The 121,156-nt window shown below is 32.0% G+C and overlaps 2 protein-coding genes across 3 annotated transcripts; both read left to right on the forward strand.

Moving 5' to 3' along the window:
- The first annotated feature begins 1,399 nt into the window (after positions 1 to 1,399).
- On the forward strand, positions 1,400 to 37,407 carry LOC148171133 (uncharacterized). 2 transcript variants are annotated; one of them, XM_088041479.1, is made up of 3 exons: positions 1,400 to 1,539; positions 14,857 to 14,895; positions 37,037 to 37,407. In XM_088041479.1, the coding sequence occupies exon 3, from the start codon at positions 37,099 to 37,101 to the stop codon at positions 37,405 to 37,407; it is 309 nt and encodes a 102-aa protein (XP_087897605.1). In that variant the 5' UTR covers positions 1,400 to 1,539; positions 14,857 to 14,895; positions 37,037 to 37,098. The 2 variants fall into 2 exon arrangements, with proteins under 2 accessions (XP_087897605.1, XP_087897606.1); XM_088041480.1 differs by lacking the exon at positions 14,857 to 14,895.
- Positions 37,408 to 37,639: 232 nt separating this feature from the next.
- On the forward strand, positions 37,640 to 114,353 carry LOC148171134 (extracellular serine/threonine protein CG31145). The gene is made up of 9 exons (XM_088041478.1): positions 37,640 to 37,863; positions 51,046 to 51,318; positions 73,961 to 74,085; positions 87,836 to 87,914; positions 95,393 to 95,485; positions 99,321 to 99,564; positions 102,147 to 102,340; positions 102,395 to 102,535; positions 113,790 to 114,353. The coding sequence occupies exons 1-9, from the start codon at positions 37,643 to 37,645 to the stop codon at positions 113,968 to 113,970; spliced, it is 1,551 nt and encodes a 516-aa protein (XP_087897604.1). The 5' UTR covers positions 37,640 to 37,642; the 3' UTR covers positions 113,971 to 114,353.
- Positions 114,354 to 121,156: the final 6,803 nt, after the last annotated feature.

The raw sequence follows: 121,156 nt of genomic DNA on the forward strand, positions 1-121,156 counted from the left end.
CCTTCTTGATTTCATTCTTTGTTTTCTTTTTTCTCATATAATCATCAATTTCACTTGGTCGTTTGAAGAATTTTTCTGCTGAAAGCTGTTCGAGTCCCATGTCAGCACTCCTTTGAACTAGCTAACAAAGAGGGTCTCTGTGGGCGAAGGTATTCACGTTTCCATTCCGATCGCGTGTCTTCAGCAGCGTCCTTGAACTTCTTGCACTGCTGGTAAACTGTGGTAAACTGTCTCACGTGTCTTTCCAATAACTCTTTAACTTTCACTTCGCGTTCCAGCTTCTCGAAGGTTCATCCAACTTGTCAAGCCATTTACTAGATAAAACAATAGACTGTGACATTCCAGAGGGTTGTTTGTGCTAATTGTGTCATTTCTTTGAACACTCGGAATGTAACTACAAAGATTTTCTACCTGGTTTTGCTTTCTCGAAGGGTCTGAAACATTCCGGAGCAATTTATTTTCCCTTACTTCTGCTTGTAAGCCGAGATTAGATGATATGGAAAGGTACAAGAATGTCGAGAATTCTAATTTATCGTTTCACAAAAAAAGTGTCAGTATGCAGCCCTCCGTGCGTCGCTGCAACGTGGCCTGCATTTGGTAATCCGATCCAAAATTGGGCGATGGGGCCCAAGGAAAATTTCCGAAAATCGCAAAATGGAAATCGCTCGGATCCCCGATCAATACTCGAATTTTTGCATTTTGCTCTAGGAATGCATGCCTGTGCCGTTCGTAGCATTTCAGTCAGCAGAACGCCAGAAACGGAAGAGGGTGTTGGAATTTGATCTCCGAACCTGCTGCTGCAACTTGTTGAATGATGAACATGACCCCATACAATGTAACAAAAGTGGCTTCCTGCGAGTAGGAGTGCAGGAAGAGGCAGAGCTCGCCGAATTCGCTCATGATTTATTAAACAATAACCTCCACAATAACTAATACACGAAATTACGGAACTCGGCAAATCCGTCGTCGACACGCCACCCCAATAATAATAAAATGACATCTTAATCCCCTGAATTTCATGTCTGGGCTTTATTAGAAAAGTTAAGGGATTGCGCACGTTTTCTATTTTCACAATTTCCAGTAATTGTCTCTGGCGGAATTAGCGCAACTTTGTAGATTAAAGTAGACTCGTTTCCATAAAACTCCAGAAACCTATAAACACAAATTGCCTAATAAAAATTAAACTGCACCGGCTGGAGCTCATCGACTTTGAATTTTCATTGGGCGGAAAGAAAGTCTTGTCTGATCCAATGAAGCGTCAATCTATCAATGGATCATTGCTTTGTTTTTGTAGCTGAAGAAATAATAGAATGAGACGTGGAAGTTATACATAGACGCTGAGGAGGCGGAGCGAACATGACAGGCGCACAGCAATAGCTCTTCAGGATAAATCCAAACAAAACTTCAGTCATGTGCTGAAAGTCGGTGGTTGTGGGTGCGCTTTCTGTGCTCCGGGACACGCGGATACATTGTGCACGTGCCAGAGAATAATTAGTGCGAACTTGTGATTGGTGTAGCTCGGCAATGTGGAGATTTAAGGTATCTACTTACAAGTGATAACGATGTTTGTCTGGATCTTGTTATCAACGCTCTTTGACTTGACTGATAACGCCGAATTTAACGTCATTTCCATCGCAACCCCGGCTCTGTTTATTTACATAACGGAATTCGAAGGAAGGGGCGCACATAGATTATCCTTCGTACTATTATATCACTTCCTGTTTGTAGTTACATGGTGCCGGGTTATTAACTTCACTTAATTGATACCACGATCGCGAAACAGATTGATAACACTTTGAGCCAAAAGTCATTTCCTAAGTGGAATTGTCTCCGGATTCTGAATCCGAAAACCGTTTTGTTCTATCAGGTCAGGACCTGGAGATATTTGTAAAATAATAAATGAATAAACTATTTTCGCTTTGTTTTTTCAGTTTTACTTAACAGCTTTCAAAATTACAAAATTCAATCATACATCATTGAAAAGGTAATTAAATAATCTTTCCAACGAACTATAGAAGTCGCCAGAAGAGTTACAAACTTTTTGATTTTGCATCGTTTTTCTAAATTGGTGCGTTGATTGAGATTGAGGTTTCTGCTTTCTGATCGGTGTTAAACAAGTTGTTATCTGTTGTCATTTAGAAGTCACGTGACAAAGAATATGGAGCGATTTTTGGACAAAAATCTCATTTTCCTAACTTTTGAATATTTTGTAAAAATTGTAGTTTGAAGGGGCATAAAATTGTAGTTTTTCGAAAAATGTCGCGTTTTTGAATGATTCTAAATTTCAAAATTTTTGAACGATAGGGACGAATTTTACGAATTTTTATTAAAAGAATGGACCAAAAATTTCCAATATTTTGCATTCGGCTCTGTAATTTTGGTAATTTTAATGCCAACGTAATAAAACTTGGGGAACTTGTTATTTTTGAGTGGCTAATCACTCTTCCAAATTTTCAAATTTATGAACAGGGGCGAATTTTAGGAATTTTAATTTAGAAAATGGACCAAAAATTTCCAATATTTTGCTTTCGACTCTCAATTTTGGTCGTTTTAATGTCAGCGCAATGAACTTTGAGGAACTTGTTACTTTTGAGTTGCTAAATTACTGTTATAAATCTCAAAATTTTTGAACAACAGGGACAAATTTGCGGAATTTTTATTTAGAAAATGGACCAAAATTTTCCAAAATTTTGCAATCGGTCCTGTAATTTTGATAGTTTTAATGCAAACGTAATGAAATTTGGGGCAACTTTTTACATTTGAGTGGCCAATTCACTGTTCTAAATTTTTGATCCACGGGGACGAATTTTACCAATTTTTGCCTTAGGCCCTGGATTTTAGTAGTTTTAATGCCAACGTAATAAAATTTGTGAAACTTGTTACTTTTGAGTGGTTAATTCACTCTTTCAAATCTCAAAGTTTTTGAACGACAGGGACAAGCTTTAGGAATTTTTATTTAGATAATGGACCAAAAATTTTCTATATTTTGCGTTTGGCCCTGTAATGTTGGTAGTTTTAATGCCAACGTTATGAAATTTGGGGAATTTGTTACTTTTAAGTGGCTAAATTACTGTTTTTAATCTCAAAATTTTTGAACGACAGGGACGAATTTTAGGAATTTTTATTTAGAGAATGAACCAAAAATTTTCAAAATTTTGCATTCGGTCCTGTAATTTTGATAGTTTTAATGCCAACGTAATGAAATTTGGGGAACTTCTTACTTTTAAGTTACTAATTCACTGTTCTAAATCTTAAAAAGTTTGAACGACAGGGAGCAATTTTCGAAATTTTCATTTAGGGAATGGACCAAAAATTTCCAATGTTTTGCATTCGGCCCTGCAATTTTGGTAGTTTTGATGCCAGAGGAATGATATTTGGGGAACTTGCTGTTATTATGTTGGTAATTGACTATGCTAAATTTCAAAATTTTAGAACGATGAAGACTAATTTTAGGAATTTTTATTTAGGGAACGGACCAAAAATTTCCTATATTTTGCATTCGGCCCTGTAATTTTGGTAGTTTTATGCTGGCGTAATGAAATTTGGAGAACTTGTTGTCTAATTCACTGTTCTAAATTTCAAATTTTTTTTTAACCACAGGAACGAATTTTAGGAATTTTTATTTAGAGAATAGACCAAAAATTCAATATCTTGTTTTTTAAAATGTATTTTTCTGGGCTGCGTTAGCATTTAAGTCATTTTAAAACTTAATATGTGCCAAGAAATTACGATTTTGTAAGCAATTCCATTGATTTTGTAATGAAATTGTTCAAAAATAACAAAAAATTCTAATTTTTTGAAAAACTTGTCAATTATTTGTTCTGTAACATCCAAAGGAGAAGAGACAACAATGCATTTGTCAACGCGTTAAAAAGGCAAGATCTCAATCTTTTCAATGATGCATCACAATTGAACATCGATCTTATAGTTCTTGAGTTATACGCAAAATTACATGTGAAAATGCGAAAAATGCGATTTTTTGGAACATGGGGTGAGTTTTTCAAAAATATCACTCGAACTATTGACCCCAGCGATGATTTTTATATGTCATTGGAAAGCTAATTAAATTGCCTTTCCAACACAGTGTCGAGCCATTCCAGACCCTTGCAACGTTTCGAGAAAAACTGAAGAAAATAACTTTCTGTACAATAGACCAGCGTAACTGATAACAAATCTGTTGCTAAACATCCTCGACCTTCATGCGTGGCTCGTCACTAAAACGCAATTATGAACGCGAGTGTCAAGAAAGTCGCGTAATTACGACTATTTGTGAACTATAAAATTAAGGCCACGCCGGGTAAATGGCATGTCAGGAGCAGAGATTGTGCCTTCTGATTTATATTCAGTCGCGGCATTTCCAACTATTGCATACGCGCAAAAATAAATATCTCATTCCTATAAATAAGCAACAATGATTGATGTGTATCGCGTGTGTTCATCTATCGCTAAAAGTGTGTTTATGCGCCACTATCTGCAGATATCTTCTTAAACTTGTTTCCCACGGTGATTGATTTTGTTGGAAAAACGTTCATTTCCGCGAGTTTTCTTATAATTACGTTAATTTATTGAAAAGGAGGTAAATGTTGTTTGCAATTTATGGTGACGTGACTGGGCGGATGATTAAAGTTTGTTCAACATGGAGATAGTAAATAATTTAGGTTGAGGAATAATTCATTAACAGGAGTTGTGAAGTCGCGTCTTGAATAATACGAGTTCGTTTTTGTGGAAGTGGTGACAGTTTTGGCGTGTTTTTTCTCTTGATTTCGGGTTTTTCAGATTGACATTTATGGATGTTGGAGCTTCTTTAAAAATTAAGGAGCAGAAGCGACAAATTTTGGATTTTTTTTGCTGTGGGGATAAACAAAAAACTTCTCAAAAAATATGTTAAGGCCTGTAACTTTAGTAACTTTAACGGCACGTTATTCTTATTTGGGGAGGTTACTAAGTTGCCCTTATTTATTACCTGCGCCAAATTTCAAACTAATTGAACAGAAGGGGCAGATTTTAGAAATTTTTTGTTGAGGATAAACTAAAAACTTTCGAAAAACGCCATTCCAATTTGGGGAGGTTACTAATTTAGTTTTAGTTACCAAATGTGCCAAATGTCAAAATTAAAGAACAGAAGCGACAGATTTTAAAAAATTTTATTTTTTGGATGAACCGAAAACTGGGATTTTTTTTAATTTAATAATTTTGGCGTCACAGGAATGAAATTTGGGGACGTTACTAATTTAGATGTGATTATTAATTGTGGCAAATTTCAAAATTATTGAGCCAAACCCACATATTTTAGAAATTTTTAGTTTTTGGATGAACCAAAAACTGGAATTTTTTTATTAGGGGTGTAAGTTTAGTAATTTTAACGCCACTCCAATGAAATTTGGGGAGGTTACTAATTTTGACGTGCTTAATAACTGTACCAAATTTACAATTATGGAGCAGAAAAAACAAATTTTGTTTTTTTTTTGTTCTGGGGTTGAACCAAAAAATTTTGAAAAGAGGTGTTAAGGTTTATAACATAACTCTGGTAATTTTAAAGACACAGGATTCAAATTTAGGGAGCTTACAAATTAAGCCTTTGCTACCAATTGTGCCAAGTTTCAAAATTATAGAGCTGACGTGACAGATTATAGAAATTTTGATTTTTTGGATGTATCGAAAACATCGATTTTTTTATTAACGGTGTAAGTCTGGTAATTTTAACGCCACAATAATGAAATTTACTAATTGAGATATGCTTATCAAGTAAGCCAAATTTCAAAATTATTGAGCAAAAGCGACCAATTTTGGAATTTTTTTATTGTGATAAACCAAAAACATTTTAATGACGCGTCATTCCAATTTGAGGAGGTTACTAACTCGGCCTTAGGTATTAACTGTGCCAAATTTTAAAGGAATAGACCGGAAGAGACGAATTTTGGAAAGTCTTATTTTGAGGATGAACCTAAAACTTATGAAAAAAATTTGTTAAGCCCCTGTAACTCTGGTAATTTTAAGGACACGACATTCAAATTTGGGGAGGTTACTAATTTAGTTTTAGGCACTAACTGTGCCAAATGTCAAAATTATAGGGCAGAAGCAACAGATTTAGAAGTTTCTATTTTTTGGATGATACGAAAACTGCGATTTTTTTCTTAAGGGTGTAATTCTTGTAACTTTGACGCCAATCGCTAATCAAATTTAGGGAGGGTACGAAGTTAGACTTGATTATTAACTGCTCTAAAATTCAAAATTATAGAGCAGAAGCGACAGATTTTAGAAAATTTAGTTTTTTGGACGAGAAGGTTGCACGCGTTTTAGTATAGAGTTAAATGAATAATTGGAAACGTAACTTTGGTAATTTTAACGTGAAAACATTTAAATTTGGAGGTTACTAATTTAGACTTGGTTAATAAAGGTGCCAAATTTTAAAATTATGGAGTGGAAGAGACAAATTTTGGATTTTTTATGTCGAGGATGAACTAAAAGCTTTCGAAAAAAATGTGTTAATGCCTGTAACTCTAGTAATTTTAACGACACAGTATTCAAATTTGGGAAGGTTACGAATTTAGTTTTAGTTACTAATTGTGCCAAATGTCAAAATTATAGAGCAAAAGCGACAGATTTTAGAAATTTTTATTTTCTGGATGATCCAAAAACTGCAAATTTTTTTCTCAAGGGTGAAATTCTGGTAATTTTAATGGCACATGAATCAAATTTAGGGAGGCTACCTAGTTAGACTTGGTTAATAATTGCGCCAAAATTCAAAATTATAGAGCGGAAGCGACAGATTTTTAATTTTTTTATTTTTTTATGTACCGAAAATTGCGATTTTCTTTATTATTTATCAAATTTGGGGGCTTTACTAATTTTTTGATGCTGCCTTGGTCACAATTGTTTAGAAAATTTTAGAATCCGTAGATATTTGTAACAATATAAGTTCCTCGAAATTGTAAACATTTTAAATGCTAGAAACCTCTTTGGACTTCAAATGAACCAAATCTGTTTTCTAAGTTTTGCAAAAGACATGGAAACGAGGAATTTTCCAAGACTAACAATATAAAGCTCCCCAAAATATCTTTTCTGAGATCAACTTGAAACTGAATAAAAATATACAATACTTAAAAATTTGAATAGAGCTCATGTTGAATACAAGGACCCCAATTTAAGGGAGAAATGACATCCCCTGGCTTAATTAGCTAATGAAAAGTCCTTCGAATAACGTAAAAATTAAAACAAACTAGAAGCGCCCGTGTGGGTTAATAACAGACATGCGTTTCCTTCTGTGAAAAAACTACCTCCCACTTGATGACTTTTTTAATTGAAAACCCCACCGCCGCCGAGTCTTTTGTCATCAAAAATGAATGCCAGCTCTAATAGCTCTTATTCGAGCAATTCGAAATCTTGCGGAAAGGGCTTCAATCCGTCCATTCCGCACGGTTACACCGACCACGACACTATAAGGGCAATTAATTTGCTCCTGTCTTGGCGTTCTGATTTACAACATATACACTGAAACATGTCTAACATGTTAATTATAAACACTAATGAAGCCATAACTCACAGGGTGATGTGTGCGACCATATACATATATGCAGAATTTTGTTCATAAGTAAATGCCATGACATTGATGGAGTTGCGTCGATTTGATTTATATCCAAAAGCCGACTTTTGAATAACCAAACACATACGTGCTTTACATTAAGAAATCGTTTTTTTTTTCTCTAATCTCGAATCGATTCATAAAACTCGAGAACTAATGCAACGGTACTGTCGTGCTTCAAATGATTATTGTGGTAACGTCAAGGTCTGCTAATTATAAAATAATATCAAATTATTAATGCATCGAGAATCCCACGACTAAAGTGAAAATAAATTACTAGAATTTTCATTCGAGTTTGAATTTTTCAGACGATAACTTCGCGTTATTTTTATCTCTGTCTTAATTACCATCCAGATGAGATGTCAAAGGGAGATAAAACCGCCCCTAAACGAAAATCGATGAAAAATTGTACCGTCGACGGAATTTCTTTTAACTTTGGATTAAATTAAGTCATTCAAAGCGTTACGAGTATGACTCACACACAAAAGAAGTAGTAAATAATTTAATACGCATTGTTTACCCTAGAAAATTGCTTTTAACTTGGCTTTTAGTTCGTGTGTTCACTTTTGGATTATTCGGGAAGTAATGACGTGTGTCCACGCAACATACATCAACGTGTCATCCAAATCTAAAAACATTAAAGTAATTTGTAGAAGAGGTGTGTCGAAGATTAGAACTCTCCCTCGGTTTAAATTAAAAGAGTTTTAGCGGGGCAAGTAAATTTTAATTTGTGATTAATTTAATTTATGCTTCTCCACTTTGTCTTGTTAATTTCTTTCTTTTTCGGGCGGGTTCTAATTAATCAGGCAATTAAAAATTAATTTAAAGAATTCTAAATATTAGGAGGTCCAAGCAAAATAAATAATTTATATTTTATTTTTTAATATTTTAATTTATATTTTATTTTGCCTAAAGTTCGGATCTAGCAGCAGAGCATTTTTGTAATTCTGGTCATTTTAACGCTGCAGCATTCTAGTTTGGAGAGATCACTAATTTGGTCTTAATTACTGATTCTGCCAAATTTCAAAATTATAGAGCAGGAGCGACAGATTTTAGAAAATTTTACTTTTTTTGATGAACTGAAATCCGCTGAACATTTTTATTATGGGCGTGACTTTGGTAATTTTAGCCCCACAGCAATCAACTTCCGGAAGATTACTGATTTGGCTTTGTTTAATAACTAATGCAAATTTTAAAATTATAAACCAGACGCGATAGTTTTTAGAAAATTTTGTTTTTTGGATAAACTAAAATCGGGTAATTTTTTTTATTAAGGGCGAAACTTTCGTAATTTGAACGCTACAGCATTGAAGTTTGGGAAACTTACAAATTTGGCTTTGGTTATTAAATGTGCCAAATTTCAAAATTGCAGAACAGACGTGACAGATTTTTTAAATTTTTATTTTTTGAATGAACGTTTTTTTTTTTCAAGGACGTAACTGGGAATTTTAACGTAACACGATTCAAATTAGCGGAGGTTACTAATTTGATCTTAGTTACTGAATGTGCCAAATTTAAAAATTATTGAGCAGACACGACAGATTTTAGAAAATTTTATTTTTTGGATAAACTGAAATTATCTGAACATTTTTATTAAGGGCGTAACTTTGGTAATTTTAATGGTACTGTATTCAAATTTCAAGAGGTTACGAATTTAGTCTTAGTTAATAACTGTGTCAAATTTCGAAATTATAAACCTGGAGGAACTGATTTTAGATAATTGTATTCCTTGGATGAACTGAAATCCGCTGAACAATTTAATTAAGGGCGTAACTTTGGTCATTTTAACACCACAGCATTCAAATTTGGGAAGGTTACAAATTTGGTTTTGGTTACTAATTGTGCCAAGTTTCAAAATTATAGAGCAGACACGACAGATTTTAGAAAATTTTAATTTTTGGATTAACAGAAATTCGCTAAACATTTAATTAAGGGCATAACTGTGGTAATTTTAACTCCACAGTATTCAAATTTGGGGAAGTTACTAATTTAGTCTTAGTTATTACCTGTGCCAAATTTCAAAATTACAGAGCAGACGTGAAAGATTTTTAAATTTTTAAATTTTTGGATGAACAAAAAAAATGCGTTTTTTATTCTAAAGGACGTAACTCTGGCAATTTCAATGCAACAGCAATCAACTTTAGGGAGGTTATTAATTTAGATTTGGATAATAATTGTGTCAAATTTCATAATTATAGAGTTAAAGACATAAATTTTATTTTTTTTTTTTTTGTTGAGAGGATGAATCATAAACTTTTGAAAAAATGTGTTAAAACCTGTAACACTGGTAAATTTAAGGACACGGCATTCCAATTTTGGGAAGTCACTAATTTAATCTTATTTACTAAATATCCCAAATTTCAAAATTATAAAGCAGAAGAGACCGATTTTAGAAAATTTTATTTTTTGGATGAAGAAAGTCTCGGATTTTTTTAAAATTAAGGACGTAATTTTGGTAATTTTAACGCCACAGCAATAAAATTTGGAGAAGTTACTAGTTTAGACTTCCTTATTAACCGTGCTAAATTGCAAAGTTATAGGCACAATTTTTTTCAGAGGATCTAAGATCAAACGGATTTAAAAATACTTCTCCGACAAATAATACAGAAGTTTAAGGATCTGAGGATTTGAAGCATGAATTGAAATTTTCCGAAGATTCTTTGACACTAAAGTTTTACAACTTTCTTAGAATATCTGTAATTTCATATAATTACTGCGGAATGCAGCAGATTCTTAATTTTTTAGACTTTATTACAAAAAAATTAGGTCATAATAAAGCATGCAATTCTGCAATTCTTCTATTTTATTAAATGTTTTAACGGTTTCTAAATCCAGATAAAACATGCATGTTACACAATAAGCAGATTATATCATAAATTCTCACCCAGACTGTTAATTAAATGTATTTCTTAATTATAGATTACAGCAACATTTCCCGACTTTCTTTACGTCTAGACCAGTGTCTGATTCTCTTTCCTTCACAGCACTTCGTCGCATAACTTCAAAACTATCCCAAACTTAATTCCCTTTCCAATAAACTACTTTTTCCAAGTTTTTAATTTTAAGTTGACGTCATGCTTCTCGTTGTTGTTTTGCTGAAAATGACTCAAAATATCTCACATTTTCCAATTCAGAATCTTTGAGATCTCAGACGGGCCTCAATTCCGCCTGAAAATGGCGAATGCGCCGGTTCAAATACCGCCCGTGTTTCCACTTTATAAATTAAAAATCGAGAACTTCTCCTTTAATCAAATTTCCGAAGAACGTGCTAACAAAGCGCACCAAAATAGAACAACTGCGACTTTTGTATATTTGCGTGGCTTTGTGAAGTCGTAAAATAGAAAATTAAAGGCCAAACTGAGCTAAACTGTGGAGAAATACTCGAGCTTGCTTTTAAAAGCCAACAGAACTCCAACTGAATAGATTTTTGCTTTAACAAACTCAAACTGGACAAATTCAATATCTCCATTAATCATGACGAAAACTAATAGATTCGGATCGACAAAGTTTCAATCTAAATATCGAATTTCGAGGGAGTTTGTTTAATCATTCAAGAATTTTTTTCACTGTTAGTTTGAGGACTTTGTGTGTTTCCGAACTGTGACATTAAAATTCTGTACAGTAGTCTCGCGAAAAGCTCATAGCGAAAGCCCGCATTACCGCACGAGATCTTTTTGGCGCTCGTACTGTAAATAACAATTAATTGTGTGCTTGGGTAATTAGGCATGACGTGATAATCATGAAGGTCACATTATCAGGTTCCTTATTATCATATTATCACTTGCGTAATTTAGATGTTAGTTGGAAGAAACTCGGACAGGCGTCATGTTTATTGACCTAAAAATTAAAATATTCAGCGGAGTTGGCCGTTTTAATTCCTCCGTGTTAAAATCAATAGCCAAATCAGGCTCGACTTGATTAACTATTGATAGCAACTCCGGTTCATTTTTTATCCACAATGTCGGTTTTATTTCCCATGAATTCGAAAAAATATCTTGTTAAAATTGTCCATCCTAAAGGAAAATTCTCAGCGCGTCTTTGTATTTATTCCTCCAAAATTTGCATTTTATACACGAATGGATTTCCCCAAAGAAACAATTTCAACCGCTAATGAAAATATAATTTCGCCTCCATATTTCATGCCGTCACCAGAAATTAAGCGTGAAATTTTGAGGATGTGCGAAGGCTTATATTGCAGGAAAACATAAAAGCTTGTATAATCCCGAGGCATTAACAAAAAATAGTCTGGTCTGCTCGTTATTTTGGGCATAAAGGTGACTTTTAAACCATTTGATTATTGTCTATTATCGGTGATTTAAGGGGGCTATATCGACAGAAGGTGCAGTAAAGCCTCGATTTTATTATCTTGAAGGTGCTTAAGCGGGTATATTACCACGGAAAATGGGAGTTTTCCGTGTATTTTGTTTAGCAAAAATTGCAAGCTTCTCATGTTTGGATGCGGTGGATGTGCTAATGCGCTGCAAGGAAAATCCTTTTAATTTAATTTAGAACCTAAGTGTGATTCTTCATAGAAATTTTAGGCAGAACGCAAAAACGAACTATTCTCTCTCCTTCATTATTTGTTTCTTTTCTAAATATCTTTTATCGATCGGCTTGGCGCGTCTGTTTTCTTTACTTGACTGTTGTGTTTATCTTTATTGATTATTGGTTGTACTTGGTTAACTGGAGACGCTTTAATAATAAATTGTTGCCGATAAAGTGGTAGATATTTATATCGGAGTGTCTAGAAAATTATTGCTTTTGATATAACTGGTGCTTATCCGTAAGGACAACATGTCAAGTAGTTTTGCGATAAGTTTGATGACTTTTCAAATATTCAAAAGTTGGAAATGAATAATGGAATGCGCATTTAGGTTTAATTATGACTGACCCATGCCAGATTGTGGTCATTTTTGGAGTAATTTCTGTAAAATTGGGAGTTTTTGTTGTTCTACCATGTAATGACTTTATAATTGCATTATTTAACAATTTTTAGTAATTCAAGCGAAGTAGACGTTGTTTACAAGGTCATGACTAAAATACTTATTTATTGGAATATTTGGACTTTTTAGATTAAAAAAAAGATTAAACATTTTTGTTCGTTCTGAAAATAAAAATTTCTAAAATCTCTCTCTCTTGTGCTCTAGAATGTTGAAATTTGTGACAGATAATAAACACTTCATAAACCATGAACTGTCAAAATTTTATTATTATTGTGATAAAACTACCAAATTGGCAGGCTTTATTTGGAAATTTTGCAAAATTTTTGCTCATTCAAAAAATAATTTTTTTTTGGGCTTTTTCATTTCATAGACAATAATACGATATCTGACAAAATTTCATTACTATAGCGACAAAACTTTCAATTTGACAGGCTTTAGTTGAAAATTTTACAAACTTTTGGCTCACTCTGAAAATGAAAATTTCGAAAATCTTTCTCTTGGGCTCTAAAATTTTGCAATTTGGTTCATACAATAAACAACTTATAGGCAATAAACTGTCAAAATCTCATTACTATTGCGATAAAACTACTAGATTGACGGACTTTATTTAAACATTTTGCAAAATTTTGGCTCATTTTGAAAATAAAACTTTCTAAAATTTTTCTCTTAGGCTCTAAAATTTTGCAATTTAGTAGACGCAATAAACACTCCACCGACAACAAACTGTCAAAATTTCATTACTATTGCAATAAAACTACCAGATTGACAGGCGTTATTTGGAAATTTTGCAAAATTTTGGTTCATTCTAAAAAGAATTTTTTTTATAATCTCTCTTTTGGGATCTAAAATTACTATAGCGACAAAACTTCCAATTTGACAAGCTTTAGTTTAAAATTTTGCAAACTTTTGGCTCACTCTAAAAATGAAAATTTAAAAAAAATTTCTGTCGGGCTCTAAAATTTTGCAATTTGGTACAGACAATAAACACGTTAAAGGCAATAAACTGTCAAAATTTCATTAGTATTGCGATTAAACTACTAATTTGATAAGCTTTATTTGAAAATTTGGCTAACTTTTGGCTCAATTTAAAAATAAAAATTTCGAAAATCTTTCTCTTGGGCTCTAAAATTTTGCAATTTGGTTCGTGCAATAAACACATTATAGACAATAAACTGTTAAAATCTCATTACTATTACGATAAAACTACAATATTGACGGACTTTATTTAAACATTTTGCAAAATTTTGGCTCATTCTGAAAATAAAACTTTCCAAAATATTTTTCTTAGGCTCTAAAATTTTGCAATTTAGTAGAAGCAATAAACACTTCATAGACATCAAACTGTCAAAATTTCATTACTATTGCGATAAAACTACTAATTTGATAGGCTTTGTTTGAAAATTTGGCAAAATTTTGGCCCAATCTATAAATAAAAATTCCTAAAATATTTCTCTTGGGTTCTAAAATTTTGCATCTTGGTAGAAGCAGTAAACACTCTATAGACAACAAACTGTCAAAATTTTATTACTATTGCGATAAAACTACCAGATTGACAGGCGTTATTTGGAAATTTTGCAAAATTTTCGCTCATTCTAAAAAGAAAAATTTCTAAAATCTCTCTCTTGGGCTCAAAAATTTTGCAATTTTTTAGAAACAATAAACACTTCGTAGCCAACAAACTGTAAAAATTTCATTAATATAGCGATTGACAGGATTTATATAGAAATTTTGCAAAATTCTTGGCTCATTCTGCATAGAAAATTCCTAAAATTTGGCAGACATGCTATACGTCGCAGCATTTGCAAATTTCATTGGTATATCGTCAAAACTATCAGAGTTGCATAATTGAAAATCTAATTTTGGAAAATGTTCGCTCATTTGCACGAAATCTTATAGATGTAACAATAATAATGGCGATTTTAAAAGTGTGGAAACATCCAAAAATCTAGCATTTGGGAAAAACTACGTTCCAAGAATCTAGAATTCTAGAATATTACAACGAAAAATCCGCGACTTTGATGACTTTTTGTTAAGAATTTCAAAGTTGATCCTTTTTAACAGAATCTTCACCGACCCATGTCCTCCAATTTATTTCTCTATCAGAAAACGTCCGATTAAGCACTCGATTTAGAACATCCGCTTTAAATCCCAACAAAACAGTTGTAATTCCATTGGCAGGCCCACCATGCAGCCATGCGTCACTGAGGTATTTAACAATTTGTTGCGGCATCTCATCACAATTAAACATCTAGTCTACAAAATGTGCGTAATTTTAACTTGGCACCATTTCCTCAAAAAAAAAAACAAAACGTTTATTGTTTATTTTTCCAGGTGTTTGCCTAAACGTACAAAGTAGATACGCCCAACCTTGTAAGTTTGTGTGATTCTAACTTTGTCTTTTTGCAATTTAACCCACTTTGCATGCCTCTGTGTGTATAAACCTTGAGATGTTACGACGACATGTCTTCGGTCATTTTTACCTTGTTCTACTTTCCGGATTATAACATAACGTATCTAGAAAGGAATGGGCGCGGAAATCTAGACCTTATCACCCCGGAAGTTCATCGCTTCTTCTCCGAGAAAAAATTCTGTGTTCGATTAGATAGAGCGGAAGCGACATTTGAAGGTGCATTTCATGTGTATTTGATAATGCATATCCTGCACATGCAGTTGTGCATGACGAGGGAACTAATTGCACTGACCAGCAACAGGTCTTCTAAACCTTTTTTGCAATCGATCCTCTTAAATTAAAATTCACGCGTCAGGAGTTTTTATATTTGAGCTCCTGCTGAGCACACATTGATTTTCCTGCTGACTTAATTCTATTGGATGTCTGCAGGTGCTGCTGGTACATTTAGTTTTGTGTTTATTATTAATCTCTGGCAAATATTCGCGTTATTACATTAGTTGAAGCCCTTTATCCAGAGTAAACAAGGCGCACATAATTATTTCAGTAGAAACGAGCGTTTTTAGTCTGTCCAAATATTTATACAAGGTGTTGAAAATACCGTAGTTCGTTTGCAGCACATTCGTAGGTCAGGAAACAGGAAAGTAGTTCCACTTGACTAATCCGATTATTTACTTTGGTCGTAGTAAAATATTGCACAGATGTTCCGTAATTATGTGTATTAATTTCTCATTTCTAGTTTCAAGTGAAAGGTATTATATTATGCACATTGCACATGCTTGCAATTATAATTTATGGAGTATTGAGTAACTGTAATACGCTTTATTGTTGGTTCTGGAAAGATTTTAGATACCGGAACGTCTATTGATGCATTTTGTTATCAATAATCGAATTATCAGACAATTGCGATTTAACAGAACACTAACTTTAATCATCTATGAAACGAAAACAAATTGTCCCAGGGGCAATAATTTGACTTTTATGTGGGAGTTGTCGCATTGTTAATTATCACGTTTTGTTGTTATTTACACTTTCCTAATCAATCATTTCGCAGTATTGAATTGTTCATGTTGAGGGCCATTAAAATGTCTAATTTTCACGCTTTTGTGTTTAAGGTAATTGTTTCGAATACAATTGAAGTGGATGGAGTTTAGATAATAATTTAGTTGAAATTTTGGTATTTTCGTGAGAAGCTCGATAAAGAAAAGGTTCAGTTGTTTTTTGTAATGAAAATGTGAAGTAAATCTTGGAATTTGTTATCTAAAAAAGGATCTAAAGGAGAATCTGAGAAAGAATGGGCTAAAATTTTTGAAAAATTACTGCCAAACTCGCAGTTTTATTGTTGTGGTAATACAATTTAGACAGATTGTTATTTATGTGGTGCTTATTATCTGTAAAAAATTTCAAAATTCTACAGTAAAAGAGAGACATTTTAAAAATTTTTAGTCTTACAATGACCCAAAAATTCGCAAAATTGACAAATAAACTCTGTTATCCCAGTAGTTATCGCGATAGTAATGAAATTTTGACAGTTGATTGTCTATGAGATGTTTATTGTCTGTACCAAATTACAAAATATTAAAGCCCAAGAAAAAGATTTTAAAAATTTTTATTTTTAGAATGAGCCAAAATTTTTGAAAATTTTCAATGACAGCCTGTCAATCTGGTAGTTTTATTGTAATCGTAACAAAATTTGTACAGTTTATTGTTTTTGACGTACTTATTGTCTACACCAAATTACAAAATGTTAGCGCCCAAGGGACAGATTTTAGAAATTTTTATTTTTAGAATAAGTCAAAATTTTAAGAAATTTCCAACAAAAGCCCGTCAATCTAGTAATTTGTTCGCAATCGTAATAAAATTTTGACAGTTTATTGTTTTAGAGATTATTGTATGTTCAAAATTGGCAAAATTTGACAAAAAGAAAGATTTTAGAAATTTTTCTGTTTAGAATGAGCCAAAATTTTGCAAAATTTTAAAACAAAGCCTGTCAATACCGTAATTTTATCCCAATCGTAATAAAATTTTGACTGTTTGTTGTCTCAGAGGTACTTATTCTGTGCACCAAATTACAAAATGTTACAGCCTAACAGAGAGATTTTACAAATTTTAATTTTTAGAATGAGTCAAAATTTTTGAAAATTTGTAGGGAAAGGCTGTCAATCTAATAATTTTATTACAATCATAATAAAATTTTGATAGTTTATTGCTTTTGAGGTGCTTATTGTCTGTACCAAATTGCAAAATTTTAACGCCCAAGAGAGAGATTTTAGAAGTTTTTATTTTTAGAATAAGTCAAAATTTTGTAAAATGTTGAAATAAACCCTCTCAATCTGGTAATTTTATGGCAATAGTAATCAAATTTTAACAGTTTATTGTCTCTTAAGTTACTTATTGTGTGTACCAAATTGCAAAATTTTAGAGCCCAAGAGAGATTTTAGAAAATTTTATTTTTAGAATGAGCCAAAATTTTTGAAAATCTCCAACGAAAGCCTGTCAATCTGGTAATTTTAACGCAATCTAAATGAAAATTTGACAATTTATTGTTTTTAAGGTGCGTATTGTGTGTACCAAACTGCAAAATATTAGAGCCCAAGATAGACATTTTAAACGAGTTAAAATTTAACAAAATTTCTCGGATATAAATTTCAAAAAAGAAAGACAAATTGATCATCCCAGAAATAGTGAGCATTTACATCGTTTCGTAATTTAAGAGAACACCACGAAAAAGTTGTACCAAAAATCAATTTACTTAAAACTACCCAATTTACATTTTCGCCCAAATTAAATCAGTTTCGTTTTAAAAACCCGTCCATTCCGCATTAAAAATGTAAACTTCTTAAACGCTCCCTCCGCAAAACTTTAAAAATTTACAGCATTTAATTTACGTGAAGTTTTTATATCATTTGAACCTCAGTCGAGATACGAATAATAAAATAAATAATTCATTACTTTCTCGGTCCATAATGATGATAATTACCTTCTCCTACTTTAATATTTATATAATATAATAGCGCACTGTGAATAGATTACTTAAATTTTAAAAATAGCTTTTAAATTGAGATCTAAACTGTATTCATTTAAAAATCAATAGCATTACATTCACATTCGTAAGCTGCTGTTTTCTTTCCTTATAAAAAATTCAATGAGAGACTCATTAATTCGTTGTAAGGTTTTATCGCTTGACTTTTAGTGCCGACTATTTCTTCCATTTTTGTTATAAATCCAGACCTGTTTCTAAAGGAACGCGATTCTTGCTGTGGGCTAATTATACCAACAAATTAAATTATAAGTAATGCTGAATTCAATTCTCATTGTATATTCCATCTTGAGTATTCGCTATTCTCCTTCAATAAAGACGACACAATAGATTTGCACACAACAATACTTGCTTCCATCAAAGTCAATTTATCCACGTGACCCTGACAGTTTATATGACATGGGATCAACTTAACTCACTCGTCACACATTGTAATTCACTTCCGGGTGTAATTACCATTACTCTGTCAGTTTGCTGAATCTTTACGAACGACAAACTCGAAATTTATATTCAAATTGCAGATTGGCGTTTGTGGGTCAGTAATACGTACGTAGAGCGTGGAACAGGCTTGGTCAAACTTAAGGCTAATCTCCACATGAAATGATTTTTTTCTTTAGAGTGAAACTACTTTCAAAAAGAGGTAAATGTGGCCTTTAATTAATGGAACCTTGCACACGTTTTAATTCTCGCGAATGTTATAATTATTAAAATTAATGCTAGAGCGATACCACAAATTGCTATTGCGTACCGAATCTAATAATAATTGTATTGTGAGCATTGTTCAAAGAGCTAATAATACAGAAACAATTGACAATAGTTCCCAGTTGGTACCATTCGGGTACTAATGATTTACTGATCACGTCACCTGCACAATGCTAATTATACAGGGTGCACGATGAAATTAATTTTACGACTTATGAATACAATGTTTTTGATATCTTGATATTTTTGGATCTGACCGATGGTTCGGAAATGTTTGCATTCTTTATAGGAAAATGTTTTAATGTTTACTCTAGATGAGCAAACGATCATATTGCTTGACAGAATATTGTCTCTGAGGTGCTTATTGTCTGAACCAAATTGCAAAATATTAGAGCCCAAGAGAGAGATTTTAGGAATTTTTATTTTTAGAATAAGCCAAAATTTTGCAAAACTTCAAAGTAAACCCTGTCAGTCTGGTAGTTTTATCGCAGTAGTAATAAAATTTTTACAGTTTATTGTCTATGAAGTGTTTATTGTCTGTACCAAATTGCAAAATTTTAAAGTCCGAGAGAGATTTTTAATTTTTTTTATTTTCAGAATCAGACAAACTTTTGCAAAATTTCCGAGTAAAGTCTGGAAATTTGGTAATTTTATTGCGATTGTAATAAATTTTTTACAGTTTATTGTCTCTAAGGTGAATATTGTCTGTACTAAATTTCAAAATTTTAGCGTCTAAGAGAGAGATTTTAGAAATTTTTATTTTTAGAATGACCCAAAATTTTAGAAAATTTCCGACTAAAACCTGTAAATTTTGTAGTTTGATTACAATATTAATGAAATTTTTACAGTTAATTGCTTACGAAGTGTTTATTGTTTGTATCAAATTGCAGAATTTTAAAGCCCAAAAGAGAGATTTTAGTATTTTTATTTTCAGAATCAGCCAATGTTTTGCACAGTTTCGGAATAAAGTCTGTCAATTTGGTAGTTTTATCGCAATAGTAATGACATATTGACAGTTTATTGCCTAGGAAGTGCTTATTGTAGAGCCCAAGAGAGAGATTTTAGAAATTTTTATTTTTTAAATGAGCTAAAATTTTGCAAAATTTCCAAATGAAGCCTGTCAATTTTGTAATTTTGTTGCGATTGTAATGAAATTTTGCCAGTTTATTGTCTCTCAGGTGTTTATTCTCGGTACCAATTTCAAAATTTTAGCGTCCAAGAGAAAGATTTTACAAATTTTTATTTTTAGAATGACTTAAAATTTTAGAAAATTTCCAACTAAAGCCTGTCAATCTGATAGTTTTATCGCAATCGTAATGAAATTTTGCCAATTTATTGTCTATAGGGTGTTTGTTATCTCCACTAAATTTTAAAATTCTTGGACACAAAAAACGGAATTTAGAATTTTTTATGTTTAAGATAAATTTTCAAATAAAGCCTGCCAATTTCAAATTTCGAACCTTTGAAGCTTTTGAAAAATACGTTGAATAACCTCATTAAGCTCATAAAAAGCGATCAACGCTCGGCAAGGCTCGCTGGTTACTGCCAGGAAAACTTTTGAGTTTCTGTTCTAGACGAGTAAATAAACATATTTCTCGATTTTCTAGTGGGTTTAAAACAAAAACCAAAACCATTGCAATACTTGACTTAAGCCAGACAGTCTGAGAACCACAAAGTGAAAAACAAAAAATCAAAATCCAAACATTCAGAATTTGAGATGTTCCGATTGTAAGCAAAACAAAACTAAGCCGAGCCCCTAAATGGCTTCAAAATTTGCTTTCACCCTTCCAGTCTTACCTTTTACCTTCATATTCAAATAATAATATTCGCTCGACCTCGTGCGGCATCAACCGTAAAAGAGGCTGCGGCATCATAACACAGACATTTAGACAGGTGTGTTGAATTGCGGTTGGATGCGAATAAAAGAAGGATTTGTCGAATTTATGGAAAGCATTCACCGGGTATTTACATAAATCGTTCTCAATCTTACACTTTTCAATTTGTTGACTTTTGAATATGAAACGACGCATCCTGTCGTAACATTAAAACCTGATCCTTTGATTTGCTGATTGATTTTGGCAGACCGCTGCGCCGAAGATCACATTCAACTCCCGAGTTTGAAATTAGTTTGATGCTGTTTCGAGACAATTATGTTGGTTTAAAAGAGAGCTCCATTAGCGGTCTTCCGGTTTAAGTCCTTAGAAAAACTCGGCATAATATCACGGGATAAATACTTTCACGTTAATTAGTCGAGACCCAAAATAACTTCCAACTGTCATAAAACTCTACAATGACAAATTTAGGGCGGAAGTTGCAAGATTAGCGCACGCCTCGATAGATTTTCCTAGTGATAAATTTTAATGTTGCATTATGGCGACAGTGGAAGAGGGGAAAATAACACGAAAACTTCCATCGCTCCCGTTTTAATGTTAAAAAAGAAAAACAGCCATAAAATTTCCAGGATAAGATAAGAAGGACTCTCGCGAGACACCTCGATACTTAACCAATCGACTGACTCGTGGAAACGACAGGCTTTATGGCACTAGGAAAACACCACAAATTCCAAAAAAATTAAACGGAAGAACGGTGGTATTACGAAAAGGACGACATTACACTAATTACGAATTAAAAAGGACATTTTCACTTTATTAGCCCTTTTGTAATCAGCAACACAAAGTAGCATTAAGCCCTAATTAGGGTTCCGTGATAAGCTGTGGGTGAACGGACTAAACTGCAGAGTTAATCATCTTAATAATTAACCCATTAAAAAAATTAAACTAAATTAAGGACAATGCGAGCCAAAGTCTAATTTAAAATCAACAATTCCTGCTCACTCATGATAAAAAAACGAGAGAAATTGAGGCTGAAACAATTCATAATTTAAGGAGGCGTAGCAGTATCCAGTTATTGATAAAACAGTGATTCTAATTGAATTCAAATATTTATAAAATCAATTCCGTGGCGTGATCTCGTGACAACAGGTCTAGGTAAAAAATAGGCTACAAGATCCTGGCAGCTACAGAATTAGCACTTTCACTTTCATTTCATTATAATAAAACGCCATAAAATATGGAATTAAATAATCCTATTTGCTCCTTCCTGATACTGCACTTTAACAAGGACACTCTGAATTGCCAACGCATTCACATAAGAAAAGGTGAGAGTTGCTTTTACATCCGAGGAAACAAGAAAAATGGAAATTGTTCGAGACGAAAAGAGGCCAAAAAGCCGCTCGTCAGCGTTAAAAATTTTATTTGTTAGTTATTGGTGTTTGGAATGTGTTGTGTTTGTTTGCTTGCGCTTTTGAAAACAATTATTATTATTATGGATTTTATCGTAAAGTGTCATTTTACTTTTAATGATAAGAATTATCAGAGAAATGAAAAAATGGTTTTGTAATAAAAAGATAGAATGGAAAATTAAGTAGAAGTCAAAAAAGTAAGACTTGGCCCTCGGTTTCTAATTTCTCTTGACCCTTCGGATCTCGGAAAATAATAACGCTCTTTAAAATCTGAAACTTTTTAATACAATTTTAAAAGCCCATTTAAATTGGCAACAAAAATCTGTAAATAATTTAATTTTTTTAAGCATTTATTTTTATTTCAAAGATTTTTTTTTATAGCAATTGAAAGAAGACATTTTAAATTCTATTGTGTAACAATTGTTAGGGTTATTTTCTTATTTTACGCAGAATATTAAACTGCTAAAATTTTTCACATCCGTCAATAAATAACCGAATTAGAAGCATTTAAAGTTTTGGATAGTGAACTTTTAAATTCGGAAACCTTTGGTCTTGATTTTTCAAATTTAGTGTTGTTGATATCTCGCTCAAGTTTAAATTATTTGTACTCATTTTACACAGAATTTCACGTAGAATTTAAAACTGCTTGAATTTTTTACATCCATCAATAAATCACCAAATTAAAAGCGTTTGAAGTTGTGGATAGTGAACTTTTAGTTCCCAAACCTTTAGTCTTAATTTTCCAAATCTAAATCGGTCAATATCTCGCTTATTTGCACTGGAAATTTAAATTTATTGGTGCTCATTTTACCTAGAATTTTACGCAGACTTCAAAACTGCTTGAATTTTTTACATCTGTCAAAATATCACTAAATTAGAAACTTTTAAAGTTGTGGATACTGAACTTTTAGTTCCGAAACCTTTAGTCTTAATTTTCCAAATTTAATTCTGTTGCCTCGCTCAAGATTAAATTATTTGTACTCATTTTACGCAGAATTTCTCGTAGAATCCAAAACTGCTTCAATTTTTCACATTCGTCAATAAATAACCAAATTAGACGCGTTTAAAGTTGTGAATAGTCAACTTTTACTTCCGAAACCATTGGTTTTAATTTTCCAAATCTAATTCGATCAAAATCTCGCTTATTTGCACTGAAAATTTAAATTTATTGGTACTCATTTTACGCAGAATTTCACGAAGAATTCAAAACTGCTTGAATTTTTTACATCCGTCAAAAAATAATCGAACTAGAGGCGTTTAAAGTTGTGGATAGTGAACTTTTAGTTCCGAAACCTTTGGTCTTAATTTTCCAAATCTAATTAGGCCGAAATCTCGCTTATTTATACAACAAACTTAAATTAGTGGTACTCATTTTACGCAGAATTTCACATAGAAGTTTTCACATCCGTCAATAAATAACGGGAATATTTATCAATTTTCATCATAACAAAACTTAACTTGGGGTTGAAAAATTAGCATGGCACTGTTTAAAAATTCTACTAAGAATTGAGCGAATTTTAAATCCAAATCCAAGAACTGAACTTAAAGAAGATCGAAACTAAAGTTAAAATGTCAGAACTTCAGACTGTAGGTAAAGGAGTGTTCACACGCTCAAGCCATTTGCGCAAACTAATTTATTCTTTAACAATTTTGGTTTGTGCAAATGCAATTGACTTGGGCGGCGTGTGAATGGAGACTCGTTAACGTTCTTCAAAACATTGTAAAGTTTGCACAATTTTTAGATTCGTGAGCGAGTTTGTGCAAATGGCACGATCGTGTAAACAGGGCTTAAGCCTTAAATGATCCATGCAGCTAGAAATTTAAAATATTAAAAATGATTCCTCCCATTTCACGATTGCGTGAACCGTTCCCACAATTTCCTGCAAGCAAATTCATCAAAATTTCATGTACTCCAAACTTTCGATTATCCACACTTTCGATTAACTAACTTTCCAGTTTCTATAAAATTTTAAATTCATTCCCTTATAAAATGTAGATAACACAATTTTTCGATTCCGGGTCATCAGCATCAAATCAAATAAAAAAGTAATCAGACAGTAGAAAGCCAATCGTGATCGTTCCAGCCAAAAAGACAACAAAAGCGTCGGCGTTAGTCTATCAACGGTTCACTAATCACTAATTTATAGTTATCCAGTCATGAACATATACCACAAAATGAATTGGCGAGTTGGCGACGAAGAAAAAAAATCCAACTGTGCGTAACTAGTTACCGTTAGCGGTACTCGGTAAATATGGATACTTTTGGTAGTTTCTTTACCGTCTTTCGTAAGTTGTAAGTTTAGTGCTTTTACCGAGTAATAATTTCTTTGAAAACTATGGCGGAGCATTAAAAACTGCACACGGCAACATGTCCCTAAGAGCATGTTTTCGCTCACGGTATTCCCAGGAGACACCATCCATTTAAAAATTCCTCCACCGATACGAATCGTTAAAAAATGCTAATATCCATTCCCCACCCTCCCCTAATAAATCACCCCCTTTTTTAAACTAATTATCACACCCCTGTCTGATGAAAGCAACGATACGTGTTCTTTACAACTCGCTAAAACGCGTCACGTAACGTAATTTACATAAACGTCACAACTATTTTCTTTCAGCAGTTCTGAAATTCCGAATGCATAACGTGCGATATAAAACGGTCACTGCATCTGTCTGAAACAATGGTCGAGTTTTTTCTTTTCCCTTCATAAAATTCCCAAAGTTTTTATTGTCGTCTGTGTGTTTCTTATCTTTCGTCTTGACGGTTATGCGTTCGGGAAAAATGTTAAAACACCAAAATAGGGGACCGCGAATAAAAATAGATACGGCTCGTATTTATCTCCGCGCGATCTATTTGTAGATGTGAGACTGCGAGCGGTTATTTGAGATGAAATATGGAAAAGGACGAGTTTCAAGCAAGATAGGGACAATGGACAGAAGATATTAAAGTATTGTTCTTCGCTGGCGTCATATTTTAATTATTCCAGACGATTTAAAAATTCATCTTGCGAACTGAAACATCCGTTTTCTTAGCTGTTTGCAGCCCATTAATAGTTCTTAATAATTTTTTGTCGAAAGAAGTAGCGAACTTTTAAAATTTCCAGAAAGTTAAATAAAAGTAAGACAAAGCTTCTACTGTATTGCATAAAAAAATTAAAATATCTATTATTTACTGTACCATCTTCTTGGACTTTTAATATTTCTAATTTAAATTCTAAAATTTTTTTCAGTACTTAGACTCTTATGAGTTAATAATATGAGTAATAAATAAATAATATCAGTAATAAATGAGTTGTTATTGAACACTATAAATGTCTTAGATTAATTATTTTAGAATAGTTGGATTTTTTTGCCAATCTAAAGGAATCAGAGATTCATCAGAATAAGAAAAAGTGAGAATCCGATAAATTTATATGGAACCAAATCATTCCAAGGAACGATCTCAAAAAAGTGCATAAAAATAATATCAGGAATTTAGAAAAGTATAAAAAGAATCTAAAGAATCCAATAAAACAATGTAAGGGAAGACTACCTAAAGAAAATTTATAAAAAAATCTGAAGATAAACAGAATCTGAAGCTAAAATCGGAAAAGTGTAAAGAAAAATATATGCTAAATGGAGAATGTAAATACGAATCTAAAGACGAATTTGATGCAATGAACCAAAGAAAGATAAAAAACAATCTAAATGTGGATAGAAAAAATCTAAAAAAACAATATAAAGAAAGATTCAAAAATTCACTAACGAATAAAAAAGAAATTAAAAAATCAGAATGGAAAGGAAGAACAAAACAAATCAGTTCTTAGATTCTAATGATTTCGATGAAGCAAAGGATTTCAATGGAAAAATTTAGAAAAATTTAGCAAAAAATTTACGGGAATCCTAAAACTAAAAAACTCTGAAAAATTATCTTCTTAGCGTCCATAAAACGACAATTTTTTGTTCCGAAGCATCCATAAAATTGAATCCCGAGAATTCAAGTATATAATCAAAAAATCGAAAGTTTACAATATATTCGAAAAGTGTAAGAGTTTGAAGATCAAAAAAATAAAAAACTACATAAAAAATACATTCAGAGGATAAGTCGAGGATCAAAAGGATCTTATGGATTTTAAGGATCTCAAGGACCTCAAGGATCTCAAGGATATCAAGAATCTTTTTTGAAGGTTCTGAAGGATTTGAAGAATCTCAAGAATATCGACGATCCTGAAGGATTTGAAAGATTTCTGATTTTTATGCATAATTTGTACATGTGTTTATTTGGTTCCATTCAGATTTCCTAACAAAATAATGAATTTAATTGAACATCACACGAAATAATCGCCCCGAGGTCAATGTCAGTTTAAGCGTTGTGGTTTACCACACTCTGCTTATCGCAAATTCTCCGTGTTCATTTGACTCGTCGCTCTTTGACCTCTTTAACAACAGCCAAAATCGTCGCTACAAATGATCCAATTTGCACTGACCAGATCTTTGCATTATTAAACTGTTATGATGTCAGTGATGGTAACATCTGCGATCAATCACACCACTTGGAACTGTGCCACCGCAGTGTTTACCGAACAACTGGCTAAATTTTTAATTTTTTAAATTAATTAGTGAGAATTAGGTCGAAAATGGTTGTTATTCTCGCGAGAATTGTTTATTATTGCGCGTTTGTGTGATTTCAATCATATTTAATGTTATTGTTTTTGGTCCACAAAAAGGGGATTTTAAAATAATTCCGGCGCTGTGCGGTGTATGCTTAAAATCACACATCAAACTAATGGAATTAAAGGCCGTTTTGCTCTATAAATACCAATCGCAATACAGCAAATGCGCTTAAATGGTACTTTATTTGATCGATAAAGAGCAATTTTTTAACACTAATGGAAGGATCGGTTTATTTCAGCAAACGCGGAAATAGACAAAGACGCGCTTTCGACACATTTTGAATGTTTCCAACTTCATCATTTTGGATGAAATTTGAACTAAAGCTAAAGCATAATCTCCGGATCCTGAATCCGAAGCCTGTTTTAATCGATCAGGTCAGGACTCAGAGATATTTGTAAAATAAGTATAGGGCATTTGCCTTGTTTTTTTTTAGTTTTGCTTTACAACCTGCAAAATCATGAAAGTTTATAATATATCATTGTAAAGGTAATTAAATAAGCTTTCCAACGAAACATAGAAGTCGCCGGGAGAGTTAGTTTTTGCCAAGGTATTTGAGAAAAACTGATGAAAATTCGAAAAACGATTAAACATGTTTGGATACTTTTTCATAGAACGTAATAAAGATTGAGATCTCTGCTTTCTAAAACGGTATTAAACGCGTTATTACCTCTCACCGTTTTGATGTTACATGACAAAGAAAATGGAGTGGTTTTTAGAAAAAAAATTACATTTTTTTAACTTTCGATTTAAAAAAAAATTATTTGAACGCTCCCAAAATTGTACTTTTTTGATAGATCTCGCGTTTCTTAATGACTTCCGGCCAGACAGGAAGATCAAAGTTAAAAATAATGTAGCAACTGATAAACTGGAATTTTTTTTTTAGATATTTTCGTATCAATTTAGATATTTTTTTCGCCCCAGATAAACTTTTTGCAAAATTTATGATATTTTCATCGGTCAATACCACCACATTGTCCGGAAAAAGTTTAAATGAAGATGCAAAAAAAATAAATTTTCGGTGATATCCATCTCCCCATTTTGTGCAAAATTTCCAAAAAAATGGCAAGTATTTGTATTTATTAGTTACCCTTTGAGTTTCCTAGAAAATTCTGAACAATTCCTTTCTAAGATTTCCACTTTCAAATTTTTTGGTTCATAAGCAAACTAGAGGAACTCTTCATCATCAAGAAGTTTTCTAAAATGTACTATTGTGGGCTGCGCTAGCATTAAAGTCACTTTGAAACCTAATAGTGCCTAGAAATTACGATTTTGTAGACAATGGCATTAATTTTTTAATGGAACCGCCAAAAAATTACAAAAAGATGATTTTTTTACATGGAAAATTGCACATGAAAATCTTTTAAAACAGAATTTTGGAGTTTTATAGGTCGTTGGAAAGCTTAGTAAATTACCTTTCCCAAACACTTTTAAGAAAAACTGAAAAAAATAAAATTCTGTGCAGTAGGTAGATCCTAAAAAAATATTTTTTACGAATATCTCTGAATCCGGACCTGGTGGCGCAAACCGGCCTCCAGTTTTTTCCAAAATTTCTTGATTATTGTTAATTCCGTCGTGTTGTTTGATTTCTCCGTGTTCCGTGTGATAAAAAATCTCCGTGCTGATTATTTCTGCAAATCGAGCGATTTTCTAATTTTGCGTGACTTGAAAATATTAATTGAGAGAAATTCTCAAGTGCACACTGCAGTCGACCTAACGTGATTTTTAATGGTTCGTGACGGTTATTTTTAGCTCGTTTGTTTTTTTAATTAGCCTTAACTTGACCTTCCGCTGCAATTTTCGCGCTAATCAGAGGATGATTCGATGAAAATTCGCGAGAAAGTTTACCGATTCTTGTTCTCTTCGCTTCAGCGCTTTGTTTTTTGTTGATTCGACTACGCCTTGTTGAAACCGTTTATTATGTTCTTTCAGTTTTTTCCCAGACCGCTGTTGTTTATTTGGTGGGTTCTGGCTTGTAGCGCGGCAAAGGTGGATTCCCTTTCGTTTTATCGGAGTTTTGTTGTACTTTCATTTCGAGTATGTTCCGTGCTTCAATTGCACTTAAATTCTCGTAAGTGGCATTTAATGCACTTTTAGACATTGACCATCTGCTCTGCTTCTTTGTAGCTTGTCTACGACGACGCTTTGTTTCGTTTTATTGGATTTTTATGGGAGGAGTTGCAGCGTTGTCAGCAGTTATTTGCTGGGAAGAGCAAAACCTGCCACTGGGTTACAGCCGAATTTTATTTCGACGGCTTAATTGCAGTTTTTGTGATTAGACCGATTATACCTTAGACTCAACGATCAGATCAAGAATGAAAAAAGTGAATGACTCAAAATTATTTGAAGTTGTAGATTGTAATTGTTCGAAATAGAATGCGAAGATTCCCGAAAATTTTCCAAATTTTTTTTTCTTTTATCTGTAGACTTCAAATTTATAGATATGTCATTTTATGATAGAATTTGAATGTCTACACCACTAAACGATGAAAAAAGTCTTCAAAAAATCTAGAAAGTTAAAAAAAAATTTAGTTTTTTAATGTCTGAAACAGAAATGCATAACTCTTTCAAAAATTCTGAAAGATACGAAAAATACGAATTTTTTAGATTCAATTTGATGCTGCTAGAAATTCCTTAATTCCTAATTAATTTTTTTCCGTAACTGTGGAGGTTTCGAATTTGGAAATATCGTTGATTTCTGAAACATTTTGAATGTCTTACCTAGATAACAACAAATTTTCAAAAAATTCGCAAAGTTAACAAACAAATTTTTTTTTAAATTTTGAAGCTCTATCACCAGATAAAAATGCTAAATTTATCTGAAGACTCCAACTCCATGAGGTTTGTCTACTTTTTTCCAAATTAAAAGTATTTTAAACAGAAAAAAGAAAAGAGAAAATTCCAAACATTGCCTGAGGTAAAATAAAAATATATTTCAGAATTTTAGAGAAATGGCGGATGCGCCGGGGAATTTTCAAATTTTTGAGATTTTTTCTTTAGTGTTAATTCAATTTAACTATTGTCTTATGTTTATTTTCTTGCAGATTTTGATTGTTAAAACAGAAAATGGAAATTTTCAAGAATTCAAAAAGCTACAAAAAATACAAATTTTGTAGATTCGATTTGAAGCCATCCGTAGTTTCTTACCTCTAATAAATATATTTTTTTTAACTGTGGAGACTGCAAATTTATAGATTTGTCATTTTATAATAGAATTTGAATGTCTACAGCACCAAACGAGGAATCTTCAAACAATTCACAAAGTTTAGAAAAATACGAATTTTTAAAATTAATTTTGTATCCGCTCATAATTTCTTAATGCAAAATCAAAATTTCTAACTTTAACTAAAGGCTTCAAAATCATGAAATATATTTACTTTTTTGTAGTTTTTCAATGCCTGAAACAGAAAAATTCCGAAAGATACGAAAAATACGATTTTTTTAGATTCAATTTGATGCTGCTAGAAATTCCTTAAATCTAATTAATTTTTTTCCGTAACTGTGGAAGCTTTGAATTTTGATATATCTTTATTTTCTGATAGATTTTAAATGTCTAAACTAGAAAACAAGAGATTTTCAAAAAAATCGCTAAGTTAACAAAGAGACGAATTTTTAAATTCTAAAACTCACCACAAAATTGCTAAATTTGTCTGGAAGCTTCAAGTCTATGAGGCTTGTCTACTTTTTTTGCAAAATTTAAATATTTTAACCAGGAAAAGGAAAAGAGAAATATTCCAAAGATTGCCAGAGTCGAAATAATTTTTTTTAGAGAAATGGCAGATGCGCCGGCTAATTTTCAAATTTTTGATATTTTGTCTTTAGTGTTAATACAATTTAACAACTTATTTTCCTGTGTTAATTTCTTGCAGATTTTGATTGTGTAAAACCGAAAACGAAGACTAAAAATTTAAAAAGTTACGAATTTTTTAGATTCGATTTGAAGCCGCCCGTAGTTTCTTATCTCTACAATTTTTTTTTATTAATTGTGGGGACTTTAAAGATACAAAAATGTCATTTTATTAGAGAATTTAAATATCTTAATCACAAATCAAAAATTTTTCCAAAAAATCCGAAAGGTAAGGAAAATACGAATTTTTGAAAGAAATTTGAGCCGCTCGACTCTTTCAAAAATTAATAAAGTTACGAATTGATGTGAAGCTTTTAACTTTTTTTTATAATTTCAATTTAAAAATAAATATTTCGAACCAAAGGTCAATCTAAAAATTCCCTAAAAATAATTCTTCATTCAAATATTTGTGTCATCCTTCCTGAAAAAGTTCCACTAGACATATTGACAGATCACTGATCTGGGCCAACCCCGCCACCAATCCGCTTGAAATATTTAGCAGTTTACATCAGTATCGACAATGAATTAATTATTCAGTTACAGAAGATGACACGCAAAGCGCCAGAGCACAACAGAGGTTTAACGTTTCACACAATCCAAAAACGAACGGAATGTTAATCCACAGTGAGAATTCAACAATTAACTTTTTATTTTTATTTATTTTGCAGGAGTCTTGTTAAAAATTTGGTCATCTGCGGTGCTCTAAATTCCGTGAAACTGCAGTGTGGTAATTCCGCTTCATCCTTTAATTTATTTACAACATCGCGGTAATAAAATAAAAACAGCCGAATGGTAAATTTTATCCCCGATGTTGTGTCCATTTGGTCCGGAACTTTATAAAGCGTCTCATTCAATTTGTGGTGGTTTTATGGCTGTCATAGCAGAACGGTTATGGCTTGATACGTGTAGCTATATGAAATAAAATATAGATTTTTATTAGTGTATTGTGCCGGCCGACGTAATTCGATTAAACGAAACGTTATCTTCCGGTTTGAAATTGTCGATAAATCTATTAACACGACCAGGTTTCCACAAAAACATCGGAAAAAGCGGAAAATAAAGCTCGATGGGTATTAAGTTAAGAATTCCGGGAATCTCCTCAGAAAATGAAAGTAAATCGGATGTGGTGATTTATAGGGAGAAAGAAGAGCGATCATTAGCCAGCCATAGCTCATTTTCGAGGGAGTTTTATTCAATTTCCACACGAAATTGTCTTGTAAGAGGGGAAAAAACAACAAAACAGCTCGATATTTCTGCAAACCAAAGATAACGCTCTAATTTCCTAATTTCGATTGTTTAGTCGACCACAATTAATCCACACCTGTCAACCAAAACCAGTCATTTATCTCTGTCAAGCCGAAAAAACATAATCCAGGCCCATAATTGATCTCAATCTGCCTCAATTTAAACCTCAGTTTTTATTTTATCGAATCAAAGGCAGTAACGATGTTCTCATTTACATTTTTAGTTAAAATACTATCTGATCGCTTTCATTATTTTTTTATGGAATTATGCTAATTCTGATGCGGTTAGTGCATTCAACGCGATCTGATAATATTGTAATATTTTTATCACTCTTTTGAAAACAAAAGTGGTATTACTAGCACACATTTTCTAGATCTAAAGTTATGAAGAGAAATTCACTTTTTCGCAAAAAGATTAAGAATTTGCCTCACAAACTAAAATTGTTATCAGGCAGTACGTGCGTCAGTTATTGTTTTGGCAGTTTATGCAAATTTGAGAGTGAGGATCATGCAAACATGAATCTAACATTTTTCGGCCGAAATTTGCATTTGAATTTAAATAAATTACAATTCGCAAATGCAAACAATCAAAATTCTAATTACTCAGTTTTACGGAGTTCATCAACATTTCATTTTAATTCGTAAAATCTAATAAACCTCAAACATAAAAAAGTGCAGAAAATTCAGGTCAGGCATTCCATACAAAATAAAACTGAAATCCGAATAATTCAAAAAGTCTAAAATCAAAGAAAAATCAGCAAATAAGAAAATAATGCAAGTTTGCCCTAAAAAGAAGCGAAATATAGACCGCAGAAGTTTAACATAATTTTGGTCATGAAGTTTGTTCATATTTTTGACTTTTGGAAAATCTAAGAACGAACTTTTAGCGAAAAAAATCGCGAGAAAAGCCGTGACGACAACCGTTGCTATTGAGCACCGATGGTTTCAAACCTTCAAAAATTTGGCCCTCTGGCCATAATCCAAGAATTCAAACGGGCATTACTCAATTATTTGTTCACGAACGTTAAAAATTCGCCCGGTTTTTGATTTTGCTTGAAGTTTTATGTTAAATGAGGACAAATAACTTGAGTTTACTTCACAAATAAAGGAGACATTGATCAAAATCTATTTTCAAGGGGGATTTTTGGGGTGATTTTCAAAGAACATTTTGGGGGGCGAAAACGACTTCAGTATTTTTGAGTTATACATCAATCGAAAGAGCAGTTCGAAGTCTATCAACAGCCGAAATCTCAAATCGGTAGGTCAAATAGTTTACGAGTGGCGGCCAAAACAACAAAAATTGAAAAAATTTCAATTGAGTCGGAAATTTTTTTTCGCGAAAAAATCGACCTTTGAATATTGAGTATTTGAAAACCAATTCTAAAGGAATAAGGCCCGAAAAAAACGATGGCGCACACCGTTTCTTTTTATCTATTGTAGTTTTCGAGATATTTAGCTTCAGAAATTTGAAAAATTGATGTCAACTATTCGAAATTTTAATCGACCATAAATATGAATTTGTGAATTTTAAGTTCAGACTTGGCTTCTGCATAAAATTCTGTGTAAAATGAGCCATAATAACAAAAGTTTAGTCCAAAAATAAGCAAAATATCGACCGCAGAAATTTGGGTTGACATATTTTTGACTTTTGGAATTTAAAAAGCTCGTATCTTTTTTAACATTGCGAGTTTTTTGAAAATTCTTAGTTTTCTGGTTTAAAAGTTTAAAATCTAGCATAAAATAATGCTTTTAAATATAGACTTCAGCGGAAGTTATAAATTTTAGATGGAAAAATGAAATTTGTAGTTTAAAACATTTCAAATTTAGTTTTTAATTTAATTTTTTAATTATTTTTCAATTAATTGAATAATTTAGTAATTTAGTTCGTATCAGGAAATGGTGATAATGAATTGGAGGCGACAGGATTTTGAAATTTTTATTAATAAATGAAGTTCTAATTTTTTACAATTTTTTTGACCCCTCTGAATATTGATAAGCATCCGACCAACCCACATCATTTCTCGCTGCACTTTTGCAACAGTCAACAACACTTTGGCGTTTTAAATGAACCGTAAAGTAATTATTTACCATGGTAACCCAGCGTGTCCCATTGTAATCCCAGTCAAAAATGAACCTCTAATTACGTAATTAATTTGAGCGCGGCCACACAAAATAAACTCTACAATCATCCGTAATTATCGGCTGGCTAATTGCATTATGCACTGCCGTAAAATCGAATTTATGAGAAACGAACAAAACCAAACGACGAATTAATACCGTTGGAAGGAATATCAAAGCATGAATGTGAATAAACACAATGAACGGAAGTTGATCAGATTATGACGTCGACGCCAACCATCATCTAAATTCTGTATAAACCCAGCGAATAATCTCCCGAAAATCCCTAAATTGAGTTGTGATATTTAAATTGTATAATTATACAAAGGATTCTCTGCAACTAACGACGTGCTCATCAGCGGCGGTTTATTTTTATTAGAGTAATGAAGACGGAAAAAACGAGTGGAAATCCGATGAAAGATGCATACGCTTTATTGTTTATTATGTCGATTGAATTTTTAATAAAATCATGTGCAAATAAGCTGTACTCTTGACAATAGGAGTCGCATTGAATTCTTTGCGCGATTGTATTTCCATTTCATTAAACAGAAAGAAAGAAGTGACACTATGACTGTGATTGAAACTGAATGGACGCGTCTACGTGATGAAATTCGTTGCGACTAAATAAAAGGCGGAGATGTGTACATTCAATGTAAAATCAATGGACATTTATAAAATGACGTTTTCCTGTTAGTTCCAACAAAACATTATTTGCTCAGATAAAGTGACCAAACTCTCAATTCTTTATGCTCATAAATTTTTCAAATTATAATAACAAAGCAATTCATTGCAATGATTTTTATTATTTTTATACACCGATTATGCGACCCATAAATTGCTGTTTAATATTAGATACTGAAAATAATTGATTATATGCTCCGTGCACCGATAAAGATACGGGATTTTATTGCCTTTAAATCTTAATGAGCGTTTGTTCTTGTTGGGTCACCCATTTATTCTTTTTTTGAGCATATGTACCTATTAAAATTTCTAAATAAAAAAAAACGGAAAAACGTGCCAAACTGAAACATACCGTTTTATTTTTTTTACGTTTAAAACAGATACCAAAAGCGTTCACAGTTCGCATTCTCTGTTTTAAATGTGGAGGCTCAAAATTTAGAAACATGTCTATTGTCTTATAGACTTTGAATACATAAACTAGAGAACGAAGTTTTCAAAAAAATTCGCAAAGTTAACAAAGATCCGAATTTTTGAAAATTATTTGGAGCTGCTTGAAATTTCTTAATTCAAAATACTGGAAGATTCAAAATCAAAAAGACTTCTGAAAATTCCGAAAGTTGCAAAAAACACGAATTTTTTAGATTGAATTTGAAGCTTCGTAGTTTCTTACCTCCAAATATTTTTTTTCCTTTGACTGTGAAGACTGCAAATTATTAGATATGTCATTTTATGATAGAATTGAAATGTCTACACCACTAAACGAGGAATCTTCAAAAAATTGACAAAGTTAAAATCCGAATTTTTAAAATGAATTTAGTAGCCGCTCATAATTTCTTAATGCAAAATAAAATTCGAATTCGCTTCGAATTTCGAATTTCGGCTTCGAATTTCGAAATATTTTTATTTTCTGATAGATTACGAATGTCTAAACTAGAGAACGAAGAGTTTTTTAGAAAATTCGCAAAGTTAACTAGGATACAAATTTTTGAAAATATTTGGAGCTGCTTGAAATTTCTTAATTCAAAATAATTTTGAACTTTAACTAGATGCTTCAAAATCGTTAAATATGTTTATTTTCTTGCAGATTTCGAATGTCTCAAACAGAAAACGAAGACTTTTCCGAAAATTACCAAAATTACAAAAAACACGAATTTTTTAGATTCGATTTAAAGCCTTCTGTAGTTTCTTACTTCGAAATGTTTTCTTTCTTCTAACTAAGGAAACGGCAAATTTAAAATATGTCATTTTATGATAGAATTTGAATGTCTACACCACAAAACAACAAATCTTTAAAAAAATTCACAAAGTTAGGAAAAATACGAATTTCTGAAATTCATTTTGTATCCGTTTATAATTTCTTAATGCAAAATAAAATTTTTAGTCTTAACAAAAGTCTTCAAAATCAGGAAATATGTTTACTTTTTAGTAGTTTTTCAATGTCTGAAACAGAAACAGACAACTCCCAAAAATTCCGAAAGATACGAAAAATACGATTTTTTAGATTCAATTTGATGCTGCTAGAAATTCCCTAAAATTAATTAATTTTTTTCCGTGACTGTGCAGGCTTCTAATTTAGAATTTTTTTTATGTTATGTTAAATTTTGAATATCTTAGTTAGAAAACACAAGATTTTCAAAAATTCGCAATGTTAAGAAAGAGACAAATTTTTAGATTCTGAAGCTCTATCACCAGTAAAAACTGCTAAATTTATCTGAAAGCTTCAAGTTCATTAGGTTTGTCTACTTTTTTTTGCAAATTTCAAATATTTTAACCAGGAAAAGGAAAAGAGTAATATTTCAAACATTGCCAGAGTAAAAATAAAAATATATTTCAGATTTTTGGAGAATTGGCGGATGCGCCGTGTAATTTTTATATTTTTGATATTTTTCTCTAGTGGTACATAATACAAATTTATTTCTTTTTCTTTTTTTCTATTTATACATTTTTATCTAATAGTTTAGTATAACAGATTAGATTCTCCAATTCTTAAAAAAATATTAAAAAACGTATTTTTGGATAAATTGTTTTTCACACGAGTTTTCCAGTTTTTGATCAAGATTTGTCTGATTCTAGACTTTAACTCAATTAACTATTTTTCTTAAAAAAATATTTCCATAAATTCCCGCAAATTTTTCGATTTCAGCGAGCCACTTTCTGTTCACATTGAAACCACTAATTTAAAAAAAATAATTTTTGGTCTAAATTCAACTTAGAAAAATTAGTTTGGTTCTTCAAACATAATATAAATATAATATTTGATTGATTTTGGAGAAAGGGTAACCGAACAGGACTAAGTTTCCACCTTTGAAAATCCCACCGCTTTCCCGTAACAATACCTCAGCTTTCCTTCACTTCAGCGCCGAATATAAATATCTGATAAAAGAGTTGAAACTGCCGGATTTAGATTCATACAATTGATTGAATGATGGTTTTGAAAGACGCTGATCTTTTCAACTTGAAGATCGATAGTTTCCGAAAGGGAAATTGCATGTTTCGGACGGCGCATCCTCTCTCATTTTCTTAATTCATTCCTTGATTGGCGTTTAAGAGTTGTTTAAGTTTAAAAGTTAATTTGTTGCAGGACGAGTTCCGGTAGTACCATCTCAGGAATAATCTGGAGGGAGCGCCTAATTGTGGGCTGCCATGTGCAAAAGGCGCTGCGGCCCATCAATATCCGAAAACATTCCATCTGAACGGCAATTGCCCTTCCTTCAGTGGTACCACCCCAAAGAAGACTGTCGAAAACTCGATAATACTCGCACGAAAATACAAACTAAGACAACTATCAAACGAAGAAAGGACCACTCCGGAAAGTTACCTCCACGAGCACTACAGCCCGAAACTCGCCCGGAAAATCCTCCCAAAATCCCTCTCAGCAGACGAGGAACTCCTTCTAGATGCTCCCAAACTGTTAAAAACTCCAAATCGTTCGATATCTCCCATCGTAGATAAACTCGAGTCGCGAATAACACACAGACGCGGTATTGAAACAGTCGTCCCAGTCGAGCGGGTACCACCGGTGGTTCCACCGCGCACTAAATTAAAGTTTTCGCCGCCTCCTGAAGTTCGATGTGAGACGAATACTGCTGAATCGGTGGAAAAAATCAAGCAAGAAAGCGAATGGTGTGGAAGTAATAACAGTAATCATATTCCGACGAAGTGTGTGCGGACGCGTGTCACGGTCAATATGTTTCGAGGTGGAATGAAATTGAAGGAACGAGTTATTGTGGGCGCGAGTGTGGCGGCCGTTTTGTTTACTTTTATTTTGGTGGTGGATTTACAGATGGATTTGGGGATGTCGGGGCATCATTTAGTTCCCTCGCATGGGAAAGTGAAGTATGTGCAAGAAGAAGCGCAAGGATCGGCGTATAATAGCTTCAGGAAGAGGTTCTTGCAAAAGACGCACAGGTTTGTTTAGTTTAGACTAGCTTAAATCAGTCTATTGTGCTCCACTCTTTAAGATTAATAAAAAGGACGAGTGGGTCGTTCGCTTCGGGGCGCTACAATTTTTTTTGTGGATAAACAATTCTTTATCTTTTAATTGTTATTATCAAATAGTCACTATCTCAAGAACTTTGAACCTTCGTGGCAGACCATTCGTCTGTGATTCTTGTTTTGACTATCAAAAATATGTGATTTGAAGATTAATTAAATTTTTTAATGCGTTGAATTAATTCCCATATTTTTTTTACTTTGCAGCTGCTTTGAGAAAGATTTTATAATTATTACTCGAATTTTTAGAAATATATTCTTTGAAAAAACTATCACAAAAATTAGCATTTTTTTTCTCATAAATTATTTAGTTTGAGGGTTACAGCCTTGAAAATTTCGGAATTTATTGCTTTAAGATTCTTTATTAAGCACGTGAAATTGCAAAATTAGACACGCAAAATTAGTAATTTTAGATTTTTTTTACTAAACGACTATTAATATGAATTGAGTAATAAAGACTTAATTTTAACTCTCATAAATTATTCATTTTAACAGTTGTAGGCTTAAAATTTTCAGGATTTACTACTTTAAGTTTCTTTGTTAATCATACAAATTTACAATTTGATGGCCTTGATAATAGAGATTCTAAAATTTTTTTTTAAAGGCTCACAAAAAAATGTTAATTTTTTCACGACGTCTTAATAACTCTTATAAATTTTTTAGTTTGAAGGTTACAGCCTTGAAATTTTCGGGATTTTTTGCTTTAAGTGTCTTTGTTAGGCACAGGAAACTACAAAATTGTACGTGCAATAATAGTAATTTTAGAGATTTTTTATGGAAAGACGATAAATATGAAATTAGATTTTTTTGAAGACTTCATTTTAACATTCAAAAATAATTCAATTTGAGAGTTATAGACATGAAATTTTCAGGAATTACTACTTTGAGTTCCTTTGTTGAGTAGAAAAATTTACAAAATGATGGGTGCAATGACAAAGATTAAAAAAATTCTTTACACGACTTCCAAAAAATTAACAGATTTTTTAAGACTTTATATTAACTCTCATAAATTGGTTTCTTTGAGGGTTATAGACTTGAAATTCTGCTTTAGGTCTCTTTGTTAAATATACAAATTTACAAAACGATGGCTTCGAAAGGCAAAGATTCTAAAAATTGTGCTTGAAAGGATAATGAAATTTTTGCAGTTTCTTCAAGACGTTGCATTAACTCTCATAAATTATTTGAGTTGAGAGTTATAAGTTTAAGCTTCTTTATCAAGCGCCGAAATTTCCAAAGGGTAACTAAATTTACGAAAAATTTTAGAAAATTTGCTTGAAAGACTAAGAAAAACTGAACAGTTTTTTCAAGACGTATTATTAACTCTCAATTTGTTTCGTTCGGGCGTTATCGGTTTGAACTTTTCACAACTTATTGCTTTCCTTCACTTTGTTAACGTTCAAATTTACCAAACGATAGATGCATTGACAAAGCAGACCTTAAAAAAATTCTTTGAACGACTTCCAGAGAACAATTAATTCTTTTAAGATGTTCTAATAACTCTTATAAATTGGTTCCTTTGAGGTTTACAGATTTGAAATTTTTAAGATTTGCTACTTTAAGTTTGTTTGTTAAACACACAAATTTACAAAATGATGGTTGCGAGGAGAAAATTTTTAAAAATTTTGTTAGAACGGTTAATAAAATTTTATGAGTTTCTTTAAGACATTACATTAACTCCCATAAATGATTTAAATAGAAAGATTTAAGCTTGAAATTTTTACCATCTACTGCCCCAAGTTTCTTTGTCACGCATCCAAATTTTCAAAAAGGTAACTACAATCATTGCAACATTTTTGAAAATTAGTTGGGCGCATTGGTCATGTTTAAACCACTGACCAAAATTATCACTTCCATTACTTAATTAATATTGTTCTGTAGAAGTGGGTAGACATCAATCATTAGACCTTGAAGTCCGTCCTGCTGTATCAGATCCAGTTTCAGAAAAATTTTAAAAAAATTGGGGCCATCATCGCATCGTTTTTATTAAGAATTAAATTAGCGTTGTAATGCCTTGATGAGCTCTTCAGGAGGAATATTGAAACGTCGAATTAGGAGTTATTGATTGCAGCTCCCTCAAGAAAATTTCTAAAATTTCTCTTCATTAATTTCAATCATCTAACATAATAAATTAAAATTTAATGAATATGAAGAAAAACTTGGAAACAGTTCGACAGTAAATATCCCATAAAACATTCGTTAACATATACGTCATTAAAGTGACGCTTTAGAGCTCTAAATGACCGTAAAATGTTTTGAAAGTCAGTTTTCATCAATATCAAGTTGAATGAATGCCTGTGAAATTGTTTAACATCTTTCTAAGACTGAACTTTCAAAGAGAATTTAATATGAGAAAAATTCCCAATTAACCGTATTACTGAAGCTCTTTTCCAAATTATCTGTTTCAAATCCGTGGGTGTTTAAATGGGACGTCGGATATGATAAAATTTACGACAGGAAAATGCTCAGTAAACAGAAGTTTTAAGTGAATTTTTACCGTCATCTGTCCGAATTCATTACGCTTTTTATTATCCTGAAAGTAAGGATGCAGTGTCGTCGTTATATGGAACAATAGGCATAAATTTCCCACTTGAAAACCTATAAAAACGATTATTTTTTACCTATTTAATTAATAAGTTTGCGACACGGAAGTCGAGGTATTGTTTTGCCCACATTTATCTAAAATTTAAACGCCAATTAAATTATCCAATAAGAAATTTGATTTACGACAAAACGGTATTGGGAGTGTATTTTCATTATTTCGGACTATTTTGTGAATGAGATAAAAAATCATTCGTTTAAACTGTCCTCACTGATTTCAATCTAATTTTATCCCGTTTTATTTATATACACCTGTAACGCAAACTGTTGTCGTGCCAAATGTTATCTCTCCTCCGCAGATTTATCAGTTATTTACTCTCGATCTGTAAATAGAAACTACAATGCATGCGATTTTAAGGAGAACTGCGTATTTCCAGTCCATCCAATTTGTCACAGAACCGAACTGTGGAAAAACAAAAACATTTGTAAATGACACCAATTTCGTGTGCATGGTGACACGTCCACTTTTGTCCGAACAAGCAATTTACTTGCGCGATTGGACAAAGTTTGAGGATAATGCACATCTCAACACCTGTAAACGAAGGTGGAAAATAGTTCGTTTTAATTAAACTCGCGAATTGGCGATTGGTAATTTAGTATATTTAAGTGAAGTGGTCCATACAATTTTTTTACTGAAAATGATGCTGAAATTTCTCATTTCTTGCATGGAGGACTGGAAAAAAATATTTTTCGAATTGTCGCGAGAAAAACGATTTCGAAAACCGTTTTTTTATATTTGTCTTAATTCCGGAGATATCGGGGAAAATCGTTTCCGGAGATTCAAAATTTTGGCCCTCTGGCGACAATCCAAAACTTCAAACGCCTCTAATTCCGTTATTTGTTGATGTACGTTCAAAATTCGCTTACTCTTGGATTCTGCGTGAAATTTTGCGTAAAATAAGCACAAATAGTTGAAGTTTGCAGTGTAAATAAACGAGGTATTGAGTGAATTAGACTTGTAAAAATATTTTTTGAACTTGCAAGATTCGGTAAATTACAAATTTAATTGCGGCCAAATTATGTACCGCAGCCCACACGGCTTCCCACTTGAGTTGGAATTACTCAAATGCAATATGGGGACGTTGCATAATGCCCTGAGCGTCGTCTTTGTCATCGTATCGACAATTTGTGTCTATTCATACCCGATCGAACCAAGACCTTTAGTATCTAATCTAGCGATAACCCTGCAAAATGCAAGTATAAATTATCTAGTTAGACAAAAACTTGCACTCTATAAATAACGCAACCTAATTCTTCCGTTACGACATTTGATGTGCTTTGAATAGCATTTGTTAATTAAGCGTACGACTCCACGTGCTCACTTTTTATATTGAAACCACATTCAGATGTGTAACACAAAAGTAATGTGGCGTAAGAGGAGGAAAATGGGAAATGGAGCTTTCAGAACCGTTTATTTAGTTATTAATGTTCTTTCCGTTGGATCGTTGGCTCTCGCAATTCGAGAAATGATGTTTCTAAACAACTAAAAATACCGCTGTATGTTTATGTTGTTGCGTAACAGAGCAATATGCATTTGCACAATTTACAGTGACCTGAAATTCATTAGAATTTAATGGCGGAAAATCATTTATTATTAAGTTCAAGTTGCATAAAAACAAGGTAATAATGAATTAAAGCAACGTTTTACTCGGAGAGGTGCTCTGCAGTGCATCACATAATTTGTTCTCGTTTTGTAGGATGATAAAAACTGTTTATGAAACTTCTAGATAAGTGCTATTTAGAGTTGTAGTAAAGTGTGCCACTACTGTTTTTTTACAGAACAAAACGTTTTTTTTTCGTTGCTGCTGGTTTCAATCTTACGAATTCAAGTATCAGGTAATTCCTGATTCGATTTGATGTTTTTATTTATTTTGCATAGTTTGTTTGCTTAAGTCCGAGTAAAACTCAAAAACGTTCTGTTTAATTGTGGAGGAATGTTGGATATTTGGAATGGGCGGAATTTTATAATGTTGCAGAGATTTTTTAACTTTAATTTGCGTTTTTCATAAACTCTCGTGAATTCTTTAATTCGAGAGTTATGATTTCAGGACTTACTTGCCAAAGAGTCTTTGTTAAGCAAACGAAATTACAAGATTGTACCTGCAATGACAAATTTCAGAAATTTTCTTTGAAAGACGGCTAATTAAACAGAAAAATTATAGCGTTTTGTTAAAACGCAAAAATTAACTCTCATATATTTAGTTTGGGAGTTAATGGTTTGAAATTTTCAGACTTTACTAACTTTTGTCTCTTGGTTAGTCATATAAATTCACAAAATGATAGGTGCAATGAGAGCGATTTAAAAAATTTTGCTTGAAAAATCAACAAAAAATTAATAGTATTTTTGAAACGTATTAACTTCCACAATTTTTTTTATTTTGCGAGTTATTAGCTTGAAAATTTCAAGATTTACTCTTTTAACATTAGTTTTTAAGTGCACGAAATTATAAAATTATAGGTTCGCTGAGAGACATTTTAGAATTTTTGCTTTATAAGACTAACGAAAAATTGCGGAATTTTGTAGACGTTCTATTAACTCTCGTAATTTCGTTAGTTTGAGAGTTAGAATGATAAAAATTGCAGGATTTACCTGCTGAAGATTCTTTGATAAGAACCCAAAATTACAAGATTGTACCTATATTGGCACTTATTTTAGAAATTTTCTTTCAAAGACTAATAGAAATTTTATGCGTACTTTATTTCCAGACAGTAAATTTAATTCTTATAAATTATTTAGTTTTAGCGTTATTGACTTGAATTTTTTTACTACTTTTTATTTCTTCGTTAGTCATATAAATTCACAAAATTATAGCTGCATAGGAGGAATTTAAAAGAAAAATTCTACCAAGACTAGTTAATAGTTTTTTCAAGACGTTGTACTAACTCTCACAATTTTTTTAATTCGCGAGTTATATAAAGGCTTGAAATTTTCAAGATTTACTCTTCTGAAATTCGTTTTTAAGTGCAAAAAATTAAAAAATTATAGGTGCGCTGAGAAACAGTTTTAAATTTTTGCTTTACAAGACTAACGGAAAATTGCGGTAATTTTTAAGACGTTATATTTGTTTAATTTGAAAGTTAGAATGATGAAATTTGCAGAATTTACTTGCTAAAGAAACTTTGTTAAGCACACAAAATTATAAGATTCTATTGGTAGTACCAATTTTTGAAATTTTCTTGGAAAAACTAAAAGAAAAATTAGAAGTAGTTTTTTTTTTTGCAGGCCGTAAATTTAACTCTCAAATTATTTAGTTTGGGAGTTAAAGGCTTGAAATTTTCAGAATTTACTACATTTAGTTTATTTCTTAATCACACAAAAAAAAACATAGCTTTCATGAGAGGAATTAAAAAAAATCTTCAATGAATAACAAAAAAATAATAAGAGAGGATGTCTTATTAACTCTGACATTTTTTACTTTGCGAGTGATTGGCTTGATTCAGATTTTGCTACTTTCTGTCATTTTGTTAATTACAAAAATTTACAAAATGGAAGTTGTGAGCAATTTAAAAAACTTTTGCTTCAAAGTTTAACAAATTTCTCAAAGACGTTCAAATAATTTTCTAAATTGTTCAGTTTGAGGGTTACAGGGTTGAAATTTTCAGGATTGAAAGTTGGAGTTTGTTTGTTACGCCCATATTGTTCAAATTTATTTAAGACATTTTGGTTTTTTTTTTTGGTTTTGTATCCTCCATTTTTTTTCCCTGTAATGTTTCAAATTATTTCTACCATTAGATTTTATGGATTACATTGTTTGGATCTCTTGACTTGATTTCCCTGCTATCTTAAAGGGTTCTAAGATTACCGATACTATCTGGACCTTTTAGTTTCCAGATTTCCACATAAAATGTCCTTAATTCTCTGAATCCTTTTAGATCCTGCGCAATTTCCAGATTTTCCAGACTGTCCACAGAGTTCCCAATCCCTGTGTTTTCCTATGGATATCGTCATAAATTTATTATTTATATTTATTTATTATTGATAGAAATTAAAAAGAAAAAGTGTTGTTAAAATCTCTAAAATTCTCATTTTTGTAGTGAAAGTGGGAACGAAATATCTCAACTTGGTAGCAATCTGTCACAATGCATTGTTCTTTTTGGGTCATATTTAACTTATGCTAATCCTTATAATGAAAATTAACATAACATTTTCTCCATTCATATTTCTTCGCCGTTATCTATTCTTCCCTTTCAGACTTAGGTCAGTACACCTCACAAAAAGCAAACCTGTTTGTACTCTATATAATCTAGTTGGCTTTAAACTGTGAACGTATGTCTCCACATCTGTCATTCCCTACCTTCTGTCAATGATTTGACGTTTAAACACATTCGCGGGTGCCAGCCGACTATAAACTCAATCACTGTTATCGGTCATATTTGCGCTTATTTTCTATTTTTTGGAATGCACCCAGAACTAATATTGAATCAAGGCGAAACATTTTTTATTTCTTAAAATCAAAGACGCGACTACATCACACAACTTTAATAGGGTCGTTAGATGCGAATGAGCGTGTTATTGTCCATAAAAGTTCAAAGACATAACTGAGGTTATTAAACCGGCGACAATATTGGCAAAACTGACGGAACTTTGAGGTGCAAACTTCAATTAACCCGCTGTGTAATTACTAGTTACACGTCAAAAATACATGTTTTGGAAGAGATCATTAATTTTGAACTAGTTTCAAAGATTTTTCCCGTCACATTTTTGGCAAACTCTCTCTTAATTTTTATCACTTTGATCCTCGACGAACTTTTCCATTACAACAAGAAATAGGGTTACTAACTAACTTTTCTGTAAACCCTTTAGCCAGATACGTTTAATAGGACTTTAATCTGTTTACTGGAAGTAGGTTGTGTTTTAGTAAGACCGCTTTATCTTTCATGTTATTATTGTGCTCGAGTTTTTATAATGAGACTTGTTGGAAAGGTCTCACATTGCGTGTGTTTCTGTCGCTTCTTGACACTGTACAAGTTTTTTACCAAAGCCGATTTAATGAAATTCCTAACTTTGTTGCTGCACTTCTGTCCAGAATCTCGAAATTCGAACTGCATCGGGCGTTTTATATTACGAATTTAATTTAAATCCGACGTTTTTTTGCTTCCTTTCTGATTATAAGTCGGCATTTTTCTTCATCTCGCTTCGTTTCCAGATATTGCTAGCTTCGTTGGTTTAACACAACTTCGTTTCTACATGTCGGGGAAAAATAGATTTGGAGTAGTAAAGTTGTTATTGCATCTAGACGTATTTTGTAATTGAATTGATCAGTTAATTTATTATTTGTAACTTCTATCTATTGTTCTGAAAATTTCTCATTTTACCAATGTTAATTTTGTTGATTATTTAAACGTACTAAGCACATATCGTGTGATCAATATTGTTTGTAATCGAGTCAGCCTTGCAAATTAACTTGTCGATATGTCTTTGACAGATTCGTACTTACAGCTGTCAAATGGTTGTCAACTGTAATGCCAAAAGTGGGTAAATGGTGAATCAACGTTGAAGGTGTTCTTCCATTCCAACACCTTCCAGAATTTCTTTTGATCCTCTTTTGCTAAAGTTCAATGTCAGATCGCTAGTATGAATTGTCGATAGACATACGGATTAATTTTCATGGATGACTCGATTACAAACAATAATGATCACACGGTATTTGTGCACCTACGAAAAATTTTTAAAATCGTTTTTCCAGTTATCATAAAATAACGAGCATTTTAACTAGAATTATTTAGTTTTTTTTGCAATTCAATGGCAATTTGGGAGTAAAATAGTATGAATATTGAAAACTACACGTTTACATAATTTGGAATGTCTGATGACGTCTGTATCTACATATGAACACTTGAATATGTAATTTGAATTTAATTTTTTTCAAGTCTTCCGAAACTCCAAATCAAATTCGATCATGGAGAACCGTGCTTTAGCAGATTCCTAATCTTATAGCAACTTTTAGGATTCAATGATATTACGCGATTATTCAAAAATACGAATCAAGAAAAATGAAATTTCAAATTTCCCGCCTTTTAAAAATCAACTTAATCAGAAAATTGCGTTGGCAACACAAATTTTCAGTACTATAAGTGAAAAGTGAGGTTAGTTCCGACACAAAGCACAGTGACACTCAAATTCTCAGTTATCTCAACATCAAAATTTCGAGCGGAAAATTTGAAATCTTGTGTTTTTTTTATTCGATTTTTTCAAAATTTTTTATTGGGGTCGCCATCTGTTACTGTATTAGAAGATTCGAAAAGTGAAGACGTCAAAGAGTTGTCAGATATGTCAAATCAACAGTTTTTATTCAGTTTTACATAGTTTATCGGCCAAAAATCAAGCTGTAAAATTTTTAGTGACATTACTGTGAAACCAAAAATCGAGCTGAACTGAGAAATTACTAAAAATTGTTTAAGAATGGCTCATTACAGCACGTATTTTAGTGTCAGAATAAAAAGTCACTAAAAATTGTGTAAGAATGAAGTTTATGTGCTAATTTGGATGCTAGCTTAACTTTTGAAGAGAACAGAAAATAAAGTCATAATATACCTTCAGAAAATATTATCCAAAACTCGTAGCACAGCCTAATTCCTACACTCGTGCTGGAAAATAAGCTATATTTCAACTGTTATAGAATATACTTTTTCAAAAAATAAGAAAAAATTCAAAAGTTTAAAACAATAAATGGAAAGGCAGGGGCAACAATATTATAGAGAATAAAAAAATGTGGAATTGCAAACAATTTGCACTTTCCAATATCAGTAAAAATTATTAGAAAGACTTCTTTGGAGAGTCCGGAAGATCCAGAAAATTAAAAAAATGTGGAAAATCTAGAAATCGAGGCAATTAGAAATACATTTCTACGAAGGACTGATTGATAAAAAAAATTGAAATATAAAAATGTACAATAAAAAATTTAGTTCTAACAGACAGTAAAAAATCTGTAGAAAGACCGTCTGGAAAAAAGAAAATCTTAAGAATCCAAAACAATACAAAAATATATAAACAAAGATTAATAAGAAAATCTATAAGATTCAAAGACTTTGTCGACTATCTAAAAGAAACAAAGAATCGAAAGAACCAAAACAAGAATTTGGCTAAACTGAAATTCATTTTTCTATTTTTTAGTTTTTCGTTTCTAATTGTTTCATTGTCAGTTCGTAGTCTTAAATATTAAATTGCAAAACAAGATAAACACAAAATGTAGAATGGAATGTAGGGAAATTTGAGATGAAACAAAAAATTCAGAAATCAAGAGAAGATAAAAAATAAAACGATAATGACATGGCTAAAACGGTTTGTAGAGTAAATATCTATAAAAAAAAACAGGAAATAAATCCAAAATAAAAAAGAAGCGAAGACACTCGGTGAACAAAATGAGGACACGAATCTGAGAATGAACAAAATAGAAAACAAAGAGAAAACAAAATTGTTTTTTTTATTATTAAGTCGTACAAATAAAGTTCCCATTCTCCTATTTTCTTCGAGACCGTTACTTTGGTGCTTTATATTTTTCGATAACACATAAAACGAAAAACGAGATGGTGAAATGCACGACAAAATTCAAATAAAATCCATAAGTGAGAATCAAACAGATGCAGACCTACTTCAGTTTAGAAAATTCGTTCTTTTTATTATTCGACCACCAAATTGTAATTAATTTGTAGTAATATTCTCTATATTTATAAATTCATTTCGTATCGAAGAAAGAGTAAATTATTATCGCGGGAATTCCATTCATACCAGCGCCGCGCCGCTGTCTCACATTGTATTATTCATTTATTTCCACCTGCAATATTTTATTTCTTATTGTTTCTTTGATAGCACTCTAGAATGGCATAGCAGCAGGTCTCATCTCGGCACATCTACATATTTTATATCCGCGAAGTTGATTTTTAGATTTCACGACATTATATTCCAATTATTGCGCTGATGACTCCGGAAGTGGACATAAATTACCTGTAATCACTGATTACATTCCCGTTTGCTGCCATTCTTATTAAACTAGCAGCGACCGTTACACTCTTCGGATTGTTATTCTCCAAACGTAGAGGAAGTATAAATGCATCGAAAAGTGTGTCAGACACGTCGAGCGATATTTTTTAACAATAAATGTTATGAGCCAGAGGATCAGACGTGCATTTTGTAAGAAATGATGATTTTCATCGCCCATGATGATGGGTTTGGTAAGAATGCAGGCGAGCGTGACAACCTTGGAATACATCCGAGAATTAATTCTAATTGAAAGTATTGTTTCACCGGAAGACACGAGTCTGCCATAACAATATTGATAAATACTAGAAATGATGCAGGTGCTGGTTTGATTATACCGAGTGAAATTGTGTGAAGAGAAAAGAACTATTTTAATAATCCTGGAAATGCTTTGTTCGGAAAAATTCCCACTGTTATGAATGGAAGGAAAGTGTACCAATAGTTAAGAAACGTGTAATCCGTTTTAATGAGTTGTAATAGGAATAGTTTGTCGTTTAATCGGTCATTTTCATTGCGCCTGACTGTTGTAATATAATTAGAGAGATAACGTATGAACGGAAATTATTGCTCCAATTCCATGTAACAAAAATAGACGAGCGGCGATTATTCCTTTTTATTTCTTTTTAAATTGTTTGCACTTGAAATCGCTCTAATTGTGTATAATTGGTTGCATAGTCTCGTTCAAATTTCTTCATAATCGGTAAAATGGCCTAAAAATTAGACGGAAATTGATGTAACAGATTTATAGAATTTCATCTACTGTACCAAACGAAATAAAAATATCTTGTTATTGTTTTTTCCAGCTTTTTATGATTTGTGGCGGAGCTTCCAGTTAACAGTTAAATTTTTAACAGTGATGTGCATTGCACTTTTGTACGGATTTATTTTGTCTGTGTTCAATTGATTTTTTTTGTTCACAATTTGAAATACATATAAAATTTGCAGTTGAAAATGACGGCATTAGAGCCTGTACCATCCCGTTTTAGGGTAGCTCTAAGAATAGATTTATTTCAATTGTGGTGGTATTGGAAAATTTGAGCCGATTAAATTTATTATATTAAAATTTAATTGGAAATTATATGGATTGGAAAATGTCTGTCTGATATTGCTTTTGCCGCATTATTTGCTTAATGTTTTATTACATACCTATTGTGAGGTTTTTATTTAAATTTGTTGAAGAAATGAAAGACAGAAAGACGGACTAATATTAATAAAATTCTTGGGTATGTACTAATATATATTTTGATTTTAAATTAGAATTTCAAAGACGTCGTGCTTATTGAAGTTCTCTCAACTAGAAAATGCACAACAAAATTATGGAAATAAAATCGTATCCAGGGAGTTTGTTGTTTAAATGTTCAAAGATCGGTAAATCTTGATTAACTGGCAAAAAATTTTCAAAATTTATTCTTTTGAAAATAAATAAAAAATGTAGAGCTTCATTTCGTTTGTTATATTTTCCACATTAACTAAAGAATTTTGAAATAATTAGCGTCATTTTGAAGTCAACAGTAAAAGACCTTATTCTGATTTTTTTTTCAAAGTTATCTGAAGACCGGATATCGAGGCACAAATTTCCAAAATTTATTTTCCGAAAATGTATCAAAAATGCGGAGCTCCATTTTTCTTCTCATATTTTCAATATTAACGATCCAGTTTTAAAATAATAAGCGCTGTTTTGAAGTCAACAGTGAAATACCTTAATCCAATTGTTTTTTTAAATTTTTGAAGATTCGATATCCAGTCACAAATTTTCAAAATTTATTGTTCTGAAAATGTGTTAAAATGCAGAGTTTCATGCCGCGTCTTATATTTTCAGTATCAAAGATCCTATTTTTAATTAATTAGTGCCGTTTTGAACTCAACAGTTAAATACTTTATTCTGAATTTTTTCAAAATTTTCCAAAGACCAAATATCCAAGTATTTTCCGAAAATGTATTAAAAATGCAGAACTCTATTTCGCTTCTGATATTTTCAATATTAACGATCCAATATTTAAATAATTAGCGCCCTATTTGAAGCCAACAGTAAATAACTTTACTCTGATTTTTTTCAAAATTTTCTAAAGACCGGGAATCAAGTCACAAATTTAAAAAAAAAAAATTGTTATAATAATAATAATGTATCAAAATTCAATTTTGATTGTATTTTGAATTGAATTTTGTATTCAATTTTAAAATACGTAATAAGCGCTGTTTTGAAGCTAACAGTAAAAAACCTTGCTCCGATTTTTTTTTTTAATTTTTGGAAATTCGATATCCAGTCACAAATTAATTTTCAAAATTTATTATTTTAAAAATGTGTTAAAAATGCAGAGTTTCTTGGCGTGTCTTATATTTTCAGTATTAAAGATCCAATTTTGAAATTATTAGTGCCGTTTTGAAGTCAACAAGTAAAGACTTTATTCGGATTTTTTCCAAATGTTCTAAAAATTAAATTTTTCTCAAAATGTACTAAAAACGCAGAGATAAAAATCTTTCTTTTTAAGTGAATTTAACAATAATATTCCTATTTTTTCCAGTGCCAGCATAAACGCCTCCAAAGAGAACCTCCCAGCCGACCCACCCCCCAATCACCTAAACAACTTATCAGAAAAGCAGCCCTCTGCCAACAAAGAGGCTTTCGAGAAACACGACGATTTCTCCGATCTGTTAGATTACATCAGCATGGACAGCACAGAAAAAGAAAAACATCTCGTTGAAATCGACAGAGTGCATCCTGTTGTCAACCAAGGATTGGGTGAATTAAAAACTTCCATCCCGACACTCGGCAGCATGAGAAAAGTCCTCCCAAGGTTAGCTTTCCCCCATTAATTTATTTTCGTCTGGATTTATTACGCGGCGTGATTCATTAAAACGCGAATGTTAGTTTTGCGTGGCGTGGGAAAACCATCTCAAGTTGGGGTGTCAAAGAAAATTATTTAGGGGTAAATATTTACTCGTGTTTTATAACAAGTTTTATAATATTACTTTGAGTTAGAATGCAAAGTTGGAGGCGCTCTTTGAAAAATTTCTGATTCAGAAATGTAAGATTTCATCATCGATAAGCCCCGAAACGCCTCAACTGAAGTGTATATCCTCAACAGTTCGCTCTCCCTTCGGATTAGTGCAGATGTGTCAATTTGAAAACATTTTAATCACTGTAACGTCAAAACGTGCCTCGAATTAGAGGGGGTGAGCCGTCTCTGTTACCCTTGTAAACATCATCCAAGAGCTCGCATCAGCTGTTAGCTCTCGCGTCAAAATAATTCCAAGTCGAGCGTTTCCGTGCCACATTAACGCCATTATTCCCTTCGAAATTTTACATGTTATCGAGGGGGTGCAACGACTTCGTGTGTTTTCCGTGTGCGCTTCGCAACACCAAAAACCACTTAAATTTGCCGCGAAATCGTATCCAGCCGCCCCCCGAAATCCCATCCGAGACGGTTGTAATAAAACAGGGGCGGCGCACGAGTTATGCCGTCTGTGTCCCATTTTTCGCGGCTTTGATTGGCGTGTCGCCGCCGCTGGCCGCAGGGTGTATCAATTTAATTCGGCAGGTGGCCGCCCCTTTATGCGAACCGGAACCGCATTTGGATACCGAAATCTGACGGCAGGGAGCACTTGTCGGCGCCCCGGGCACCGCTTAAAGCTCTGAGTGCTTTACAAGGCTGTTACAACTTACTCGACTATTGGCGGCGGGGGGGCGGCGATCCGTTGGCCCATATTCTACACCGATTTCCGCACACATAAAATCGACGATTCGCCCGATAATCATTCGTTGAATTAGCAGCGTTTAGCTGGAAAATGTAAAAATGGAGGAAGTGGTGTGGAGAGTGCGAACCGATGATGAGTTGGGGATGAGTTGTAAAATTGGTGATGTGGCGGCTTCGGAAATGTGTTGGATCGGGTTGGAGTAATGAGTTTTGTGATTGGTGTAAAGTGACTAAATTGTGGTTGACACGGACGTTATAATTATCGCGGATTTACATTTTGAAAAGGTTGTGGGGAAAGGTGTTTATAGTTTGGACGTTTTGGATGTGTTTAATGATTGTGGACTTTATATGCACTTTGTGCCAATTCACATTTAACCTTTTCCGTGCACTTTGATTCCATAAAAAATTACCTAAATAAATTCTAAAAGCTAAACATTTTGTTAAAGTAAAACCAAATTTAAATTATAAGTACGTACCTACCTTTAAATTCCATGTTTTTTTACATTTTTTGGAGTTTTTAAAACATTTAATTTTTTTTTTGAATTCTCTAGAATGTACTGGAACTTTTTAGCAATTACTGAAAATAATAAGAATTCTCCAGGATTTTCTCGAATTCCATGGAATTTTTTATACCTAGTCTTATTCTTTGGATTGCTAATTTAGAAGTCTGCGAATTTTGGACCTTTTTACTTCGTTGAAATAATGCAAAATTTTCTAAACTTTTTGGGATGTTCTGCAATAGAATTTTTTTGGATTGTCTAAAATCTTCGACATTTTTACATTCATTCAGGATTCTCCATAGAAGGAATTTTTTATTGCAGGTTTTTTTCTATTCATTTAAGTTTACCTAGTTTTCCTTTCAAGTTCTCTAGGATTTTTTAAGGTTTCTCCAGGATTTTTTTAAACTCTTTAAAATATTTTTGGAATTCGATGGTAGGGGAGAGGGGGGCATAGTGGGGTACCGGGGCATAGCGGGGTAACACTCCTGCTGCTCAAATCAAACGCCGTGAAAAAAGTCGAATAGCGTGTTTTAATTGGTTGTTAGTTGACAGTTAACCATGTGTGTTTTATAAAACAAAATGTGAAAAACTATATGTTTTATAAAACAAAATGTGAAATTCAGTGTTTTCGTTAAAAAATTCGCGAAGTTAGGAAGCAAGTTTTTTTCAAATCTAGTCTTACAAATGTAGTGGCTAAATATGATGAACCTGCTCATTTATGTGCAATATGCATTGATGCCCAAGTAATTTTAAAATGTTACTTTTTCTAAATAGGTACACAGTTGTTCAAAAATTTGATTTCCCCATAGGGTACCCCACTTTACCCCTATGTGCGGGGCAAAGCGGGGCAAATCCCATTTTTTAAAATAATGCTCACATGTCGTAAGTTTTTTATGGTAATCAAAAAAAGTACAACAAAAATCATCTGCAATACATTAGTCTATAATATTTAGTAAAAAAAATTTGTTAATTTCTATTATTTTAACATGCGTGGCTAATTGATTGTTAAGTACCCCATTATGCCCCCCTCTCCCCTACTTAAAATTTTTTCATTCTTGTTTTGAATTGAATCCAAAGTTTGCTAGCATCCTCCAAAATTGTATGTAATTTTTTGAGGTTCTCTCTACTTCGGATTCTGTGGTGTTCTATTTTCTACAACTTTTTTATTATTTATTATTATTATTTATTATTATTATATTATAATTTTTTATTATTTATCTATTTATATTTATTATTACTTTTTTTAGGATATTTTTTAGAATTATTTAGGACTTCTTATTCAATAAAAAGAATTTAAAAAAAATGATGAAAACACCCACAGAATATAAGTGTATCTCAAAGTGTTTAGAGAATCTTTAATAATCTGAAAGAATTCAAAAAATTTTCAAAGAATAAATTTCGAAAAAAATTGAATAATTCCACAGAATTTCAAAATAATCTTAGAGCGCCCTAAAAAACTAGAATCCCAAAAAATCGTGAAAATTCTTAGAAATCTTTTCATTTTTTTTTTAATTTAGAGGACAGTATAGAATTATCTATGTATATTTTTCTGTGATTAATTGGACACACATTTTTCGCAATTTCTTGCAATAGGAATGTTTGAAATAAAAATTGCTTAAGTTGGCCAGCAATTCTCTATCTGGAATCTCTGGAATGTCTACATTATCCAGGATTTTTATTTTTGGCTGTTTTCAATTTTTATCCTATATTTTTAATTCCTTTTAGGTTTGTCACATTCTTTGAAAGGTTTTAGAATTGTTTACAATTTGCATTTTTTACTTTTGATTCAGCTGAGTTTTAAGTTTGCGGGTAGATTATTCAAATTCCATTTCCGATTTCTTTATCCGATTTTCAGCAATTTGTTTGTATTTATTTTTGGTTTTACTGTTTAAAATATTTGTAGTTTTTTATTCATTCAGAGACGGATTAAGGCTGTATGTAATAATGTAATAGATATGATCATTTTAGATTCTGCATAGATTTTCATTATATTCGGCATATTTAGTTTTATTTTTGATTCTCTTTGAAAACTCTGTAAATTTTCTATATATTTTTTTGAGTTTTCTTAGATTATTTCAGGAATATCTGAATTTTTTGGATTGTCTTTATTCTAGTTTCTCTTTTTAGATGGAAGTTTATAGTTGTTTTGAGACGACTTTTAGACCTTTTTTTAGTCTCTTTACTTTCGAATAAGTTTCTTTTTAGATCTAAATTCACTATCTTTCTTTCACTTCATTTTTCTGTTTTTTCTAGATGTTCAGAATTCTCTTTGGATTTTTCCTAGATTGTCTTTAAATTCTGTCTAATTCTCTAGATTTTCTTTAGAATTTTTGGAGTTTAATTCTCATAAATTAATTTTATATTCACCAATTCTCGAAGATTCTTCAATTTTCTCTGATATTTAGATTACATATAATATTATAAGGTCAGGTTCTTTAGATACGTCTTAGATTCTTCTCAGATTTTTAAATTTTTTAGATTTCACTATAGACTTTATAGATTTTTTTCTAAACTGAAATAACTGTATTATCTTTGGATTGTCTACATTTTCTCTTGATTTTTGAGATTTCTCGTCTTTTAGGAATTTTTTGTATTCTTTTTTATTATTATAATGGTTTTTCGGACTTTTTACCCTTTTTGGATCATTTATATACCGAATTTGTCAATTTTTGACATTAATAAATTGTTTTCTACATTTTCTGACCCCCAATTTGCCTTTTTATTAATTTAAACTTTTAACCCTCTCCATACCGAATTAAAAATAGAAAACTAATAAGTACATTCCATTAGCAGCTTTCGCAAGAACTAATAAAATTTTAATCAAGTCTATAAACCCAGCTTTTCAGTTTTATTTTATTAATAAAACTTGTTTTTAAAATCCAACGTGTAAATGTGAACCGGTTGCAAACAGAATCTGAAAAATGTCGGCGAAAATTTTATAATAAAACAAGAAAAAGTGTAAACTCGCCAAGAATGTTTTAATTAATTTTTCAAGTAGATTTGAACTGTGGTGGAGGCGCCGGGCGATAATTTTTCTCTCATAGTTTTCCCGCCCCATTTTGTAGTGTCAACAATTAGTGCCCATTTTAGTGGCATTCTCCGTTTCCGTCGTCTCGAGAAAACTCTATAACTAGGTCGGAACGAGCTTAAGAATCTTCATTACTTAACTCGACGACTTTGTAGTTTTAATAAGAAAGAAGATGCGATATTACGTTAAAATCACAAACCGTCGTGTGGGGTATAAACTAACACCAATCTTTATTATGCAAATGTATTTTGTTAGTACTTTGAGTGTAAACTTTTGATAAAGCACACTTTAAACTGCATTAAGTTTCCCCCGAGTTCCCACAAGTCTTCATATAATAAAAGAAACATTTAATTTGGTGAGAAGTGAGACGGTTTTTTCGCGGTGTATCACAGTCTTAATGAATGTTTAAAGGCGATGAGGTTGTTCACCCCTTTTAACACCACGCGGGATTAAAAATAGCGATCTTTAGGGGTGTTAATAAAAAATTTAAGTTCTTGGCGGCAGACGATTATTTAGTATTGCATTGTCAATCCCTTACTAGAAGCTCCCCGTAAAATTTCATGATAAAATCTTAAGCTACTCGGCCTTTTTTATGATTCCGCATAAAATCCTTCTTCTACCCTCAAGTTTTTATTGCTCCGATTTTACCTATCTGCTAACTCGGATCCATAAATAGTCCCCGCTCGGTCTCTAACACGTTGTTGCTTATGTATTAAACTGTTATTTATAGTAGAGTGAAATTGAAATTCTTAAGGATGGTGGTGTAAAGTTTCCCGTATATTCTAATATTTACAATATTACGTAGGTACCTGATATTAGTGCTCGACATTGCAATAATGAAAGGAATACTCTTGAGGGAGAAAAATGTAATAAAAAGTGACGTTCTATCATATTCTTCGCGCGTACCTGCTGGCTAATATAATGCAGAATGTCGTTGAAGGAAACATTGCAGCACTGCTGCCAACCGCAGTTTGTAAAAAGCTTTATTTCCTCACATAGTTGCATGAAGTGAGAAAAAGGAAACTTGCGAACGTAAGACACTTATTATTAAGCTGCGAACTGTTCTGTAAAGTGTTAGAGACTGGTGATATAAAGCTTGGTTAAAGCTGGGCGATTTACTTCGAATCTTATTTATTTTTGTGCAATTTTTTATTAGCAATTGGAAGTTTAATGATTATTTTTAGGCTCCCTTATCTGCTTTTTGCGTCAGCAATGCGGCAAAAAATGAGATTCTACTAGCCGTTCAGAGTTTATTATTTAAGACGATTTTTCCACCTTTAAAATAAAAAGATGAACCAAAAAGAGCTAATGTTCTAGATAAAATTTCGTATTTTTGCTAATTTTAAGAATAAAAGCATGATTAGTTTGGGCACGTTTATTAACTCTGCCAAATTTCAAAATTTTAGAACTAGAAACAGATTATTTCCAATTTTTTTATTTTAGAACAAACCAAAAATTTCCATTATTCTAAATTAAATTTCGTATTTTCGCAAAGTTTACGAATACAAGAATGAAATTTAGAGGCATTACTAGTTTTGACACTTTTATTAAATCTGTCAAATTTCAAAATTTTAGAACCGAAAACACATTATTTAAAACTTTCATTTTAAGATGAACCAAAAATTGCCAATATTGTAGATTAAATTTCGTATGTTTGATAATTTTAGGAATGCAGGAATGAAAATTTGAGGCATTACTAGTTTTGATACGTTTATTAAATCTGCCAAATTTCAAAATTTTAGAACTAGAAACAGATTATTTACATTTTTTTTAGTTTAGAACAAACCAAAAACAGCCAATTTTCTAGATTAAATTTCGTATTTTCGTTAATTTTTGGAATTTAAGGATGAAATTTGGATGCATTACTAGTTTTGACACGTTTATTAAGTCTGCCAAAATTAAAAATTTTAGAACCAGAATAGCTATTTGTGTACCAAGGCCAAAAAGTGTCTCTTTTTTGGCCGAGTCTTTTTTTAATGGCCGAGGCGATAGCCGAAGGCGAGGACAAAATGGCGCTTTTTGGCCGTGATGCATACAAGATTTTTTAGGCGACATCATTAAATTTACGAGTTAATTAATTTTTATTGATGATTTATTGATTTAATCATTCATAACAACTGAATAATTGTAAATATTTATGAATCCTTCAGAAAAGTTTATTTTTTCTTTATTTACATTTGCAGTTTCGGCACAATTTGTATGAATTAGGTTTAATGTGTTTTTTAATGTTGTTGCAGGAGCACTGCTAGACATGTTCATTTTCAATAATTCAACACGTCTTTGTTGCACTTTACAGCAGTTTGTCGATTTGATTTTACCCAAATAATTATAAAATTGAGGATAATATCGGTATCTTGATGTAATATGCAAAACTATGAATAGATGGCGCCACCATAGATCGGCCGAAAATGTTTGCGGCCAGAAAAGACTCACTTTTAGGCCGCTTTTAAGGCCTAAAAATTTGATCTTTAGTTAAAGTCGCCTAAAAACAGATTATTTACAAATTTTTTATTTTAGGACAAACCAAAAATTGACAATATTTAGACAATATTTCGCATTTTCGCTAATTTTCGGAATTCAAGGATGAAATTTGAAGTTGTGACTAATTTTGACACGTTAATTAACTCTGTGAAATTTCTAAATTGTAGAACCAGACACAGAGTTTTTCGAATTTTTTTATTTTAGAACGAACCAAAAATTGCCAATATTCTAAAATAAATTACGTACTTTCCCTAATTTTAGGAATACAAACATGAAATCTGGAGACAGTACTAGTTTTGACACGTTCATTAACTCTGTCAAATTTCAAAATTTTATAAGCAGAACCAGATTATTTAGAAATTTTTTATTTTCGACGAACTAAGAATTGCCAATATTCTAGATTAAATTTCGTATTTTTGTTAATTTTTGGAATTCAGGGATGAACTTTATTGGCATTACTAGTTTTGACACGTTTATTAACTCTGCCAATTTTCAAAAATTTAGAACCAAAAACAGAGTTTTTAGAATTTTTTTTATTTTAGGACGAACCAAAAATTGCCAATATTCTAGATTAAATTTCATATTTTTGCTAATTTTAGGAATTTAAGGACAAAATTTGGAGGTGTGACTACTTTTGACACGCTTATTAACTCTATAAAATTTCAAATATGTAGAACTAGAAACAAAGTTTTTAGAATTTTTTTATTTTGGAACGAACCAAAAATTGCCAATATTTTCCAGAATAAATTAGGTAGTTTCTCTAATTTTAGGAATACCAACATAAAATTTGGAGGCAATACTAGTTTTGAGACGTTTATTAACTCTGCCAAAGTTCAGTATTCTAGAACCAGAAACAAATTATTTAAAAAAAATATATTTTAGAACGTACCAAAAATTCTTAATATTCTAGATTCAATTCCCTATTTTCGCTAATTTTTGAAATTCAAGGATGAAATTTGAACACGTTACTACTTTTGTATCGCTGATCCACTCTGGCAGAAAAAATCTCAATATTGAGTAGGGGTTACTGAATATTGAACAGCTGTCACGACATTGCCTATATTAACCTCACTTTTTAAATTTACTTTTGAAGGGATAGTATCAACACCTTTAATATTCACAATGTCTTAAGTAGGTCAGACGCAAGACAAAAAAATAGGTTCACTTACCCTCGTGAGTGATGACGTCACACCTGCACCGACTAGATCAGAGATGATCTTCCGTTATGCGCCGAACTTGATGATTATTCTTGAAAATAAGCAACTCCCAGCTGATTCCTTCCATTCCAGAACCTCCAGAAGAGATTTACTTGTGATAAAACACTTCCACTTTCCTGTTTCAATTTGAAACACCTTCGCGCCACCACTTCTTGGATTTTGAACACTAAACTGATAAAACTGATAAAACTGAGGATCCCACACAACACCTTCACTCTTATCACAAAAACTACACTAAGTAACACTCTAAAATTAAAAAAAATATGGATAAATTGGAAATTTGAACACAAGACAACGCATAACCTAAACAAGACATCGTAGACTGTCGAGAAGTCTCGGATACGTCCGGTCTTGGAGATTTTGACGTTGCGGTCGGAAATTAACGATGTTCCGCGAAAGACCGAAGGTTATTTTATTAAATATGTAGTAAATTTAGATTTTGTTATACGGCAGAAAAGTGATACTTTTTGTCGAGCAATTAAGTTGCAGTAGTATGCAAAATTGCGAGACAGCAAAACCACTTTTCGGCCAAATAACAAATACTAATTTTTCTTCAAGCGTTAGATTCAGTGAGTGAACGCAGATTGAACTATAAACATGGATGGCTATGCATGTAGTTGTCATTGATGACATTTACTGTGAAAAATAGTGGATCCAAAGAGTTTCAAAGTTAAGATCGTGCAAGCGCCATAAATGTAAGTCTCAAATAGTAACCGTCACAAAAAGTACTTTTTCTGCCTAGGCAGCAAAAGTGTTTTCATGTCAACGAGCGCTTTTCATTACTTATAACAAAATTGCTTATTTTACTGTCTAAAAACGACTAAAAAATAGTGACTTTTTGTGACGTTTGGAGAAAAGAAAATTTCTATTAACTCGTCTTTTTCACGCACAAGTAAATGTAAAAAGTAAGGTTAGTTTAGACAAGTAGTGACAGCGGGAATTTTGAAATTTTAAATTTTTGGTTCGACTTTTTGAATAATGCCGCAATAACATTGGTTCTGCAATTTGAATTTTTGAAAGTGAAGAGTTTTTGCTACTCCGGCGCTATTGTGCGACGCTCCTTATTAATTTATGCCGAGATAAGTATTTTTTACTGTAAAAGTTTGGGAGGCAGAAACATCAATCTGGTGTAGTTAAACGAGTCGGCAATAAATAAAGCCAATGCGTGTATTTAACCTGTATTTTCTCCATTACTTCGTGAAATACAGCGACCGAGAGAAATATTTAACCGGAAAGAGTCCGGAAACGTTAAACACAATACTTTTGCCGTGAAAAATGCGGTTTTTTCCGTGTTTATGATAAAGCAGCCTCGAGTATTCAATTTCATTCGCCACAATGAGTATTTTAAATGACACTTAATCTCTTCTTTGTCAAGATTTGTTTGTTCCTATCAGTGAATGTTTCTTCATTTTTCTCAGAGACACCTGGGGCAAAGCTCATTTAATTTGTTTAAAATTCGAGTTCGGTCGTAATTATACTTTCCACGTCTCTATTCTGGTGGCGTTTATTATGTGATAAAGTGGAAGTAATTCCGTCAATTTATGCAAGTGTGGAAGGGGACAAAGTCGTGAAATTTTATCGTCCCCACGAAAAGAAATTTAATGCTTCGTTATCACCTCATATTTTTTTAAATGGAGACATTCGAGCTATTACTCAGTATTAAAGTAAAATATTTAACGTCTTCGCCGCATAAAATATCATTAAAATGAGCAATCATCCTGTCTTGAGTTTTTACGTTGTGGCTATAAATTTAATTCAACAATTTCGATTAAATAACAGATCGAGGACTGACCCAAATAAAACAGATGTGAGTGCGTTTTGGAAAGCGGAAATTAAACCCTCAACCCTCATATCCCAGACGTCTGAATTATGGAAGTGCTTATTTAAATTCAATGAGATTATTAAGAATTGATAATCCGGACCGCTGCAGCAGGAGATCGGATTTTCAAAAATTTGCGCCCTTTGACTGGTTTATTTTCCTGTTTGACATTTTGCTCAAAGCTAGAAATTATGGGACAAAAGTACGCGAATAAGATGAAGCGAACGAAAATATTCAAATTTTCGAGACTTTTTCAGATATACCGAAGGAGTAGTCAAGTTCATATATTATTGCATTTTTAAAATCTACATACACTTGGTAAATAATGTGCTATACCTAAATTGTACCATTTCAGAAATATTTTTTTTTTAGAACAAATTTGCAGAAACTAATAATTTCCTATGTTTCAGATTAAATTTCGTATTTCCGTTAACTTTACAAATTTAAGAATGCAATACGAAGACTTTACTACTTTTGCATCGGTTATTAATTTTGCCAAATTTCAAAACTCTAAAACTAGAAACAGACATTTTAGAAATTTTTTTGTTTTGGAACGAACGAAAAATTTCTAATATTCTACATTAAATTTTGTATTTCTGTTAATTTTACGAATTTAAGAGTGAAATTTGGAGGCATTACTACTTTTGACGCGATTAATAGCTCTAGCAAATTTCAAAATTTTAGAACCAGAAACAGAGTTTTAGAAATTTTTTAGTTTATAACGAACCAAAAATTTCTAATATTCTAGATTAAATTTCCAATTTAACTTAATTTTTGGAATTTAAGAATGAAATTTGGAGGTATTACTACTTTTGATACGCTTATTAACTTTGCCAAATCTCAAAATTCTTGAACCAGAAACAGAAATTGTAGAAAATTTTTATTTTTGGACGAACGAAAAATTATCTATATTCTAGATTAAATTTTGTATTTCTTGTAATTTTACGAATTTCAGAGTGACATTTGGAGGCGTTACTACCGTTGACACGCTTATTAACTTTGCTAAATTTCAAAATTTTAGAAGCAGAAACAGAGTTTTCAGAAATTTTTTGTTTTCGGTCGAACCAAAAATTTATAGTATTCGTATAATTCATAATAAATTTCGCATTTTTGTTAATTTTTGAAATATGTGACTAAAATTTGGGGCCATTACTACTTTTGACATGCTTAATAATTCTGCCAAATTTCAAAATTTTAGAACTAGATACAGACTTTTTAGAAATTTTTATATTAGAACGAACCAAAAATTTCCAGTATTCTAGATTAAATTTTATAGTTTTACGAATTCAAAGATGAAGTTGGAAGGCATTACTAGTTTTGTCACGTTTAATGACTGCCAAATTTCAAGATTTTAGAACCAGAAACAGATTATTTAAAAAAAAATATTTGAGGACGAACCAAAAATTGGAAAAAATTCTAAATTAAATTACGTATTTTCCCTAATTTTACGAATTCAAGAATGAAATGGGGACACGTTACTTTGAGCAAAAAACAGAGTTTTTAGAAATTTTTTATTATAGGTCGAACCAAGGATTTCCAGTATTCTTGAATAAATTTCGTGTTTTCGTTAATTTTGCGAATATTTGACTGAAATTTGGAGTCGTTACTACTTTTCCCATGTTTATTAATTCTGCCCAATTTCGAAATTTTAGACCTAGAAACCGAGTTTTTAGAAATTTTTATATTAGAACGAACCAAAAATTTCTAGTATTCTTGAACAAATTTCGTATTTTTGGTAATTTTGGGAATATAAGAATGAAATTTGAAGGTGATACTACTTTTGACACACTTATTAACTCCGCTAAATTTTTAAATTCTACAAGCAGAAACAGAGGTTTTAGAAATTTTTTATTTTTGGGCGAACAAAAAATTTCTCATATTCTATATTAAATTTTGTATTTCCGTTAATTTTAAGAATTCAAGATTGAAATTTGGAGAAGTACTTTTAGCACGCCTATTAACTCTGTTCAATTTCAAAATTTTAGACCCAGAAACAAAGTTTTTATATTTTTTTTATTTTAGGACAAACAAAAAATTCCCAATATTTTAGATTAAATTACGTATCTTCGCAAATTTTAGGATTTCAAAGACGAAATTTATAGGAGTTACTACTTTTAACACGCTTATTTACTCTGCCAAATTTGGAGATTTTAAAACTAGAAGCTGAGCATCATTTCTAGTTTCTGCTGTGGACCATCCAGAAATGGTGGATGCGCCGGTTAAAATTTTTAACGAAAAGCGTCTCTATTGTAATCAAACAAAACTGGTTAACCGGACGTTGGCGTGAAACGTGCCCGATGCCGATCTTGTCGGTTTTTCCCCGTATGAAATATGCCCATTCGGTCGCTGTGTTATCAGTAGGTAAGACAGTGCGGTAATATCGGAAATATATTCCCGTATTACAGTCAATTCGTATGCATGACCATCTAAGTCTGTCTCTTTCCTTTACCGCCAACTTTACTGCCCTTTCGTATATTTGAATATTCCCAACTCCCCCGGATAAGAAAAGGACGGCGTCTCTCCGTGCAGATTTTCTCATCTTAAAAGGTTTATGTTGACCATTTACTCGCTGTATCTATAATAAATTTGGGATTGGGCCGAGTCGCTTCCGAACCCTTCTTATGAAATATTAGCATGAGAGGTTTTCTTATAGGATTCGCGCCAATATCACAAATGTCGCAAAAACGCGTACTTTATTTCGAATCGACAACGTCTTTACGACGGAGACAAGAATTGCTCGCGTTTTTATAAAATTCAAATCGAAATGATGTCCTACATCTGGCGAGTTTTTTCCGTTTTCTGACAACAATTCGAGTTTTCAAACGTTAAAACCCACATCTGGAAATCTTTAATCGTGTCGGTTTTATGATGAGTTGACGACGGGTAAATGCTTTTATTCTTCTTTTTGCTCGATGTCGATAAAGCCGAGATTTCATAATCCGTCTGTTAGCACCATACTGCTTTAATACTGTGAGAGGCTATAAAAGCGATATCTTCTGATTGAATGGATTTTTAGAAAAGTGAAATTGTGGATGGAACTTGAAAACTGACCAAACAAACTAAATTATAAGCTCATCGGTTAGGACTCGCCGGGATTATTGACTAGAGTCTCGGTCTCCTCTGCTCGTTCGGTACAGTAGTTCTCATCAATATATTATAAATAATAATTGCAGCGCAAATTTAGTTTGATAGGATGTCCGTATCAACATTATGCAAGTTTGATGTAATTAACAGTGTTCTTTAAATAACTACCCAATTAAATTATTTAAAATCAAAAAATTAAGTTGATTTGGGAACTAAATTTGACAAATGGAGAACTAAATCAACTTATTTATAAAAATTTATTTATAAAATTTGTCTATTTAGCATCAACTATTGGCTTTTTATTTTTAGACTTCATTAGACTGAAATAAGCTTTTAACATTAAATAAATAGCATTATTCTTTTATATTCATTTAATTAGTCATGCTAAATAAAATATTTTCTTATTTTTAGTATTACACGTTTTTGTGGACACTTTAGATAGCGTTAAAATGATTAGAATTATTATTTTTTTTAAAATTGGAAATTGTTAATTCGCTTCTAATATTAATTTTTTTTAAAACTGTTCTTTCTGCCCTACAGTTGTCAAATTTGGTGGAGGTGATAATTGCGTCTAAACTAATGACTTCTCAAAATTTTATTGCTATGACGTTACGAATTACGAATTTTTATTTAAATAATTCAAAAATTTGAGTTTGTCCTTGAATGTAAAACTGAATTTTTTGTCCTACAATTTTCTAATTTAGTGGAAGTTATAAATATGTTTAAACTAATAAACTAGCAAAATTGTGGTGCCATATTGTTAAAATTACCGAAATTACGAATTTTTATTTATGAAATTAGAAATTTCTAGTTCGCCCCTAAATGAAAATTTCTAAAATCTGTCTTTTTAGTCCTACAATTTTCTTATTTGGTGAAGGTTGTAAACATGTTTAAACTAGTAAACTGTCCAAATTCTATTGTCATGGCGTTAAAATTGACATTTTTAGTTCACCTCTAAATGCAATTTTCTAAAAACTGAATTTTCAGCTCTACAATTTTCTAATTCGGTGGAGGTTATAATCATATTTAAACTAATAAACTGGCAAAATTGTGTTTTTATAGCGTTAAAATTAACAAAATTACAAATTTTTATTTAAAAATGTGGAAATTTTTCGTTCGCTCCTAAACTACAATTTTTAAAACTGTATTTTTTGTTCTACAGTTGTCAAATTTGGTGAAGGTGATAATTGCGTCTAAACGAATAACTTCTCCAAATTTTAATGCTATGACGTGAAAATTGCCAGAATTGCGCATTTTTATTTAAAGATTTCGAAAATTTGAGTTTGTCCTTGAATGTAAATTTTTAAAAACTATTTCGGTGGAAGTTATAAACATGTTTAAACAAATAAACTGGCGAAATTGTGTTGCCATAGCGTTAAAATTACCAGAATTGCGAATTTTTATATAAAAAACTGGAAATTTTTAGTTTACCCTTAAATGGGAATTTCTAAAAACTGTAATGTTTGTCCTATAATTGTCTAATTTGGTAGAGGTTATAAATATGTTTAAACTAATAAACTAGCAAAATTGGGTTGTCATAGCGTTAAAACTAACAGAATAACGAATTTTTATTTCGTCTTTAAAAATAAATTTCTGCTTTTTTATTATAAATTAAACACGATGGAGGAGCAATGACACTGAAACAAGAATGAACACTGAATTTGAGAATTTCCTCATTTGTTTTCCTTATTTTGTAATTTCCAGTTCAACTGACAACCATACAAAAATATATCAAGGGACCTCCTTTATTTTCACCCGTTCGATCGATCACTAATTGACAGTTTGCATCCCCTATAGATCTAATTTAAACGCTAAACGCTTATTCCAAACACGTAGAGTTCAGAGTTCAAAAACGGTCACAAAAAAGTAAAATCGTTCTCGTGAATTCCATGAAAAACTACTAATTTCGGCTGGCTAATAGCTTTGTGGTGTTAATGAAGACACTGCAGTGTGTACCTGCGAAGGGTTGACATATAGCCGCATAGGAATGCTCCAGCAGTATTTTACGAGCCACCCCTTGTTACAAATGTCACGAAGAGTTCCCGCGAGAAGGAAATATCTCTCTGCCATCCCTCGTTTACTTTAAATTAACATCTACATCCCTCTACACTTATTGAACTTAGTAAATCCATTTTTTATTTCGGGGGTGGTTTTTAATTAGAGGTTTTTAAAGTTGGAAATTTGGATATATTTAAGCAGACGACGAAATGACAAAGTCGTTGCCTCGTTAATTATTTTATACGTATAAAGTGCATCCCCGCCCCCGTAAAAACTTTGCGACAGAGCGCGTTTGAACCCATTTAGCTGCGAATTGTTTTCAGCTAATATAACACGATCCCGTCTAAAACCCAGCCTTCAACTCGATTGTGAATTCATATCGCCGGCTATAAAATTTTCGCGAGATCGTATGTTCACACTAGACACTCCTTTATCACGTATGCTCTTTGTGCTTAGGTTGATTCCATTATTTTAAAAACGTTTTTGTAACCAGAATACGAAAGTAGACATGACACTGTTTTTTGTTGAATAATTGAACTTCTTAATTTAGCCGTTCCCGTTTTCAAAGGAATTCGCAAAGCCATTACCGGAAGCGTCCGAAAAATTACCGGATCAAAATCAAACAATTAAAACTTAAATGAGAAACTTTGGTCTTGCACTAAATAAATTAAGGCGTCGACTTAAAAATAATGGAATAATAAATTAAATTTGAATATGGCGGCCGACACAATGCGAAGCGTCGCGACGCCGCCCGTTGTAATGACTTGAGGCCCTTTTCAACCTAACTGTGTTAATTGATATTTGATTATACTCTTAATCCGACTTTAGCCGCAGTTGATTAACTTTGCCGCTTCTAATTTCGACGACAATAACATTAAAATTATTGTTTCCGACGTGTCAGATGCCGGAGGTTGAGAAGCTTTTCTTTGTGAAATCATCCGTGGCGTGTTCAAATATTCTCATTTTAAATCACTCGAATTTTGATGTTTGCTCTGGTTAAATTCCACGCTAGTTTTCTGTCGAGTTGTAAATTGATTTGAGGTACCAACACGAAACAAACGTTTCGTTGCAAATATTGTTTTAATAATTCTGTAGGTTTCAATACTAACAAACTTTTGAACACTCATTACTAAAGCGCAAGCACTGTTTCCACAGTTAAATTGTTGGTTTAAACAATTTAAAAAATCAAAATGAGTTTAAAGAGACCCTAGAAATTCAGAGAATAGCGAGCGATTCCAACGAACTAAAAGAGTAGGTAAAGAAAATTATTGATTAATTTTGAAGAGTCCAAACAAATTTATTCCCAAATAGTCCAACTGCACAGGTACTTCCTCGATTGTCCAATTTATTTCTTTAAAAGTAGTCCAACTACTTGGTTAATTCCCCGACTGTCTTATTTATTTAGAAGTAGTCCAAATGCACGGTTAATCTCCAGATTGTCTTATTTATTTACAAAAAGTCTAATTACACGGCTATTTCCTCGCCTATGTTATTTATTTACAAGTAGTTCAACTACACGGTTAATCCTCAGACTGTCATATTTATTTACAAGCAGTCCAACTACATAGTTACTACCCCGACTGACTTATTATTTAGAAGTAGTATAATTGCACGGTTAATCTTCTGACTGTCTTATTTATTTATAAGTAAAGTAGTACACCTCCACGGCTATTCTTTCATGGTTAATTTTGCGATTGTGTTATTTATTTAAAAGTAGTCCAACTACACAGTTACTGCCTCGTCTGTTTTATTTATTTACAAGTGCTCCAACTGTACAGGGTGAATCCGAATACAGTTCAAATATTTTAACCACAATATGAGACACTGCTGTAGATAATGATTCTGCAAAAAAAAATCCAAATTCGAATGGAACTGCGCGTAAATCAGCAGCGAAATGTTTTATGACGATATTCGGAAGATAAATATTGGGCTCGCTTTTATGATACTTGTTTAACTTACACTTAATTACTGCTTTTAAAAACAACATTTTCAAAAGTGCTTATTGCGAAAATTAATTTGTTTAAAAGAAATTGGGCTCTCAAAAAGACCAATTTTTATCTCGATTGGTTTGTAAGGTGACTTTTCCCAACTGGCTTGTGGATCAAATTGAAATTTTAATTAAAAACAAAATAATGAAAAAGTTACTCTATAGGACAATCCAATTTAGTTTTATCTATTAAGAAAACACTTTTTAAGACGTAGGATCATCACAACATTTTTGAAGAATCCGATGGCAAAAAAAATACTCAAAATAATCCATATTAGAACAATTTGGCACTGTAAAACTAACATTTCTCTACCACGATTATTGCTGAAGTGGCTGGAACTCCGATAAAGACATTTTTGCCACTTGTTTATTAGCGTTTTTATTCTGCAGAAAACTTTAATCATTTTTTTCTCGCAAACGGTGACCTTTCGGAACGCAAAATTTGGCCATCATGTCAAACTGCGTTGTCTGATAGTGGAGTTAAAATCTTTGCACTTTCTTCGGGTTCATTCTGTATGTATACAAGGCTACTTCTACGGCTGTTTTATTTATTTACGAATAGTCAAATTTCGTTATTTTTACTCGAATTTTGGAATTTTTATTGAAATCGGAAAATATTTCGATCGATTTTCAATTCCTCCTCGCGTCCCTAATTTCCTCCACTTTGAGTTTTTACGTTTAAAAATCTGATTTTGCTTGTTGTGTGGTTGTCCGGAATTTATTTAAACAAATCTCGCGTGTTTGCTTTTTTATTGACTACCTTTTTTAATCAAACATGTGTAGCCTGTTGGTTAATCTCTCTATATCCTCTAATTTTTTTATACATGGAGATGGTAGATATTTAATTTTCGCTTTGTTTTTTTTTCGTGTTATAAACACAAATGGCTTTATTTATTTTCCCAAAGTCCATTTTGTTTGTTTATAATGTTGTACATGATCAATACTCATAATTCCCAATTTGTAACACGCAAATTGCGACCTGAGAACTATAAGGTTCTAACTAATATTTGTATTAAAATCTCTTTAATTTATTAAGCATTTATTTTATAAATAACAGGATCTCTTAAAATCATTTTGGCTTGTTAAAATTCTCACTTCTCACTTCTTTTTTATACATGATAGAAAATGTTTAAAAAAATCGCAAAACAGACAATTTAAATTTTCACAAAAATCACTTAGAACCTTATAATTCTCACGTCGCGAAATGTTTCCTAGTTTGCTCAAAAAATTTAACCTTTTACTTTTTGATCATTAAAATTGCTGCAATTTGAAGACGCCGGTATTTACCTCCGCTGGTAATTAAACATTTCATTGAATCGCAACAAACAACATAAAAGATTCACAAGAATCTTAACCTTTCTCTTAAATTTCGTAAACAAACCTCATTCATAAATGATGTTTTTCTCTAATTAAACAATGTTTTAAGACATCGAACCCTCATTAAACAGTCCACATCGACAATAACCCTCTCCTAACGAAATTAACCCGGGAAAGGGTCTCCTTTTAAAAAATTCAAATCATCTTTTATGCATCGGAAGCAATCCCGAATGTTTATTAGACTCATCGATTTCGAAGATTGTCTCCGAATGGTCAAAACTCAGTTAAACCTCGACCGGAACCAACACCTTCGCCCCCATATTTTATGTTAAGACGTTTGAGTAAAAGATGGCTGACCTGGTGGAGGCCAGCTCAGCAGGATACACATAATTCAGTAGGACGCTGTCGCAGGGAAATCACCAAGAGGAAGACAAATTGTTGGAGGAGGAACGCTTGGGGTTGAGCAAATTTATCACTTTTATTATATTTAATTAGCGGAGTTTGGAGTGTTTCCAATTGGGGTGGATTTTTCTGAAATATGGGAAATTATTGGAGGCTCATACATATGCTCGGGGAAATTTTATCGACGCGAAAGAGCCGATCGGGGTTCATTATTGGTTGTAAATTTTAATCGAAAATCCATAAAAAGAAAATATCAGAGATAAAAAAAATATTAAAATTTGCAAAAATCGGGATTTGTAAAAAGCTTTTGCTCTATAAAGTACTTAGTACGATAACTAAAATAGACGAGTTTTGTTTCATTATTTTAATGTAAATTCTATAAATTAAAAGGCATTATTTATTTAACATAACATTTAACATAATATTATTTAACACATTTTCATATTTCAATCGCTATGTAATCGCGTTTAAAACCAGTTCAAAAGTGGTTTATGAAATAATTTCAAATCGATTTGAAAACAATAAATACATTTTTTTTTGAAAACTGAAAATCCCAATTTCATATAAAACAATTTGGAAATTGTTTTCGGCTCGAGCCTCGTTACCTCCAATTCGAAAATCATTCAATTTGTACGTTCTTCGATGAATCTGTTCCACTTCTGAAGCAGAATTAGTTTACCAAGTTCGATGGACCGGAAATGTGATTTGTATCGGCATTGTTTGCTCGGTTGTTTTATTCCACCGAATTAGATTAGGTGAAATTTTGTAAAAAAAATACCCAACCATATTTTCTTAATTTCGTTGTAATCAAAGCCGAAGCGACTAATTAAAGCGAGCAAACAAACTAGTCCAGAGCAATTAATAGTGTAAATAAATTATCATTATTGGTCGTCATTCCAGAGGTAGAGACAATCAAAGTTCCATTGTTCGAATCAAAACAACCATCAATTAAATTATGAAGTGTAAACGCGGGGTTGTGCTAGCACGCTTCTTTGAAAGGGTAATCGATAATTCAATATTATTGAACTGACAACACTAACAGTAAATAAAAGTCATCAACATTGTATAAAGAACTTCAGGTCTGTAATTTCCAATAATTTCTATGATTAAAGTACTCTATCGACTTGTCAGCGTGTCTTGTTCCAAAACGAGCGAACATATTTATGATACAGCGATGTTGGCAATACTGTTAATAAACCTTCGCAAATATTGATGAACGTTGTAATGAACTCAAAAGCCCAAATTATCCATTGATGAGTTTGTTTTGTTGACAAAGAGATAATTTAATTAAACGACGCTTCGAGGTCGACAAAGTGTCCGACGTAAATATGATAAATGAAATAATGGGAATGTGAGCCAACTTAACAAACTGGTAATTTGCCAGATTGTTGAAAATGGGCGATAATTATAACAGAAACTCAATAGCTGGAGTTGTGCGTCATTGCGGGGAATAAAATTCTGGCAATTCGGTAAAAGTTTGAAAGCAATCCATTTGGGAACATTTTTTTATGTTTTAATTCCAACAGATTTTTAATGGAGTTTGTGAATTTACATTTGTTTATATTTTGAAAAAAATAGAATAAACAGGAGAGAAGAGGAAATAAAATTATATTTATTTTTCTCTGCTCTATAATTTTGGGCTTCGGCACACTTGATTAACGATTTAAAAATAGTCATTGTTTTAAAGTACCAAAATTACACTCTTTTATTTAATTTTTTTAATTTTTGGTTTGTTATAACAACGAAAATTTTTAGAATTTATTAATTTTGAGTGTTGGCACAGTTGATAAACAACTTATGTGTTGTAAATTCTCCAAACTTCAAACATTACTGTTAAAAGTAACAAAAATACAATTGGGAAAAATCTTGGTTCCTTATCTAACATTGAAAATTTCTAGAATTTTTTCTTTTCTGCTCTTTAATTGTGTTTTTTGGCACCCTTGATAAGCGACTCAAAAGTAGTAATTTGGTCAAATTTCATTACTGTACAGTTCAAAATATGAAAATTACAAGCTTTTAATATTCTTTTATATATTTGGTTTGTCCTAACATTGAAAATTTCTAGAATTTGTACCTAAAATTGTGCTCCAAAATTTTGGGTTTTGGCACAGCGAATAAGTAACTTAAAAGTCGTAATTTCTCTAAATTTCATTACTACTTTTTAGAATTTGTCTCTTGTTTTGGCGTCTCAAAAGTAGTAATTTCCTCAAATTTTATTGCTGAGTTGTAAAAAATTAAGTATTGTATTAAAAAATTAAGTATTGTATTAAATTAATTTTTAGTTTAGAGGACAAGTAAAATTTCTAGATTTTTTTCCATTTTTGTGAATTTAAAGTTACTTTTTGCTTAATTTGAACGAAATGTAAGGTAAAACTATCTGAAATCCCTTAAAAATGATTTTTCTAAATTTTTCTGTCTCAAAAACGCGTCAATTTTCTATCTAATTTGGTGTATAGACCAAAAATTATTGTATTAATTGTAAGGTATCTTACAGAAAAGACTGATTGTGAAATCCTGTCTTTTAGACGCAAGAATCTAGAAAAAGTCTATGAAAAATCGTCGTAAGCTTCAGATTTCAATCCGTTTCAGCAAAAAAATATTGTCATGTAAACAGCATTTTTTATGCACCGGGAAAATAAATTTCTCTGACTAGTCCGCTAATGACATTACTGTCCGAAATGTCAACTTTACATGGCAATTCATCATTTAAAAAATGTCGCTTTTACACTTAAAAATTTCGATATTTTTACAATTTCAGAAATAATTTGTTTGATTTGAATTTTTAAAATACTCGCTACAAAGTGCCTCTTATTATAGATTCTCGTCAGTAATGTACCATTTTCCGGACTTTAATGTGGATAAAAGTATGAATTACTTTTCAAGGCGTGTATTTCAAAGTTTTGACTTTGAAAGTTGTTAGGTAAAAATGAAAAAAAAAACGTTGTTAATAACTTTTTAGTCAAAATATTTTAGTCCTGACCTGATGATTCTTCTGTGGAATTGACTTTGAGAACACAATTTTTTAGCTTTTTTTTAATATTTCTTCAGGCCTTCAGATTTTCACATTTTAGTTCCAAAGCTTTGATTATTTTCACATTTGTTTATATTTTTAGATTTTTCGTGTTTTATTCAAAATTTTCAGTTTATTCAATTCGATAACAATTACTTGAAATTAGCCAAGCGCATCCACCATTTTTATAAAATCCAATACAACGTTTTTCATCAACAAATTGTAAAATTAAGCATCTAAATCGAGCAATGCTAATTAAAATCATTTGGATACATAACTAAATAGATTGTTGGTCACCAAAATGTGATACAATCAAGCTCGATCGATTTTCGCATTGAACGCTAATGCGCCCTATTTGTCTTTTTCCTCTATCAAAGGATAATATCATAAATTCGATTTCCGTGTAACAAATACGCGTCCCCGCCCTAATGAACCCCAAACATGTAGTATCCAAGTCAGCAAGCAATAACTTGGAAATCCGCAAAATCCAAATCCACTTTTGCCTAACTCATAAATAATTTTATAACATTTTGGCACGAAGCTAACGCAAACTCGCAATCAATCACTTAATATCGATATTTGCCCTCGTCGAGGATCACAACTCTGATGTCTTGATGTCGCCAGTTTGTATGCAAATATCAACCTTGCATGATCCTGATAAACCTACGAACGATGTTATTACAGGTTTCTACATCATCTCGTCATTGTTCGCGCCTAATTTGATACCTCAACCGAGACGCTAATTAATTCGTCTTTCGTTGCCGTTGAACGGTTCCATTGCGACTCAAGAGATCTTGCAATATTCATCGTTTACTTAACCTTTAAATGTATGCGACTCAGGTCTTAATTTGAATCGGTCGGATTTATTGAGGAAGTTGAAAAGAGCTTTTTTCTTTCAGAGATAACGCGTCGGTTTTGGAGAAGTTTCATCTGCAAATATCACAGTACGAGTTGTATCCTGCAGCGAGCGAACTCGTCGAGGAGGTGCTGCATGATCTGGCCATGGAGCCTATTGTGCATGTTGGTAAGTAGGATTTTGTTTGTTACTACATCGATTTACTGTCTGGCACTGCAAATTACTGTGTTTTCGATGAAATCCGCTTAAATATTGACCCGCCGAGTTTATATTTGATGTATTTTGATGCGGAATTTTAGGATATTGTGCTGCAGGATTTGGCGAGACATAAAGGAGAGTGGAGACAATGGGGGAGATAAGCGCATTAGTTGAACTGCAATGAGTCGCATGTGTGAAAAAGTGGAAATAGGATTTTGGTTTTTGATTCGAGGTGTTTTATTTTTTTTACGTATTTGGGTCGGTTTTACTCCGGAAGTAAATAAAACGTATAAATCTCGGTTTCAAAATGCTATGAACTCCGAGAGGATTTGTGTCTGCAGGCTTATTTAATGAAAATTTTTACTATTTCCTAGACAATAGTTATTTGTTTCACTAGGCTAGAAAATGGTCATTTGGAAATGCAAGGAAAGTATTGAAATCCGAGCCCGGAGGGCGAGGATTTCAATTTCCAAGCATTTCCAAAACATTTTCTAGCCGTGTCAAACACGAAATTTTGTGCGCCGACAATTATTAATAGTTATTTATTTTGACTTTGGTTTGAATTTGAAACGTCATTTTCTCATTTAGGGGAATTCATCAGCTAGGAAATAGGTTGGTAGCACTCCATTCAAATCAAACGATTGCAGATTAATTTAAATTCAAATGTGTTTCAGCAAATTTTTGTAGTATCTTTACTTAATTAATTTACCTTTATTATTTTCGAAGGTCATTGGTCTCCAAATCGGCACACAAATTGACACAATTGACATTTATGCTGCGCTGCCAACTTGCAAAATAAAACCAGTTATTCGAAATGTCACGTTTGACTGCCTAGACATTCAAAAGGTGATTTTCTTGCCGCAAATGAGTATCACAAATCTCATGAAAAATGACGGAGGCGCACAAATTAAATTAAAAGCAAAGTAAATACTACGCAATGTTATTTAAAGACGATTTTTAGAATTTTTTAATTTTTTGAGTTTGGTCAATTTTTTTTTTTAATTTTGTAACTTTGACAGTTTTACGCGGAAAGCAGTGAAATTTGGGGGAATTACTACTTTATAAACGTTTAATAATTGAGGCAAATTGGGGCAATAATATTTAGGCCAAATTGCAAAATATTTGGACAAGAAAGACCAATTTTGGACATTTTTAGTTTAAGATTGATCGAAATTTTCAATCGTTTTTCATTAAATTCTGTAACTTTCACAATTTTAGTGGTACATTAATTAAATTTGTTGAAATTACTTCTGTTAAAAGGTTTAATATTTAGGCCGAATTGCAAAATTTTTTGAACAAAAAAGACCAATTTTGAAAATTTTTAGTTCAAAATTGATGAAAATTTTGAATCGTTTTTTTTTTAATTATGTAACTTTCGCAAATTTAGTAATAAATTAATGAAATTTGGTGAAATTACTTCTTTAAAAAGGTTTAATATTTAAACCAAATTACAAAATGTTTGAACAAGAAAGACTAATTTTGGAAAATTTTTAGTTTAAGATTGGTCGAAATTTTCAATCGTTGTTCATTAAATTCTGTAACTTTAGCAATTTTTGTGGTACATTAATTAAATTTGGTAAAATTACTTCTTTTAAAGGGTTTAATATTTAGGCCGAGTTGCAAATTGTCTGAACAAGAAAGACCAATTTTGAAAATTTTTAGTTCAAGATTGATCAAAATTTTGTATCGTTTTTCAATAAATTCTGTAACTTTTGCAATTTTAGTAGTAAATCAATGAAATTTGGTGAAGGTACTTGTTTTCAAAGGTTTAATATTTAGGCCAAATTGCAAAATGTTTGAACAAGATAGACCAATGTTAGAAATTTTTAGTTTAAGATTGGTCCAAATTTTCAATCGTTTTTCATTCAATTCTGTAACTTTCGCAATTTTAGTGGTAAATTAATGAAATGTAAAGAGATGAATTTTTTCAAAGAGTTTAATAATTAGGCCAAATTGTAAAATTTTTAAACAAGAAAAACCAATTTTAGAAATTTGTAGTTTAAGATTATAATTCTGCTTTTCGAGATCTGAGAATATTTCCTGAAAAACTCGGAAACTCAGATGAAAAGCCTGTGCTTTATGCTTTAGATCCATTCGATTTCCTTCATAAAATCTATAAACCCTATGCATCCATTATTTGTAAAATGCGCCAAACGCCCCACCTCCTTAAAAATAGAAGATGTAGCGATAAAAATCACCTCGATTTTCCCTCTTGGCTGCCACGGTATATTTGCACGACAAAACGCATCCCTCTCATCTTTCAACCCCTTTGCATAATTCAAGCGAAAAGTTAACCGGATAATAAATCTGCTCGTACCCGAATTGAAGTGTTAAAATTTCGTGTAAAGGTTATGAAACATTTTGATGTGCGCCTTTCCATCCCCATCTCGTAATAAAAACTAATTAAATTTGACATAGCAAAGTCGGTTAAGATCAAGATTAAAATTAAATTGATCTTAAATAATAAGACAGCATCTTGGCCTCCTGTTGAATCTTGGGAGCTAAACGACGTAATAACATCACATCTCGCAATTTTCATTTGTGTGGAGCGTTACCCCATATATCCGCAATTCTATCTCGGAATTCATATGCGTGAAATAAGATTTGTGACTGATGTTGGTGTTAGATTCCCTTGACGTTGTATAAAATTAGCGAAACGTTGACGAATGTTGTGGAGGTGACTTGAGTTTTAAGTGTGAGCGAAGAAATGGAGAAAAATACGAACGTGGATTCTATGAAGAATTTGTTCAAATTGAAACTAAATCTTTGAACGTTTGTTTCGGAAATTATAAAATCTTCCATTCTGCAGTATTCAATATCTAACCCAAATACTGCCTCTATTATAGCGGCCGGTGTCCAATATGATAGCTGTCAATATTAGTTTAACTCTGGAGCAAGTTTACCTCTATAATTGGCGAAATATTAGTTTAGTAAATAAGCGCATTATTCGGTAATGAACTGGGGAAGACATCTGATTTAGAATACAGTTTCACTTCGCTCGATTTGGTTATTAATACAATACAAATATGACACTTTTTTTTACGAATATGGGCATTCAAAACTAGGCTTTTTCTACGACTGCAATCTTCGTTTTTGCTCGTGTGAATTACCACACGCAGTGCGGCTAAAAGTCAGATGACACTCGCCGCTCATAGGCATTTTAAACGAAGTCGCTACTTTCAGTTGCCCGAACATAAATAACTATTTAGGCGACATAATAAAACCGTAATAAACCAAATTTAATTTTTCCAAAATCCGTTTTGCGTTTGTCATAAACTAACAGAATTTCCGCTCTGTTTTCACGTTGCAAACCAAACACCACCACTAAAACGATAATGTTATTTCAAGGTGGCAGCACTGGAAGACAATAAACATTGTAAACGCATTTTTAGCATGCAATGGAAATTTTTGACATAAAAATTGTTATTAGGAATGAACAAACCATAAAATTTAGATTCATTGTTCTACGGGTTATTGCATTTAAAAATAAATAGTTTTCAATAAAAGTGTCGGTGCTACATAGGAAATGGAAAATCCACTATTTGTTTTATGAATATTCATTTTGTTTCCGTTTCTGGATGCAACAAATTTCGAGCCGTCTCAAATAAAATAGAGGTGGTGACAGTGATTGTGTGGGTGCAAGTAATTCGAAATTTAAATTGTTTGTATTGTCTTTGGGTCGATTGTAATATTTTATTTATCTGAAGTAATTTTGCAGTAAATTCTGCAACTTTTGTAATTTTTGTGGTAAATTGACAGAATTTGGAGACATCACTTTTTTTGAAACGTTTAATAATTTGGCCAAATTTCAAAATTTTTGAACAAGAAAGACCAATTTTAGAAATTTTCAGTTTAAAATTGGTCGAAATTTTTAATCGTTTTTTATTGAATTTTTTAAGTCACGCAATTTTTCTGATAAATTAGTGAAATTTGGAGGAATTACTGTTTTCTAAACGTTAAATAATTGTGCCAAATTGCACAATGTTCGAACAAAAAAAGACCAATTTTAAAAATTTGTTTTTTAGAGGTGGTCAAAATTTTTAATAATTTTTTATAAAATTTTGCAACTTTGACAATTTTACTCGGAAAGCAGTGAAATTTGCAGAAATTACTTTTTTCTAAACATTTAGTAATTGTGCCAAATTGCAAAATTTTTGAACACAAAAGACCCACTTTAGAAAATTTTAGTTTATGATTAGTCAAAATTTCTAATCGTCTTCTATTAAATTTTGTAACTTTCGCAATTTTTGTGGTAACTCAATAAAATTTAAAAAGATCACTTCTACCGTTTACTGAAGACACGAAAGGCGAGATTTGTAAAAGGCTTTTTGGCCGATAAACCATCCAAAACTAAATTGAAAATTTTTAATTTTACAATTTTCTAATAAATGACGCCACCATCAAAATTCATTTGTACTTTGATTTTACGGTGTAAAAATCATCTTAAATAACGAAACATCTTGTGAGTTGTGTGAATTTGATGGCGTCCCTTTAACGTGTTCTTGTTTCTTTTCTAATATTATGAAAAGTAGAGAAAACATATTTTTAAAATTGCGGCTTGGAGCTCAAACTACGAAACCTGAAAAATGAGCATGATATCGATCTCATTTAAGTCCTGCCAAAATGTATCGAGCCACTCTCGTTAAAAGCGACCGAAGAAAACAATTTGACCCGGCGCATCCACCATTTATCAGTCAAAACTCATTTTAAACTCCATTCTTTCGGTATTATGTGTTGCAAGCTTCTTAATTTCCATCTCCGTACTTCATAAATATCAACTGATAAAAGGAAATACGTTTGTGGCTTATTTCCATTTCCATCGCGAAAACGATATTTCTGCCGTTTCGCATATTTTTATTTTTCCGGAATAATAGAGACTTGTTTTCGTACCACTCAATTGGAGTCGTTATTTGTAAACGTCTGTATTGAAAATAGAGATAAGAACTATTTGTAAAATTCATTTTAATTAAAAAAGTTCGCTGAGTTGCTTGGAATTTCCCAGTGCTGTTGTTTTTAACATACTCAACACTCTGTTTATGTCTTGTTTATTTAAGCAATCTCATGTTTGCTCAAACAATAAACTGCAACTTAAGCTTAAATTACATCCACATAATAGCTGGCGTTCCCTGTGTGATTTCTCCTCAGTTACCATCACAATAAGAGCAGGAATTACAATAGCGCGCCGTCGTTAGTAAAAATAAAGTGCTCGTTTTCTTTTAATAGACTCTTGGTTTCGTTCGTGCAATTACTGTGATTAGAAATAAAACGAGAGGATTACAATTTCGGTTTAGTAAACATGTTCAAAGCACTCATTTGAATTATTGTTGATTAATCAATGAACAAATTGCTAATTTCACTGTAATTAAATCCACGATAATGATAGTTTATTTGCCAGCTCGCCGATTTAATTTTCAGTTTAGAACTTTGATTTTTCTCCAGTCCGGTTCGCTGCTAATTGCTCCAAACCCGTCACAGCAATTTAAATAAAATTATAGGAGTAATTGCAAAGCACTAGTTTTCCGATTCCTATAATAAAAAATTACATCTTCAGCCCTCAAATTACAAGTCATCAACACATTAAACCCTTGCGGAATTTACCCCACCTCTGTAAATATTTGAACACCACACCGCTTGGTGATCGTTCATGCTAATTCGATTCGTTGCCGTCCACAATACACTTGATTACCGGTCCCGTAAGGCCCATAATTGAAAACTCGACCAACCATTCATCAACCCCGACCACCAAACGTCAGGTGTGTTCACTTTTAACTTAACATTCAAACGAAAGATTAAGTTTCATCTGTTTGTGCGAGGGTGCAATTTTCGGCTGCCGGGGGTTTCTGGGATGGGAACGGTTTTCCCAGATGCTGCCATGGATTTTTTCGATTTCCGTTTCTTGAGAGTTTTCTATTTCTGCCATTATTGTAACTCTTTGATTCTTGTGATTTTTTTGTTATTGCAAGCATTTTCTGAATTTTTCTTTAAACTCTCTTGGATTTCCATTTTTCGAATTTTTTAATTGATTTCTTGGATTTTTGAGGGTTTTAAGATCTTTCAAATGCTTCTTTCATCTTCATTCTTTGAATTTGTTTTTTTATTCCGCTGATTTTTGAGACTTTTTTGGGTGATTTTTCATATTTTTTGTGTTATAAATCTGCCACTTTGATGGATTTTACGTCTCTCCAGCAAATGCCACCGGCAAACATTGCTGGCGAGCCGTAAAATTTTATTTTTCTAAGAAGTCTTTAAGTTTCAAGAAACTGAAAGGGAAGAAAAACAATAATAATTAAGAGTTTAGGGACAGCTTAGGAAGACCCTATAAAAGGCCAAGGAGAAATCTTAACTGTGAAGTCAAAAGAATCGAAAAAATCAAAAGTGAATTTAGAAGGAATAAAATTTGGAAGAATGTGGAAAGAAAAGACTGAACAAGAGAAAAGAATCTATAGAACCAAAAAAATATCAGATAATCAATCTAAAGAGTGTCTAGAAAGATTCTAATTTAGAGAAGTCGTAAGAATCAACAGAATCCAATTATTTAAAAGAAGATCTAAAAATCTGGAGAGGATCTAAAATGATATCAAAGGACGAAAAGAGGATATAAGAATAGAAATAAATTCCAAAATTGAAATAATCCGGAAAGATGCCATAAATTCGTAGTATTTAAACGAGCAAAATAAATTCTAAAAAAAATTAAAACTCTTTCTAAGAGAATCTACGCAATCTAAAATCTTGGAACAATTCAGAGAATCCAGAGATATACAGGGTCTATCAGAACTGGCGGACCAAAATCATCCCATGGATAAATGATCTTCTGCAGATAAAGAGAAAATTGTTTAAAAAAATCCATTCTTGTTGGCTTTTAAAATAAGAACGGTTTTAATTGACCAATCGTGTTGTAGATGTAAAATTACCTTAAAACATATATTTTTTACCATAGAAACCTATTTAATTGTTGCAAAAAATAATTGACTGTTATGTCATAACAAAGTATTTCTGACAATTAGACAGTCATTCCAAACGTTGATTTGTGGTTTCATTGTATTTAATAATTAATTATGTTTACCCCGGAAGAATATTTTGATATGGTCTTGTTGTATGGAGAGTGTAATCGCAGTGCAACAGCTACTATCCAGCAATACGCACTTCGTTTTCCAAATAGGGAACAGCCTAGCCGAAATGTTATTTTAAGATTAGTACAGAGAGGAAGAGAATCTGGTAATTTAAAAGTATGCAGAAGGGAGGTTGGGGGTGCCCCAAGAACTGCGAGAACCGTGGACAACGAGGAAGCGGTTATTGAGATTTTTGAAGAGGAACCTGAAACGAGCATTAGTATTGTGGCCAGAAATCTTGAAATGTCCACCTCTTCTGTTCAACGTATTCTTAAAGACGAACGAATGCACCCATTCGTCAAAAGCATATTGTTTACAGACGAATCTTGCTTTTAAAAAGATGGATTTTTCAATCAAAGAAATTTTCATGTTTGGGGGCGAGATAATCCGCACGTCTTCAGGCAAAGTAATCCCCAGCAAAGATTTTCTGTCAATCTTTGGGCTGGAATTTTTGGGAACGCCATAGTAAATTGTTTTGAGAACAAGTTATACGCAATTATAAAACATCACATTCTTTCAGGTTGGCCCGTACGAATTTCCCGCCAGACTCAACGGCCAAATTTATACAAATTTTTTAGTTGATGATTTGGACATGCTGCTAGACAATATTCCTCTACAAAGATTAAGAAATGTTGACATTAACAATATTTGGTTCCAACATGATGGATGCCCAGCACATTTTGCAAATATAACTAGGAACCATTTAGATGTTAGATTTCCTAATGCATGGATAGGCCGCGGAGGCCCAAGACGTTGGCCCCCCAGGTCGCCAGACCTTACGCCCTTAGATTTTTTCCTTTGGGGACACGTCAAGAATTTGGTGTACCAAATATGCCTGAAAATATTAACGTGTTAAGAAACCGCATTCAAGAAGCATTTGCTTCAATAACAGCTGAAATGGTCAGTAATGCTAGGGCAAGTCTACTGAGAAGAGCTGCTCTGTGCATTCAAGTGGAAGGAAGAAATTTTGAACATTTACTTTAAAAACTATTTACCTATTTTTTCAAATTTATACCGCTAATTCATTCATTTTTGTTATTTCTGTATTCATTTACTAATCTGTTTTTCGGATTGTTAATTTTAAAGTTTGAGTTTATTATTTCATTTTGTTGGTCTTAAAATAAACTTGTCAATTTTTATGAGAAGACGTCACCTAAAAAATTACGTCAGTGTAACAACAATGCAAAAATATTTAAGATGCATCCATAGTTACAAATAAAGCAGGAAAAGCTAATTTTCAGGTAACTTAACATCAGCAACACGATTGGTTAGTTTAAATTGTTCATTTTCTGATCACTATTAAAGATGGATTTTTTTAAACATTTTTCCAATTATTCCCAGAAGATTGTGAATACATCGTTTCATTTTGGTCCGCTAGTTCTGATAGACCCTGTATATTTTAAAATATAAAAAATATGTTGAGAGAATTTAGAAAGAATCTAAAAAACAAGAAAATAATTCATGGAGAATCACCAAAATCCTGAGAACCAAAAAATAATTTTAAATTTTAGGGAGTCCAAGGAATCAAAAAAATCGAGGGATGCAAAAGAAAATTTTAAAGATAATCTAAAGAATTTGGAAGGATTTAAAAGATTTGAAGAAACCAATAGAATTTGCAGTTCCCAATAATCGTATTCACATTTTCCAAAATTTTGATAATTTAGAAAGTTGGAAAATGAATTATTATAAGTTGTAGTTTTCATCGTGAATAAAATAGTATACAAACCTCGGCTACGCCTCTTTTGCCTTTTGACTCTTCTTGAGCACAACAGCAAAGCCACCTTTGATTAGTATTGAAAAGATTCACTCTGTTGAACTAAAATAAAAAGACAGGGTTTTTATAAAAGAATATAACATCTAGTATGTTATGAAAAACACAATACGTCGTGATTTGCCACTTACCTCAAATAGGGAACAACTGTACAGCGTCAAAATTTGAGGTTAAATATTTTAATTAGCGATTACGGATTGAAGTAAAGTATGAAATGCATCAATTTCTAAGTTTAAATTGACGTACTCGGGCACAGGGTTTGATGCAGTTATTCCAAAATCGTGCAACTAGAGTGGAGACAACTGTCAACACTATCAAATTTTGACAGTTGACATTTCTTATATTAGTAGAACTCACGTTCATTAAAAGGCGGCACATTTTAACTAGTTTTTGACACCAACTACGACGTTGTAGTACCTAAACCTAAACGCATCTTTATAAGAATCAGAAAATTTGAGGTTGAATATATTTATGAACACTTACAATTTACAACACTCGGCAGATATAAGCGCAGGAAACTCCCTAAAATCTTAACGAAGACTCTTAAAGGACATCTTGAATTACAAGTTCCAAATAACGAGTTACACTCAAAAAACCGTAAAATCCCCGTTCGAAATTCGATCGGTGCTAACAAGTGGAGAAGTCGCGCAGTGTTACAGAAATTACAACTCTGATAATAAAGCAAACACTTACAAGAAGTATTTGAGTTTTGTTTACGCGGGTTGGTACTTATTTGTTGTGGATGTCGGGTTTTTGATTAAGGGCTGTTGTTGGAATAGTTTCTTGGAAGCACCTGGATGTATTATGTGCGAGGAAGGCTTTGTGGGGGTATAAAGGGGCATGAGATTGGAGATTTTGCCAACAAATGGGGAAATTTATAATTAAAAGCGAAGCGTGTGCGTGAAAGGTGCATTGATGTATGTTTGTACTCGTACGTTTTCTAGCGACAGGAATTAATTTAATGTTTATTTATGAATTTACTTATGATGCCAACAACGATACAATTACTAAATAAAAATTCTGATCCGGCGCCTCCACCATTTTTATTCGTTGTGTTTTTTTTTTAAATTAAATTAGATGGCTTATTTTTTCCTTTTTGAGTAATTGTAGCTTGTTTCCCGTTCCTTTGCAATTTTCTCTCCCGGGGCTGCAACTGGGAGTCCAACTGCGATGTCAACAACGCTGCACTTTGTACTTCATAATCTGCGTCGCGGTTGAAACAGAAAGACATAATTTGTATTATTCTTCACGAAGCGTATAAAACTAACAAAGTAGAAATGTTTAGTTTGACAAAGAAAAATGTGTTGAAAAACAGGTACGTAATTACGTATTCTTTTCATTATACAGGGGCGGAATTACAAGCGATTTTTGTACGTTATGGTAATAAAACAACGCCGAGGTTAATTAAATACAAATACGGTCCTGTTGGTTTGAAATTACTAATTTGGGGACAAATTTTCGAAATTACCCCCAAAAATACATGACAAGCTGCGGTCGTTATCTGATTTCGTTTGATTTATGAAAAGCGATAACTAAATAATGAGGATATCGAATATTGTTATCGGACTCGTGTAACAATTTAATAAACTTCTATTAGTAATGTTTAATAAATTCATAATAATAATTTATATTATGAAGGATACATGTTTTTAATCGGAGATATTCATGGCGAATATTTTATTAGTTATATGTAATTTGAAATTATTTTACAATGTTGATCTAGATTTTTAATATTGTAAAGTGGTATCAAAAAATAAAAATTTCAAGAATTTTATTTTAAATTTAAATTAGGAAAATTTCCTGCTTTTAACTTATTTAGGTTGCAATTTCGCACATTTTATGGGAATTTTTGCCAAGTTTACAAAAAACGAAGAAGCCAAAAAAATCGCGTTGCATCATTCCGGGCGCTGAAAAACATAACTCATGTGCATGTCGCCGACGACAGTGTTTCATGTAAAAAAAGAGTTTGATTTCGCACCTAACGTGTCAGTTATTCGTTATCAATCAAACAACAAAACGCGAAAACCGTCAGTTTCAATGAAAAATGAGCTTAACGACCGAGATTATTTGTACAACTAATCGAGAAATATTGGAATCAAACTAACTTGACGTCTGTTACAATTAATGACTTGGTAACCGTTCACGAGAAGATTTTTAATGACTTGGAATTCGAAATCGGAGTTAGTAGGATAAAGTTTTAACACCTGTGTGCTAATTATCACGTCGACAGAGTTAATTGCATTATACATCATTTGTGGAACACCGAGCTTTTCATCCCTCTAATCGCACTCTACCAATTTAAAGCTTCGATTGTATGTCGACCCGTGCATTGTAGGCAATTATCTCGATGACTATGTAATTTCGAACAATTCTTTGAAATTATATTTGTTTAAGACATGTTTGTCTTTTGTAGTTGAGAATTAGATTCTAGGTATTGTACGAGTTCCTTTACCTTTGTCGCAAATCAAAGTTGTGTTGCTCGAATATAAATAAAGTGGTTTACACTTTGACGTTTACATTGCGCTTGTTTGAGAACAAACGTATTCTTGATGTTCTGCTTTGATAGTATGAAACTTTAAAAATAAGGATTCAAGCGTCGAAGTTGAAAAATTAGTTTCAACTTTATGGTTACAGAGAATTGGAAAGCGAGACAGTCGGCGGCTTATTATTTAGATATGAAGTCTGAAAGTTGCAATTTTTAAACCAGTTTGAAGCTTCATCAATTTTAAATCACCATTTGCGTTTCAGAAGTTTTGTTTTTTTTCTTACAGTTCAACAAAAAAATTTCAAATTTTTTATTAACATTCATTTAACAAGAGTTTTTTTTTATAAAAGACTAAATTCATTAAATAACAGTAGAACTATTTTGTGATTTGGCAGTTAATCAGGGCATAAAGAGTAACAAATTTCCTAAAAATTTGCTGTACCATGAAAATTACTAAAATTACGTAAAACTGTCGGAACTGCAGCCACTAATAAACAAAAATTGAAAATTTTTGATTGTTTGATCCATTCTACAAAAAACAATTTTTAAATCCGGTCTTTTTTGTCTTACAATTTTGTGATTAAGCACAGTCATTCAGGGCATTCAAAATACCAAATTTCCCAAAAATCGTTGCTGTACCATGAAAATTACCAGAACTACGGATTTGACGGTTTGAATTTTTTTTTATTTTGAATATAAAAATCTCTAAATTTGTTCTTGTTTACTCTAAACTTTTGTAATTTGGCTCAGTAATTAATAACGTCAAAAATTGTAACATATTAAAATTTTATTGCTGTGGCTTTAAAACTGTGGGAACTGCAGCTTGAAAACAGAAAAAACTAGAAAATTTTGATCCATTCTAAAATAAAAAATTTCTAAATTCTGTCTTTTTTGTTTTACAATTTTGTGATTTGGAAAAATTAATCAGGGCATTAAGAGTAACAAATTCTTCAAAAATTATTGCTGTACCATAAAATTACCAGAATTAGGGATTTAACCGTTTGATTTTTTTTTATTTTGAATATGAAAATTTCTAAATTTTTTTCGTTTACTCTAAATTCTTGTAATTTGGTTCAGTAAAAAAAAAACGTTAAAATTAGTAACATATAAAAATTTCATTGTTGTGGCCCTAAATCTGTCGACACTACAGCCTGTAATAAGGAAAAACTGGAAAATGTTGATGCATTTTAAAATAGAAAATATTTAAATCCGGTCTTTTTTTGTTCTACAATTTTGTGATTTGGCACAGTTAATCAGGGCATTTAAGGTTGCCAACTCCCCAAAAATTGTTGCTGTACCATGAAAATTATCAGAATTACAGAATTATTTTTGGGCATTTTAATTTTTTTTTTAATTTGGAAATTTCTAATTTCTAATTTTTGTCTAGTTTACTCTATATTTTTGTAATTTGGCTCAGTCAGTAACATCGTCAAAAGTAGTAACATATAAAAATTTTATTGTTGTGGCGTTAAAACTGTCGGAACTGCAGCCTGCAATGAAAAAAAACTGGAAAATTTTGATTCATTTTGAAATAAAACATTTCTAAAGTTGGTCTTTTTTACTCTTAAATTTCTGATTTAGCACAGTTAATGAATGCATTCAGAACATTTAATCTCTTAAATATCTAGGCTGTAGCGTATAAAGTACTAAAATTACAGAGGCATTTGAAAAGAAAATGTATTTATTTTGAAAATGAAATAATGAAAAAAATTGCCTTTTTTGGTCAAGAATCTAGCAGTTACAGTTACAAAACTAGTCGTTTTGGGTTTTAGTGGGAATGGAACGTTGAACCTTTTTAGCTCCTGAAGGCTAATTCCCATTCTAGGTCAGTTATGAAGGAGGCCAGAAGCTGTAATTTCTCTAGTTTATAACTAAAATTACTTCAAAGACATTGTATTTTATACCACATTTTTCTCAGCGATTAAACCTTCGCATAAACCCGTTGATTATCTCCGCCTTTCACTGCGACACAAAGCTATCACTGAAATGACACACGTGTTACCAACAGCTGCCCGTTGAAAAGACTTCCGAACAAGATAAACTCTCGCATTAGTCTCTCATCTAAATAACTCATCAAGAATTACGTCCACTCTAAAGGCACGAAACATTTTCCTCTGCTGTTTACATCCGCTTAATAAAAATTCATTTCATTGTAAATTGAAAATGTAATTACACGAGCAATTTCCTATTTAAAATATTTGAAAAAGTTTTCCTGGAAAGAGGATAATTCCAGACTCTTCTGCATAAATGCGTTTTTGCCGCGGTCGCTGGAAAAAGTTAATGAAACAATAATGATTTGAACCCGGCGCATCCACCATTTTGCGAAATGAAGTTTGAATGCGTTTTTTGTTGCAGCTCAAAAACCGGGAGGGACTCAAATCAAGTTGGTTATAGATTACCCCAACAGTCTTCAGGCGCTGTTCAAACCGATGAGGTAAGTGAATTTCCGGTTGGAATGATATTTTTCGCGTTCCCTCGGCGGTAATGTAGCGGCGGCCCTCGGGGGTTGAAAAATATGTGTGTGTTAATTAACTCCTCCTGTTTGATTAAGAGAGAGATTCTCCAGAGTGGTGATTAATTGGACAGGACATTTGTTATTTTGATTCAAGCTGTCGATACCTCAGGATTAGACCTTGTGGTAAACAACCGTTTCTTGTCGTCTCTATTTACATGGACGATAAAAGTTTTTATCTATTTGTGCAAGAGTAATTACGGTGTGTGTCGAGGGCGGCATTGTGGAAGTTTTTCACGTTAAGGGTAACGTGTTTAATCTATGTCACATCGGGATGACGCGGGACTTCTTAACGACAAAAGAAGTGAAACGCTTTAATAATTACGTCGTAATAACCGATTCAAAGACTTTATGAGGATTCGCCATCGTCGCTTGTTACGTTTAATTTATCGGTGAACGAGGAACTTGCTTACGAATTATTATTTTGAAAAGGTTTTGTACAGCTTTGTTGCTATGGAGGTCGATTTCAGGCAAATTAACTTTACATCAAACGAGCTATTGAGGGTTGTATTGGACGCACCTGTGCCAATTTTATTAGGTGCGTTAGAGGGGAAAATCGCGGGGGACTGCCAAGCGAGTTGTGCTAATAATAATAAAACTCAGAGGCAATATCGAAGTTTTCACTTTTCTGAACTTTGCTATAGTTTCACGTTTCCGATTTTTAATTTCGTTTGAAAAAGTTTTGATCAATTAATTATGAAAATTTTCAACATGTATTTCGCTGTCGTACAATTTATAATTTAATGCAATTAGCAATAATAAAGTTGGGAAACTTGGTTCACCTTTTTTCTTCTGCTCTATAAATAAAGCTTGTCGGAAATTTGTGGTACCTCTCTAAAATTTGTTTTTTTCACTTAAGTTTTGTTTGTTTTCCATTAAAATTTCACGTCTTGATATTAAATTTTTGGTTCGGCCTTAAAATATATTTTTTTAATTAGCTTTGGTAATTAGTCTGTTATTATAAAAGTAATACAATGTCCAATTTTTATTAAATTTTGCTCGAAAATTTAGTATCTAGACCTATTCAATAAAATTAAATTAAATAGTTCTGATTATTTTTTTTGCATTGTAAAAAAAGTAAAATTTGCTTGGTCAGTTCTACGATTTTATATTTATAATTTATCATTTAATAAATGTACCAAAATTAGCAAATCCGCCGCCAAGTGTCGTTGCTGAGGCTCTGGAAATACTAAAGTTGTCGATTTTTCTTATACAAGTAGAAATGTTTGAGTAATAAGTCTAAATGTAAAAATTTGTAAATTTTGTGTTTTTTGCTCTACAATTCTGTAATTTAGCACACTTAATTAACATCGTAAAATTAGTCATATCACCAAATTTAATTCTTATTAAGTTAAAATTACGAAATTTACACATTTTTTTTTAAAAGCGAAAATTTTTTGTTTGTTTTCTAAATTTCTAAAATTTTTTCTTTTTAGTGCTAAACTTCTGTAATTTAGCATAATGATTAAGGGTTCTAAGAGTGATAAAACCGCCAAATTTTGTTTATTTGGCACTAAAACTAAGACCGCTGTAAGATCTTAAGTATAAAAATTGTAGAAATTTTTGCTTTCTGCAAAAAAAAATTGTAAAATTTGATTGTTTTCTTCTACAATTCTGTAATTTATCACACTTAATCAACATTTCTAAATTAATAAAACCGCCAAGTTTTGTTGCCAAAGCGCTAAAATCCAAAAATTGCTGATTTTTCTTATCAACGTAAACTGTTTGATTCCGTCTCAAAGTAAAAATTTGTAAATTTTGCGTTTTCGGTTTTACAAATTTGTAATTTAGCATACTTAATAAATATATAAAAACTAGTGAAATCACCAAATTTAATTGTTGTGGCGTTAAAATACAAAAGTTACAGATTTTTCTTAAGAAAGCGAAAATTTTTGGTGCGTCTTAAACAGAAAAATTTCTAAAATTTCCCTTTTCAGTGCTAAAGTTCTGTAATTTGACACAATTAATAAACGTGCCAAAAATAATAAACCCTCTAAATTTTGTTGAGGAGGCCTTAAAACTATGGAAGCTATAAGATCTTAAGCATAAAAATTGTGGAAATTTGTGTTTTCTGTGAAAAAAAATTGTAAATTTTGATCGTTTTCTTTTACGATTCTGTCATTTATCATCACACTTAATAAGCGTTTCTAATAAATCAATTAAACCGCCAAATTTTGTTGCTAAGGCTTTAAAAACTAAAAATTGCTCATTTTTTTCCTAAAAGTACCTAAACTCTTTAATTCAGTCTCAATGTAGAAATTTGTAAATTTTGTGTTTTTGACTCTATAATTTTGTAATTTAGCACACCTAATAAGCATATTTAAATTAGTCACCAAATTTCATTCTTGTAGCTTTAAAATTACAAAAGTTACAGATTTTTCTTAAAAAACGAAAAGGTTTTGTTCGTTCGAAACAGAAAATTTTCTAAAATTTTTTTTTCAGTGGCAAATTTTTAACAAAACGTCAAAATTTTGTTAAGGTGGCACTAAAACTACGACAGCTACAAAATCCTAAATATAAATGTGGAAATTGTAAAATTTGATTGTTTTCTTCTACAATTCTGTAGTTTATCACACTTAATCAACATTTCTAAATTAATAAAACCGCCAAGTTTTGTTGCCAAAGCGCTAAAAACCAAAAATTGCTGATTTTTCTTATCAACGTAAACTGTTTGATTTCGTCTCAATGTAAAAATTTGTAAATTTTGCGTTTTCGGTTCTTCAAATTTGTAATTTAGCACACTTAATAAATATATAAAAACTAGTGATATCACCAAATTTAATTGTTGTGGCGTTAAAATACAAAAGTTACAGATTTTTCTTAAAAAACGAAAAGATTTTGTTCGTCTGAAATAGAAAGTTCAGTGGCAAATTTTTAACAAAACATCCAAATTTTGTTAAGGTGGCACTAAAACTAGGACAGCTACAAAATCCTAAATATAAACAATGTGGAAATTTGTGCTTTCTGCGAAAAAAAATTGTAAAATTTGCCATAATTCTGCGTTAATCTTTTTTTTTATAATTTTGATCAATCAAAGAGGTGAGTTATAAAATCCCGTGCAAACATTCCAGAAATTGAACAGCTTTTCGTAATAAGCTCATTGCGTGCACCCGGAATAATGAAAATCCGGATTATTCCGTATGATAATAAGCAATTTGGTTTTTAGTGAGTTGTAAACACTGTAATAATAGAAGGAGGGTAAAAAAATGACTATGTAACATGTGATAAACCAATATCCAGTATTGGATTAATAAATTTTAGATTAGATTCAGCAGGAAACCACTTTATCAAACGTCAGTTCCGATACAACATAGAAATGAAATAAGTTCGCCGTTTCCATAAATCACAGAATTTAACTTTTATTGTAATTGGTGGTTTCGGGCAAAAAAACAAGCGATCCTTCATAAATTACTAACCAGTTAAGCAAAACTTTCAAAGGAATAAGATTTTTGTTGACAGTCGAATTAAGTCGACGCAAAAGAAAAAAGAAACTCGAGTTCCGAAGCCGGTAATTAACGAACGCGAGCAAATGGAATTAATTAAAATCGCGGTCGGATTAAGGACAGAAAGGCCCTGGGAGTCCTCGTTGTAAAATCCGCACCAATTTGTCAGGTAACAATGCAGTGGTGCCAACCGCACGCCCAATCGTAAAATGCTGGCCGTGTCTGCTCAAAAAATAAACGCGATGTCGGCGCTCGTAAAATACACGTAAAACATTCCCCTGGTTCCATTTCGGGGGTCTTAGACGGATTCCGGTATCAAACTTGCATGATGATCATGGACCTCCCGTGAAAGGGTGCTAGCCACAAAACACGGGGGATGCACCCGTTTATCCGAATGTTAATAATATTCCGTTGGAGCTATATCGTTGCACTAGCAAATTTCATTTCGCTCGTGGAAAGTAGGGTAAGGAAACTCCCGAGAGCTCTTCCTATACAAGAAGCGAGTGTTATAGAGACGTGACTGCATCGCCATTATGTAGAGCGTCAGCTGCGAAGATTAAAAAAAGACACAAGTGCGCCTCAGCCATCAAATCTCCATTTTAAAACCCATTCAAATTTAAGAAAAGCCACATCGCTGACTCCAAGCCATTAATCGTCAACATTACGACTTCTTAACCTGTAATTGCATTGCATTTACATTATTACGCTCGGTACCAGCCGTTAACAACTTCCTCAACTCCTCACGCTATCGAAATTGTTAATAAAATTATCCGAATTCAAACAGAGTTCCGTTGAAAAAAACTCGCGCAGATGCTTTTAATTTGGCGAGAGACGAATTTAAATTATCGCATTTGCGTCCTAATAAAGGATTAATTTTGCTGAAACGTCAACACGTGTTCCGACAATTTTTGACTTTATTGTTTTCATTTCGAATGTCGGAGTTTAAACGAAGACTAATTGAATTATTTTGTTTAAAAAATCCTGCTGTGGAGGTTAATGGACACAGTTCGCTGTTTTAAGTTTCAGGATTGCGGTATGGAGGATTATTTTACTTGGAAGGTTTGTGTGTTCTAGCAACTTTGTTTAGGATCCTTGCAGATCTTAGACGCTTAGTTTAAGGACTCGGTTGTACGGGCTTTGACCCAGGACAATACAAACAGCTGTTGATGGAGTTTTTCGTTTTGTGGTCGAATTCGATGTTCTAAATTTTTTATTCTGGAAAAAGTGAAAAATTTGGTGATTTTTTCACTAATTTTAAGATGCTAAAAACACAAAATTTACAAATTTCTATGCTGAATCTGACACTTTTACTTTAATAAAAAAATAGCAATGTTTGTAATTTTACCGCCACAGCAACAAAACTTGGCGGTTTTACTAATTGAAAGAAGTTTATTGAGTGTAATAAATTACAGATTTGTAGAAGAAAACAATCAAATTTTACAATTTATTTTCGCAGAGAGCACAAATTTCCAGATTATTGTTATTTTTAAGATCTTGTAGCTGTTATAGTTTTAGGGCCACTTAAATAAATTTTGGACGCTTTCTTACTTCTGGCATGTTTATTAATTCTGTTAAATTTTAGAATTTTAACAATAAAAAGGAAAGTTTTTGAATTTTTTTTTGTTAAAGACGAACTAAAAATTTTCACTTTTTTAGGAAAAATCTGTAACTTTTGTAATTTTAACGAAATTTGGTGATTTTACTATCTTAAAGATGGTTATTAAGTGTGTTAAATTACAAAATTGCAGAGCCAAAAACACAAAATTTACAAATTTCTACATTGAGACTGAATCAAACAGTTTAGGTACTTTTAGGAGAAAAATCAGCAATTTTTGGTTTTTAGCTCTATAGCAATAAAACTTGGCCGTTTTATTAATTTAGAAACTTTTATTAAGTGTTATCAATTACAGAATCGTAGAAAGGAACAATCAAATTTTAGATTTTTTTTCGCAGAAGCACAAATTTCCACATTTCTTACATTTAGAATTTTGTAGCTGCCATAGTTTTAGTGTTACTTGAACAAAATTTGGACATTTTATTACTTTTGGCATGCTTATTATAATTGTGTTAAATTACAGAATTTTACCACTGAAAATGAAGATTCTAGAAAATTTTCTGTTTCAGACGAATCAAAAATTTTCGCTTTTTAAGAAAAATCTGTAACTTTTGTAATTTTAACGCTACAAGAATGCAATTTGGTGACTAATTTAAATATCTTTATTAAGTGTGCTAAATTACAAAAATGTAAAGCCTAAAACACAAAATTTACAAATTTGTACATTGAGACTGAATCAAACACTTATAAGAGAAAAAAACAGCAATTTTTGGTTTTGAGGCCTTAGCATCGAAACTTAGCGGTTTTATTAATTTAAAGACGTTTATTAATGGTAACAAATTACAGAATCGTAGAATAAAACAATCAAATTTTACAATTTTTTTTTACAGAAAGCGCAAATTTCCACATTTTTTATTTTTAATATCCTGCAGCTGTACAATTTGGACGGTTTATTACTTTTAACAGGCTTATTAATTGTGTTAAATTACAGAATTTTACTACTGTAAAGGAAAATTCTAAAAAAAAATCTGTTTCAGACGAACCAAAAGTTTTCGCTTTTTAAGAAAAATCTGTAACTTTTGTAATTTTAACGCTACAAGAATGAAATTCAGTGACTTTACTAATTCAATTATGATTATTAAGTGTGCTAAATTACAGAATTGTGAGCCAAAAACACAAAATTAAAATAAATTTACATTGAGATTGAATTAAGCAGTTTACGTTTATAAGAAAAATTAGCAATTTTTAGCGTTCTAGCGAGTCATATTAGGTGTAGTTTTTTCGTTATACGACACATAAAAGTGTAAATTCAATAGGCTATCAGATGTCACCCTCCAACTCTTCCACCTCCGATCTGACAGCCTTACCACTCGAGCAAATCGAAAATGCCAGCGCTAATGCGTCTTCCGCACAAGAAAAAAGCGCCCGTCCCTGCTCCCTTAGGTAATTTAAAATGTGATTTTTATACGCGAGGAGGGAGATCGGCATTATGTTTTTGTGATGATGGTGGCGGCGGAATATGACGTGCGCCACTGGATGAGTCGAGATAACGAATAGGGCCGAGGCGTACGTGTCCGGAGTTTAAAAATCTCCATTTCCATATCACACCTTGTGTTCTAATGTTCTCGCCCAACTAGAGACCTTCCAGTGGATAAAGAATGGGGGATGGTGGTCGTGTTGACCTTTTTTATTTTAATTTACAGACTGCGGGAAAAATCGAAGGCGGTTGTTATTGCGGTCGGGTATTCATGGCGGGAAAAAGAAAAATTGGATCGGTTTGTCTTCGAGGGGATAATTTTCGAGGAGATAAAAGGCGGGGCGGGATATAAAACGGGACAGTTTTATAAACTGGCTTCGATTATATCGGATTTGTTACCCCCATCGGTTACAAGAGAGACGGGAATTAATTTCAGACTGGTAATCGTCTACCTGAAACATTTCCAGAATAGTTTTAGTTTATTGATTATGCCATGAACGTGCTTTTAACTTGTGACAAGCTGTTAGATGTTGTCAGTAGATCGGGGAATGCAAGCGACAAGTTGATATGTAGCTTCAGTTTCAACTTTATATTATCTATCACGAATTCCAGAAACAAAGCGCTCTTAAGCATCCTCGAAAAAAGCTTTCTCGAAACCAAACATTTGCTGGATGCGCCTGCTTTCCCCCGATTTAATTAAAACCCAAGTCAAGTCCTGATTACCTTTATCGCACCATTTGCCACTTTTGTATTCCTCTCAGAGCTTCAATTCACCTTATTCTTTTTGTTATCGGTGCAAACGTAATCAGGCAAATCTTGGCGGTCTATCACGAAGGAGCCGTTGTTTATTCACTTGTGGCTTCCTACACGCTCTGCACGCGCCGTTTAAACGTGACACGTCTCTGAGTGTGTGTTTTTGTTGTAGGTTCCCGAGGGAGCAGCAGACCCTTCCCAATCACTTCTACTTCACGGACTACGAACGCCACAATTCGGAGATTGCCGCCTTCCACTTGGACAGGTACGAATTTATACGCAACTTTTGATTTCACAAAGAGTTTTAACTTATTCACTCTTTGACTGCGTTATGTGCATTTTCATATTCATATCACTTACGAACTAAAATCGTGAATATCCACGTTTAATCAAAGATTAATTTCTATCAAAGCGTTATTTAATTATCATGAATTTTCATCTTGCTCTTATCAAATATTCTCGGTTTCGTAAGTATTTTATTACTTCACGTCACTCACAAACGCATTACTTAATCAGTGGTTAATTTTATTCCACTTAATTTATTATTTACTTGGATGCATTTTCAACATTAATTTGAATTAAATTAACTAAATTTGACGCTTGCACTTACGGTTGGAAATTTTCATTAATAAATTCATTTTTAAACACTTCAACCTAAAACTGGCATTAAAACTTTGTTTTTTAAAGGTTTAAATGTAAAGGAAAAATGTTAGAAATTTAAGAGTTTAAGAAACTGTGTAGAAATAGAAATTAAAACTGAATATTTATCACAAAGAGAATTAATTCAAATGGACCCAAAAACAACGCAAATAGGATGATCAGAAATGGAAAAATAATTCTACAAGAAATCATGTGAATACAGAAAGAGACGATGATAATTCCACAAAAAGAATAAGAATGAGATCTAGACAAGAATTTAAAAAACTGTCTAAATTTCTAAAGAATCTGAAGAATATTTTCAAGATTTCACGAAGTTCCAAGAATGCCCAATGAGAATTTACAGGATATGAATATTCTTAAGAGACTGAAGAATTTAAAAAAATAAAAACTAAAGAATTTGACGATTTTAAAGCAACAGAGAAATTTAAGGCAACAAATATTCTAAGATTTTCAAAATTACAGATTTTGATAAAAAATAAATATTTTTGCTTTTTTTTTGCTTTATAAAAATAATTCGGACGTGGCAACCTCCCCAAATTTCGTGTTTATACCATTAAAATTATGAAAATGGCAGCCTTTATAATTAAAATTTTGAAAATTTCGAATTTTTTCAAGAATAAAAATTTCCAAAACTTTAGCACAGTTAAAGAATTAGTTAAAAATAGTATTTTTCCGAAACTTCATTTTTCTAATATTAAAAGTACCAAAATTACAGATTATAATAAAAAAAAACTAAATTTTGGTTCGCTCTCAAAAAGAAAACTTCAAAATGTGGCTTTTCTGCTCTATAATAATTGTGTACTTTGGTCTAATTGAAAAATAAGTTGAATAACCTTCCGAAATTTCATGTCTATAGCATCAAAAATACGAAACTGAAGAATTAAAGAAAAATTAAAAACTAAAGAATTTGACGATTTTAAAAAATCGAGGGAATATAAGGGGAAAATACGCTTTAGTTTGGATACTCAAGTTTCTAGAAATTTTAAAAATAAGATTTAAACAACTTAAGAAGAAAGGCGCTAAAAATATAGGAGTAATTCAAAGAACTGGAACAGCTGAATACCAATAAAAAACTTAAAATGTATTAAACGTTGCATAAAGTAAAGAAGTAACGTAATTTTAGAACGTAAAGAAAATAGAAAATATGAGGAATTTAAAGACAAGAAAATTCTAAAATCTAAACCTTTTAGAGGAAACTGAAAGAAATTTTGATCAAGATTAAAATATAAAGCAGAAAAAATTTAAGAAAAAATCTAAAGAATATCAAACATTGAAAGATATTGAGGGTCTGAAGGACATAAAATGAATCTGAGAGGATCTGAAAGAAGTTCAAAAAGGATCGAATGCAAGCCGAAGAGAATTCAAAAATGTGCTAAAGAGATCTGCTTAATGAATGAAACTAATTAAAAGAGGGCCTAAAAGAGTAAAGGATGTCCAAAAGGAAGTTTGAAAAGTTCAGAAAGGATTTACATGATATGAAGAATCCGAAGAATGAGTAAAATTAACCAAAAACTAAAGTAAATAATTTGAAGAATTTCAATAACATTTTAAAGAATCGAAAGGATATGAGGAAGAATTTTGGTCTTTAGCTTCTTAAGTTATTTTGTTTATTATTTTATATTTATATTTATTATTTATATTCTTAAAACGTATAAACTGAAAATTCTGCAAATGAAAAAAACAAGAGAAGTAGAAGAAAGAAATGAGAAAAGTAGAACAAAGATAAAGGAAAAAGAATCTGAAGGGAACCGAAAGATAAGCAAACTAACAGAGTCGAAAAATAGTTGAAAAGGAGTCGAAGAAGAATCGAAAAAGTCTCAAGAGATAGTCGAAGGAACTCAAAATAGAATTAAATTAAACTCAAGAAAAAGTCCAACAAAGTCAGACAGACAAATCAAATCGAAAGAGAGTCACCTCAGGGATTTTAACGAGTTAGGAATCTAACAATAAATATACAGGGTGTCCGGAAAGTGGCGCACCACCGTGATACTGTATCATCGGACAATGCCATAGATCAACAGAAAAATGTTGAAAAAATCCATGTCTTCAATTTTTCGAGATATGATGGATTGAAGACTAAAAGTTTAATGCCAAAATAACGATTTCTGTGCAATAATTTTACGTTCAAATGAATTTGTTACCTAAAGGACATTTTGCGCAAAGGCATGGTGCAAAAAAATCGGAAAACTCTTGTAAGAAATGCCTGAAAACTGTTAACAAGATTTTTAAATCAACAATGTCGATCAGTGTGGCATCGTTCACATGAAACCATAGTTTCATGAACCGACTTGACTAACGCCAACAATACAATAGCAACGTTACTATGGCTTTGAATACTGGAAATTTAACTTATTGGGAGAACAGTTCAGCAATGTTGCCATTTTCCTAATTTTCTTTTGGTCTTCCTGCGAAAACAGTCAGGAATTTTTTTTAACATTTTTTTGGTACTATGGGGGACCAACCGATTACCCCCTTTCAAGGTGGTGCGCCACTTTCCGGACACCTGTATTTAATAAACATAGCGAAAGTGGAACGTGAATCAAAAGGGAATTTAAAAGAAACATTGCGAGAAGAAGAATTCAAAGAATATTATTTAGGGACATTTTCCTAGAACGGTTAAGTTGGTGAAACGTCTTTCAAATGTCATCTGTCATCAAATAACGTTTATTATTGAATGAATCTCACAGTTTTAACAAGCAATTGACAGTAGTACCAACTTACAAGACAGTTACAATTGAAAACCGATGCTATAATGTAATTCTTAAAGCACCAAATCAGAAAATAAATTTTATTGGTTGAACTTGTTGATAGGAAAAGCTGTCTTCTTGCCATCATGTGAAGTTGTTGGCAGCCAGACCAATTTGTCTCTTAGCAAAGTCGTGTTTGGAATCCTTTTGTCAAGTTATTCCGGTTAGGTTACACTCGAAACTCTAAAATGAAGCTTGCAACTTGTAGTTTTGTTTAAAGTAGGTGGAGACGTGGTTGTAACGCGACCCGCATTATTACTTATTTACTTCTTTATTTGACCTCCCGAGTTTCGCATTCATGGTGTCATTAGACCGGAAGTGTGCTCGTGAAAACTTGGATCCTCTTAATAAAGTGCAAATAAAAGCAAATCGGACGAGGCAAACTTCGAGTTTATAGTTTCTCGATTTATTTTTCATGGAATCAGGACAAAACCGGCGATAACATGTCGATGTTGTTTGTTTGATGGGCTTGATATGACAGTATTGTATTATTCTTTTTGTACCGGTTTGGAAAATGGAAAGAATAATGCGCCCTTTGATTTATTAATAACCGGATATTTGGAGTTCCAAGGAATGAAAGTTGCGCCCCCATCACATTTACATGTTAATTGAAAAATTATACGTGGAAAATTAACAAACAAGTGCATGAGGGCACAAGGGATAGCACCCCCATTAATATCTTTCTCTTTTCAGACTTTTGGGCTTCCGAAGAGCCATGCCGGTCACCGGTCGTTTGCTCAACATGACCACTGAACTGTACCACAAAACCGAAGGCGATTTACTCAAGACGTTCTTCGTGTCGCCGTCCGATAACCTCTGCTTTCACGGCAAATGTAGCTATTATTGTGATACTAGCCACGCCATCTGCGGAAATCCCGACACTTTGGAAGGAAGCTTTGCCGCTTTCCTGCCATCCAACGAACTCGCCGCCAGGAAGGTAAATTCAGGGACGCTTTATCTTCCGGGGGGGCGTTTTTAATTATGTTGTTAGCCGCGTGGAAAAGTAGTTTTACCGCAGGTTGTTCATTATTAAGTTATTTCAGGTGCGTCTAGTTTGAGCGTCATAACACATCGCAGAAAAAGTTTAAATATACGTGCTAATTTATGCTTTAATTTGTCTTTTGGCCCAGTTGAAGCTAGTTTAGGATAGTAATTTCTCTAAATTTTATTATTCTAGCGTTAAAAGTACTAAAATTACAACTTTTGATCAAAAATGTGGCAACATTTCGGTTTGTCCTCAAAATAAAATTTTATAGTGAGTCTTTTTGGCTCTATACTTGTGAATTTTATGACAGTTGAAAAATGTATCCAGAATGACAACCACCGTAAATTTTATGTCTGTCGCATTAAAATTATGAAATTGACAGGCTCTACAAATGAATTAAAAAATTTTTTTTAGTCGCTCAAGAATAAAATTTTTAAACTTGTTCTTTTTATCCTATAATTTTGTACTTTGGCACAGTCAAAAAATAGGATAAGAATAGTTACTTCTTCAAATTTCATTGTTTTATCGTTAAAACAACTAAAATTACAAATTTTAATACAAAATTTTGGAAAATTTTCGCCCGTTTTCGAAGTGAAAATTTTTAAAATTAGTCTCTTTTAGTCTATAACTGTGTATTTTTGCAGATGTGAAAAACAGATCGGAAATAACAATCTCCCCAAATTTCATGTCAGTAGCAGTAAAATTAATAAACTGGCAGGTTTAAAAAAAATAAATAAAATGAAATTTTTAAAAATTTTTATTCTGTTCAGAATAAAAATTTCCAAAACTCGTCATTTGTATTTTATAATTTTGTACTTTGACACGGTTGAATGACATGTTAAAAATAGTAACTTCCCTAAATTTTATTGTTTTAGCGTTAAAAGAACCAAAATTACAGAGCGTAATAAAAAATGTTGGAAAATTTACGGTCTTTTTCGATATAAATTTTTTTACAATTTGTCTCTGTTGCTCTATAACTGTGTATTTTTGCACCTGTGAAAATTAGGTCGGAAATAGCAATCTCACTAAATTTCATGTCAATAGCAGTAAAATTAACAAAGTGGCAGGTTTTAAAATAAAAAATAAAATAAAATTTGGCATTCTATTTAGAATAAAAATTTCTAAAACTTGTTTTTTTTTGTTCTATAATTTTGTACTTTGGCACAGTTGAATAATAGGTTAAGAATAGTAACTCCTCTAAATTTCATTGTTTTAGCGCTAAATGAACCAAAATTACAGATTTTAATAAAAAATGTTGGAAAATTCACACTCATTCTTCAAATTAAAATTTTTAAAATTTGTATCCTTTGCTCTATAACTGTGTATTTTTGCACATATGAAAAATAGATCAGGAGTGGCAACTTCCCCAAATTTCAAGTCACTAGCATCAAAATTATAAAAACGGCAGACTTTAAAATGAAAAATGATATAAAATTTTGAAAATTTTTGCATTCTGTCCAAAATAAAAATTTCCAAAACTCTTCTTTTTTGTTCTATAATTTTGTATTTTGGTACAGTTGAATAATAAGTTAAGAATAGTAGCTTCTCTAAATTTCATTCTTTTAGCATTAATAGGACCAAAATTACCAATTTTAATAAAAAATGTTGGAAAATTTTCGCTCGTTCTTGAAATGAAAGTTTCTAATATTGGTCTCTTTTACTCTATAACTATGTATTTTTGCAGATGTAAAAAATAGATCGGGAATGACAATCTAAGCAAATTTTATGTCATTAGCATTAAAAATGAAAAATCAAATGAAATTTCGAAAATTTTAGCGTGTTGTTTAGAGTAAAAATTTTTAAAACTTGTCTTTTTGTTCTATAATTTTGTACTTTGGCACAGTTCAAAGATAAGTTAAGGATGAAACTGTTCTAAAATTCATTGTTCTAACGTTAAAAGGACCACAGTCACAAATTTTAATAAAAACCTTACAAAATTTTTGCTCAGCTTCAAACTGAAAATTTCTAAAGTTTATTTTGTCTTCAGAATTTTTTTAACACTTCAGAGACTTAGTTGCAACGTACTTTAAAAGATTTTAAAATACCAATATAATCTAATAAAGTTATCGATAAACTTTTTATGTGGTGTATGATGATGAAAATTGTTTCCCTTTTTTTATCGTAATTAATTTAGCAATTACATAAAACGCGGATTATGTAGCAATCTCGCGATTATCAAAATTTATAAAACTGTCCAAATCTCCTCAATGCACGTACAAATGTAAGCACTAAGCGTATTATCCGATTATCCATTGTTCTTTTAATCCCCGCTTTATTTTTATTTCCCCAGTAGAAATTGGTGAAAAGCGCAATTTACCCTCTGAAAAAAAATCCCCATTTCCCGGCATCATCCGAAGAAGCTCGTATTAATCTCTCGGAATTATTATCTCGCTGTTTATTCCGCGTTGACACTAATAAATAAGAATAAAAGAGGATTTAACGTTGAGTAGACCAAATTACATGGCGTCCTATCTTTAAATGAAATCTGTTCTCATTTTTTTCACGATATCATCTGTGTAATTCGCCTCTTTCAGGTATGGAGACATCCGTGGCGGAGGTCTTACCATAAACGCAGGAAAGCCCAATGGGAGACTGAAGACAATTATTGCGCGTTGGTGAGGGAAATTCCGCCCTATGACCAAGGGAGGAGACTTTATGACATTATGGATATGGCGGTTTTAGACTTCCTAATGGGCAATATGGATAGGCATCATTATGAGACATTCAGGTTAGTACGTTTTTATTAAAGTAGTTGAGGGTTTAACAGGGGTTGTTTTGGCAGGATTTTTGGAAACGACACGTTTCCGCTACATCTCGATCACGGGCGAGGCTTCGGGAAGCCTTTTCAAGACGAACTGTCCATTCTTGCACCAGTTTTGCAGTGCTGCATGATCAGGGAGGCCACGCTGCAAACGCTAATTTCGTAAGTTTTTGGCGGAATATTCTAAAAATTTTATTAATAAAATAATTCATGGAATTTCGGTTTCCACGTATTAATAGAATTTATAATGCAGCGTGCTAAAAGCTTTATTAAATTATTTTTACATTCTGATCCGGTATAATATTGGTTTTTAATATTCGCTGTTCGTGCCCGTATTTAATAACAAATCAAACAATTTATTTCAATATTAAAATCGTGCATGGAAAGTTGAGCGGCTCAATTAAAAATGTTTCATTAATTTTTTCCTGCCAAAACCTGTTTCAATCTTTCAACGTTAATCCCTTTCCAAAGGCTTGTTATGGCGGTGTGCCAAAAGTGCATCTCGTTCTGTTCCTGACATGCCTTCAATAAATTCCCAGTCCGCACCTAGCCAAGGAACAAGGTTTCCATCCGGAATTTTCCGGCGGATTACATCTTGCCTAAATAATTGAACTTTAACTCGATAGATCTAAAGCTCTCTTACTTGACCTTTTGATCTTATCCATCCTGCGATCGAATTTTTACCCCTTTAGTCGGCTTTCCATAAAATAGAAAAAAAGCATAAAAGTTGCACGCGTGCTGTACAGTCCACGCTCGTATCTCGTCCTTTTCATCTTTTTCAATGCGAGCGCTTATCTCAAACCATTTATAATAGTTTCGAGGAGCTTTTAGCGCAGCTTTGATGGCCGTGCCGACGTATCGCAATTTATTTACGAGCTCAGGATTGGAATAATTGTCTTGACGAGGAGGTGAGTTTAGCAGAGGGACCGCTAAACTACCAACTAAAACATGCATAAGGTCTGGAGCCGCCCCTGGGCTGAATAAACACTACACCGTTTCATAAAAGTCAATTTCCTGTTTGCGAGCAAGGGCTCAACGGCGCGTGTTATCCTAGACGGGGGCAGGGGAGGGGAAGAACTGATTTGCCAGGAGTTAAGTCTAACACTAATTTGCACTAATTTCTACAATCGAAATAATTGTAGTTTTGCAATGGCACTAAAGTACACAATTATAGAAATTTTCATTTAGGGAGTGAACCAAAATTTGGATTTATTTAATATTAAACCTGTTAATGTTAGAACAATGACATTTGGGGAAGTTACTATTTTAAAATTGTTTTTCATCTGTACCAAGGTACAAAATTTTAGAACCAAAAAGCCAAGTTTGGAAAATTTTATTTTTGAGAAATGCATTTTTTTTCTATAATTTGGTTCTAAGGCTTGTCATTGGCGTAATTTTAAAGCTATGTGCGTGAAATTTGGCGAATGTACTATTCTCAACTTATTTTTTAATTGGACCAAAGTACAAAATTGTAGAGCAAAAATGTCAAATTTTAGAAAAAATCTTCTGGAGGAAGAGCCAAAATTTTGATTTTTTTACACTAAAACTTATATTTTTGGCAATTTTTACGTTAATACAATGACATTTAAGGGAATTACTATTTATAACTCGTTCTTGATCTGTGCCAAAGTACTAAATTTTAGAACCAAAAAGACAAGTTTGGGAATTTTTTTTATTGAGAAATGCATTTTTTGGCCAAATTTTGTTCTAAGGCTGCTTATTGGAGTAATTTTAAAGCTATGAGCGTAAAATTTTAGGAGTTTAATATACTTGACTTATTTTTTAATTTTTACCAAAGAACAAAATTATAGCGCAAAAATGTCAAATTTTAGAATTTTTTTTGGACGACAAGCCAAAATTTGGACTTTTTTATATTAAATTTTGTATTTTTGGCACTTTTCACGTTAAAACAATGACATTTGAAGGAGTTACTATTTTAAACTTGTTCTTCATCTATGCCAAGGTACGAAATTTTAAAACCTAAAAGACAAGCTTGAGAAATGCATTTTTTTGTTTTAATTTACTTCTAAGGTTCTGTCATTGATTAAATTTTAAAGCTATATGCGTGAGATTTGGGGAGTTTACTATGCTCGGTTTATTTTTCAATTGACCCAAAGTACACAATTTTAGAACAAAAATGTCAAATTTTAGAAATTTTTTTTTATTAAAATTTGTATTTTTGGCACTTTTTACGTTAAAACAATGACGTTTAAGAAAGTTATTATTTTTAACTTGTTCATCATCAAGGCATACAATTTTAGAACTAAAAAGACAAGTTTACGAAATTTTTATTAAAACTGAGAAATGTATTTTTTTATATTGGGTTTTGTAGTCTGTCATTAGCGTAATTTTAAAGCTATTTGCGTGAAATTTTGGCAGTTTACTATGGTTGACCGATTTTTTAATTGGACCAAAGTACACAATTGTATAGCAAAAAAGGCAAATTTAAAGAAAATTTTTTGCGGACGAGGCAAATTTTTGATTTTTTTTAAATTAAAAGAAAAGCCAAATTTTTGAAATTTTATTTTGGAGGGCCACTCAAAATCAGACTTTTTTTTAATACAAAACTTGATAGAATATTTAATAATCAGATTATAGTTTTGATGTCGCAATAGCAGAAATGGTGGATGCGCCGGGCAAACCCAGAACTTTTCAATTTTAATTTGACTTATTTCAACGATTTTTTATCAATGAATAACAAAAATAAAAGTGTATTGTTGGAATTTTAAGAAAACTGAAAAATATGTGTCAGAATGGCTCATTTAAAATTTTCCCTTTGATTATTGAGAAATCTTTTTTTCCGTTAGAAGTCGCACTGGGCTCAAATCCGCCACAACGAGCCTTATTTATTATTTACCCAAATGATGATGGCTGGTGGTTTAATTGTGTAGTATCAATTTCGTTCATGACAGCGGCTTTGAGATAATGAAGGTGCGGGATGTAACCCCTAAGGACAGTGCCCGCTTCAGACAATAAATTCCTTTTAGTATATTCCTTTTATTCTCCGCTCGAAATTCAGTTTTAATTCTTTTTGTTTCCTTTCCATTAATTAATATTATTGCACCGTAATTAAACGAGAAAACTTGTTTAATTTCTCTAATTTAATGAAAAGTTAAACTTTTCTCCCAAGAATGTGGCAATATTGAATTACGCCCATCGACTTGGTAATTTGTGAATAATTTCCGACCGAATCTGGGGGTGGGTGGTAGAAAAAAGTTTCACGCCCTTGCAGGGACAATGAAAACGGCTCCCACGCCCCGTCATTAATTTCTAATTATTTTTTACCGGCAGTGACGGAAATCCAGTGAACAATAAAATCGTATAGTGTTCTTTAAGTGTTCTTCAAGTGTCACTTAAAAAGAACTGCTTCTTTCAGGAGCTCGGAATAGCCACATTTCTTTTCCATTAGCTGTTGAATTATACAATCGAAGAGCTGCTTAAATTTCAATAAGCACACGTCAAAGAGTCGATTTCAAGGAAAAATTGGCGAAAGTTTGATTTTATGCCGGACTTGCTACAAAATGAATGACTGCTACGACGAGGAAATGGTCTGTCTTTTCACTTCTTTGTCGACTTTTCGGTGAATTATTGCCTCGGTTATGCTTAATATTTCTAAACAGAATAAAAATAGGGCATTTGGAAAGTGAACTAAAGCCGTAAAGTTGTAATTCCGTGGATTGCGATTTTACTAGCGTTGTAAAACAATACCATTATAATTCTCCAGATTATTCCCACAGGAATTTATGCCGTTTCGTCATGGATACGCTTATGCAATATTTCAAATGCAAAACTGTGTGAAAGATCTTTAGTGAAATACAATTCTCTTGCGTCTTGTTTATTAAAAACACGAAAACCCCACATTTGAAGAGCGTGACTGTAAACTGGCTGTCTCAAATTATCCCCGCCGCTACAAGTCTCAGGAAATCTGTTATTTATATTTAAATCGCCCCAATGAAAGTGTCAGTCTGAATTCAATTTCGTCGGTTTGATAATTTCGATTTAGTCCCGCACGCTTCTTCATCGATTGTTGGTGCAAACAGGGAAATAAGAGAGCAATTGACGTTCGATGTGTAAATCTGTCGACATTTCGCCATCGAGATTTTTAATTAGGACCGCCGTTAATTTTATGTGAAACGCGAATAACGAGAGAAGAACGCGAGTGGCTCCGAGCTATCTCTTGGGAATCGACCAAACCGGGCTCTTAATAGAAAACCGTAGTTTGAGATTCGCGTGTAACGATAGCCATTTACGCTAATTGCGTTCGGAAGAAAGAACTTGGAAGGATAAAGGGAACGTCGAAGCGGTGGTCGGACATTTTTACTGCCCATAAAAAGACCAACAGACGCGAAACGGAAATATGGGGGCATACAGAGATGTGGGGTAGTTAAATTTTTGCAGAGTGCTCGAAAGGGTCATCGGGCGCAAATATGCAGAAGACTCTACCTAAGGTTCTGATTTTTCAGCTCCTTCAAGGTCTTTCAGTCGTCTTGAGTTTTTTTAGGTTTTTCAATCTTTATTTTCAATATTTTCAAAACTTTTGAGGTTCTTTAAATGATTTTTTTCGAATTTTAAGATTTTTAAATCTTTCGTGTTTCTTTCATTCATCAAATTCATTAAATTTTTGAAAATTTTTTCGGCTCCTTAAGTTGCTTCCGATTTCTCAGGTTACCCCGACTTTTGAGCTTCGTTAAATTCAGTCCGGATTTTTCTGAATTCACTCTATTTTTTGGTTTTAGAAAGAAAATTCCGTTTGATTTCTTTGGGTTCTCTAGAGTTATGAATTTTTATATTCTTTTGAATTCTGAGGATTCTTTTGGCTTTTATTTTTTTGAAATTTGTCAAATTCTTTCGGGGTTATTTTGGGCAACTTTGAATTTTTTCTTGCGTTTTGGATTTTTTTCTATTATAATCATATTCTTCTTATGATTCCTTTTGTATTCCTAGAATTCTCAGCTTCTGTGGTCTTGAATTTTTTCGATTCTTTAAATTCTATTTTGTAAATTTTTCAGAATTCCAATTTTACAGAATTATCTTAATTTTTTGTCTCTAAAGTCTTGATTTCGTGAAATTGGAATCCTTCGCATACTTCTTGTTCTTCAAATTCATCGATATCTGCCCTTCCGATGCTTTTTCCCATTTTTGAATTTTGGGTTTCTGTTCTAAATCTTGGGAACGTCTTTCTACTATTTTTTTGTACATTTATGTTTAGATTTATAAATGAAAATTTCCTGTTATCTTTTTTCCGCAGTTTGTAATTTTTTGATTTTTTTTTTAATTCTTTAGGACTATTATAGTCCTAAGTTAAGAATAACAGCTTCTTTAAATATCATTCTTCTAACATTAAAAGTGCAAAAAATACAGGTTTTAATATAAAAAAATCCAAAGTTTGGCTCGCTTCAAAACAACAATTCAAAAATTTTGTTCTTTTGCTCATCATCATTGTGTGCTTTAATCCAATTAAAAAAAAAGTCGAAAATAGTAACTTCCTTAAATTTTGGGCAAATGGCTCTAAAATTATGCAAATTACAAGCATTAGAACCAATATTTAAAAAAATTGCAACTCTTAAAAATAAATATTTAAATCTTGTTCTTTTTGACACATAATTTTGTATTTTGGCACAGATGAAAAACAAGTTAAGAATAACAACTCCTCTAAATGTCAATCTTCTACCGTTAAAAAAGCAAAAAATACAAATTTTAATATAACCAAAAATCGAAATTTTGGCTTGCCATCAAAAAAATTTCAAAATTTTGTTCTTTTGCTTATCATTGTGTGCTTTGGTCCAATTTAAAAAATAAGTCGGGCATGATAACCTCCCCAAATTTCATGCATATGGGATTAAAATTACGATAATCACAAGCGTTAAATTCAAAATTTTGTAAAATTTTGCAAGCTCTGAAAAATAAAAATTTACAAAACTTTTTTTTGTCCAATACCTTCGTTTCTAGGCACAGATGTCAGTTTAAGAATAGCAACTCCTCGAAATATCATTGTTATTCTAACATGACAAATGCTCAAAATAAAAATATCCAAATAAATAATCAAAAATTTTGGTTCTCTGTTCTATTATTGTGTGCTTTGATCCAATTGAAAAAGTAATTTTGAGCAACTTTGAATTTCTCCTTGCGGTTTGAATTATTGTCAATTTCTTTTTATAAGCATTCAAAAGTTTTTTTTTTAGTTTTGTTGATTCTATGGACCTAAAGTCTGAAATAACAATAAAAAAAACTGTAAATAGTTATTAAGTAAGAATTTTTCTAGTTCTTAAATTGTAAATCTTCTATTCAGGTTTTTAAACTCTCAAATTTCTGAAGAACTGCGAATTGCGAATCAAAATCATTTTAGTTTGAAGTGCACACATGAGGGGAATGGCAAAAAATCGGGTTCATCGATCCTTCCCCTTTTGTTTTCCATTCGCCCCTCTCGAAACTTCTTCTTTTTCTCGTCCACCTCTCGTATGAAAGCGCAACAACCACTCATCTCGTGCCAAGCGGCTATTCCAAGCCAAACTGAAAGACTTGCTGTGGACTCGGCTAGCAAAAAGTAATCTCCCAACTGCTGCTCATTTCGGATGCGGTTACACGATTCAGTCGAATGAATGGAGATCAGTATCGCGTGTTGCACGCACCTTGCCTTCTTATGAACTCCCAACACACTTCTGCATAAACCTCATCCATCCGTTGATCAAACCGTGGCATAGCATGACATTACCTCCAAAATGGGAGATTGTTGCGTTTTCTAGATTTGATGGAAACTGAAAATGATACAAGATTTATGTGATGCTATCAAAACAAAGTTCAGTGAAGACTTATAAATGGTAATTTCCAATTTTACTTCTTGAATAAAAAATTTTTACGTTGAGGTGACCCGGCGCATCCACCATTTTTACGAAAGAGCTGCCTTAATATTTGATCATTATCGACTGGGCGCATCGTTAAACTGTCAACGCCGTCGACATAATGATTGCTGATTTATTTTTTATGAAGTTTCATGTTTTGAAGCGCGCTGCTTATTGAAAACCTACTTTTTGCTTCATGATGATTACTCCAACTTATGGCTAGAACTATGCATAATACATGAAGCTAGTAAATACAGATAGTACAGTTTGAATTGAGGGAGGATCATTATATTGGTATACAATGAAATTTTGCTTTTAAGGATTTCAGACATGAAGAGGATTTAAAGTTAACAAACGGGATTTTCGTTGAGCGCAGAAATGCATCTTGAAAAATCGGATCCTTATCGTAATGGTGAAAGGTAAAATAAATGCAGCTAAAAACGGGACTTTTCAATGCGTTTCCTTGCGAAATTGCTAGATTTAAGACGGAAATATGTTGCTACTTTTAAAAAATAATTGCTTTTCTTAATGGATTTTTGTAGTTAAATGTTTCAGGGAAAGAGGAAATTACTCATTTTTGCAATAAAGTTGCAGAAATGCGAGTGTTTTGTTGTTTCTTATTTTTTTAATTTCTTTGCACAAACCATAAAGCAGATTTTCATGGTTTAAATATAAATTGGATGACGAAATCTGAAATGCTCTAATTACGTTATTTTTTGTCTTATAAAAATTTTGAAAATAAATTTGGATTCCACATGAACTTCTGTGTAAAATAAATAGAAATTACAAAGGATTTTTACCCTACAAATAAATCAGATATTTGCTTTTTTTAAGAATTTTTTGCAGCACTCAAATTTATTATACTGAAAAATTCTAAATTCTCAAAATTTTTATTTCTCAGTCTAAAATTACGTACTTTTTGTGAATTTAATAAACGTCCCTAAAGTGATAGGAACACTACTAAGTTTTATTGAATGTGGTACCTAATTTGTGGGATTTGCAGAAAAAATAGACAATTTTGGTTTCGACCTACAAATAAAAAATTCTCAAAATCTTACTTTTGTTCTAAAATTATGTAACTCAATAAATATCGCTAAAGTGATGAGCTTACCAAATTTTATTGATGTAGCACTAAAATTGTAGGATTTGCAGAATTAATTAATTACAAATTTTTAGAGTTTGGATCCACACATTCTCAAAATGTTTGTTTATTGTTATAAAGTTATATGATTTTGTGTATTTAATAAACGGCCTCAAAACTGATATGCTCACCAAATTTTATTGATATGGTACTTAAATTCTGGAATTTACAAAATAAAATGAAAATTTTGGTTTAAATGAAAAATTCTCAAACTTTTTATTTCTTGTAGTAAAATTTTATAATTTAGTACACTCATTGAATACTCTTAAAGTGATGAACTCATCTAATTTCGTTGATTTAGCACATAAATTGTCGGATTTGCAGAATTTAATAGAAAAAATTTAGAGTTTGGTTTTAGCTCACATATAAAAAATTCTCAAAATTTTTACTTCTTGTTCTTAAATTATATAATTTTGTGTATTCAATAAACGTCTCTAAAGTTATGTGCCCACTAAATTTTATTGATGTACGTAAATTGCGGGATTCACAAAATAAAATAGAAAATTTTGGCTTTTGAAGTCGACCTACAAACGAAAAATTCTCAAAATTTTTACTCCTTGTTTTAAATTTATGTAATTTGGCACACTTAATGAATACCGCTAAAAAAATGAGGTCATCAAATTTCGTTGAGGTGGCACTAAAACTGCTGGCTTTGCAGAATTAAATAAAAAAAATCTGCTTTTTAAATTCTACCACCAAACGAAAAATTCTAAAATTCTTATTTCTTGTGCAATTTATTTGCATTTTATATCATCAATCACAAGAACAGTTCGTAACCTATAAGTGAACTCAAGTTGACATTTATAAATCAAGTATATTAAAAGAGAGAGCCAAAAAAAACGAGAAAAAATTTTGATTCATTGTTCGCATAAAAAATTGTAAACTATTGTAATATTTCCACGCCCTAAATATTTATTGCACAATTTAATTAAATGTTAGGTCGATTAATATCTATGCATTCTAGTTTAATCAATTTAGCTCAAATACATTATATATGGTATCTTGATTGCTTTTCACTTTGAATGTTAAGTAGCGTAATAATCGTAAGTTCACGAAGCTAGAAAATAATTACGGAATAACGTAAATTGGCTTTGTTGACTAAATTGGTTTCGATTTGTTCGTTTCAACAGTAAATACGTGCAGTTCGGTTGATTACTCCTAAAAAACTGATTACGCGGTAATTATAAATGAGGCTGTTATTTCAATTATGGATGAAGTTTTCGGTAACAAACTACAAGTAATTGCAAATTAAGGAAGCCTTTGATTTAGGTTATTACCCGTAATTAATAATTAAAACTCTGAAAATGCAATTTTCAACACAATTATAACTTGCCTTTTAATACCACATTCAATCAAAATTAATAAAATTACTCGTTTTGAGTGCAACAATAACATTCTTTACTGTCTGTAAACCGCAATAATGAAGTCTGAACGGCGTTTTATCATTTGCGACGCAATTAAATTTCGAGAAATCCACTCGCATAATTTTGATTTAATTATGTAACAACAAGCCCATAAAAACCGCCTTCTCGTCCCGAATTTCAGAATAACCCTCCGGAATCAAGAACCCGACCATAATTTCGTCATTTTTCCCAACAAAAGACCGAAATTAAGTTAATGTCTTGTACTCGATCATCATAATCTCTGTTAGTGGGCGACGAGGAGCTAATCTCAGCATCCATTCAACGTTAATCAGTCATTTCCCTGGTGCTTGTAAAGTGGCGACGTAAAAAAGGGTAAGGAAAAGGGCGCGTAAGGCTTAGAGAGGGAATAATAGCGCTGGGCGACTGTCTCGGCGCTACATGCATTACTCAGAAGCACAGATTGGCTACTGTAATATGCACAGACCATCAATATTAATACTTTATCTCGCAGGTAAGATCCTCTTTACCGCCGACGTTGTTGTTTCCATCGCGAACCTCCCCTGGGTAATGTGAAATTACTTCCTAGATACGCAGCATTCTTAACGTAGACTAAGTGCCGAAAGCGTAATTTTAACTTATTACTACTCATTTATATGAAAGGGTACAAAAAATTCAATTAAATTCGCATAAGGCGATTATTTATAATTACAGAAGAGACGAGCGGCAGAGAAAATTTACTGCACATTTAATTTCCTTTTCTATTAATAATATAGTTCGGTTTTTCTTAGACGTACAAACGTCTGATAGTTTCGAACGACATTCCCCAAGCGCGACTTTAGTGGCTTCAATGTGAACAATACGAACTGGAGAAGAAAATAATTTTAAAATGCTTCAAATTCCTCAGCACTCCTTCCATATTTGTTCTAAAAATTTTTATTTTAGAACCCTTAATCAATAGGATGGAAGTAGTACCATTTTTTATTTTCATTGCTTTAACAATGAGAATAATAATACTTTTTTTTATTCTGCGTGAAATTCTGCGTAAAATGAGCCCATCCAGCTCAAATTAGCTTAACAAATCACCGAGATATCGACCGAATTAGAATTACAGTTTTGGGGCGAAAACTGCATTTAGTATTATTGAATTATAATATAATCGATTAAAAGAGGAGCTCGAGATCTATCGACTGGCTAAATCTCAGCTCGATGGGGCAAGTAGTTTACGAGGGCGATCAAAAAACGAAAAATAAAAATTTTTTTATCGGTTGAGTGGGAAAATTTTTTTACCCAAAAAATTAACCATCAAATTTTCGACTTTTGAGGGCTTATTCTAAAGTAAAATAAGCCGAGAAAAACGATGACGCAAACCGTTTCTCAAAATCTTTTTTAGTTTCGGAGATATTGAGCTTTGAAAATTTTTCAACTCAAAATCCAATATCCGAAACTTTCATCGCTAATAACTTAGTTATTTCTGGACCGAGCTTAACAAATCTTACCTCATTCGATTCTGCGTGAAATTCTGCGTAAAATGAGTGCTTTAGAGTTTTTTTAGAGTTAAGATTGCTTTATAAATAAGCGAGATAGCAACCGAATCTGAATTAGAGACTGAAAGACAGCTAACTTCTATACTGAAATTTGCTCGATAAATAACATTTAATGAATTAATTAGTTTTTGTGCACTACTTAATTAGCCTGAAAATGTATCCAATAAACAACAGTTTTGGACATCTCTGGCCAATGAACAAGAAGTTACGGTCTTGGGTGCATTTTTTGTTGTAAAAACCACATTGATTAAGATAATGGGACCCAATAAATGAGTTCTTTTTTGTGTTTTAACGGGATTTCAATCACATTCTCCATTTTGTTGTAAAGAAAAGGTGGAGCTTTGAATTTAAATTTTTTAAATATGTTTTATTTGCTCGAGCTAAGATTAATAAAAGTGTCAAAAGGTTTCACCCTTTTCCCTCTCACTGAATTTCGCAAAATCGACGTTTTCATGGCTACAATGGCTTCCACTAACATTAGTTCATGCACTGTAATTTGATAGTATTAATGCGTTTCCGTTGTTTCAGGTTCCACAACGGGCCGACCAAACTAAGTGACGCTATGCGCCAAAGTTTAGCCAAAGATCCCATAGCACCTATCCTGTGGGAACCGCACTATGCGGCGCTTGACCGTCGTGTCGAGATCATCCTTCGGGGAATTAGGGACTGCCTCTCGAAAGCAGAAGAAACGGGAGACGAGGACACGTAGTCGTCTCGACATACCTGTAAAATACTGTAAAAATATGTATAAATCTTTGTAAAGCTGTGACAAGTCCCTTATCCCTTTGCGGAAGCGCGAATTATGTGTAAATATTTTATTGTTTTGACGTATTTTAGTTTGTTTCGTTACCAAAAATAAATTAGTCAATTTTACACCAAATATATTCGAAGTTGTTTTACGATGTACATAAGATTATTGTAAATTGTATAAATATTTTGATAAGGGTATCGAATATTGTCTATTCTTAGTGTGTAATTCAAGGCTGAGACGCGTGTAAATCTTCCAATCACACGTGTCTTCTTGAAAATACTGATAATATACCAAAGCTGACTGTATTTGCAATGTGATGAATAAAGTTACATAAGAACTGACTTGTCTTTATTAACGAGATTGATGAACAACAAGAAACCACTTTGCTCAAACGCAAAAAGTTTTCATTTGAATGCCCCACTAACTTTCATTGTTCTCTCATAATTAAACGTCAGTTGAAACTCCATTTTCAACTCAAATCGATAAGCAGAAGTGCTGAAAGAAATCGACTAAAAAAGTGACATCGATCACGGCAGATAAGTCGGAAAAAGTGATCGCCGAACACAAACCTGATACTCAATCAAAATGGGCGAGTTTCAGAGTTTTGTACAACTCAATCAAGAACTTCACTGAAAATTATATTATAAAGTTGAGGGCTAAAACTAGGACGCATTTCGGAGTCTTAGATGTTTTTTAGTACGACGAGGGCTGCCATTACCAGATCTAACCACTTTGTCAAGGGAGTTTGCCGAGTTGGGAATATTAAGGATACAGGGTGCAACAAAAACTGCACAGTTTTGGAGATTTTTTGTTGGAAAATTGGCAACAAAACTGTTTGAATTAAGAATTTTTTTCTTCCCACATTTTTGTTTTTTCCACCTTTTTTCAATCTTAAAAATCAGTTCTTTCAAAGCCAAATTCTTAGAATTGTTTGTTCCTGATGTTAAATTTTCGAGATCAAGTTCTTTCGATTCTCCAGTTTCGTTGTCATTTTTTTTATTTATTTTTGCAGACTTTTTTCGTTCTTCGTATTTTACTCTTCTTTGCTTTTTCGTACATTATGACATTTTACTAAATTTTCAAGATTCTTTTGGATTTTTGGCTCTTAAATTAATTAGATTATTTTAATTCCATTTCTTTATAGGATTCTCCGAATTATCTTAAATTTTGATCTTTCCAGTTATCTCATCGAAACATTTGTGTTTTTTTTTTAATTTTCATTTTTTGAGGCCTTCTTGTCTTTGGATCCTTTGAAATTTTTAGATTCGTGTTGTTCGAATTCTTTGAACTCCTTATTTTAATCAGCATTCGCTGGATTCTCCAGATTCTCTAAATGCTCTAAATTCCTTGAATATTTTTCATCCTCTAGGTTCTTTACATCCCTTATTTTTTAGAGCCCTTATATTCTTCATATTTTTCACATTCGCATTTTTTTCTTGCAATTTTTGCAGTCTTTCGTGTGCAAATTTCTTCGATTTCTTTCTTAATATTTGAAACTCGAAACATTCTTGAAGTTTACTTGCCATTTTTTTAATCTCAAAACCTAAATTCTGAACATTTTAGAAACTTGAGAGAATATGAAAATACTAAAAATTTCAAAGACTCTTTCCATTCTTCGGAATCCTCGGATTCTTCAGATTCCTTGGATTTTTTGGTTTCTTTCAATTCATTGAATTCTTCAAATTACATATTTCTTAAAGTTGGAGACCTAAAAATTAAAAATTCTAACTTAAATGTTCACAATCTTTAGCTTCTGTGAACTTTTGAAATAAGAACAATAATATAAAGAAAAGCTAGAATTATTCGAGATTTTCGACTTCTTTAAATCCTTTGTATTATTTCGATTCATTATAGAAAACAAATCCACAAGAGTCCTCTTATCCTGACCAATTTAAAAAGCTCCAAATTCAAAAATTTCAAGTTTTTTAATTTTTTAGAAAGTTAGAAATTCATTGAATTTTTAAGAATTTGGATTTAATTAGGACAATTTTGAAATAAACTGAAAACTGCAAAACATAAAATCATAATTGAATTTTTGTTGAGAACTTACAAACGCGACTACGTAAAAGAAAAAGAAGAATCGATTGAATTTTCATAAACGAAGATTCTAAAATTCAGAGTTTAGATACATTCAGTTTTCAGAAGCTCAAATATTATTAGCAGCAATGGCTCATTTTTGATAACGATAACTGCGCATGAAACGAAGCAGACAACTAATGAAGTTCAAATATTCATCCAGACATTACGTGAGACATTAACTAAGTACTCAATTAGGAATGGCTTAATTACGAACTCACGACATTGTTGCTTGTGCTGCGAAATCTTAAGATGCATGCCTTTGTACGGTTGCATTTTTCCTCAAATTAATTAATGATGAACTTTCTTTGTCCGCGACTCGGTTAATCAATAATAATCACAGCTTACAGTGCGTAGTGAATCATTACTGTTTAAATAAAGATTAGCTAGACAAACGTACCTTTATCCTCTTTCCTTTTCGGTTTTATTGCTCTACCGTGATAAATGCGGATAAATCGTCTGTTTTATTTACATTAAAGCGGGAGTTTACGTGAAATTTAAGACGGAATTTCTCGCTTCTGTGACTGTTACCTTTATGGGACGTCACATACAATTACCTGAGTGAAGATTTTCGTGTTCCACTCTCACATTTTTATTACGCGACTATTTATCTTACACTTTGCAAAATGAAATATCATCGATGCAAAATGTAGGTACTTTAGCATAATGGCAACTGAAGATTTTCTACGTGTTCTGCATGCAAAGAAAACGGGCGCTTTGGTGTAATTACAATACAACATATGCAGATTGTAGCCTGACTATTCAACACGATATTAAAACTTCAGGATGATCCTTCCGGGTAGGGGAGAATAATCGTTGAGTCCACCTCACAATAATTACTGCCTTTGTGTAAATAATTGCACCTTCTTGGATTTTCTTTCTTGTGGTTGCATACATTTATTATTACAATTATTGATTATATGCATAATTAATTCGATATTAAAACTCGGGACTTTTGTCATCGATGCCAGTTTAAAGAATGCACGCGCTCAACTACCTCGATTTTTTAAACCTTCTCGGTTCGAGAAGGAAATTCTCTTTTATTCCCACTGTTGGTGATGATCATTAATTTAATTTTATTGTATCTGTGGCTCAATTTTGGGAGATTTTGGAATCATTATTATCAACATTTGCTCAGGTATTTTTTTCTTCTTAGTTCAATTTTAAGTAATGCAATTTTAGCTATTTTCAGCGTTTTGTACCCTAAAGTTAAAGTCATCATCAGAAATCAAATTTGGAGACACATAAAGAATTAATAAAATAAGATCATTCTTCATTATTGGTTTGTTCTGTGCGGTGAAGCTGATTGTGATGATGTTTGTACTTATCGATTTTTATGGAGAAAAATAATCTGCCAAATTCTTCTTGGACACCAAGAAACAACTACTGGGTACCATTGATACCAAGACCAAGGAAAAGAGTGTGCCAACACAGATCTTCCTCCAAGTAAGTTCGAAGTTTGTTAAATTTTGTTTTAGAATGCGCCAAACTGTCGGCAAAATATGACAAATTTACATCAACATTACTAAAATTCCCATGCAGTTTTACATCTTGAGAATGAAGTATGAAATAGAATATCAAAACTATAATGAAGCCGACGTTGGCTCCTGAAGGATGTTTTGTGATAAGAAAAATATTTTTTCCCAGGTTGGTGACTCATTTTTTTTACATTTCTGTCATTGCTTGGTATCCAAATAACTTTAATTTCCCTCATTTCTGATTTAGATTAAATTTTCTCGTTTTGTAGTTTTACCAAACAATAGTAGGAATTTTCGGTTTTAGCCAAATTAGAAAAAAGCGTGTACTGCGCACTTGCTTCGCCTCATGAGCAAACAATCCACTTGGCTCGCACGTTGAGTAAATTACTATTTTGCACGTTTTGGTAAAATGGTAGACTTATTCACCAATCAATCATTAGTCTTCACCGTTATTGTTTCCATTTCTGCCTTCCATTTAGTTATTCATGTTTCAATATTTTGTACGTACATCAAATAAAATGTGTTACAGATTTCCAGATTTTCGTTTTCAACATGATGTAAGGCAAAAAAGATTTACAATAATTGTTAGAATAGAAACTAGTCAGGACATGAATTCAGAAGTGGAAGAAACCAAACTTTTAGACCGTCAGTTTTACCAAGTAAAAATATTTTTTTAAGATGATCTTGACTAAGACTTTTTCAGTTTTTCAAATCTCAAATGCGGACGAAAAATGACTGTTTTCTAGTCGCTATCAATTTTGTCTGTGCTAAGGTTACGTCATCTATCGTCAATTTTTTAAATTACATCATGATCCCGGCATTAGGTACATCCAATTTTTTTATTATTTGGGAAAAATTATATCGACAACTGCTGTAAAGTGCAACAAAGTCGTGTTGAATTATTGGAAATAAACATATCTAGCAGTGCTGCTGCAAAACTGATTTACACAAATTGAGAAGCTTTTCATGCCGAAATTACAGATGTAAATAAAGAAATTATAAACTTTTCTGAAAGATTAATAAATAGTTACAATTAATCAGTTGTTATAAATGATTACATCAATAAATCATAAATAAAAATTAATTATCTTGCTTTAATTTGCCTAAAATCTTCTGTGTATCACCACCAAAAAGTGCCATTTTGCCCTCGGTTATTGCCTCGGCCATAAAAGAAACACTTTTTGGCTTTGGTACACAAATAACTATTTTTGTAATTTTAGACAGATAAATAAAGTTGTAATTTGTTGTGCAATAAATTTAACTTTTACCTCTTCTCTAAATTTTTTTCATCAATCATTGTAAAGTTACAATTTTCTTCTCCATACCATATTTTATTAATTTTAATTATCTCTCACCTTAGAAAATTTTCAAAAATTATTTACCACACTTTTGAGAGAATTTCGAACTTAAAATTGTCCAAATTTCCACATTTGAACAAAGACTGGATACGAAAATGTCTTCGAAAAATTAAAACTGGCACAAATCCTCGATTTTAAAAATTTATAATTGCTGAGTCATTTTTGCCACAAATAACTGTCCCCATTTTACAAAGTAAAACTCAGATAATTACACCTTCTTTACCGTCCTCGCCTATAATTTAATAAATTAATAATAAATAAAATGTTCTTATTGATCATGCGAATACGTAGTTATAAAAGCTCGGGATTTCTGTTATTCCTCCCAGTACAGTGTGAAAAATGAACGAAAAAAACTACTTCAATTACGTCGTTCAGCTGTACAGCTTAAGCGGTCTGAGCCATAACTCTCACTCTTTATTAAAAATTTTCTCAAAGTACATTTTAATTCCTCTGTTGTTTGTGCAGCTTTCGATGATCATCATGAATTTCAGTTACAAGAATAATAACGTGTTTGAATTTTGCGAGGTAATGGAATCTTTAGCAATAGCTAGTCAGGTAGTGATCACTCTCTTATGGTTTCTGTTTACCCTGTCCAATTTTAGTTACTTTTGCAAAAACTGACGCTGTTTTTATACCCCGAAGAAATTGAAGAAGTCATAAAAAATCGGTCGAAGTTTTGGAACTACGAATCTTTCAATAATGCAGCTAGTTCTCGTATCAAGAACAAAATAGGAAAATCAGTTTTACTTATTCGTTTGTTTGTGGGGGTTACTAATATTACTGTCTTAGCAATATTGACTGCACCCATGTTCGTGGAAGAAATGAGTCTACCGATCTCTTGTTGGACACCAGAGAACAACAGGATTGTTCATATTTTAGTTTATGTCATGCAGTGGGTATTTTCTTCAGAAGTGACTTTATTGTTAACAATAACTGTCAGTTTCTTCGTGTTTATATGCACGGAATTGGAAGTCCAATTGGAACTTATTAGAGAAACTCTGAAGGCACTTCGCATTGGTGCCAACACGTCGGAAAAATTCCAAAAGAAGTGTTTACAAAAACTGAAAGAGTGTGTCAACCATCACAGTTTTATACTCAAGTAAGTTATGTACATTAAGTAAGAAAAGTTAGTAAATGTTAAATTTCAGGATGCACCAAAAACTTGGCAAGATTTATTCTATTAATTTTATTCTACAATTTCTTCTCAATGTGCTTGGAGTTTCCATGCAGTTCTACATGTTGAGCCTGAAGTATGTAAGTGATTAGACAATATTATGAATAAATAGAAAAATAGTTCTCAAGATACTCCACAAATGATCAAAGCTCTCTTTTGTATTGGTCTTCTAATAGTAATGGACTTTTTTGCCTTTATTCCGCCGAGCAACATTGAAATTGAGGTAAAGTTGGTGGAATATATTCAAAACCACTCACTTTGTTTCCTAGGCTGAAAATTTAGCAAACGAGATTTATAGTTTTGATTGGTACAATGCTGACAAGATGGGAATTCCAAAATTTGTTCTGTTTTGGTTGATGAAGGTACAGGAACCAGTACAAATGAGTGCTGGGGGACTTTTTATAATCAACAGAAATATTATTATTCAGGTGAATAGATTTTCTTTTTATTATTTTTTTAATGGTTCTTCCACCTTCCACTTTGTTTTGCTTTTCTAAATATTTCAAATGCAACTGATTTGAATTTGTTTCAGATACCTAAAATTTCTTTTTCAATATGTTCACTTCTAATAAGATAAAAACTGGATACAAAACTGAAAACCACTACAATTTTATTTTTACACTTGTAGGTTCTACTATTTTTGTAAAAACATGCTTATTATTGTTTTATATTATAGGCAAATATCAACAAATTATGGTGAGATATGTTATGCAATAAATTTTGATGTACGTGCATTGTCAATTATTTCTTATTGCCACCAGTTGTTCCAACTTTTACATTATCTGTAAATTTGTCTTCTGAATAAGTTATATTATATTATAATTTATTATTAAATTCCTAATGTGACAGTCTAGTCTTGATAATTAGAATTTTCCGCTCTAAAATTTCAGTAGCTAAAATGGTTGTTGTTTATGCTAAGACTATTCGGCGAATCGTTTTAATTTTTGTTTCTACTTTTAGTATATCAAGTTGAAATTTCAATTTTTAAATAACACACGTTTAGGAAGTAAATTCACAGGTTTAAGAAAGCAGTGTGATTATTTTAGGGTGATTTGAAA

The sequence above is a fragment of the Gnatocerus cornutus genome, chromosome 7 (assembly GCF_029298725.1).
Source record: "Gnatocerus cornutus isolate USDA-ARS CGAHR chromosome 7, icGnaCorn1.1, whole genome shotgun sequence".
Classification (NCBI taxonomy): Eukaryota; Metazoa; Arthropoda; class Insecta; order Coleoptera; family Tenebrionidae; genus Gnatocerus; species Gnatocerus cornutus.

Coding starts and splice junctions, on each gene's coding strand:
- LOC148171133 (XM_088041479.1), top strand. CDS start 37,099: ATGTGCAAAAGGCGCTGCGGCCCATCAATATCCGAAAACATTCCATCT.
- LOC148171134 (XM_088041478.1), top strand. CDS start 37,643: ATGTTTCGAGGTGGAATGAAATTGAAGGAACGAGTTATTGTGGGCGCG. Junction 99,565..102,146: donor ACGAACTCGCCGCCAGGAAG/GTAAATTCAGGG, acceptor CGCCTCTTTCAG/GTATGGAGACATCCGTGGCG. Junction 102,341..102,394: donor CATCATTATGAGACATTCAG/GTTAGTACGTTT, acceptor TTGTTTTGGCAG/GATTTTTGGAAACGACACGT.